Here is a 116257-nt window from a genome sequence, read left to right on the forward strand (position 1 = left end):
GAACTGATTCCCACCTTTAGAAGCACGCTCGGCAGCGATGTTCTCAAAGGCACTACCAGGTAGCCGAGTGTAGGGCATCTCCGAGCAATAATGTTCCCAACTAGGTTAGAAGCGATCGGGGAGTTTGCTTGAGGTATTCAAGCAAGCGTGGTCTTATTTTAGCTCTTGGGTCCAAATTGGGCCCTGAGGTGTCCGAGTCAAGGCTAATGGTCTGAAGTGGGGATGGGAAGTAGGCTAGGATATCTGGTCAGGTCCCCAGGCCCAATAGTCTTAGGGCCCTGGTGCCCGTACATAAGTAATCTTAGAATTGGTCTAGGATAAAAGTTACTATATCTACTTTTTAATAGGTTTGATACAATACACAATTTTAAATAATACTAGTAGGGGTTGCACGTGCACGACATGTGCTAAACCTTGAGTGAGAAAATTTAAGACAGAATTTTTTTTTTTAAAGTATTATCAAACCATGTATTTAAATTTAAAATAGTTATTTAACATATGACTATCTATTTAGTATGATAATTTCTTAGAGCATCCACATTGGTGGAGCTATAAATTTAGTTATTTGGCACCACAAAAAGTTACTTTATCTATTTTACCTGCTTACTTTGCAAAATACCCAACATCAGTGGTTTTATTTTAGCTTTTAACAAAATAAAATAATATAAACAATACAATAAAATAATATATCAACTATAATAAACAATGATTACTACCAAAAAAAAAAAAAAAAAAACCACACAAACTACAACCATTGCCAACCAGGAACAACCACCCACAACTACTGCCAAAAACCCAAATTAGCCTAAAACCACCCCACAAATCACCACCAACACAGCCACACCATCACTGACCCAAGAAACCCAGCCACCACAAAACCCAAAAAAACTCGCGAAACCCAGCCAAACCACCACGAAACCCAGCCAAACCACCACGAAACCCACTCTTCTTCTCTTTAAGCCACCAAACCCACTACCCCAAATTAATTACCATCACCATCACAGCCACCATCATGGCACCACCAAACCACAAACACCATCATGGCAACCTTAAGCTCAACCAAAAAACCAACAACCAACAAGGAAAAAAAAAAAAAATCAACTCACAATTCGAAACTATCCACAAACCAATCAACACCCAAAATTCCACCACCACCCAAAATTCCACCACCACCACCACCACCACCACTACCAACACCCACAAACCCATACCCACTACCACCCACATCTACCACTACCGTGGCCACACTGACCCACAAACCTGACCACCAACATAGCCACGCCGAGAATCCCATGCCTAGAAACATAGCAACCCATGCTAGCATTGGGCAGGGGCTTGGGTTAGCACAAGGCAGGGGTAGGCGCTTGGGTCGACAAGAGTGAGGTTGAGAGAGGAAAAAAAAAAAAAAAAGGAAAGGGAAGAGGGTGAGACTGAACTGAAGAGAGAGAAAGCCAACAAGTAGAAAAAGGAAACAAGAAGAAAAAAAAAAGGAAGAAATATTATTTAATTGGAGGGAGCAATAAAATATAATATATTGGTTTAGCTTTTGAGCTACAGTGCACAACCATTTTTGGCTGTGTACTGGAGCTGAGAAACTAAATTTTTTAGCTATAGCTCCACCATTGTAGCCTCACTTTTGTGATTGGTGGTGCTAAAAATAGCAAAATAGTTTTTTAGCACCACCAATACTAATGCTCTAAGGAGAAGGTATTTGGTATCAAATGATACTATGTCAGCGGTATCAAAATTCAGTAAGTGTGAGACATATCAGTAAAAAATAACTAAGCCACTAACAATTGAAAGACATGTGTTAGTGGGTAGTTATTTTTGCACATATGTCTCTCATTTATTGAATTTTGATACCGCTGACATAGTATCATTTGAGAGAGGAAAAAAAAAAAAAAGGAAAGGGAAGAGGGTGAGACTGAACTGAAGAGAGAGAAAGCCAACAAGTAGAAAAAGGAAACAAGAAGAAAAAAAAAAGGAAGAAATATTATTTAATTGGAGGGAGCAATAAAATATAATATATTGGTTTAGCTTTTGAGCTACAGTGCACAACCATTTTTGGCTGTGTACTGGAGCTGAGAAACTAAATTTTTTAGCTATAGCTCCACCATTGTAGAATCACTTTTGTGATTGGTGGTGCTAAAAATAGCAAAATAGTTTTTTAGCACCACCAATACTAATGCTCTAAGGAGAAGGTATTTGGTATCAAATGATACTATGTCAGCGGTATCAAAATTCAGTAAGTGTGAGACATATCAGTAAAAAATAACTAAGCCACTAACAATTGAAAGACATGTGTTAGTGGGTAGTTATTTTTGCACATATGTCTCTCATTTATTGAATTTTGATACAGATGATATGATATCATTTAATATAAAATACTTTTTCATTTCGTAGAACCTATTTACTAGAGACGATATATATCTACTCACAAAAAAATTCTACTATATAAGAATGATAACAAATGTCGCCATTTTCCAAAAATAAACAACTAAAGTGTGATAGAATTTTGTCAGAATATTTAAATTTTTGCAATAAATGATGACATATGCTACAATTGAAACTCTTCATCAAATTAAATACCGACAACCATTTGCAATGAATATTTTGTTATTCATACTTCCTTCTTTATCATTTTATTTTATGAGCCTAACTACGATGCTTAGTTTACTTAATTCTTAATGAACATCTTTTTAAGAAAGAAAACAAATAAAAAAAAGAAAAAAATAACAAAAGAAATATGTCATTGAAGTTTTCATTAGATAAAATCTTAAAATTATAAATCTAAAAGATTTAAACCACTAATAAATCAGTGTTTTTAAGGTAACAAATAGAATACTATACATAACATTTTTACTTTCTAAGTATGACTAACACATAAAACTCAAAATACATGAAAAACTTTTGTGGGACATTAGAATTTCATGAGACATTTTAGATATTGCACAATAAAATATTCTAGAAATCATAATATTTTGTTAAGGTTTAATTAAGAGAGTAATAGCAGAGACTATATATTTGTCTACAAAATATAAAAGAGGAAATTATTTAACTTTAAAGTTGGGGGATGAAATTACCTCAAACATAAAGGAGGAAAATACTTTTTTCCATAATTCTTTTTTATTAGTAAAACTATGTGTTTTTTACTTTAACCAATGTGTTATAAAAAAAAATCAACCCAAGAAAATTATCCGTAAATCTATGAATTTTGGCTCAATAAATTGGCTAAAAAAAAAAGTTAGAAACACAAAAAATGTCTCGATATATTCTCAATACCTTTATTTTAGCTATGATGGGCCTTGATATGATCTTTTATAATTTTATTTTAAAGTAATGTTACATCCACAACATTTTCACAACAAATCTTAGGTAGTAAATTGTTATTGGTTTTTAATTGGGACAACCACTTTAAACTATGAATTAAAAGAAACAATAAACAAAAAACCAACAAAAGAAAATTGTGCATAAAGCAATGAATATTTGCTCACCAAATTTAACTAAACCCAAAAAGAAGTCCAGGAACACAACAAAATGTCACAATATTTTCATAATGCCTTTATTTTTAGCCGTGGTAAGTTTTGGTATAATATATTATTATTTATTTTTTAGAAATGCTATCTCCATACTATTTTTCATAACAAATTTTAGATGGCAAGTTGTTACCAATTCTAAAATGCACCCACAACTGATATCACTTTTTTATCCATCAATAGTAGTTTCTCTATGATTTGTTGTGAAATTAATGTGAAAATGTTGTGGACTTAGCATTTTTTTTATTTGATCTCAATAATTGTGAATATATTGTGATAACAACAAGTGTTTACGACATTTTCACAAAATATTTATTTCCAGTTATGGTTGGTTACAATCTCATTTTTTATTATTTGATTTTGACCTATATGAGATTAATACCTCAATAATTGTGAAAATATTGTGAAATTTTTTATGTTAGTATAACAATATATATATGTGTATATATATATATATATATATATATGCCAACTCATATAAATATTTAAAAAGAAAGAGCACAAACTGATGACTGGAAAAAAAAGAAAAAAAAGAAAAAAAAAAAGCCAATGAAATGATGCATAGTACATATTGAGCAAACAAAAATGTATTGTAGCTTTTACACATTCACACAACAAGTGTTACAACATTTTCATAAAATATTTATTTTCAGTTGTGGTTGTTCATAGTCTCATATTTTATTATTTTATTTCAACTTATAAGAAATTAACACCTTAATAATTTTGAAAAAATTGTAAAATTTATTATGTCCGTATAACAATATATATGTCGGTTCATATAAATATTTAAAAGAAAAAAAAACACAAACTGAAGATTGAAAAAAAAAAAAAAACCTATTTTTACTATAAATAGTGTCAATTAAACAAACTAAAAGACACAAAATATTTATTTTCAATCGTGGTTGGTCACAGTCTTATATTTTATTATTTTGTTTCGACCTATAAAAAATTGACACCTCAATAATTATAAAAATATTGTGTCAGTATAACAATATATATGTTAGCTCATATAAATATTTAAAAAAAAAAAAAAAAAAAACCTATAGCTACTGTAGCTACAGTATCAATTGAACAAACCAAAAGACACTGTAGCTATGCGCATTTGTGCTTTTTATATATAGAAAAATGCAATTATTAAGATTTATATATTAATTTATTGTGTTGAAAACGTAAGCTGTATAACTAAGTTACAATAAATCCTTTAGTTTTCCTCTCTCTTTTAAAAGGAGTGAGCACTGAGAACTAATTGAAATGCTAAATATAGGCATAGAAGCAAAGCACAACTTTTACAATAGAAGTCTTTTTCATGGGAAGGAGGACACTAGAGAAAAATGGTGATGCCTGCCACTAATCGTTGTCTATATGGCTCATTGGCAATTTAGATATAATGCAGCTTATAGGTAAGAGTCAAATATATACCGTAATTACTTTCACTTCACATCATCTACTTTACAGGTTTATATATATATTTTTAATATAATAATTTGATAGTTATAATGAGATGAAGAATTTAAATATATTCTGAATATTTTTGTTGGAGACACTAAATTATATCCATTCATTGAATTACGTACTAAGATTTTGGAGTTATAAGTTATATCTTGTCCAAGAAATTTAGGGACAATTTTACTTTAAATATATATATATATATATATTTTTTTTTTTTAAAAAACTTGTTTTTAACTTTGCTTGGACATTACAACCTACGTACGAGGCAATACAATTAATTACAGACATTATTTTCCTAAATAAAAAATAAAAAAATTACAAACACTTCATTACCATACTTGATTCACTATTTTTAAGTAGTTTAATTAGCTAGCTAATGTAGTAATGTAACATTAAAGGTGGAATTCCTATTTATATTGGAACAAACCGTTTTTCCCAACTTCATCAATTTAATTGTTTTTAAAACAATATTAGTGAATGCTATAAGTATCCCACTCAAGCCTGCCTCATTTGGTGGAGCATTATTGAATTTATATTATATAGATCATTGTCAATCGCATAGATTAAGCTACTCTGCTCCTATATAAATGGCTTAAATTTTTCCTTCCTCCAAGATACAATTACATAACAGTTTACACACTATTTCTGGTAAGTAGTTTTTTTTATATTGGTCCCCAAATAGTTAAATATTACGATATTAAAACTTCTTTTTAACCATTTATTCTTTGTTGGTTTGTTTAGCAAAACAATTTTGCAAGTATGCTTGTTCTCTGATCACTTTCATGAACTTAAAATTTTCTTTTCCTCTTATGCCTGAACTTTCTTTTTGTTTGGTTCTATAAAAACAGCAAACACTACAAAAGCTCAAGAATGAGGTTTCTAACATTTGCCCTTGTCCTGATGATGGTGAGCTATTGCTTGGCTGCAAACAAAAAGACTTTATCGACCAAAATGAATATGGTAGCTCAAAAGCCGCTTTTCGATGATGAAAAAGTTGATGCTGGGTATGGTGGAAGTAGTGTGAATAATCATCATTACATTCCTCAGGAGGATTTCAATAACAACAATGGTGGCAGCCGTAAATAGTGGGAGTGGCAATAGGTAGAAAGACGTTGTTAAGCATTTTAATCGATCGATGATGCTTATAAGTATGTCATAAATCAAGTGGCAGTAACATGATAGAAGTTTACATTTGGATTTGTGACTTTGGACTATCACTAAATATTACACTATTTATATTCATAATAATGTTTTACGTGGATATACACCACTGTTAGTTTCTTTAAAACCTTCTCTCCTCTCCTTTTGTGTGTGTGTTAAAATACTTAGTATTCTCCACAAAAAAAAAAAAAAAAAGTTTTATGTGTGATAATAATCTTGGTTATGTGGTATGAGGCAATCGCTTTTAGCTGTGACGTTCCTACGGATGTGACAAGCTACCGTATAAAATTCTAATTCTTCAAGTGTCAACAAGGGAATGAAGAGAATTTAATCGGCACTTCAGCCCATAATTGCCCAATTTTGAAATTTTGAACTTGTTTATGATTTGCACTCTTATCTAAACGACTTAGGGGATAAGATTGAGTGGGATAACTTTGAGATAAGAGAGTTTGAATCAAATTCAAAGACCTTGAACCTCCCCATCTATAAATTAAATAATGAGAATCAATAAGAAAAGGAAGGGGGATTATGGATCAATAAATGAAAATCCCCAATCACCATAAGCGGACAAATAATCCAAAATGTGTAATAGTTCTACTCCAAGATTTGCAACCATCAAAATTTCAGAGAATTCCTCATTAAAACCATAGTCAAATCCTTAAGACAATGTATTCTAGAGGGCATTCAAATGTATATAATCATCAAAACCTAAAGATATTGAGTTCCATTAATCAAGCGTGGTTGCCAGAAATGGGAGTCGAATTGTAGGATCTACGATCATACATGCTAATACAACTCAAATCATGCATTTTTTAGGATTGATAGGATTGTGCAGGATCGGTAGGATCCTAAGATCCTGCTTGATTTATTTTTCTATTTGGCGCTTCATGAAAATGAAAATTTTGAAACATTATGGACCAAACGGAAAAATGAATCATGCTTCAAGGACCATTATGAAAGTTTTGAAATATAAGGGCCAATGTGGAAAAAAAAATCAAATATGCAAGGCTAAAATAAAAATTTTAAAATGTAAATAGCTAAAATGAAAAAAAAAAAAAAAATCAAACATTAAGGGTAAAATGTTTTCTTTAGTCTACAATTTCATAGAAGATTTGAGTAGAAATTAGGTAACAGGAATCAATTAAGATTGTTGGAAATCAATTTTAGCTATGATGTCGTTATTAAATGCAAAAGCATTTCCAAGTACATGTACTAAATTAAACTGCTTTTATTTTTCTAAAAAATTGAATGAGAACATTTCATAGATCATAAGTTCCGGATAAGTCATGGAAAGAACTGTAATTATATTTGAAGAATGTTATGTCTACAATATTTTCACAATAAATTTTAGATAATAAACTATATTATTAGTGGATAAAAAAGTGATATCATTAGTAGATTCATATTATAATCAATAACATTTTTTTTTTTTTTTTTTAACATCACAAGGCAATGCAACAGGTAACATTCTGTGCGCTTGATGGAAAGTTTTGTTTTTACGAAGTTAATTCCACCGCTAAGGTGGAATCTTCCTATTTTTAGTGCCAATGCGGGCCAAAGAATTCTTTCAACTTCATCATTCTAATTCTTTTAAAAACAATTTGATTTTAATTATATGGGCATCCCACTTAATATTGCCTCTTTTGGTGGAGACTCCATCAATAAATTTATATTGATAACGTCTATCACAAAAACCCTAGCACGCCTCTATATATTGATCAAACTTCTTCCTCAAACGTAATAAGGTCCCAAAGCTTTTTACCCTCCATTTGGGTAAGTAAATATTCTTCACTGCTTCCAAAATATATAGATATTTAAAAGATTAAAGCAATGTTTTTCTTTTTCTTTTTCTAGTTGATTATTGTAGTTCCCTTACTTAAGAATAATAATATTGTTTCTTCCTTCTTCTTTGTTTAATCTTCTTAAATTTTTGGTTTTGAATGGCAGTGACAGTAAAAGTTGAAGAATGAGGTTTCTAGCACTTGCTTTAGTCTTGATGATGGTGAGCTCTTGTTTGGCCACAAATCGGAAAACTATAATAGTTGAAATGCATGAACAAGAGCAGCGGCAGCTAACCGAGGACATGAGCAATCCAAACGATAGCAATGATCACCACCAGTGTCGTAGACAAGATTACCCTTGTGAACTTGCTGGGGCTAAATCAATGCCTCAGGGCAGTTAGCCAAATGAAGCTTGTGATGTAGGGCATATAAGTTAATATATTATATAAACTAGACCAAGCGAAAAATAGTAAAATAAAGCTTTCGTCTAATGCCTTCACTACTGGACTGGCCATATAGACTGGAATCATCTCCCGTGTTTTCTTCAGTACTTCTATGCACTGAAAATAAGCTAAACCCGTTATAGCATAGATGACATAAGTTTGTGCTTGTGGTTTGGGTTGTCTACATGTTGTATTACTGCAACATATGACTACTATGTAAATCAACTACGTTATGTGGTAAAAACTATAAACAATCATAAAGTTTGGAGTATGTTTAATTATTGCTTGGTTATACTCGTGTATATATAATTAATGAAACAGCTAGTAATCTGTTTTGTAACAATTTTTTTTCCCTTCTAATCGTAAGCGACATGCTTCGAATTTCTCCGTAATGAACTATAATTCATGCATTCATGGCTGCATTTGCCGAATGCAAGCTAAGCTTTGATTTGATATAATTTTAAAAATCAAGCGCGGGAAGCCTACCACGAGAAAAGTATAGTTATTTGGTTATATATATAGCTATATGTTCAATTGGGATTTTCAGGATGCTGACAATCGTTTCATGGACAACAACATCTGAGAAGGACTAACAAGGAAGTTTTATTTGTGCTCGAATTTTCTGACAGTCTTCCACTTAATTCCCAATATTGTTTTGGACAAATACATAATCATTTATTATCAGAAGAAGAAAAAAAATTCCCACAGTCCACAAGCGTCAAACCACGAAGAGATCCCCCTTCTATAAAAAGGAAAAGAACCAACATCAATGAGGACTCAAGCTTGGCCAGTTTTGGAATTTTCTTATGTAAAAGTTCGGAACGTGGCAAAAATACCTTCACCCTTCATTTTTGGAAAACCTCCTCCGAAAACCATTAAATTGAAGGCTTATTCTCACCATTAACCAGCACAAAAATACCACAGCTACTTGACATTTCCCATTCAAGTATGAATCCTCAAGTCCCAACCAAAGCCACAAAGTCGATTCTCCTCAGTCATTGTTTTTATGGTCCAAATCCATCCATATGAAAGCCCTTCAACCTCCACCACTTTTCAGTTTTGAGCAAGATGGCCCTAGATTTCTAGATGTTTCCCTGCGAACGACTATCTCATCATTTCCAAAAAATGTAAGCAGCCGCAATATCATCACTAGCACATTCCTCCTCTTTAAAATATAAAGAACATCCGTGGATCATTGGAAAAAGATGGAGACTTGATCATTAACAGAGTTCGTGTTCAAAGATAGGAGCCTGCGAAGGTAGCCATCATCAGGCTCTTTATTTGAAGGGGTGCACTGCATGCAACTAAATTTCAAAACTGATTTTCTTGACTTATTGTTTTAGAATGTTCGCTACACTTTTGTGTCATAAATAGGATATCATGGATTGATTAATGATCTGTAGGTCACATGACTCGCTCGCATATGATATTAACGGGAATCATGAAATGCACAATCAAATGAGCTAGAATTTATTAATATTCATGATATCATGCATGATCATTCTAATTGTGTGATACCCCTATGGATTTCAGAAGGTGGTTGAATTTAAAGAAATTCTAGGCAATGTTAAGAATGTATGATTCAAATCCAACCAAATGTTAGATGAACTGATGAATCACATGAATCTCTCTCAATCATGATCATCAGTTTTTACGGTTAAAGGTTGCATTTTACAGGGCTGAGTAATCACTTTCATAATACCGAATGTTATAGAATATTCAACACATAACAGTGACAGTGAGATGCATGTGTTTTTTAGTTGAATAGTTTAATCTCGTTTACTACTTAATCAAGAAAAGATTAGACAAAAATGGTCTATCGTCGCTGCTTCCATAGCCCTATTATACATTTGGATTAGTCTTGCATAGTAAGTGATGTGCATACCTAACCTAACAATTAATGGAGACAATGAACCTATCTTGAATGCTGTCTCTAATTAACTTGACTGAGTTTCGTAACAATGTGTCGATTTTGATGGGTACGTACATGTAATTATAGCTCCTGATGACTTTTGAGCTAATCTATTTTAATGTAAAGATCTTTTAATGAACCAAGAATATTCTAGGTAATTTATTTTTGAAGCAATATCCTAAAATGCAAAATCACTCAAAGGTCTAAGGTTCCCGTGACTAAAATTGATGTTATCTAGCCAAGTATCGTGTGGCACATGTCAATTAATTAATATACTTTTAAGCATTATCAGCAAAAATGAAAAATAAAAAAGGAAATAAATGGAAAACCAAAAAAATTCTTAACCTCATTATATGAATATTTAGTATTGACATATCAGAATTTGAGTTAGACAAAAGTTTGACTACAAATTTAGTTGTCATCTAAGACTACAAACTTAGTTGTCACTTAAAGTTACAACTTCAAAAAAATTAACATTTTTATATATTTTGAAAATTTAACCATTGGATTACATGTTCTTTATGCTCTTAAAACAACATAAAATTTTGTGACAATCGAATGTTATTTAGTACATGATATATGTACCTATTTTTATAAGTAATTTTAAACTATAAAACTTGCAATTTAAACAATTGATTGATGATAAAGTTATTGATTTTTAATTTTTTAGAAATTTTACAACTATAGAAGATATAAAAAGAAAATTTAATTCAATGATAGATTTATTAAAATTTACATATAATAAAAAGATATTGAGTGAAGTTGTAACCATAAGTTACAACCAAGTTTATAGCCAAATTTTGTCCATTCAAATTAACTAAATAACTAGACAATATATTTGGGGCAAAATTTGTAAAATTATATTATTTCAATAATTTTTTATCTAAATAAATACATTATTTTAAAGCTATTTAGGAATCTAACCTTTTTTTTTTAATTCAAATTCAGTTTCAACTATTTTTTGTGTTGAAATCGTGTTTCACTTAAAATTCAATTTGAAAACACGTTTAGTTTTATTACCATGATTATATGTATACTCCGTATTTGTTTTTGGGCTTTGAGGCTAAAATGTCTTTGAAAGTTCAAAGTTCAGAGTGAGATGCTTCTTGCTACTTTTGACCATTCAATCTTCACCTAATCCAAATACAATTGGTCATACAAAATAATGTTAACTTAAAATGCTGTGATTGACCAAAATTTAAGATTACGTCATGGAATATTGGCTAAGAAATTACAAGTGTAACTGTAGCCATTGTCCATAGCCCATAGGCCATACTCAAAAAAACAAAGGAAACTAGAAGCAAGAGGAAGAACTTTTGTCAACAATAAATAATGTATTGAGATACATCCATTCTTTGACTGCGTTGGAATTTGCCCATACTATTAATTTGACAGCTGTTTCACTCGTTGGTGGTGCTTCAGATTGACTTTCCTAGAAATACACATTACAAAAGATATATAATAATTTTAAGGGTTGTTTTACTTGTTTGTGGTCCTTAGAACTTTCCTTAAGGGCAGTTTCTTTAGTTTAGTCACTGTTTATTTGTGTTTTATCCTATGTCTTTTTATTATTTTGAAACTGTATTTTTGTTATTAACTTGGGTAAATAGATCAGGGTGAGATGAATAAATCTTATCTACATGTAGTTGATAGATATTAGGTTTCTATTTGAATTTAAATGTTAAGTCCGTATAATTTGTAAACTCATGTATTTATATGTACATTGCTTGATGCTGAATAATAAAAGTATGCAAAAAAATATTATTATCGAGTAAAGTAGTTCATTTATTAATTTGAAGGTTTTGGTTTCTTCAAAATAATCAACAAAAATATTGGGTCCATAACCGCCACCAAAATGTGTAGTTCAAAATATTTTATAGTACTTTTTAGGTATTTGAGATGTTGAAACAAGAGAGGGAGACAAAGAAAAGGAAAATTAATAGAGGAGAAATGTTTATATGAGCAAAATCTGTATTGCTAGATGACAAGTATGAACTCTAAGGGTGAGTCTAGTAATTCCCAAGTTCTTATGAAATTCACGAGGTCTTAGATTCAAAACTCCAAACCTGTATTTTGAAACTACCCCTAAAAGATTTTTTTCCCTATAATTGTCTGATATGTACGTTAGCAAAGAAAAAAAAAATTACATGATTAAATACAAGTTTTAAATCCTTGAAGTCCTACTGGGAAAAACATGTTTAACTTGACTTTTTCAACCTATTATCTATATCTATATCTATATCATAGGTTCATAACTACATCAAAAAAGTTGGGTCATAAGAGTTGTGGTTGCATTAAGTGATTATTTTCTCTTTATGAAAAGTGGCAACATTCTCATTAGTTATTAAGAAAGTGTTGTTGTAATTATTTAAATAAAGAGTGGTTGCATTTTAATAAAAACTAGTTGCTAACCCATGCGATGCACGGGAAAGCTATTAAGTTATCACTTATGACAGTACTAAACAACCTTAAAACCTAAGACTAACCCATGAAATGGATTTGAAATTTTTTCACAAATAAAGAAAGTGTTACGTGAAGTTTTGTGAATATGCTACCTTACATTTTGTGAAAATGAGAGTCATATTTGATATATTTAAGAAGCAAATAAATATCTAACGTACGTAATACTAATAAATATCTAACTCTTATCACAAAAAATGAATGTTACACGTTAGGATTACAATCTCAAAATTCCCTATCCTATAGTCAATACTAAACATTCAATTACTAAATGAAAAATATTAATTAACCAAAAATTACTTATTTATTTGTATAAATAAGTAAACATAGATAATTATATTATAATAATATAAGTATTAAAAGTACTTAAGATATTTGTTGCATGTCAATCGATTTGCATTTGGGTTAGGATTAAAAATTAAAATTATTTCACTATTCAACTTATTTTTGCTACAATTTATGAACCTCATTGCACTTTTTGGCACTATTCATGAGTCCCACTGTACTATTTCAATTAACTTTTACCTTTATTTATAGTACTTTAAGCAATAATTTTTCAATTTCAATAAAATAAATGGCATCCAAACACACCCTTAATTAGTATCATCAGTCACTACACGTCTCACATCACATTGGGCTCAAAGCTAAAAAAAAAAAAAAAAACTAATGGCTTTGCCCCATCTTTTATTCAAAAATTAAAACCTTTCTACTTTCCCAATGCAAGTCACGTGGAGGCTTTTTTTTTTTTTTTTGGGTAAACATCATGTGGAGGCTTTGGAAACATAAAAAAAAGAGTACAAAATGTCAAAAACAAAAAGAGAGAAACTACGGAGACTGGAGACGGACAAAAGAAAGAGGAGGAAAAGAAGAAAAAAGAAGAACAAACAACAGTAGAAGATGAAGGCGTGACACCATGATCGGCGACTTGTGTTGGCAACCTGCTGCTTCAACTTGGCACAGCCCTTGCTGTGTCGTCTTCTTCTTCTCTAATTTTTTTTTTCCCTTACAAATAAGAAATTTATGGAATGAAGAGGAAGATGACGAAGAGAGAGATGAGATTATTTTGGTTTTGGTGATTTATGGGTTTGGTTTGTGTTGGGTGTGTATTGTGTTTGAAGAAATTCATGGGATGAAGAGGAAGATAACGAAGAGGAAGATGACGAAGAGAGAGATGGGAAATTATTTTGGTTTTGGTTTGGGTTTGTGCTCATATGTACTGTTTTGGTTTGTGTTGGGAAAGGCAGAGCATCGTGAAAGGGAAAGGGCAGAGCATCGGGTTTTAGAAAACTGTTATTACGTTTTTTTTTTAATGTTATTTTTTTAATAATATGCTGATGTGAAAATTTGTGGGAGTTTCAAAAGTTTCGGTTATATATATATATATAGATGAATGAATATTTATATTCAAAATTTTGTAATTACAAAATTTATTTTGAAATATTATTCCCCATTAAGTCAAATAGTTGGATTCAAGTGATAGCTCAATATTGGTAATGGTATCAATTGTAATGTCATATACCTTTGGTTTAAACCCTACCACCCCCTTCCCCATCATCACCAAAAAAAAAAAAGTACAATATTAATTAATATCTCATTAACCAGATTATCTTTGTAATTTATATTGTTATTATATTGAGATTAAATCATTATAAATGTTACATGCATTCTATCTCTATATAAAAGAGTCTTACCACTCCTGAGAAGTGTATCTAAGATGCCTTTTGGGTGTATGCACACTCAAATGTGGGAAAAAAAAAATTGATAGATGAGAATACAAATATATGGTGAGCAATTTTGTATAGATTATTATGTGGGTAAAGAAAGGTATTGATTTGGTGGCATTTTGTTCCGTTTATGGTGTAATGTAGACTCATGAAGCTTATAGTGTATATGCCCGGGCTATTGTATGATGGGAGCAACGTGCTACTTATCGATCCCGCTACATCAATTAAAACATGTAGCATATTCTTTCATGATGGTGAGAAATGCCTTAAAGAGAACGAGATTTCCTTACTCATATAAATCATAATCTGATATATATATATATATATATATATACACACACACACTATTGATATTACTATAGTAAAATTTCTCAATATATATATATATATATATTACTGTAGGGACACAATTTTTAACGACCCAAGGATGACATTGGGCTCGTATGTAAAGGGCCCGAACAATATGATTTGTAGAGAGTGGGTTTGGAAAGGCATGACCTTGGACGCAGGGCAATGGCCTGGTCCTGATTTTACGAGAGCACATACAAAGGTAGGTTTGGCCTGAATAGCTGAACTTTACATCAATATAGCTTGAAGGATTTGACTCCTCGGACTTAGTCTGAGGAGCGTCTCATTCTCACCATTCTTCCCTTTTGTAGGATCCCCCTACTTTTTTAGCTCTCCTTCCCTTTTATACTAGTATTCACTTCCCGTTCTCCATTTACGTGTCAGTTTTTCCTCGTTTAGGGATAATTACTCGTCCTATCAATCCATACGTCAGAGTGGTTGGGAAAAGCTGGATAGCATGGTATGGAGTATGGGCTTGTCAGGCGCTGGGCTCCACATTATGGTGTTGGCAGCTTTCTCGTTTGTACTGCTCTTGTACTGAGTTTGTCATTTTCTTCAGGCGCTTTGTGAGGTGTTGAGCGTGAGATCGTCCTCGGCCACATTCTTGGGCCATTAAGTAGCTTTCATCATACGTCCTCGGCAGTAGGGTTCCTCGGCTTGGGCCTTGGGCCTTTAATGTGAAGTGGGCTGGGATTTCGAATTTCAGGCCCCACAATTACTATAGTAAAATATTTACACACTAGTATTATCCGGGTGCGATACATGGTTTGATGAAGATTCATAAGTAAGATAAAATTTTTTAAAATAATTAAAACTAAATTATTAAATAAATAGTAAAAATAAATTATAAAATAAGTAAATAATTTTAATAAAAGTAATTAGACTTTTTTTTTTATAAGAATAATTAGACTTTTTTTGGACTTTGGAATTTAGACTTTTTTAGTGTTTATATATTTTTATATTTTAAAATTCTTTTTGTACTTTGTGTTAATTTCTTAATATGAGATATGGAATGAGTTTGATCATTCCTATTTGGGTTATATTTCATCTATGCCCTAGCGAGTACAAACAATAAGGGCATGTTTAGTAAATTGTAATAGTCACTTTAATATAATAGATATTCTTATGGTATAACCATTTGGTTATTTGATTATGTTTTTATTACTATGATTCTATGAATAGTTATTCTTTATAAATAGCTATTCTTTGAAATAAGAAATAATTATTCATTATCAAAAGTGTTGAATGTCTAATCCTTAACCCTATGTAATAACCTTTTTACAAAATTTCCTAAAAAGCCATTAATTGCCGCATCTTCAAAGAGAAAGAAAATAAGCTAGATCCTTGCATAACTTTTATTTTCTCTTATATAACTTTTATGGAGTTATTAATTTTTAAACAACGAACATATATATTAATTATTAAATTTATACATAATAAGCTAGATTCTTCTCCCACTTTTTGTTTTTTAAAAAAATGTTAAGCTTTTTTTTTTTTTTTTTTGAAAAAAATGTTAAGCTAGATCCTCAAAAAGTGTAAATATAATTTTATAAAATAAGAGTATTTTAGAAAATTTGACTTAAAAATGATTTCATTCCACCTTCTTTTCATACTCTACCAATTTGTGGATACATATTTAGGATTCTATTCCTAAATGGTCACCAAACTAATAAATAATAATACTTATTACAAACTAATGAATAATAATACTTACTACATTCCAACTTAATGTATTCTTTGTAATATTTATTCATATTTTCATGTAATAATCATAACAGTGTACTAGAGATGCCCTAATAAACAAAATAGTTCCTCAATACCGATTTTTTTCCTAGTGATAGTCTAATTGAAAAAATCAACACACTCACAAATCAAATATAATAACCAAAACTGAAAATCAAAACATACACAAAAGAGTTCAAAAATTGAGAACACACACACACACACACACACACACACACAAAAACTTACATAAGAGAACCAAGAACTTGAATGAGTGTCCATTGTTTTACTTCTTTATAGTAAACTTCCTTTGGGATAATATCCTGCACACAAATTTAGAAGTGAAGAATAATAAGTAAGATGGATTTATTAGATTAAAACATAAACATAAGTTGCATTTTGAAAAAAAAAAAATACAACAACATTGGATGTATTGTATGGGATTTAATTATAGGGACGACCTATTGGATAAGAGAGATTGTATCGAAATGCCATGACTGAATATATACAAGTTCATAAAATTTTGATAACAGAATTTTAGTAGGAGTATAATTTAAATTTATAGAACTTAATTAGATGATAAAACTTTGTCTAAATTAAATTATTGTTAAATATTATCCCTTAGTTAAGAGTTTTGTAGCTTAATATCCTAATAAAATATTAATTTAATAAAATGCAACTTGAGGAAAAATAAATAAATAAACTTCGGTTGTGTCATGTGTGGGATTTAAGTTTAGAAAATTTTTATAATAGTATTTAAATTTGTTTTAAATTATTATTAAATCATGCAACTTGAGGAAAAAAACAAAAACAAAAACGTGGTTTGTGTCGGATTTAAGTTTACAAAATTTTGATAATTGATTTTTAGTTTGCATTGAATTTAAATTTGTTTTAATTTTGGGAAATTTTGGGAATCATTTTTAGGATTTAAGTTTAAAATTTTTTTAGAATAGACTTTTAGTTTGAATAGGATTTAAATTTGTTGAAATTTAAATAAGAAAATTTTACCTAAACTAAAAGTTCTTAAATATTATCCCTTAATTGAGGAAATATATCCTATCAAAAAATAATTAATTAATTTACTAATTAATGAGATATAGTATAAAAGATATGGACCAAATATGTAGTTTACCCATTTAAAATTCTATTACCAACATTTTCAAGTAATTGTTTTGATTATATTTATGTGTTATATGTTGCAAAATTAATGTGATTTTGATAAGTGGCTCATTAATTATTAAGACATTTAAGGATAAAGTTTAGCTACAAAATTGATTGTAGTCTTAAACTACAAACTCACTCAATATCTTTTTATTGGAGGTAAATTTTGTCAAATCCACCATTGGATTACATCTTCTTCTTATATCCTCCATGTTTGCAAAATTTCAAGAAAATTAAAGATCAATAGCTATTTCATTAATAAATTTTTAAATTGCAAGTTTTTGTAATTTAAAATTATGCATGAAATATAAGATTATAGATTATATAGTAAATAATATTCAATTGACACAGAAAATTGACATGTGTATTAAGAGCGTAAAAACTATGTAATTTAACGGTTAGATTTTCAAAATATGCAGTAATATTTATTTTATTGAGTGAGTTTGTATCCTGAGGTTACAACCAATTTTGTAACTAAACTTTGTCCGACATTTAATTTACTTTAGGGGAAATTCTATTAAAGTTTCAAAAAAATCTCTAATTAACTAGAAAAGAATCAAAATCTCACATTTCTTTACGTCATTTTTCTAATATATTTTTTTAATTGATTTTTTAATTCTTAAAGATTCCCTATAAAACCTCATAAATTTACAACATCCATTAAAATATTGTCACCTCATACTTTCTTTTATTGGTAGAATAAATAATTCCGGATATAAACATAACCATAATATATCTCTATCAACAAAAATTATAATTATGAAATTATAAATTTAGAAAAAATTAAAACAAAGAGAAAAGATAGTATTTTGTTGAATTTTCTTGTGCAAATACTGGATTACTTAATAGTATAATACAAAAATGATTTTTTTTTTTTTGAATTTTTATTTACTTCCTTTAAGGTTGTCACATAAATTTTTGAAAGCTCAAAATTTTCAGTCTCAACATTAATCCTACGGTGTATTTATTAAAATTCATATCTAATTAAAAAAAATATCAGGTGATGTAACATTACTTAAAATTACACCAGGTATAACTTTAACCCAACCCTTTATTATTATTATTTTTATTATAAATTCTCTAGTTTTACTTTTTTTATATTAATTTAATATATACTATCAAATATATATATATATATATATATATAAGTTTTTAGTCTATTGTATGGTTAACCACTTGAGATATATATATATATATATACATATATATAAGTCAATACTTCAAAATATTTGCTGCTTCTTTACTTTATTACTCTTTGAATAATTTAAAAATCTAGAATAAGCCTAATAAGTAATAAAGTAAAGAAGAAGTAGATATTTTAAAGTATTGACTTTTACACAAGATGTAAACATGATATTGAATTTATATTTTAAAGATATCACTATTGAATTACATGTTCTATATGTGCTTAACATGCATACCAATTTTCATGCCAATCAAATATTATTTACCATGCGATCCATAAACTCATCTTTTATTAATTACTCTATACTACAAAAACTTAAATTAAAAAATTAATTGATAACATGACTATTGATCTTTGAACACCTTGAAGATTTTCAAGTATAGAGAGTATATGAATATAATGTAATCCAACGATATATTTGTCAAAATGCACATCCAATAATAAGTTATTAAACGGTGTAACAATGGTTAAAAGTTACATTTAGTATAACTTTAAGTAATGTTATACCATCCAATAACTTGTTATTGAATTCATATTTTGAAATCGATGTGTAACTTTAACCCAACCCTTTATTATTATTATTTTTATTATAAATTCTCTAGTTTTACTTTTTTTTTTATTAATTTAATATATACTATCAAATATATATTTAAGTTTTTAGTGTATTGTATGGTTAACCACTTGATATTTGCTGCTTCTTTACTTTATTACTCTTTGAATAATTTAAAAATCTAGAATAAGCCTAGTAAGTAATAAAGTAAAGAAGAGGCAGATATTTTAAAGTATTGACTTTTACACAAGATGTAAACATGATATTGAATTTATATTTTAAAAATATCATTATTGAATTACATGTTCTATATGTGCTTAACATGTATGCCAGTTTTCTTGCCAATCAAATATTATTTACAATGCAATCCATAAACTCATCTTTTATTAATTATTCTTGTGAGGATAGGTAAACCGAGCACGTTTATTGGGTTATGGGCCATGCTCGAGGACGAGAGAATATCTGAGGATGATTGAAAGGTTTGTATAGGCCTAAGAGAGTGGGCCGAGGAGAAAGGTAGAGGGTGATGGAGTGATCGGGGCCCAAAAGGAGCCAAGCTAACTCAGGAGATCTTGAGGGGGTTAATACTTTGGGGATATAAACTTCAGGGAAAGTAGTAGATCTGGGCCAGCAACAAAAGAAGAAATATCTGAGAAAAAGGTTTCCACCACCACATTAAATGCACTACACCAAATGAATTGGCCGTATTTATGGAGATATGACACCTGAACAGTGTTATCCCAACTAATATCTCCTCACAAAGCTTCCAGGAGGTCCAAATGGGACAAGCATCCAAGCAATTTCTTAAGAAACCAACAAGTGGAAGGCTGAGATGTAAGTGTAAGGGACTATATAAGTGAATGACCACCACAAAAATGGGGCATGTAATCTAAGAAGGAAGAAAAAAAGAAGAACACCCTATATTTTGATAAACTTGATTAAATACAAGAACATCACATCGTCGGACTCGACTGAGGAGCGTTATTTTTATCATTTTTATGCATTCAGTCTTACTATTATAATTCCTGTCAACTTTGGCCTATATTGGATTTGCTAGGAATTTATCTTGTAAAACCCATCCTTTTACAAATACATTGTTTAGGGACTGTTGGACTATCATCCATTGTTCCTAGTGGGCTGAAGCTCCGATTTGGGTCCTTAGAATTCTAATCTACAAAAACTTGAATTTAAACAATTAATTGATAACATGACTATTGATCTTTGATCACCTTGAAGATTTTCAAGCATGAAGAGTATATGAATATAATGTAATCCAACGGTATATTTGTCAAAATGCACAATCCAATAATAATTTATTAAATGATGTAACAATGGTTAAAATTACACTTGGTATAACTGTAAGTAATGTTACATCATCCAATAACTTGTTATTGAATTCATATTTTGAAATGCCATTGAATTACACGTTCTATATATTCTAAACATGCATGCCAATTTTCATGCTAATCAGATATAATTCACCATTTGATCCATAAACTCATCTTTTATACATTATTTTAAACAACAAAAACTTGAATTAAATAATTGATAATATGGTTATTGATCTTTGGTCATATTTAATTTTGTAAAGATGGAGGATATACAAAGATAATCTAATTCAACCGTGGATTTATCAAAATTCACATTTAATTAAAAAATATTAGGTGGTGTAATATTATTTAGAGTTACACTGGATGTAACTTAAACACAACCCTCTCTTTAGAGAGAGAGAGAGAGACAAGTGTAACTCTTTATTAATGTTACACCAATCAATCACTTCTATTAGACTAATATTTAAAATTTTCACTATTGGACTATACACATTATTAATATTCTTTTTAACACACACACACACATACAAAATTTGTGATAATTGGATGTTATTTATTATTCGATCAATAAACTCATATTTTAACTTAATTTAAAATACAAAATCTAAAACTTAAAATTTAAGTATTTTATAGACGAAATAATTATTAATCTTTGATTATTTTAAAATTTTGCAAACATGTGTGTTATAGTGGGCCTTTTTTTGGTTAAATCGGACTGGGCTACCTCCTGCGGTACTGGGCCCAAATATTCTGAGTAAGGGAGTTGAGACCGGCCCAACTGTAATTCAATTTGGTCCGACTTGTGCGTAAACTATGCCTCATCTACCAAGAGCACGCCTATGGCGGGCAGAGCTGTTTTGAATGAGTTGTGGTAGACAGATATGATAATAACAAGATAAAAGAAAGTAATTTGACTTCTTTATTAAAGTAAATAGATAATCCCTACTTAAGAAAAGATAATCACAGTTTAACAACAATTATTTTATAAGAAAAGTAAGGGAAACAAGTGGGTAGTATGTGGGTTGATTGAAAGAAGAAAGAAATCAGATTAAATCTGATTCGCAGGACCAAGACCAAAGAAGGAAGAACGCCTCTTCTCAAAGTGAATAATCTCCGAGGGAGATCCTGTCATGGAAATTAATCACTTTAAGGGAAGCAGACCTGAATGGTTGGTGCACAAGAGAATCCTTTGTTTTCGGCAGAGAGCAGGACTTTGAGAGGGAGAGAGGGAATTAACCTATTGGTGCATGCCTGCCGCTCTAACTCTCTATTGTTTTCTTTCCTTCCCTTCTAATATTCCTCTTTCTTATCTTTTTTCTTACTACTTCTTTTTCTTAATACTTGTTTTTCTATTTTCTGGTTTTCAAATTCCTAATATCGTAGTGCTTGTCGTCCCCCCTTTGTTCCTATACATGGCAAGGGCCTTTTTATAGTGCCTGCCGTGACCGGATTTTACTATTTTAGCCCTTAACCACATTTGTCTGGTCTGGGTGTACTTGCTGACCACCATTGGTCCGTTTGTGTGCTACTCTCTATCGCTAGACAAAAGAAAACTATTTTGTTTGTTTGTCTGCCGTGGCACCCTTTCCTACTATGGTGTGGGTGCCTTCTCTCTCCCTATCTCTCATGGCATGTACCTAGTGGTTCCAACTCAGTTTTGCTCCTTTGGGTGGTATGTCATCTCAGCAGGACACTTCCCCTAAAACAGCCCTAGCAGGAACCTCAAAATAGGTTTTTCCCCTCTCCCCACCGCCAAACCATGCCCTCTTACCTCTAACCCACAACCTCACCGTGTCCTGTATTGGCTGGGTACAGACTAGCAAGGTCTGGACCTTGCACGTGCCTCTCTTTCATGTATGTCCAAAATCTGCTTGCTGCTCATGCGTTTGTCGTGGTTGGCCTACACAGTCTACCGTATGTTTTTTACTATTTTCTTGTTCCCCTTTCCTTTATGGCTTACCCTACTCAAGGACTGGGTCTTGCTTGATGGTGGACTTTGCTTTTCTTTAGCCCACCCTTTTTCCATCTCTTGCCATACCACTCTATCATTCCTGCTGCGAAGTTGTTTGTCTTAATCCTGCTGGGCCTCTTTGGGCTTGCCGTTTATTCTTCTCCCAATGGCCCAGTACGGCCATTGGTTCTTTTATTATATCACTAGCGGGCTCCTATGTCCTATTTGTTTTCCCTTGGGCGTCCTAAACCCGTTTGCTTTCCTTGGGCTTCCTTGGCCCTTTTCTTAACTTTGCATTGTCATGAGCTTTTACTAAATTCTTTGGGCTTCCCCGGCCCAATTACATTATCCCTCATCCTTGGGGTTCATAGACTTGCCATCAACCCCTTACTTTCTTTGATTTCATCACTTTGGGCCTGTTGTGGCTCATTCTCACTTTTCCACATCATATACTGCCCATGATTTGCTTTTTCTCTCTTTTTGGGCTCCTTTAAGCTCATTTACCTCCTCAAGGCCCATTTGTTTATCTCATGAACCTGTGATCCATTATTCTTGCTGCTTAGGCTTAATAGATTTTCTATCCATTTGCCAACTCTTTTCTGTCCATGTTGCTGGGCTTCTCCTTTCCACTTGGGCTTCCAAAATGGCCATCAACATGTGTACAAGAAGATATGTAATCCAACCATGGTTTTGTTCAAATACACATCTAATAAAAAGTTATTGAGTGATGTGAAATTATTAAAAGTTTTAACAAGTGTAACTTGAGTTAATGGATTAGATAAGAAATACTATTTGATTAACATAAAAATCAATGTGCATGTTAAGACCAAATTGAACATGTAATTAAAGGTAAGAGTTTTAAAATTTTAATCCAATAAAAATGTATTAAATGATGTAATATGAACAAAGACTTATATCAAGTATAACCATGCATAGTTATTATCTTGGGCTGGCCTCGCCAGTTAGACTAATGATTTGATTCCTATATCGGTTTGATATTTTAATTAGATTATTTTAAGCACATTATCCAGTTAAATCCAATTAAATGTGGTGCCCTAGTGAATTCTTTGTAGCCTGTTCAACTTGGACAAGTTTTTTTTAATATTGTTCAAGTTTTTCATGTATTCCAAATTAGTTGTCTACTTAAATTTGAAAAAAAAAAATTATAAATATTACAATTTTTGTTATTTTAGAAAAAGAAAAATGCTATATTAAGGAGAGAAATTTGCGATGATTTCAATAATTTTGTCTCTTAATTTTTATAATGTTATTATGAGAAATTATAAAATTTCAAAATGGTTTAAATTAATACTGCTCTCGTCCTAACTTATTGGTTCTCTATTTAATCCCAAAATGTAGTACTTTTTGAATGTCAATAAACAAATTTTCAAAGTTACCCTTAATTCATTAAACAAGTCAACCGTTATATCACTAAAATTTAAATTAATGAGAATGCTTTTGAAAACTTGTACATTTTTAACTGAAAGACAACACATTAAATTACATTCATATTAAAAAAAAAAAAAAGAATTTCCTAAATAAGACCAATAACAATATATAACATAGGCAATATTATGTTAAATATGTCATCATATGCCTATATATATATATATATATATTATTTGGCTTAATATCAAGTTTTACATTCCCATACACAAAGTACTTAAGGGTTTAGGTGTATAGGGTTCGAGTTACAAGATTAGTAATATATTATAATTATCCCCAAAAAAAGAAAGTATTAAATTCTATAACTTGAAATTAATTTTTTGATGCATCAATAGTTGGGGGTGGGGTTAGCATCACATAAAATTATCGAATGTAACCTGAACCTAAGGAAAGAAAATATATACAAATCCGTTGTAAAAGGTTACCTTACAGATTTAGGACCTCTCTCTCTCTTTCTCATGAAAGATTTTAGGATCACATCGCAGCAAACGTGGAATCAACAAGGGTAGTACTGTCGGAGAATTCTATATTGTTAGAAATACAGAATAATTGTATTGTATTTCATAAATAAAAGAATATACATCACTGCCTTTATATAGGAGGCATATGTGTGCAGTACAAGTAGAATGTAGTACAAGTACAAGTGTGCTATACAAGTAACCTAATTGGGCCTAAAGCCCATAACATAATATACATTAACAGCCCCCCTCAAACTCAAGGTGGATGTGAGACCAACTTGAGGTTGTCAACCAAATTACGAGTGCGTCCCTTAGGAAGTGACTTGGTGAAAATATCTGCAAGTTGATCTTTGGAGGAGACGGAGAAAAGCTTAAGAGCACCATGACAAGATGATAACGGATAAAATGACAATCAATCTCGATGTGTTTAGTCCGTTCATGAAAGACATCATTATGAGCAATATGAATGGCACTCTGGTTGTCACAATAAAGGGGAGTAGCAGAGGAGGTGGACACACCCAAATCCTTAAGGAGCAATCGTAACCAAAGGAGCTCAGATGTGGTATCAGCAAGAGCACGATACTCTGCTTCAGTACTGGAGCGGGCCACAAAAGTTTGTTTCTTACTTCGCCAAGAAATCAAAGAAGAACCAAGGAGAAAACAGTAACCTGTAGTAGACCTGCGATCAGTAGGATCTCCTGCCCAATCAGCATCAGAGAATGCACGGAGTACAAGAGGAGACTGAGCTGAGTAGAAAAGGCCATGAAAGAGGGTGCTCTTCAAGTATCAAAGAATGCGCAGAACAGCAGCATAGTGAGTTGATCGTGGAGCAAACAGATACTGGCTCACCTGATGAACAGCATAGGAGATGTCTGGACGAGTAACTGTGAGATAAACTAGGCTGCCAACCAATCGTCTGTAAAGAGAGGGATTAGACAATGGTTTCCCCCCCTGAGGGAGTCAGATGAGCATTAAGCTCAACTGGAGTGTCAACAGTCTTGCTATCAGTGAGTCCAGCTCGAGACAAGAGTTCAGAAGCATATTTAGCTTGAGTAAGATAAAGTCCATCAGTAGAATGAGTGATTTCAAGACCCAAGAAGTAGCTGAGATGTCTAAGATCTTTCATCTCAAATTGCTGACTGAGAAAATTCTTGAGTTCTTGAATGCCACTGAGGTCATCACCAGTTATGATCATATCATCCACATACAGGAGAAGTAAAATAGTGCCTTTGTCAGTGCGACGAAGAAATAAGGCAGAATCATAATGACTGGCCATGTAACCCAAATGAGAGATGGTAGAGCTGAATTTGGCAAACCAAGCTCGTGGAGCTTGTTTAAGGACATAAAGTGCACGTCGAAGGTAACAAACCTTATTTGAGTCAACAGAGAGACCAGGAGGAGGTTGCATATAAACTTCTTCATGTAAATCCCCATTAAGGAATGCATTTTTGACATCCATCTGAAAAAGATCCCATTTACGGGCGGCAGCAACAGCTAAGAGGGCACGGACAGATGAGATACGAGCAACCGGAGCAAAGGTCTCTTCATAATCAATCCCATACTCCTGTGTAAAACCTTTTGCAACAAGACGAGCTTTGTAGCGCTCAATGGACCCATCAGAGCGAGTCTTAATCTTGTAGATCCACTTACAACCAACCACAGATTTCCCGGGAGGGAGTGTCACCAAATCCCAAGTATGGTTTTTAGATAATGCATCAAGTTCCTCTTTCATTGCAATCTGCCATAAAGGGTCAGTGGAAGCCTCACGATAGGTGTGAAGCTCATGTAATGTAGCAAGAGCAGTGTAACAATGATAGTCAAGTAAATGTGTGGGAATAGATCTTACTCGAGTTGAGTGACGAGGTGGAATGTCTTGTGCAAGATCTTCAGGCGGAGCAGGAGCAGGGGACCCAAGCTCAGGGTTGGGGTTGGGTAGCTCGTCTTCAACCTGTTCATCTTCCACCTGTTCATTAAAGGGTGAACTAGGAAAGGGATCAGTGATATCTGGTGGTTGGACAGAGAAGTCTACAAGAGAATCAGGAGCAACAACAGGAGGATCAGGAGCAGCTACAGAAGGAATATGTGCCTCATCTGGAAAAAGATCTAAAACAGAGGAGGAAGATAGGGAGGCACGAAAGTGAGAGAGCTCGACAAAGAGGCGATGTTCCCAAAAGACAACATTGCGGGAAACACGAAGACGATGAGAGACAGGGTCATAACACCGATACCCCTTTTGAGTTTCGCCATAGCCAAGAAAACAACAAAGTCTTGACCGAGGCTCAAGTTTGTTATGCTCATGTGGCTGAAGAAGAACGAAACAAGCAGAACCAAAGGAGCGAAGGTGGTGATAGTCTGGAGATGACCCAAAAAGGCGCTCATATGGAGTTTGATTTTGGATAACCGGACTCGGAATGCGATTAATAGTATGAACAACATGAAGAGCAGCTTCGCCCCAAAAAGGAGCAGGAACTTTGGCAGAGAGAAGAAGAGCACGAACAGTGTCAAGAATATGACGAAGTTTCCGTTCGGCTCTACCATTTTGCCGAGAGGTACCTGAACAAGTTAGTTGATGAACAGTGCCATAGGAATGCAAAACAGCTTGGAAAGCATATTGAGTATATTCAAGAGCATTATCAGATCGAAAAATTTTGATGCGTTTGGAAAACTGAGTTTCAACCATTTTTGCAAAATTAGAATATACTTGCAATAATTCAGAACGATGTTTCATATTAAAAATCCAGCTATAGCGAGAGTAATCATCAACAAAGACAACAAAATATCGAGACCCACCAATACTAGAGACAGAAGAAGGGCCCCAAACATCAGAATGAATAAGGTCAAAGATATCAGTGGATATTGATTCACTAGTATTGAAAGGCAAAGCTGGTTGTTTTCCTAATTGGCATGAAACACAATCAAAATTTTTTGTAGACACTGAACCTAACAAACCTCTAGAAGCTAATTGTTGTACCCGAGAGGAGGATGCATGACCAAGTCGAGCATGCCAAAGTGCAAGGGAAGGAATTGAAGAAGCTGTAGCAGCTGCAGCAACAGAAACAGGAGCAACAAGTGGAAGACGAAGGTTGTCCACGGGAAACATACGCCCAACTCTGGGACCAGTCCCAAGCTCCTGTCCCGTCCTCGGATCCTGCACAATACACCCAGAATAATCAAAGATAATGCGATAACCCAACTCAGCCAATTGTCCAACAGAAAATAAATTATAAGAAAGATCAGGAATATTAAAGACTCCAGGAACCGAGAGATTGGAGGTCACAACGGAACCTATATTATGACCAGACATTGTGGACCCATTTGCTGTGCGAATATTAAGAGGGTGCGGTGCAGGTTTAAGGTCAGAAAATAAGGACGAGTGAGGTGTCATGTGATTGCAACAAGCAGAATCCATAAGCCAAGAGGTAGGAGACATACCAGATAAAGCTGAGAGAGAAGAGGAATAAGATGCATTACCAACCGTACGAATGACATTGGCGATGATATTTATAAGGTCATCTCTGGAAATGGTGAAAGTGGATCCAGAAGAATGAGACTTTGCAGAGACGGGAGCCATAGGTTGGACACTCTCAGTGTTAGCAATAGTAGCAGCAGAAATGGAAACAGCTGATTTGTTGCGTTGATAGCAAGTCTCAATATTATGGCCAAAACGTTTGCAAAAATTGCAAAAACGTTTGTTGGATTGTCGGCGACGATTGTTGCAAGAGGTAGAAGACTTGTCCTTATTCTTCATTTTGAAGCAAAATATGCAAAAATGGAGCGCAAAAATGAAATCTACGCGAAAAACTGGGTAAGGAGGACCCGGACTGCAAAAAGTCAACTCTGGTCAAAAGTCAACGGTCAACGGTCAACATGGTCAAAGTCAACGGTCACTGGCGAAAGTCAACGGTCAACGGTCGGTCAACGGTCAGCAGATGACGTCACAGGATGACGTGGCGATGACGTCAGCAGATCAGTGGATGCTGACGCAGCTAGGGCTGACGTGGCACAGGTGATGACGTCAGCGGATAGATCCGGCGCGTGGAAGCGCGTGACAGAGACAGGCCGCGCGTGGAGTCGCGTGGCTGTGACGCCGAGAGTTCTGGCGGCGCGTGGGGGCGCGTGGGAGGTCCGATGAAGACGAAATTTCACAGAAAGGCAGATCGGAGAGACTACTTTCCAATGATGCTATTTGTGGTCTGATCGGAGAAGCGGAAGCAGTGGTGGTGGCAAGGCAGTGGTCTTTGATGTACTGGAGTCGCGGTGAAGGCAGCGGTGCTGCTCACAAAAACGGCTACAGAGGACACCCAAGAAAACAAGACTGCTTAAGAGCGGCACACCAAAGGATCAGAGCAGTGGCTCTGATACCATGTTAGAAATACAGAATAATTGTATTGTATTTCATAAATAAAAGAATATACATCACTGCCTTTATATAGGAGGCATATGTGTGCAGTACAAGTAGAATGTAGTACAAGTACAAGTGTGCTATACAAGTAACCTAATTGGGCCTAAAGCCCATAACATAATATACATTAACATATATAAAATAATCAATAAATATATACAAATTATTACAAAGAAATCAAACAGAAACAGCAGCAGGTACTTCAAATAATATGAAGAATATCATAGGAATATCCGTTGGACTAATTCATACACTAATTCAACGATCTCCTGTATATATTAACGAATATTGTCTCCTCAAGTTTTCCAAATTCCAATTGTATTTGATGTCTTCGAATTAACATTCATGCATTTTAGATTGTGGAAAAAACACAAGATATACATTCAACATTCTGATGATGATGGTGTGATGCTGTCAAGATGACACCGAGAGAAACAACATATATAACGACGAAAGTGAAACAGAACAAGAAAACTCCAGGTTGTGTAAGGCTATACACCAAAAAAGAAAAAGAAAATGAAGTTCGGTCAATTCATAGTATTTACCAAGTATTTAATATTTGAAATTTTGAATAGCGATTGTTTGATGACACGATTTGAAGTTATGATTTCAGTGGTTTCACGCAACTATACATGGTATACATACCATTCTTCCTCTTTCTCTGTATTATGGTAGGCCCAAGTAAGTTGAATTGTGAGAATTTATATGGAAATTTTCAGTGTATTTTCTTGGGTGACTATAACAAGACTAAATAAATAAAATTTGGTGAGAGTAAGCAATAGGAGACTTCTCATCTTTAAAACTGACAGAAATGGAATCTTTCTTTTTTCTTAAATGAGTTAAATTAATGAAAACTGTAAGTTCACTTTGGTTGTCATGGTTGCCTACAAAAATATTTTTGAGTGGAAAGAAAAACATCATGATGTGGGTGTGCTTTCATAATTATTGATAAGCTACTCCTCATATCTGAATGAAAGCTTTTGCAGTAATCTCGTGAATATCATTGATTAAAGGAAAATTTCAGGTGAATATATAACGTTATAAGGTCCATGCATTAAATTTCAGCTCAAAATAATCTCATCCATAAATATTTGAACGTTATATCTTTATTAGATTTCCTTTAAGCCTGAAGTTATTGAACTTGGCTTTAGGGTGAGTTGTCAATTTCTATAATTGTATCAAGACTCAAAAGCCTTACAGGTTCAATTGCCATCTTTTGGTATTTCTAATGAAAATGTCAAGAGTTCAGATCTTCCCTTGTCATTATAATTTATAACTATTGAATCGAATTTAAAAAAATGAAAGCACACCATCAGTCATCATGATGCAACTCTAAGGACAAGTTCGGTTGCTCAGAATTTCAGATCCTCCAAATAACTTCTAGCTAGATCGATGAGGGGTCAGGCTTGGTTGTGCACACCCTCATCATAGATTACTTTTTCTTTCTCACTTTCTCGGGAGGCCCATTTATAAATGGTGGTGGAAATTTGGAGACAAATGGCCCCTGAGTCGGTGGGAGCATTTATTCATTTTAACCACTGTACTATCCAGATGTCGTAAGTCTCAATGGCTTGGAAGAGCTTGTGAAGTAATACAAGTTTCTCCTCTTTCACTGTGGTGGTTTATTTTCAAGACTTATCAATGGCCTAAGCTCTGAAGCTGTTATTGGGGTTAGAAGACTCAAAAGGCTCAAAGCATTTCCTTAGTGTCTGAATGACTAAAATGACCAATATAAGTTACAATGTGGGGTAACCTCTTGAATGCACAAGATTGTGCATCCACCAAATTCACTCCGTTGAAAACAAAGCAGCTATTTGTTGCTGCTGATGGCTCCTTGAGCTTCACTAAGAAATATGATGTTTTCATTCTTACCAATAGAAGTATGATTAATCATAAGTGACAACAAAATAAGGTGGGAACCAAGTTTCATAAAGCTGAAATCATTAGTTAGAATCTCAATCTTTCTTGTATGATTAATCATAACAGATAACACAATAAACTGGAAATCCCTATCATGGAGCAGAAGTCATTAGTTAGATTCATCCTTTTTATTAATAAAAAAAAGTCGGTATTAAATACAACATGATATTCTCATGTTCATTGAAAAACTAACCGTCTAAGATGTAACACAAAAAAGTACTTGTAGATATGACATTTTCAATAGTACGCTGTAAAAGCAAGGCCTCCAGTGTGTTAAGGCAACTCACTCTGGCAGCTGAACACATAATTGCATCTTGTGACACTGACACAATGTCAGATGGGATCTACCACTTGGTGTTGGTGGACCCTAATATTGAATTCAGCAGTCCTGTTGCAAAAATATACGAATTACAAAGTCACATGATCATACCAATAATCATTTAATGTAATTCAGTTAGAATTTGGTTTACATGTTATTCAAATATTCACAATGAATATTACCTCTAACGGCCATTAAGACGATGGCTTCTGCCTCGGAAAGCAACACCATCAGCCTGGTTGGGCTGCTGTGCTTGTGCATGACTAGTGCTTGGTCGAGTTCCATTGAGACGGTAGCTTCTTCCTCGGAATGTAACTCTTGCTGATGGATCACGCTGCACTGGGGTATTCATTTGTGTTCCCTTGCCCCCAAATGCAACTAATTTGTGACTGGAGAGTCATTAAGGATAATACAATTATTTCACAAAAAGTGTCTAACCTTCAATAAAATAGTTGCCCAAATATAGTCCCAATTGGTATTTTTCTCAATTTTTTCCTTCCTCATATTACCTCAAATCTTTGCCAAAATAAAAAATTACAGATCAGGATGTTGGCTATGCTTAATTATTTGCATGATATAATATCTGCTATAGTGTAAAAAACTATGTTAAACCAGTGTTAGATCTATTAGTGCTCAAGGACCCAAACTTGTTGTAAAGTCCACACTTTTGTAAGTTTGCACTTAACAGGATAAGTGACCTGATCCTACTAGGACAAGAATATGGTTAGACTAGGAATTTTGTTTTTATAAATAAACAAAGGATAGTGTCTATTACACACTTGTGTGGTGTGTGGTAAATGCATTGAAATTGTGTCTCTAAGTCATGTTTTCAAATTTGAATTCATGACTTAGAGTCATGATTTCGGTGTATTTATACACTTGTGTGGATGCACACAAGTGTGTAGCAAGTTTTCCCCATAAATAAGTACACTTTGATGTATTCTTGATTTTCCATGTAGAATTTGAATCAGTAGTCTATTTCTCTAATAGAGTAGTCTGCATGGATCAAAACGACTCCAACTACCCAATTTCCTTGATAGCCACAACTACTGTCAATGGGCCTATGCTATGAAAAGATCCATCAAAGGATCTCTTATGGAGATATATCACTAGAGACGTTCCTAAACAAGTCAAACTAATGCAGAAACAAGAAACGCTAATGACTGAGATAGTAACTCTTAGAAGATTATCACATGGTTTCTCAATACCTGTGCTCCCTTTATTAGAACATTACTCCAGTGACATGACATATGGAACTTTCTAGCACAACACTCAAAAAAAATTTCTTGTTCATCAATATCAATATATTTTTTTGAATGGAAGATTTAGACATCAATATCAATATATGACCACTATCATCGCATGCAACAAGAAAAGGCCAATATATTGCTAAATTTAATTCATAAATGGGATCAAACTCGCTTCTTTTGAGCTAAATGTAACTGACATCATGATTCACTTCACACTCTTGATAGTACAGTCAAGGAATTGATATCTGTAAAAACATGCAAGAAGAAAGCTCAAACACAACGCTATAATTCTATATTAGTTGTTCCACCCTCACTATCTCAATTATGTAAAGTTGTACAGTGTAGGATCCTCACACAATGAATACCATTGGGATAGCCCTAAGGTGGGAATTCTATTTGAGCATTCCTCTCTTCACCTTCCTCCCCACTTGCTCTCTACTGCTGCCACTCTGCCTCTTGCCTCTGAGTCCTTATATATATGGCACACTAGTTTAGGTCATGCCTCATTGTCTCATCTTTAGCCTTTACTTTCCAATGGTCATTTAGGGTAGGACAAGTCTCAGTCTTTTCATTGTATTTCATGTCAATTTAGGAAATAATTTGCTTTACCTTTTAAGTGAATGTCTTTCGTATCCTCCATTTGATCTTGACCATATCAAGAACATGTGCATGATGAAACAAGAAGCCTCATTTGCTATGTAGCTAGTGGTAATGTAACAAGGTGATGTGTGCATCAAACATCTTTTTTTATCATGCATTTTTTGGAGTCTCCAACATATAATGGTCTATGGTTCAAAACTTGCTGCATCCTTGACAAACAGGAACACAAGGAACACAGACACATTGGTCTGTTTTGGGAGTCGTGAAATTCTCCACAAGTTTATGGAGAAATACAATTTCAAACTACGAAGGTTCAATTGTCTTGAAATCCTACCAGAAAAGCGAAAGAAAATCATAAGGATGAGGTTTAAGAGGTTTCAAATAAAAGTCTAATGCATGCATTGCTAAAAAAAAAAATAGAACGGATACACCCAAAGAGGGGTCTTCAAGATGAATTTTCCCCCAGCAAGAGGATGAAGCACTGTTAGGAAGTAATATAAACGTCCTACAACCATCCCTCGAATGCCTGGCTTCAAAGGATCTCCGAGTAACAAATCAACTGCTAGCATTACATAAGGAAGATAGAATCCCTACAGTAAAAAATAAAAAAAATAAATAACCAGCCTCTTAGATTCCTTTCAATTTCTGATTATATAATAAACTTCATAAATGTCATGAATATCCTTTCATTGTCTGTTGCATAAAGGAAAGCTAGAGGCGTACAATGGCAGGGAGTACAATTGTACATAAGATTATAAGTTAAACAAAGAAATATTCTTCTTGAAAGTTTGGAAATACCAAAAAAAAAGATCATGAAAATAGGCTGCATTATTTATAATTAAGGGTAGAACTATGGATGGAAATTTTGTTGATATTACACAATAAATTACAGGTCAAATATGGTGGGCACACTTAACTGGGACTGCAACACCACGATTTTAAGGCCAACCAGGCAAAATGTGGGAGACCATATTTTTTCTTTGGTTAACTTCATCATGGTGGTACCTCTTTATGGGGCATACCTCACTCATGATGCATTTTCAAGGGCCTCTAATAATAAAATCTACAGGAACCAGAAGTACAGCAATTCATGCATAAAGATATTATTTTCCTTTATTGCAGGTTCACACTCCAACTGCATTGGTACAGAAATAGTAATGAAAGAAGAAAATGACAAGAGATAGTAACAAGTAAGGCAAAAAAGACCAAGATAATTTTTTATGCAGCCAATTGGTTGGGCTGGAAAAAGGCAGAAATGAAGTTACAAATGTTGTATCAAACCTTCTTTGATTGATAATCTAGATGCACAATGAAGCTTTATAGTATGGTGGTGCAGGTACTGAAAGTTCTAGATATCAAGCTATTTTATAGGACACAGTAAACTCATATTGAATGTTACAGAAACAAAGAGGTCTAATTTCAAAGTCCATATACAGAAAAACAGTTGCTAGCTTATATTGTTCCAAATGATAGGATAACTAAAACAGAACAGCGGAGAGAAAGATTAAAACAAAACTGGTAGGAGGGTACCTTCAATGACACAAGACCATAAACGCTTATTCGTGCATTTGGGAACTCACGGCTCCAAACATAGACAAGCATAAATACTAATGAACCTCCCATGAATGGAGACCATAGATATGGAACAGCAGCCATCACCTAAGTTCAAGTAACACCTTTGTCATTATTTTCATGATATTTTGATTAGTATTGGGGGATTTTGGTTCACTTGTTTTGATATTGTGTTAACATATTATGTGAGGAAATTTCTTCTAAATTTTTAGAAATAATGCTTGTAAAATAAATATAGCAGGAATTATCATCTATAGTCTATACCATTAGATGTCTTGATTTTGCATAATTGTTATCCATACATGTTGCAAAATTCATTTCTAAACTGGGACAGAGTTGTATCATTTGTAATTGTTTATTAGGTACTTGTGCTTTTGGAATTCTACATCTCCAAACATATTATTTCAAGTTTTACTAGTTCACCAAATATATCTGGCATCTCTTGACAAAACTGCTTGACACCCTATTTCTCTGTTCTTTCCTTGGCATCATAGGAAAGAGAAAGATTACTCCGCTGCGGTAGACATTGCACAGAATGGTTTTCTTCTGTCAAGGTTGTGTGATGGTGGTGGAAAGGGTGGTCGTAGATTGAAAGACTATAATAACAAGAATATTGGATATGCATTGCACTGGTCTTCAAAAATAGTATAATACTAGTATAAAGTATAAACCAATGAACTGGCACTTCAAAGAGAAGACTTTGGAACCTGAATATTGTAATAACAAGAATATTGTCTTCTTTAAAAAAATTCAAATTAAATTAGCCATATTATTTTTATCAGTTTTCTAGTTTGACCTTTTTTTTTTTAATTTAATATATATAGAGTTGGGTTAAAGTTACACAACTCAATATTTTTTAATTGGATGCAAATATTGATAAATCCACCGTTAGATTACATTATCTTCATATATTCTCCATGCTTACAAAATTTTAAGGTGATCAAAGATTAATATCCATGTCATCAATCAATTGTTAAAATTCAAGTTTTTGTAGTTTAAAATAATGCATAAAAGATGAATTATGGATCAAATGGTAAATAACATCTAATTGATATAAAAATTAGCATGCATGTTAAGAACATATAGAACATGTAATTCAACGGTTAAATTTTCAAAAGATTAATTCAATAACAAGTTATTGGGTAGTGTACATAACATTACTTAGAGTTACACCAAGTGTAACTTGAATCTAACTCATATATATATATATATATATCTCAAGTGGTTAACCTAGACAATACATTAAAAAGTTCAAATATATATTTGAATACACCTATTTCTTTTAAAAATAATGCTAAAGTAATTATTAATTTCCGATTGATATTTTGCAAGTATGAATGGTATGAAGGTAGTGACGGAGCCAGGATTTCAGTCTAAGGCGAGCAAGATTCAAAGTCAATATTAAAAATAAAATTAGTCTAAAAAATATTAATTAATAATAATAATAAAATTGATGTGGTTAGAATGTGATTAGTGTTATTAGACAAAATAATAAAAAATTATATGAACTAATTTTTTTGTGATGGTGATACATCATCTTATAAGACTAGTGTAGTAAAATTTGTAATATTTGTAGTATTACTCCACAAGAAAAGTGATATAAACAGTGAAAAAAAAAAAAAAAAACAAAAAAACAAAACACTGTTATGGTGAAATGGGTTAAAACATGGGACAAGGTTTGTATCAAGGTATGACATGAGGCAAATTTTTTTTCTTTTTTTATGTTGGTATCAAGGTTTGTTTCACTGGAGTGGGAGTCTTTTTATTTTGTTTTTTCACCATGTTAGGAAGGCAACTACAAAGAACAAAAGTAACTGAAGGATATTTTGGGACGAGTCAAAGGGGGCAATTGCCTCCCTCGGTTCCGCAAGGATAAAGTAATTCAACAGTCATTTATTTGAAAAAAAAAAAAAAAAAAAAAAAAAAAAAAACTTGAAAGAGTAGTGTTAGTATCACATAAAATTACATAGAATGGAATCTGATCATAAGGGATGAAAATCTAAACAAATCTACTGTAAAAGGTTACCTTATGTATTCAAGGTCTCTCTCTCTCTCATGAAAGATTTAGTAGCATGTCACAGCAAACGTGGAATCAACAAGGGTAGGCGGAGAATTCTATATAAATTAATCAATAAATATATATTAAGTTACAAACAAATCAAACAGCAGCAAGTACTTAAAAATAAATGAAGAAGTTCATGGAATATTCGTTCATATGATAAAAAAATTGATTGAACTAATTCATCCACTAATTCAACGATCTCCTCCATTAGCTATTGGATTTGGAGGAGATCATAAACTTGATACTTGACAGAGGTGATTAATAAAATTTAAACATTTCCACATATTTATCGAATGTCACCTCTAGTTTTCCAAATTCCAATTGTATTTGATGTCTTCAAAATAATCATCTACACCTATGTAAGTATGTATACATACATTCATACATTTTATATGAGGATGGTCTGACTCTGATGATGTCATGGTACGCAAAGTGGAAAAAACATAGCCTCCGAAAGTGAAAAACACAACTAAATACATTCAACATTCCAATTTAAGTAGTGGTTGTTTGATATCCTAACTTGAAATTCGGATTTCAGTTGTTTCATGCAATGTGTGTACGCATGATATCGTACACACTGTACTTAATAGGAATTAAATCCTTTACTTAGGCATAAAAATTGGAAAACACTTGAGGCACATAAAATTTTATACGAAACATAAGTTACATAACATTCTCCCTCTTTCTTTGTATTATGGAATACATAGAAATAGGAAAACTCTTGAGGCATAGAAAATTTTATAGATCGATGGGTTGGCCCATGAATTTTCCTTGGCCCTACCATAATTCAGAGAAAAAGGGAGAATATATATGAAATTTTCAATTTATTTTTTGGGTGCCTATGACAAGACTAATAAATAAAATTTGGTGAAAGTAAGCAATAAGAGACTTCATCTATTTAACTAACATAAATGGAATCTTTCTTTTTCTTAAATTTATGAAAACTGTAAGCCCACTATTGCGATGCTGTGGTTGCCTACAAAAATATTTTTTGAGTAAAAAGAAAAACATCACGACAAGGGTGTGCTTTCATAATTTATTGCTTCTATTGTGCAATATCAGCAGCTATATCATCCACTTATTTTTAACATTTTTATCTCCCTAATATTTATACCGTAGCATTATAATTCCTCCATCATTTTATCTTCTTTTTATTTTGACTCTTCATATTCTCATTTTATTTACTTTAAAATTTACTTTTTTTTTTTCATTCAATTCATATTTTGCCCACACCAAAAAGGTAAATACTCTCTCTCTCTCATTTTTTATTTATTTATTTCTTTTGGCATATTTTTAATTCTTTACTGCATCTTTGGTTTAGGTTGATGAATTTTGGTGTTGAACTCTACTTTGGGTTGATGCGATTTGGTTGTGTTTTAATTTGTTATCTTTTTTTATTTTCTTCTATTTAGTTGATAAATGTTATCTTATGACATTATATAGTGTATCTATACTATCTATAACATGATTCATTTCTTTAGACTAGACTTTTATATGGTACAAAAATACCCCTAGACCCTATTTTTAATAGCGACAAAACTTGGAAACAAACAGGTAAAAATATATATTCAACTCTACCTAAAACACTGCCTACAAAATAAGACACTTTTCTACTAATCTATGTCTTCAAAACAAACTTATCCAAAAATAAAATAAGATAAAATTCCCAATCCACTTTGTATAATTCCTTCAAGACCCATTGCACCTCTTTTTTCTTTTTTCTTTTTTTCTTCTTTTTCTACTTTATCAAGACTTGCTAGTTTCTTTTATTTAATTTTTCAATATTTTTGACTTTCTGGTTTCCTTAATTCCTAATCTCACGTTTTTGAATTTTTTTTTCTAATTTCCAATTTTCTTAATCCCTAATCTTACTCTCTTTTTTTTTTCTTTTTTTTTTCACTTTAGATATTTTGGAAGTGAGAATTTGATTTATATCAAAATACAATCTACATGTCTATGTATTTAAATGTGCCTTTCAATTATTTGAGTAATATCAATTCTAAATTTGTGATGAGATTTGATTATCATGACAATCTCCTTAAGAGAATAAGAATTTTTTTTTTTTTTGATAAATAAGAGAATGGGGAATTTGAATCATTAGTTTAAAACTTAAAAAAGTTTAGTTGTACCCTAAAAAAAGAAAACATAACACACTATACCAAAAGTTTGAAAAATATAGACCACTTCCAAAAAGAATAATATTGATCAAATACACCCAAGTTTCTAAAAATTAAAAATAAAAACTCCCAAAATAATAGAATGATATATTTGTAAAGCTAGAGAGATGAAATTTTTTTTTAGAAATAGTTAAATTTTTAAGGAAAAATATTTAATAAATTTTAGAAAATAAATTAAACATTATACCATATTATAAAATAATTATATTTCTCACGCATTGCGTGGGTCAGCAACTAGTTAATTTTTTGAGAGAGTTTCAACTTATAACATCCACTCTTAATGATACATTTTTATCATCAAACCATAACACTAATAAGTTTTTAGTGTAGGCGGAGATTAAACCCCAAATCTCTTATTCAACCATCAAAGATTTTACTAATGGAGCAAATTGGAAGTCACAACCACTAGTTACTAGTTATTGATAATTGTTGGTTGTCATATCTGAATGATAGCTTTTGCATTAATCACAAGGCATCAGCTGAATATACCATTGATTAAAGGAAAATTTCAGGTGAATATATCACTGATTATATAACGTTATAAGGTCCATGCATGAAATTTCAGCTCAAACTAATCTCACTTAAGGCTGTGCATCTATAAATATTCAGCATTACATCTTTATTGAAAGCTTTAGGCTCAATTGTAAATTTAATTAGTTTCAATCTATAATTGCATCAAGAGCCTTATATCTCAACTAGCAAACACCAAGAGATGTTTAGAGTTTAAATCTTCCCTCAACTATTGTAACTATCAAATGGTTTTTTTAAATAAATAAAATTCATTAGGTAAAATAATAATAATAATAATAATAACTAGTTGCTAACCCGTGTAATGCACGGAAGAGTCGAACAAAAGTTGTAAATTTTCACTTATAAAAGTTACAAATTAAGAGGAAAAATAAAATACTAAGACCAAAAGTAAAACTCTAACACCAATAATGTTGTATAGTCTCAACCTTCAGATGAATAAATGACATTGTTAGGGAGCAAAGACAAATAAATGTACCAAATATTGATTAAAGATTGCTTATTTAGTCATCTGAGAACTATTTTAAAAAAAAATTCCTTTGGACACTTTTAAGCCAACAAACAAAACAAATCCTTGTCACACACACAAATGGGAGAAATTTGGAAAGAATAGATGTTGAAATATATAAATGTAAAATTGAAGAAGAGGTACCAATTGAAAGGCAAAAAAGAGCATTAATCGAGTAAAAATGCAAATTGATCATATATATATGAAAAAAAAAGGGGTGAGGCATTAAATTCGAGCTAAAGATGAGCTACTAATTACATATTTCATAGTTTAAATTCAAATTCAAATCTATAAAAATGTATTACATCCCTTTTAGTCGACCTTTTCTTTGCATACCAACAATAAATAAAATAAAACAAAGTTATAAATCAAAGTTTACAATTGTTTTATGTGTTAGTTTTTATTATTATAAATTATTATAGTTTCTTGATTACACCTAGCATCATTGTATATGAACACTAAAATACAAATATATTCGTAACAAATTAATGGGGGAAATATGTCTAGTGAACATAGCAAAAGTGATTCTCATCAGGATTTGAAATCATGCAAAACAAATAAACTAACAAAAAAAATATTCAAAAGATTTTCTTTCCTTTTCAAATTAGTGGTGTAGGGAAAAATAAAACTACATCTCCCCTATCTTTAATCTCTCTCTCTCTCTCTCTATATATATATATATTAGTATTAAATATATATACCTAGCTACCAGTCCTTCATTGAGGCATTCCCTTAAAAAAAAGTCATTAACATTGCTAATCAATGCAATAAACTCCAATATGCAAGAGAGCAAGGAAAATGGATTAAAAAAAAAATTCTGCCTAGATGCCTTTCAAAATTCATACCCAACAAAAGCTAACATGTATTAAAAAAAAAAAACAAAAAGGGTGGAAAAATTTTATTTACCTTCAGCCTTGCAGTAAGGTTGCTCTCTAATAAGCTTGGCTCACTCCATAATGGTTTGCAACCATCTACAAATAAAAAAATCTCAAATTAAATTGCTGAAATTTTTTTAGCTTTTCTGGTTTAGGGTTTTGTTTTTCTCTTTCTAAACGTAGGATTATAAGTCAAATAAAAAGAGGCTGTGTTAGGTTTAGGGTTAGTGCCGTGGAGGAATAATTCAAATTTATTATTTTAGAGAGTCTAAAATGAAGTAGGAAATACATTAAAGTAAAAAATTAATAAATAATAATAATGATGTGAAAATTGTGGAGGTTGCAAAGCTTACATAGCACAACCTAATGAAGTCAACTATTGGTCAAACGTGGTTTTATATTGTGAATATGTATGCAACAGAGTCTCGTATTGGGAGATAGGAAAGGATGCCGGTAAGGAGACAGTCTGGTAGACTGCTTATTATTCTTTGTCATCATCTCTTTCAATTCTCCGTTTCTTCTAAACGCTTGCTACCATCGCTTCAATTTGCTATGTGTGTTTTCTTTGTGAAAATTTGAGTGAGTATGAAGGGTTTCAAAATCCATCACATACACCCTCAACCAAACCACAAATTTACTCTATCTTAACAAATAGAAAAAGAGGGTATGGCAGGAAAAAAGAAGAATGATTCATGTGTGATTGAATGATGTTAATTAATGTGGTCGTTCGCCTTTGGCTTATTTGTATAGACCTCAATGTACAGCTTTACGTGTTTGTTTGAATGGATGTAAGTGCTATATAATGTCTCAGTTGTAACCTTAATAGAGTAAGCAAACTTCCCAAAGAAGCCCCATGCATTACCTTTCCTTCTCACTGTCTTCCTCTTCCTTACGTGGCTTTCTCTCTTAACTCCAAGATAATTCCCACTCTAGTTAGATTCCCTTCTGGATTTCTTGATATATTCTAAAATTTTAAAGATGAAAGACATATTAGATCAAGTTAAACTCAAGCCTTAACAAACCACAATTTAGACGCAAACACAAAGCCAAGTCTCAGATGGTACTAACTATAGAAGCAAAGTGTAAAGATAGAGATCGGAGTAGAGAAGGAAGAAACTGAACCAAAAATGGGTCTAAGGTTTTCAGTTTTTGGGTTTCTTGCGTATGGTCTTGTAGTCAGGTTTTATAGAGAGTAGTTTTATTTTTTATTTAAAAAAAAAATAATAATGAACCTAAAATAAAAAGAAAAAAAAAATAGTGGTGATGTGGAAAATTGTAGGAGCTTCAAAGACTTCAGTTTTATAATAATAATAATAATAATAATAATCAATATCAATATATATATGTAGGGTCCGATTTTTCTGGTCCGGCCTAGGATGCGTGGGACTTTAGACCAGCGAGTCCGGTACAATGAATTTGTAGAGAGTGGGCCAAAGAGCTAGGCTTTGGTGTATGGATAACAGTTATCATGGCGTTTTACTCGATAGGATGAGATGGACTGAGTTCATCTAAGAGAATTGGTCCTCGGTACAGCTCCGAGAGCCCTTTCTGGTCCCTCTTGTGTGTTGGGGGGTCTTTTCCCCCACCCTCCTCCTTTCTCTTTACTCTCCTTTTATAGCAGTTTTCTTCCTCCTGAAAGGGGTTCCTAGGGTAGGTACTTGCCCCATTAGCCCTTCCCTCTAGTTGTTGGGAGTGGTTGTAAGGACAGAGAAGTATGGCCGTGTCAGGCACAAGGCACTGAATGCAATAATGGCAGCCTTTCCTTTAAACACTTTCGTTGTCCTTTTCTGCTTTAGTACTTTTCCCGCTCCGTGGGATGATAGGGAGTGTCACTATCGGTGGCAGGTTACCTCATCCATCCTCGGCTACACTGTGTCGAGTAGGGCTCTCCTTGTGGCTGAGGAAGGGTTTTTCCTCCCCGCGACCAAGGAGGGATTTTTCCCTTGAGCTGGGCCTTTGGCCCAATATAGACATCGACGTGGGCCTACTGATCTTTTACCCCCCACAATATATATATATATATATATATATATATATATAAACAGAAATCTTATACGGGAGTGCATGAGGTTCTGCCAAGTGGCATTCTAATTTTGTATTTAACATTTTTTTTTACCTCTTTCATTAAGTTTTTTTACTATTGCCCAAAATTTTACATTAACTTATTTTACTGTTAGCTTATTAATGTCTCATTAATTTACTAAGCTTACACCATACCTTTCTCTATTTTTCATGTCTTTTAGCATACCCACAGTTTTAGTTTTAAAACTTAATAATAATAATAAATAATTAAGGGACAAAGTTTAGCTACAAAATTAGTGATAGCTTAAGGCTACAAACTCACTCAATAAAATAAATACTACAACATATTTTGAAAATCTAACCGTTGAATTGCATGTTCTTTACACTCTTAATACACATGTTAAATTTTGTGTTAATCGGATATTATTTACTACATGATCTATAAACTTATATTTTGTGCATAATTTTAAATTACAAAAACTTACAATTTAAAAAATTTATTGATGACATAGCTATTGATCTTTAATTTTCTTGAAATTTTGCAAGCATGGAGGATATAAGAAGAAGATGTAATCCAATCGTGGATTTGTCAAAATTCACATTCAATAAAATGATATTAAGTAAGTTTATAGCCTAAGACTACAACTAATTTTGTAGCTAAACTTTGTCCATAATTAAGGACTAATAGTAATAATTAACCAAATAAGGCCCTAAAGAGAGATAGAGAGGCACAAAATGTTGTGGATTGTTAAATAAAACGCATTGTTTCACTATATATTACCAAAATAAAAAAAAACTTGAGATTGACAAAACATTTGAAAGAGAGAAAAAGAGGAATCTAAGGGGTTACCACCTTTGTTATACAGGCCAGCCACTACCATCAAGACGCTGAAATCATCTATAAGACACATGGATACACACTTGCCCACACCACGTCTTAATGTCGCACTATCAATGAGTGGAAGACGGTCAGAGAGTTTGGCATACTTTTATTTCATGGTATGAAATACGTGAATACAACACAAGTTAGTTGATTTTCCCGTTATTCTTTTGCATTTATTTTTGGTTTCATGATTTTTAAAAAATTAATCTTACTTTAAGAAGGGTACAAATATGCAGTGGAGCTATTAAACTAATTTTAATATCTCAAAATGTATATGTTTCTTTACTTTAATTTAGTTTACTTTTTTTTTTTTTTTTATAATATATGTACAATATTATCCAAAACTATCTTACATAAAATATTACAAAATTATCCGTGCATTGCACGGGCAACTTACTAGTAATAATAATAATAAAAGTACCCCAAATTATAAGATAGCTTTAAGTTGATAAATGAGAGTACCCTCTTCATTACCTAACTCTAAAGACATTCTCGGTTGCTGAGAATTTCAAATCCTTTAAAATTTAAGATAGCTTCTAGTTAGATTGATGTGAGCTCCTCATCAGAACCCAACTTTAAGTCTAAAGGCATGATGGGTTGCTATGAATTTCAGATCCTCCAAATAACTTTAGCTAGATTGATGAGGGCTCAAGCATAGGTCCATTGTTCAAATGCTTCAGACCCAAGCCAGAGAGAATCCTTATCATAGATTACTTTTTCTTTTATCACTTTCTTGGGAGGCCCATTTATAAATGATAGTGGAAATTTGGGGACAGATGGCCTATAAGTTGGTGAGAACCTAGGAAGTACGAAAACTTCATTTGGGGTACCATATCCATACTGTATCTATGTCATAATGGTATCTTATCTAGCATATCATATTATCATTTTTCAAAAATTGCTAGCATCACCGTATCGTACCTGCACTAGTGTCTGTGTTGTGTCCATGCATCCTAGGTGAGAGCATTTAATCATTTTTCCCAAAGTAGTATCTATCTAGACGTCTTTAGTCTTAATGGCTCGGAAGGGCTTGTGAAGTAATACAAGCTTCACTTTTCTTTTATGGCAAAAATGGCCAAATGCCACTGTTTACTATTGACATCCCATTTTGCAACTCACATTTAATCTCACATAGAGGGTAAAAGGGTAATTTAACCTTGGAAATAGGCATCTTAATTGTGGTCATTAGATCCTTGATTTCATTTTATCAAAATGATATTGATGTAGTAACGATCAAATCAACTGGTCATAAGCCCTAATTGGACCATCAAATTGAAAGTTATCATTAAATCAAATTTTAATGGCCGAGATGCACTATCACAAATTAATTCTAACTATATGTGATTATGAACAATTGATTCCAATTAGTTATAATTATAATCAACTTGAGATTAATGACGTATCATAATTTGATTGGCTAGGATTACATCTTATGGTAAGGTTGCTCACACTTAATTAATTAGATAGTCAAACATTAATTATTCAATGAGTAAATTGTGCAATTATATTTTTAATTAGGGTAAATTTGGAACTAATTAAGTCTGAAATGGAAGTGATTGGAGCCTATTAATGTTAATTGGAAACTAATTTTGGGACCTATTAATGTCAATTGTGCTAAAATTATTTTCTAACAAATGACTCTGCTCACCATTTCGTTGATATCTCTTATAATATTTTGAATTTGTGAGTGAGGTTAATATTTCTAAAAACTAGACATCTGGGGTTTCAATTTGAGCACAAAAATGAGACAACTTCGATTAGAATTGAGTAAGATATGATTTTTTAAATTTGGCTCTACGGGCTATTAAAATAACTACGAAAAAAACCGAATTTTGCTTGTTCATCACTCCCACCAATCTCTACATTTGATGCACTAGCTTTCCTCAAAGTATGAAATAGGGTCTAGGTTCATGATTCCTTTTAATCCTTTGTCAACCCTCATTATATGACCTTCCATCCATATTTTTTCCACTACAACTATATAAACCCCCCCCCCCCCCTCTTCTCCATTCCAAGAGAGAAACCTCCTCTCTTCTCCTCTCTCAAGTTCTAGTGAAATAGAGTAATCTTGTCATATCTTGGTTTTCCTGAGACTCAAGGTATTGAGTGAGACTCACTCTCCCTCTCCTAGTTCTTCTTTTCTACTCCACCCTTTGGATCTCCACCAAGAGTCTCTTCCTTCACCGTGTGGATCTTGCATGAAGTTCATGTTAGAAATTGAAAAGAATATGGATGGACACCCAAAGTGAGCATGTCCCTCTATATACCTCAGGATAATTGTAATATCCAGGAGTTATAGAGTAATGGTTTGGACCTTTACTCTACCCACTAAGTTCACTATCCCACTCAATATTAATGGAGTGGTGTGTATATAAACACCAAGAATGGTACCCATTGTATAGTAAACAAATTCTGCATTTCTCATAGTGTTTATAGAGTGTAGTGAGGCTCTTAGGTTGTGGGTTATGTTTGCATCAATCTAGTAGTGTACAACACAATCAAGAAATGTTTTTGGATCGTGGGTTATACAAACCAAGGGAGTGAGAAAATTTAAGATAGAATTATTTTTTTTAAGTAGTATCAAACCATGTATTTAAATTTAAAATAGTTATTTAACATATGAATATCTATTTAGTATGATAATTTCTTAGAGCATCCATATTGGTGGAGCTATAAATTTAGTTATTTGGCACCACAAAAAGTTACTTTATCTATTTTACCTTCTCACTTTGCAAAATACCCAACATTAGTGGTTTTATTTTAGCTTTTAACAAAATAAAATAATATAAACAATACAATAAAATAATATATCAACTACAATAAACAACGATTACTACCAAAAAAAAAAAAAAACCACACAAACCAATCAATGACACAAACCACAACCATTGCCAACCAGGAACAACCACCCACAACTACTGCCAAAAGCCCAAATTAGCCTAAAACCACCCCACAAATCACCACCAACACAGCCACACCATCATTGACCCACGAAACCCAACCACCACAAATCCCAAAAAAACTCGTGAAACCCAGCCAAACCACCACCAAACCCACTCTTCTTCTCTTCAAGCCACCAAACCCACTACCCCAAATTAATTACCATCACCATCACAGCCACCATCATGGCACCACCAAACCACAAACACCATCATGGCAACCTTAAGCTCAACCAAAAAACCAACAACCAACAGGAAAAAAAAAAACAAAAAAAAAAAAAAAAAAAAAAAAAAAACAATCAACTCACGAATCGAAACAATCCACAAACCAATCAACAACCCACCACCACCAACACCCAAAATTCCACGACCACCAACACCCACAAACCCATACCCACTACCACTCACATCCACCACCATCGTGGCCACACTGACCCACAAACTCGACCACCAACACAACCACGCCGAGAATCCCATGCCTAGAAACATAGCAACCCATGCTAGCACTGGGTAGGGGCTTGGGTCAGCACAAGGCAGGGGTAGGCGCTTGGGTCGGCGAGAGTGAGGAAGAGAGAGAGAGAAAAAAAAATAAATTAAAAAAAAGGAACGGGAAGAGGGTGAGACTGAACTGAAGAGAGAGAAAGCCAACGAGTAGAAAAAGGAAACAAGAAGAAAAAAAAAAGGAAGAAATATTATTTAATTGGAGGGAGCAATAAAATATAATATATTGGTTTAGCTTTTGAGTTACAGTGCACAACCATTTTTGGCTGTGTACTAGAGCTGAGAAGCTAAATGTTTTAGCTATAGCTCCACCATTGTAGCCTCACTTTTGTGATTGGTGGTGCTAAAAATAGCAATATAGTTTTTTAGCACTATAGTTTTTTAGCACCACTAATACTAATGCTCTAAGGAGAAGGTATTTGGTATCAAATGATACTATGTCAGTGGTATCAAAATCCAGTAAGTGTGAGACATATCAGTAAAAAATAACTAACCCACTAACAATTGAAAGACATGTGTTAGTTGGTAGTTATTTTTGCACATATGTCTCTCATTTATTGAATTTTGATACAGATGACGTGATATCATTTAATATAAAATACTTTTTCATTTCGTAGAACCTATTTATTAAAGACGGTATACATCTACTCACAAAAAAATTCTACTATATAAGAATGATAACAAATGTCGTTATCTTCCAAAAATAAACAACTGAAGTGTGATAAAATTTTGTCAGAATATTTAAATTTTTGCAATAAATGATGACATATGCTACAATTGAAACTCTTCATTAAATTAAATACCAACAACCATTTGCAATGAATATTTTGTTATTCATACTTCCTTCTTTATCATTTTATTTTATGAGCCTAACTACAATGCTTAGTTTACTTAATTCTTAATGAACATCTTTTTAAGAAAGAAAACAAATAAAAAAAGAACAAAATAACAAAAGAAATATGTCATTGAAGTTTTCATTAGATAAAATCATAAAATTATAAATCTAGAATATTTAAACCACTAATAAATCAGTGTTTTTTACGTAACAAATAGAATACTATACATCACCATTTTTACTTTCTAAGTATGACTAACACATAAAACTCAAAATACACAAAGAACTTTTTTGGGACATTAAAATTTCGTGAGAAATTTAGATATTGCACAATAAAATATTCTAGAAATCATAATATTTTGTTAAGGTTTAACTAAGAGAGTAATAGCAGAGACTATATATTTGTCTACAAAATATAAAAGAGGAAGTTATTTAACTTTAAATTTGGGGGGATGAAACTACCTCAAACATAAAGGAGGAAAATACTTTTTTCCATAATTCTTTTTTGTTAGTAAAACTATGTGTTTTTTTTACTTTAACCAATGTGTTATAAAAAAAAGTCAACCCAAGAAAACTATCCGTAAAACTATGAATTTTGGCTCAATAAATTGGCTAAAAAAAAAAAAAAAATTAGAAACACAAAAAATGTCTCGATATATTCTCAATACCTTTATTTTAGCTATGGTGGGCCCTGGTATGATCTTTTATAATTTTATTTTAAAGTAATGTTACATCCACAACATTTTCACAATAAATTTTAGGTAGCAAATTGTTATTGGTTTTTAATTGGGACAACCACTTTAAACTATGAATTAAAAGAAGCAATAAACAAAAAACCAACAAAAGAAAATTGTGTATAAAGCAATGAATTTTTGCTCACCAAATTTAACTAAACCAAAAAAGAAGTTCAGGAACACAATAAAATGTCACAATATTTTCATAATGCCTTTATTTTTAGCTGTGGTAAGTTTTGGTATAATATATTATTATTTATTTTTTATAACTGCTATTTCCATAATATTTTCATAACAAATTTTAGATGGCAAGTTGTTACTGATTCTAAAATGCACCCACAACTGATATCACTTTTTTATCCATCAATAGTAGTTTCTCTATGATTTATTGTGAAATTAATGTGAAAATGTTGTGGACTTAGCATTTTTTTTATTTGATCTATAAGAAACTAAGATCTCAATAATTGTAAAAATATTATGATAACAACAAGTGTTTACGACATTTTCACAAAATATTTATTTTCAGTTGTGATTGGTCACAATTTCATTTTTTATTATTTTATTTTGACCTATAAGAAATTAATACCTCAATAATTGTGAAAATATTGTGAAATTTTTTGTGTTAGTATAACAATTTATATATATATATATATATATATATGTCAACTCATATAAATATTTAAAAAGAAAGAGCACAAACAGATGACTGGAAGGAAAAAAAAAAAAAAAAAAGCCAATGAAGTGATGAATAGTACATATTGAGCAAACAAAAATGTAAGGTAGCTTTTGCACATTCACACAACAAGTGTTACAACATTTTCACAAAACATTTTTTTTCAGATATGGTTGTTCACAGTCTCATATTTTATTATTTTATTTCGATTTATAAGAAATTGATACCTTAATAATTTTGAAAATATTGTGAAATTTATTATGTCAGTATAACAATATATATGTCAGTTCATATAAATATTAAAAAAAAAAAAAACAAACCGATGATTGAAAAAAAAAAAAAAAAACCTATTTTTACTATAACTATAGTGTCAATTAAACAAACTAAAAGACACAAAACATTTATTTTCAATCGTGGTTGATTACAGTCTTATATTTTATTATTTTATTTCGACCTATAAGAAATTGACACCTCAATAATTATAAAAATATTGTGAAATTTATTATGTTAGTATAACAATATATATGTTAGCTCATATAAATATTAAAAAAAAAAAAAAAAAAAAACCTATAGCTACTGTAGCTACAGTGTCAATTGAACAAACCAAAAGACACTGTAGCTACTGTAGCTATGCGCATTCGTGCTTTTTATATATAGAAAAATGCAATTATTAAGATTTATATATTAATTTATTGTGTTGAAAACGTAAGCTGTATAACTAAGTTACAATAAATCCTTTAGTTTTTCTCTCTCTTTTAAAAGGAGTGAGCACTAAGCACTAATTGAAATGCTAAATATAGGCATAAAAGCAAAGTACAGCTTTTACAATAGAAGTCTTTTTCATGGGTACGTAGGAGGACACTAGAGAAAAATGGTGATGCCCGCCACTAATCGTTGTCTATATGGCTCATTGGCAATTTAGATATAATGCAGCTTATAGATAAGAGTCAAATATATACCGTAATTGCTTTCACTTCACATCATCTACTTTACAGGTTTATATATATATTTTTAATATAATAATTTGATAGTTATAATGAGATGAAGAATTTAAATATATTTTGAATATTTTTGTTGGAGACACTAAATTATATCCATTCATTGAATTACATACTAAGATTTTGGAGTTATAAGTTATATCTTGTCCAAGAAATTTAGGGACAATTTTACTTTATATATATATATATATATAGATTTTGGAGTTATAAGTTATATCTTGTCCAAGAAATTTAGGGACAATTTTACTTTAAATATATATATATATATATATATATATATATATATATATATATATATGTAGGGTCACGTTCCAGAACGAACCGAAATTGTAGTTGGGTCAGGACGTGAATGTGCCCATACAATATCATTTGTAGAGAGTGGGATCGAAAGGCTAAGTCATGTTCACCCGGTGGTGGTTTTGTTAAGCTTTTCATACACGGTTCAGGTGTATTCACCTATGGAACCCCTCCCTCCCCTTCTGGGCCTCTCCATTTAGGTTACATATTTTTTCTTTTATACTAGCATGCGTTCAATTTCCTTCGTCCACGTGTAGGGTCGACCTTTCCAAGACTGATACTTGTCCCATCAGTCCCAAACCTAAGTCGTTGAGAGTTATTGATAAAGTTAATGGATAAGGATCTGTTAGGCGCAGAGATATGCATGGGGAAGGTGGCAAAGGAAGCCTTTCTTAGATATTTTAGATTCCCCTTCAAGCACGTCCCTTTACCTTTCTGCCTTTGTTCTTGGGTCAGTCGAGGACTGCACTGTCCTCGGCTGCTTCTCCGGGCCAATTGGGCCATACTACTCTTGAACTCTGGCCATGACCTTTTTCGGCTTAGGCCTTTGGACCCTTCATTAGCAAATGGGCCTGGCCCGTCAATTATTGGACCCCACAATAGCCCCTCAAAACCCTGCTGTCCGGCCTCTTGGTTGGAGAGGGGGGTTTTGGTAACTCCGAGCCTTTATTACGGCTCATTTAATTCGACCCTTCCCTGGCGTTGGCAGTTATCCGAATGCCCAGGAAACGCTCCTATCTACGAGATATCCTTTTTGATTTAGCCTTTATCCGTTCTGTCCGTTTGGCTACCCGAAGTAGGTCTTTAATGTTTTTCCTTCACGAGACCTCTCAAATTCAATGGCTACTGATAACGTGGGGGAGCGGAACAGTCGCATTCTTGCTGGCAGATTTCCTTAAAGATCAGAACACGTTTAATGCCATCCTCTTCATCCCTTATATAAAGAGGGTGGACATGAGTTTTTTCTTTCATATGTGAATCATTTAATCCCCCAGAAAACTGAAATCCTTAGATTCCTCCTAGCATTCACATTTACCCTCTGATTATACCTCGACTCGTAATACGTCCGTCACAGTCATAGGTGATGAAGAAACTTTCTCCCTTCCAAAAACACCGTGTTCTGACCAAGCTCGAGATGGCTCGGTCGGGGCAAGGATGGCGGAGACTCAAGATTTATCCCGCCTACCTTTTAGCCAAAATCCGAAGCAGGAACTCGTCACGTCGCACCTTCGACGTGACTGAGCCGAGGACACACAGCATCATCACCACCCGCTCTCTCATGAGCATATCTAATGTGGTACCAGTGTGCAAGGAGTCAGGACTGGGACAGGGTCTAAATGCCTCTGTTTCTTCCTCTCTTCGTTCACTGGCGCCACCTTTTACTTTTCTTTCTTCTTCTTTCCCCCACCAGATCCATCCTGGTGCTTTTCCTTCTCCCTCTTTTGCTTCTTTTACTTTCTTTTCATTGCTTCCCTCTTCTTCTCCTCCTTCTTTTACTCACGTCCTCCATCTTCCTCATTCATCTCCTCCATCTTCTGCTCATGTCCTCCATCTTCTTCTTCCTTTGCACTCTTCGGCGACAAGTGCTTGCTGAAGTGCTTCCATGTGTTCCAATTCTTCTTCCTTCTCCTTTATCTTTTTCTAAAAAGGTTCTTTCCCTGATACGAGCAGTACTGAGGCAGAGATTGGAGAAGCTTTGAAGGCGAGTTTAAAAGGCAGCTGACTATTTACTTATCTGTATCGCAGATGTTAGTGTTGCTTTGGCAGTTCATTTTTTGTATAGGCTTGTTTAAGCCCTTCTTTGTACGTTGTAACAATTTTCCATATTAATAAAAGTTGATATTCATTTATTTCGTATGTTATGTTTTTATGCTTTTACAAGTTTACCAACGCTACTCGGCACCGTAATATAGTATTTGAATCGATGATCATTAAGGCTAAAATGTTTGTTAATAAATAAGGTGTCACTATAACTTTAATAAAATTGTTTAACATAGCAAAGCCGACCAGTGAGGAACGAAACTCACCTTGGAATTACCCAGGATGAGGACCAAGTGTTCGATATATTGTAGGAAATAACTATCCGAGGACATTTCACTCGCCAAATGGACAGTTTCCTTAAGCTAACGATCGTCAATTTGTTTCACCGTCTTCTTAACACACTGGCCTTAACATTTCACGATATTTGAGCCGAGAAACTTCTCCATCCGAGTAGTTGGTTTCCCAAGAGTCCTGAGTCCGAGGACTTCACACAGCTTGGGTTTTGTTTAGGGCTTATACTTTTTCTTTTCGGTGCTGGGTTTCCCCATAGACTTGGGTCCGAGGACCATGCAGGTCCTAGGTTCTGTCCAAGACTTATAAGATATCTTTTTGTACTTGGTTTCCCCCTGGGCTTGAGTCCGAGGACCATGCAAGCCCTGGGTTCTGTCCAAAACTCCCTTTCATCAGGCATTTCCCAAGGCGCCGAGCAGGGGTCGTCCTTGGCAACGGCTATTTCTCGGCGTGGGCCACAGTATCTGGGTCCTCACGCAAAGCGGGCCTGGGCCGCGAATCCACTTAGCCCATGAATTAAGGGATATTTCTGCAACTTCTGGCCACGCGGTACTCTCTGATGTCACAATGACCGAGGTGCGCCTTTACGAGGCTTCTTTAATCCTGTGGTTGTAGTTGATGTTGGAAGTTGAGCCAGAACTGTTTTGTCTGTAGCGTACCCTAGGGATGCCGCGTGAGTTGACTGCCACCACCTTGTCTTTTCCAATAAATAGGAGGGTGAGGAAGTTGCTTTATATACGCACAAATCCTTCAGTTCTTTCCCATATCATAACTCCCACATCTGGAGCTCTCCTCTCTTAGCACCACATGTTTAAGGCAAGGGTTGGGAAGAAAGAGCTCTCTCCGCCGCAGAAGCACCGTGCCTTTATGAGACTCCGGATAATACGGTATGGGCATAGGAGGCATAGGTTCAGGAGAATACTCCATTTCGACCGAGGGGGAAGGGTGTCTTTCCCTCTTTTAGTCAAAATCCGAAGCAGGTTCTGTTCATGCCAGAATTTTGGTATGTCAGAAGAAAGATTTTCCGCCATCAGCGCCTCTGCTTTGCGGCAGGCGTATATTTAGTGAAAGCCCCTCAACCTCCAACTCCCTGCACCTTTCTTTCAACGGTGTCAGGCTCAAGTTGGGTCTCTTTTGCTGTTTGAGTTGTGGGCATGTGAAAGCATTGAGGAAGAACAAGGTCTTGGGGCTGTAGCCGACCTCTCCTCTGACCTACTTCCTCAGCTTCATTTTATTCTCTTGTATCTTCCTTTCTTTTCGGTTATGTAATGAGTTTTGACGCAAACTGATTCCAGCTTTTCATTGTACGCTGTACTATTTCTTTGTTGTAGTGATATTGGAAATTTCTTTACTTGTTCTGGACACTGTTCTTTTGACTACACTACTTTGTGAGTGAGTGTGCTCCATGCGTGTGTTTCTCCTCGGCGGTATTTAAAGCATGAACTCTTGAAACACAATCCAACTAATTCTAATCTACCGACGCTATCAGGCATAATAATAATTCATAGTAAGTTAAACTTAGGAAACTAACCGAGATGACGGTTAAACGCTCTGTAATAAGCGCGGGAGTATTGTCTGAGGATGACAAATTCTAAATAATTCATCCGAGGGAGCGACCGAGCATTGCATGACTTCGGTTATGCTTTTGGAAACACGTTACTCCATTCCTTACTGGTCCCTTTAGCGTTGAGGATCCGAGGGCAAACTAGAAAATCCATGTAACACGGTTTTTCCTTATAAGTAGTTGGTCTCCCCAGAGGCTTGGGTCCGTGGACCATACAAGGCCTTGGTTCTGTCCAAAACTTGTACTCTCTTTTTAAGTAGTTGGTTTCCTCAGAGGCTTGGATCCGAGGACCATACAAGGCCTTGGTTCTGTCCAAAACTTGTATTCTCTTTTTAAGTAGTTGGTTTCCCCAGAGGCTTGGGTCCGAGGACCATACAAGGCCTTGGTTCTGTCCAAAACTTGTACTCTCTTTTTAAGTAGTTGGTTTCCCCAGAGTCTTGGGTCCGATGACCATACAAGGCCTTGGTTCTGTCCAAAACTTGTACTCTCTTTTTAAGTAGTTGGTTTCCTCAGAGGCTTGGGTCCGAGGACCATACAAGGCCTTGGTTCTGTCCAAAACTTGTACTCTCTTTTTAAGTAGTTGGTTTCCTCAGAGGCTTGGGCCCGAGGACCATACAAGGCCTTGGTTCTGTCCAAAACTTGTATTCTCTTTTTAAGTAGTTGGTTTCCCCAGAGGCTTGGGTCCGAGGACCATACAAGGCCTTGGTTCTGTCCAAAACTTGTATTCTCTTTTTAAGTAGTTGGTTTCCCCAGAGGCTTGGGTCCGAGGACCATACAAGGCCTTGATTCTGTCCAAAACCTGTATTCTCTTTTTAAGTAGTTGGTTTCCCCAAAGGCTTGGGTCCGAGAACCATACAAGGCCTTGGTTCTGTCCAAAACTTGTATTCTCTTTTTAAGTAGTTGGTTTCCCCAGAGGCTTGGGTCCGAGAACCATACAAGGCCTTGGTTCTGTCCAAAACTTGTATTCTCTTTTTAAGTAGTTGGTTTCCCAGAGGCTTGGGTCCGAGGACCATACAAGGCCTTGGTTCTGTCCAAAACTTGTATTCTCTTTTTAAGTAGTTGGTTTCCCCAAAGGCTTGGGTCCGAGGACCATACAAGGCCTTGGTTCTGTCCAAAACTTGTACTCTCTTTTTAAGTAGTTGGTTTCCCCAGAGGCTTGGGTCCGAGGACCATACAAGGCCTTGGTTCTGTCCAAAACTTGTACTCTCTTTTTAAGTAGTTGGTTTCCCCAGAGGCTTGGGTCCGAGGACCATACAAGGCCTTGGTTCTGTCCAAAACTTGTATTCTCTTTTTAAGTAGTTGGTTTCCCCAAAGGCTTGGGTCCGAGGACCATACAAGGCCTTGGTTCTGTCCAAAACTTGTACTCTCTTTTTAAGTAGTTGGTTTCCCCAGAGGCTTGGGTCCGAGGACCATACAAGGCCTTGGTTCTGTCCAAAACTTGTACTCTCTTTTTAAGTAGTTGGTTTCCCCAGAGGCTTGGGTCCGAGGACCATACAAGGCCTTGGTTCTGTCCAAAACTTGTATTCTCTTTTTAAGTAGTTGGTTTCCCCAAAGGCTTGGGTCCGAGGACCATACAAGGCCTTGGTTCTGTCCAAAACTTGTATTCTCTTTATTTGCTTATCTTTCGTAGGTTTAGCTCCTCGAAGAAGGTGGGGGAAGCTGGCCTGATGTTTGAAGCCCCTAGACTTGCCCATGTCATTGACCCCGTGGAGCGTAGCCCCTAGTGGGAGCTTGTGTTGGAATAGCAACAATGTGTCGCCGGTGATAAAGGCGCCCTCGTAGCCCCTTGTTCGACAGAAGCTCAACTTCGCCACCGCTCGAGCTAACGCGCAAACCTTCCCACAGACGGCGCCAATTGTAGGGTCACGTTCCAGAACGAACCGAAATTGTAGTTGGGTCAGGACGTGAATGTGCCCATACAATATCATTTGTAGAGAGTGGGATCGAAAGGCTAAGTCATGTTCACCCGGTGGTGGTTTTGTTAAGCTTTTCATACACGGTTCAGGTGTATTCACCTTTGGAACCCCTCCCTCCCCTTCTGGGCCTCTCCATTTAGGTTACATATTTTTTCTTTTATACTAGCATGCGTTCAATTTCCTTCGTCCACGTGTAGGGTCGACCTTTCCAAGACTGATACTTGTCCCATCAGTCCCAGACCTAAGTCGTTGAGAGTTATTGATAAAGTTAATGGATAAGGATCTGTTAGGCGCAGAGATATGCATGGGGAAGGTGGCAAATGAAGCCTTTCTTAGATATTTTAGATTCCCCTTCAAGCACGTCCCTTTACCTTTCTACCCTTGATCTTGGGTCAGCCGAGGACTGCACTGTTCTCGGCTGCTTCTCCGGGCCAATTGGGCCATACTACTCTTGAACTCTGGCCATGACCTTTTTCGGCTTAGGCCTTTGGACCCTTCATCAACAAATGGGCCTGGCCCGTCAATTATTGGACCCCACAATATATATTTAAAAAAAAAAAAAAAAAAAAAAAAAAAAACTTGTTTTTAACTTTGCTTAGACATTGATTCTCAAAAAAAAAAAAAAAAAAAAAAAAAAAAAAAAAAGAACTTTGCTTAGACATTACAACCTACGTATGAGGCAATACAATTAATTACAGACATTATTTTCCTAAATAAAAAATAAAAAAATTACAGGCACTTCATTACCATACTTGATTCACTATTTTTAAGTAGTTTAATTAGCTAGCTAATGTAGTAATGTAACAATAAAGGTGGAATTCCTATTTATATTGGAACAAACCGTTTTTCCCAACTTCATCAATTTAATTGTTTTTAAAACAATATTAGTGAATGCTATAAGTATCCCACTCAAGCCTGCCTCATTTGGTGGAGCATTATTAAATTTATATTATATAGATCATTGTCAATCGCATAAATTAAGCTACTCTGGTCCTATATAAATGGCTTAAATTTTTCCTTCCTCCAAGATACAGTTACATAACAGTTTATACACTATTTCTGGTAAGTAGGTTTTCTATATTGGTCCCCAAATAGTTAAATATTATGATATTAAAACTTCTTTTTAACCATTTATTCTTTGTTGGTTTGTTTAGCAAAACAATTTTGCAAGTATGCTTGTTCTCTGATCACTTTTATGAACTTAAAATTTTCTTTTCCTCTTATGCCTGAAACTTTCTTTTTGTTTGGTTCTATAAAAACAGCAAATACCACAAAAGTTCAAGAATGAGGTTTCTAACATTTGCCCTCGTCCTGATGATGATGAGCTGTTGCTTGGCTGCAGACAAAAAGACTTTATCGACCAAATGAATATGGTAGCTCAAAAGCCGCTTTTCGATGATGAAAAAGTTGATGTTGGGTATGGTGGAAGCAGTGTGAATAATCATCATTACATTCCTCGGGAGGATTTCAATAACAACAATGGTGGCAGCGGTAAATAGTGGGAGTGGCAATAGGTAGAAAGATGTTGTTAAGCATTTTAATCGATCAATGATGCTTATATAGTGTGTTGTAAATTAAGTGGCAGTAACATGATATGAGTTTACATTTGGATTTGTGACTTTGGACTATCACTAAGTATTACACTATTTATATTCATAATAATGTTTTACGTGGATATACACCATGCATTGTTAGTTTCTTTAAAACCTTCTCCCTTCTCCTTTTGTGTGTGTGTTAAAATACTTAGTATTCTTCACAAAAAAAAAAAAAAAAAGAAAAAAAAAAGAAAAAAGAAAAAAAAATAGAGTTTTATGTGTGATAATAATCTTGGTTATGTGGTATGAGGCAATCGCTTTTAGCTGTGACATTCCTACGGATGTGACAAGCTACCATATAAAATTCTAATTCTTCAAGCGCCAACAAGGGAATGAAGAGAATTTAATCGGCACTTCAGCCCATAATTGCCCAATTTTGAAATTTTGAACTTGTTTATGATTTGCACTCTTATCTAAACGACTTAGGGGATAAGATTGAGTGGGATAACTTTGAGATAAGAGAGTTTGAATCAAATTCAAAGACCTTGAACCTCCCCATCTATAAATTAAATAATGAGAATCAATAAGACAAGGAAGGGGGATTATGATCACAAAATTTTCCACCTTTACATGACCAATCGTTCATAAACCAAACATCCCCAATCACCATAAGCAAACAAATAATCCAAAATGTGTAATAGTTCTACTCCAAGATTTGCAATCATCAAAACTATAATGGTTGAAATGCATGAACAAGAGCAGCGGCAGCTAACCGAGGACATGAGCAATCCAAACGATAGCAATAATCACCACCAGTGTCATATACCAAATTACCCTTGTGAACCTGCTGGGGCTAAATGAATGCCTCAGGGCAGTTAGCCAAATGAAGCTTGTGATGTAGGGCTTATAAGTTAATATATTATATAAACTAGACCAAGCGAAAAATAGTAAAATAAAGCTTTCGTCTAATGCCTTCACTACTGGACTGGCCATATAGACTGGAATCATCCCCTGTGTTTTCTTCAGTACTTCTATGCACTGAAAATAAGCTAAACCCGTTATAGCATAGATGACATAAGTTTGTGCTTGTGGTTTGGGTTGTCTACATGTTGTATTACTGCAACATATGACTACTATGTAAATCAACTACGTTATGTGGTAAAAACTATAAACAATCATAAAGTTTGGAGTATGTTTAATTATTGCTTGGTTATACTCGTGTATATATAATTAATGAAACAGCTAGTAATCTGTTTTGTAACAATTTTTTTTCCCTTCTAATCGTAAGCGACATGCTTCGAATTTCTCCGTAATGAACTGTAATTCATGCATTCATGGCTGCATTTGCCGAATGCAAGCTAAGCTTTGATTTGATATAATTTTAAAAATCAAGCGCGGGAAGCCTACCACGAGAAAAGTATAGTTATTTGGTTATATATATAGTTATATGTTCAATTGGGATTTTCAGGATGCTGACAATCGTTTCATGGACAACAACATCTGAGAAGGACTAACAAGGAAGTTTTATTTGTGCTCGAATTTTCTGACAGTCTTCCACTTAATTCCCAATATTGTTTTGGACAAATACATAATCATTTATTATCAGAAGAAGAAAAAAAATTCCCAGTCCACAAGCGGCAAACCACGAAGAGATCCCCCTTCTATAAAAAGGAAAAGAATCAACATCAATGAGGACTCAAGCTTGGCCAGTTTTGGAATTTTCTTATGTAAAAGTTCGGAACGTGGCAAAAATACCTTCACCCTTCATTTTTGGAAAACCTCCTCCGAAAACCATTAAATTGAAGGCTTATTCTCACCATTAACCAGCACAAAAATACCACAGCTACTTGACATTTCCCATTCAAGTATGAATCCTCAAGTCCCAACCAAAGCCACAAAGTCGATTCTCCTCAGTCATTGTTTTTATGGTCCAAATCCATCCATATGAAAGCCCTTCAACCTCCACCACTTTTCAGTTTTGAGCAAGATGGCCCTAGATTTCTAGATGTTTCCCTGCGAACGACTATCTCATCATTTCCAAAAAATGTAAGCAGCCGCAATGTCATCACTAGCACATTCCTCCTCTTTAAAATATAAAGAACATCCGTGGATCATTGGAAAAAGATGGAGACTTGATCATTAACAGAGTTCGTGTTCAAAGATAGGAGCCTGCGAAGGTAGCCATCATCAGGCTCTTTATTTGAAGGGGTGCACTGCATGCAACTAAATTTCAAAACTGATTTTCTTGACTTATTGTTTTAGAATGTTCGCTACACTTTTGTGTCATAAATAGGATATCATGGATTGATTAATGATCTGTAGGTCACATGACTCGCTCGCATATGATATTAATGGGAATCATGAAATGCACAATCAAATGAGCTAGAATTTATTAATATTCATGATATCATGCATGATCATTCTAATTGTGTGATACCCCTATGGATTTCAGAAGGTGGTTGAATTTAAAGAAATTCTAGGCAATGTTAAGAATGTATGATTCAAATCCAACCAAATGTTAGATGAACTGATGAATCACATGAATCTCTCTCAATCATGATCATCAGTTTTTACGGTTAAAGGTTGCATTTTACAGGGCTGAGTAATCACTTTCATAATACCGAATGTTATAGAATATTCAACACATAACAGTGACAGTGAGATGCATGTGTTTTTTAGTTGAATAGTTTAATCTCGTTTACTACTTAATCAAGAAAAGATTAGACAAAAATGGTCTATCGTCGCTGCTTCCATAGCCCTATTATACATTTGGATTAGTCTTGCATAGTAAGTGATGTGCATACCTAACCTAACAATTAATGGAGACAATGAACCTATCTTGAATGCTGTCTCTAATTAACTTGACTGAGTTTCGTAACAATGTGTCGATTTTGATGGGTACGTACATGTAATTATAGCTCCTGATGACTTTTGAGCTAATCTATTTTAATGTAAAGATCTTTTAATGAACCAAGAATATTCTAGGTAATTTATTTTTGAAGCAATATCCTAAAATGCAAAATCACTCAAAGGTCTAAGGTTCCCGTGACTAAAATTGATGTTATCTAGCCAAGTATCGTGTGGCACATGTCAATTAATTAATATACTTTTAAGCATTATCAGCAAAAATGAAAAATAAAAAAGGAAATAAATGGAAAACCAAAAAAATTCTTAACCTCATTATATGAATATTTAGTATTGACATATCAGAATTTGAGTTAGACAAAAGTTTGACTACAAATTTAGTTGTCATCTAAGACTACAAACTTAGTTGTCACTTAAAGTTACAACTTCAAAAAAATTAACATTTTTATATATTTTGAAAATTTAACCATTGGATTACATGTTCTTTACGCTCTTAAAACAACATAAAATTTTGTGACAATCGAATGTTATTTAGTACATGATATATGTACCTATTTTTATAAGTAATTTTAAACTATAAAACTTGCAATTTAAACGATTGATTGATGATAAAGTTATTGATTTTTAATTTTTTAGAAATTTTACAACTATAGAAGATATAAAAAGAAAATTTAATTCAATGATAGATTTATTAAAATTTACATATAATAAAAAGATATTGAGTGAAGTTGTAACCATAAGTTACAACCAAGTTTATAGCCAAATTTTGTCCATTCAAATTAACTAAATAACTAGACAATATATTTGGGGCAAAATTTGTAAAATTATATTATTTCAATAATTTTTTATCTAAATAAATACATTATTTTAAAGCTATTTAGGAATCTAACCTTTTTTTTTTAATTCAAATTCAGTTTCAACTATTTTTTGTGTTGAAATCGTGTTTCACTTAAAATTCAATTTGAAAAAAACGTTTAGTTTTATTACCATGATTATATGTATACTCCGTATTTGTTTTTGGGCTTTGAGGCTAAAATGTCTTTGAAAGTTCAAAGTTCAAAGTGAGATGCTTCTTGCTACTTTTGACCATTCAATCTTCACCTAATCCAAATACAATTGGTCATACAAAATAATGTTAACTTAAAATGCTGTGATTGACCAAAATTTAAGATTACGTCATGGAATATTGGCTAAGAAATTACAAGTGTAACTGTAGCCATTGTCCATAGCCCATAGGCCATACTCAAAAAAACAAAGGAAACTAGAAGCAAGAGGAAGAACTTTTGTCAACAATAAATAATGTATTGAGATACATCCATTCTTTGACTGCGTTGGAATTTGCCCATACTATTAATTTGACAGCTGTTTCACTCGTTGGTGGTGCTTCAGATTGACTTTCCTAGAAATACACATTACAAAAGATATATAATAATTTTAAGGGTTGTTTTACTTGTTTGTGGTCCTTAGAACTTTCCTTAAGGGCAGTTTCTTTAGTTTAGTCACTGTTTATTTGTGTTTTATCCTATGTCTTTTTATTATTTTGAAACTGTATTTTTGTTATTAACTTCGGTAAATAGATCAGGGTGAGATGAATAAATCTTATCTACATGTAGTTGATAGATATTAGGTTTCTATTTGAATTTAAATGTTAAGTCCGTATAATTTGTAAACTCATGTATTTATATGTACATTGCTTGATGCTGAATAATAAAAGTATGCAAAAAAATATTATTATCGAGTAAAGTAGTTCATTTATTAATTTGAAGGTTTTGGTTTCTTCAAAATAATCAACAAAAATATTGGGTCCATAACCGCCACCAAAATGTGTAGTTCAAAATATTTTATAGTACTTTTTAGGTATTTGAGATGTTGAAACAAGAGAGGGAGACAAAGAAAAGGAAAATTAATAGAGGAGAAATGTTTATATGAGCAAAATCTGTATTGCTAGATGACAAGTATGAACTCTAAGGGTGAGTCTAGTAATTCCCAAGTTCTTATGAAATTCACGAGGTCTTAGATTCAAAACTCCAAACCTGTATTTTGAAACTACCCCTAAAAGATTTTTTTCCCTATAATTGTCTGATATGTACGTTAGCAAAGAAAAAAAAAATTACATGATTAAATACAAGTTTTAAATCCTTGAAGTCCTACTGGGAAAAACATGTTTAACTTGACTTTTTCAACCTATTATCTATATCTATATCTATATCATAGGTTCATAACTACATCAAAAAAGTTGGGTCATAAGAGTTGTGGTTGCATTAAGTGATTATTTTCTCTTTATGAAAAGTGGCAACATTCTCATTAGTTATTAAGAAAGTGTTGTTGTAATTATTTAAATAAAGAGTGGTTGCATTTTAATAAAAACTAGTTGCTAACCCATGCGATGCACGGGAAAGCTATTAAGTTATCACTTATGACAGTACTAAACAACCTTAAAACCTAAGACTAACCCATGAAATGGATTTGAAATTTTTTCACAAATAAAGAAAGTGTTACGTGAAGTTTTGTGAATATGCTACCTTACATTTTGTGAAAATGAGAGTCATATTTGATATATTTAAGAAGCAAATAAATATCTAACGTACGTAATACTAATAAATATCTAACTCTTATCACAAAAAATGAATGTTACACGTTAGGATTACAATCTCAAAATTCCCTATCCTATAGTCAATACTAAACATTCAATTACTAAATGAAAAATATTAATTAACCAAAAATTACTTATTTATTTGTATAAATAAGTAAACATAGATAATTATATTATAATAATATAAGTATTAAAAGTACTTAAGATATTTGTTGCATGTCAATCGATTTGCATTTGGGTTAGGATTAAAAATTAAAATTATTTCACTATTCAACTTATTTTTGCTACAATTTATGAACCTCATTGCACTTTTTGGCACTATTCATGAGTCCCACTGTACTATTTCAATTAACTTTTACCTTTATTTATAGTACTTTAAGCAATAATTTTTCAATTTCAATAAAATAAATGGCATCCAAACACACCCTTAATTAGTATCATCAGTCACTACACGTCTCACATCACATTGGGCTCAAAGCTAAAAAAAAAAAAAAAAACTAATGGCTTTGCCCCATCTTTTATTCAAAAATTAAAACCTTTCTACTTTCCCAATGCAAGTCACGTGGAGGCTTTTTTTTTTTTTTTTTGGGTAAACATCATGTGGAGGCTTTGGAAACATAAAAAAAAGAGTACAAAATGTCAAAAACAAAAAGAGAGAAACTACGGAGACTGGAGACGGACAAAAGAAAGAGGAGGAAAAGAAGAAAAAAGAAGAACAAACAACAGTAGAAGATGAAGGCGTGACACCATGATCGGCGACTTGTGTTGGCAACCTGCTGCTTCAACTTGGCACAGCCCTTGCTGTGTCGTCTTCTTCTTCTCTAATTTTTTTTTTCCCTTACAAATAAGAAATTTATGGAATGAAGAGGAAGATGACGAAGAGAGAGATGAGATTATTTTGGTTTTGGTGATTTATGGGTTTGGTTTGTGTTGGGTGTGTATTGTGTTTGAAGAAATTCATGGGATGAAGAGGAAGATAACGAAGAGGAAGATAACGAAGAGGAAGATGACGAAGAGGGAGATGGGAAATTATTTTGGTTTTGGTTTGGGTTTGTGCTCATATGTACTGTTTTGGTTTGTGTTGGGAAAGGCAGAGCATCGTGAAAGGGAAAGGGCAGAGCATCGGGTTTTAGAAAATTGTTATTACGTTTTTTTTTTAATGTTTTTTTTTTAATAATATGCTGATGTGAAAATTTGTGGGAGTTTCAAAAGTTTCGGTTATATATATATATAGATGAATGAATATTTATATTCAAAATTTTGTAATTACAAAATTTATTTTGAAATATTATTCCCCATTAAGTCAAATAGTTGGATTCAAGTGATAGCTCAATATTGGTAATGGTATCAATTGTAATGTCATATACCTTTGGTTTAAACCCTACCACCCCCTTCCCCATCATCACCAAAAAAAAAAAAAAGTACAATATTAATTAATATCTCATTAACCAGATTATCTTTGTAATTTATATTGAGATTAAATTATTATAAATGTTACATGCATTCTATCTCTATATAAAAGAGTCTTACCACTCCTGAGAAGTGTATCTAAGATGCCTTTTGGGTGTATGCACACTCAAATGTGGGAAAAAAAATTGATAGATGAGAATACAAATATATGGTGAGCAATTTTGTATAGATTATTATGTGGGTAAAGAAAGGTATTGATTTGGTGGCATTTTGTTCCGTTTATGGTGTAATGTAGACTCATGAAGCTTATAGTGTATATGCCCGGGCTATTGTATGATGGGAGCAACGTGCTACTTATCGATCCCGCTACATCAATTAAAACATGTAGAATATTCTCTCATGATGGTGAGAAATGCCTTAAAGAGAACGAGATTTCCTTACTCATATAAATCATAATCTGATATATATATATATATACACACACACACACACACACTACTGATATTACTATAGTAAAATTTCTCAATATATATATATATATATATATATATATTACTGTAGGGACACAATTTTTAACGACCCAAGGATGACATTGGGCTCGTATGTAAAGGGTCCGAACAATATGATTTGTAGAGAGTGGGTTTGGAAAGGCATGACCTTGGACGCAGGGCAATGACCTGGTCCTGATTTTACGAGAGCACATACAAAGGTAGGTTTGGCCTGAATAGCTGAACTTTACATCAATATAGCTTGAAGGATTTGACTCCTCGGACTTAGTCTAACGAGCGTCTCATTCTCACCATTCTTCCCTTTTGTAGGATCCCCCTCCTTTTTTAGCTCTCCTTCCCTTTTATACTAGTATTCACTTCCCGTTCTCCATTTACGTGTCAGTTTTTCCTCGTTTAGGGATAATTACTCGTCCTATCAATCCATACGTCAGAGTGGTTGGGAAAAGCTAGATAGCATGGTATGGAGTATGGGCTTGTCAGGCGCTGGGCTCCACATTATGGTGTTGGCAGCTTTCTCGTTTGTACTGCTCTTGTACTGAGTTTGTCCTTTTCTTCAGGCGCTTTGTGAGGTGTTGAGCGTGAGATCGTCCTCGGCCACATTCTTGGGCCATTAAGTAGCTTTCATCATACGTCCTCGGCAGTAGGGTTCCTCGGCTTGGGCCTTGGGCCTTTAATGTGAAGTGGGCTGGGATTTCGAATTTCAGGCCCCACAATTACTATAGTAAAATATTTACACACTAGTATTATCCGGGTGCGATACATGGTTTGATGAAGATTCATAAGTAAGATAAAATTTTTTAAAATAATTAAAACTAAATTATTAAATAAATAGTAAAAATAAATTATAAAATAAGTAAATAATTTTAATAAAAGTAATTAGACTTTTTTTTTTATAAGAATAATTAGACTTTTTTTGGACTTTGGAATTTAGACTTTTTTAGTGTTTATATATTTTTATATTTTAAAATTCTTTTTGTACTTTGTGTTAGTTTCTTAATATGAGATATGGAATGAGTTTGATCATTCCTATTTGGGTTATATTTCATCTATGCCCTAGCGAGTACAAACAATAAGGGCATGTTTAGTAAATTGTAATAGTCACTTTAATATAATAGATATTCTTATGGTATAACCATTTGGTTATTTGATTATGTTTTTATTACTATGATTCTATGAATAGTTATTCTTTATAAATAGCTATTCTTTGAAATAAGAAATAATTATTCATTATCAAAAGTGTTGAATGTCTAATCCTTAACCTTATGTAATAACCTTTTTACAAAATTTCCTAAAAAGCCATTAATTGCCGCATCTTCAAAGAGAAAGAAAATAAGCTAGATCCTTGCATAACTTTTATTTTCTCTTATATAACTTTTATGGAGTTATTAATTTTTAAACAACGAACATATATATTAATTATTAAATTTATACATAATAAGCTAGATTCTTCTCCCACTTTTTGTTTTTTAAAAAAATGTTAAGCTTTTTTTTTTTTTTTTTTTTTGAAAAAAATGTTAAGCTAGATCCTCAAAAAGTGAAAATATAATTTTATAAAATAAGAGTATTTTAGAAAATTTGACTTAAAAATGATTTCATTCCACCTTCTTTTCATACTCTACCAATTTGTGGATACATATTTAGGATTCTATTCCTAAATGGTCACCAAACTAATAAATAATAATACTTATTACAAACTAATGAATAATAATACTTACTACATTCCAACTTAATGTATTCTTTGTAATATTTATTCATATTTTCATGTAATAATCATCACAGTGTACTAGAGATGCCCTAATAAACAAAATAGTTCCTCAATACCGATTTTTTTCCTAGTGATAGTCTAATTGAAAAAATCAACACACTCACAAATCAAATATAATAACCAAAACTGAAAATCAAAACATACACAAAATAGTTCAAAAATTGAGAACACACACACACACACACACACACACACACAAAAAACTTACATAAGAGAACCAAGAACTTGAATGAGTGTCCATTGTTTTACTTCTTTATAGTAAACTTCCTTTGGGATAATATCCTGCACACAAATTTAGAAGTGAAGAATAATAAGTAAGATGGATTTATTAGATTAAAACATAAACATAAGTTGCATTTTGAAAAAAAAAAATACAACAACATTGGATGTATTGTATGGGATTTAATTATAGGGACGACCTATTGGATAAGAGAGATTGTATCGAAATGCCATGACTGAATATATACAAGTTCATAAAATTTTGATAACAGAATTTTAGTAGGAGTATAATTTAAATTTATAGAACTTAATTAGATGATAAAACTTTGTCTAAATTAAATTATTGTTAAATATTATCCCTTAGTTAAGAGTTTTGTAGCTTAATATCCTAATAAAATATTAATTTAATAAAATGCAACTTGAGGAAAAATAAATAAATAAACTTCGGTTGTGTCATGTGTGGGATTTAAGTTTAGAAAATTTTTATAATAGTATTTAAATTTGTTTTAAATTATTATTAAATCATGCAAGTTGAGGAAAAAAACAAAAACAAAAACGTGGTTTGTGTCGGATTTAAGTTTACAAAATTTTGATAATTGATTTTTTGTTTGCATTGAATTTAAATTTGTTTTAATTTTGGGAAATTTTGGGAATCATTTTTAGGATTTAAGTTTAAAATTTTTTTAGAATAGACTTTTAGTTTGAATAGGATTTAAATTTGTTGAAATTTAAATAAGAAAATTTTACCTAAACTAAAAGTTCTTAAATATTATCCCTTAATTGAGGAAATATATCCTATCAAAAAATAATTAATTAATTTACTAATTAATGAGATATAGTATAAAAGATATGGATCAAATATGTAGTTTACCCATTTAAAATTCTATTACCAACATTTTCAAGTAATTGTTTTGATTATATTTATGTGTTATATGTTGCAAAATTAATGTGATTTTGATAAGTGGCTCATTAATTATTAAGACATTTAAGGATAAAGTTTAGCTACAAAATTGATTGTAGTCTTAAGCTACAAACTCACTCAATATCTTTTTATTGGAGGTAAATTTTGTCAAATCCACCATTGGATTACATCTTCTTCTTATATCCTCCATGTTTGCAAAATTTCAAGAAAATTAAAGATCAATAGCTATTTCATTAATAAATTTTTAAATTGCAAGTTTTTGTAATTTAAAATTATGCATGAAATATAAGATTATAGATTATATAGTAAATAATATTCAATTGACACAGAAAATTGACATGTGTATTAAGAGCGTAAAAACTATGTAATTTAACGGTTAGATTTTCAAAGTATGCAGTAATATTTATTTTATTGAGTGAGTTTGTATCCTGAGGTTACAACCAATTTTGTAACTAAACTTTGTTCAACATTTAATTTACTTTAGGGGAAATTCTATTAAAGTTTCAAAAAAATCTCTAATTAACTAGAAAAGAATCAAAATCTCACATTTCTTTATGTCATTTTTCTAATATATTTTTTTAATTGATTTTTTAATTCTTAAAGATTCCCTATAAAACCTCATAAATTTACAACATCCATTAAAATATTGTCACCTCATACTTTCTTTTATTGGTAGAATAAATAATTCCGGATATAAACATAACCATAATATATCTCTATCAACAAAAATTATAATTATGAAATTATAAATTTAGAAAAAATTAAAACAAAGAGAAAAGATAGTATTTTGTTGAATTTTCTTGTGCAAATACTGGATTACTTAATAGTATAATACAAAAATGATTTTTTTTTTTGAATTTTTATTTACTTCCTTTAAGGTTGTCACATAAATCTTTGAAAGCTCAAAATTTTCAGTCTCAACATTAATCCTACGGTGTATTTATTAAAATTCATATCTAATTAAAAAAAAATATCAGGTGATGTAACATTACTTAAAATTACACCAGGTATAACTTTAACCCAACCCTTTATTATTATTATTTTTATTATAAATTCTCTAGTTTTACTTTTTTTATATTAATTTAATATATACTATCAAATATATATATATATATATATATATATATATATAAGTTTTTAGTCTATTATATGGTTAACCACTTGAGATATATATATATATATATACATATATATAAGTCAATACTTCAAAATATTTGCTGCTTCTTTACTTTATTACTCTTTGAATAATTTAAAAATCTAGAATAAGCCTAATAAGTAATAAAGTAAAGAAGAAGTAGATATTTTAAAGTATTGACTTTTACACAAGATGTAAACATGATATTGAATTTATATTTTAAAGATATCACTATTGAATTACATGTTCTATATGTGCTTAACATGCATACCAATTTTCATGCCAATCAAATATTATTTACCATGCGATCCATAAACTCATCTTTTATTAATTACTCTATACTACAAAAACTTAAATTAAAAAATTAATTGATAACATGACTATTGATCTTTGAACACCTTGAAGATTTTCAAGTATAGAGAGTATATGAATATAATGTAATCCAACGATATATTTGTCAAAATGCACATCCAATAATAAGTTATTAAACGGTGTAACAATGGTTAAAAGTTACATTTAGTATAACTTTAAGTAATGTTACACCATCCAATAACTTGTTATTGAATTCATATTTTGAAATCGATGTGTAACTTTAACCCAACCCTTTATTATTATTATTTTTATTATAAATTCTCTAGTTTTACTTTTTTTTATTAATTTAATATATACTATCAAATATATATTTAAGTTTTTAGTGTATTGTATGGTTAACCACTTGATATTTGCTGCTTCTTTACTTTATTACTCTTTGAATAATTTAAAAATCTAGAATAAGCCTAGTAAGTAATAAAGTAAAGAAGAGGCAGATATTTTAAAGTATTGACTTTTACACAAGATGTAAACATGATATTGAATTTATATTTTAAAAATATCATTATTGAATTACATGTTCTATATGTGCTTAACATGCATGCCAGTTTTCTTGCCAATCAAATATTATTTACAATGCAATCCATAAACTCATCTTTTATTAATTATTCTTGTGAGGATAGGTAAACCGAGCACGTTTATTGGGTTATGGGCCATGCTCGAGGACGAGAGAATATCTGAGGATGATTGAAAGGTTTGTATAGGCCTAAGAGAGTGGGCCGAGGAGAAAGGTAGAGGGTGATGGAGTGATCGGGGCCCAAAAGGAGCCAAGCTAACTCAGGAGATCTTGAGGGGGTTAACACTTTGGGGATATAAACTTCAGGGAAAGTAGTAGATCTGGGCCAGCAACAAAAGAAGAAATATCTGGGAAAAAGGTTTCCACCACCACATTAAATGCACTACACCAAATGAATTGGCCGTATTTATGGAGATATGACACCTGAACAGTGTCATACCAACTAATATCTCCTCACAAAGCTTCCAGGAGGTCCAAATGGGACAAGCATCCAAGCAATTTCTTAAGAAACCAACAAGTGGAAGGCTGAGATGTAAGTGTAAGGGAATATATAAGTGAATGACCACCACAAAAATGGGGCATGTAATCTAAGAAGGAAGAAAAAAAGAAGAACACCCTATATTTTGATAAACTTGATTAAATACAAGAACATCACATCGTCGGACTCGACTGAGGAGCGTTATTTTTATCATTTTTATGCATTCAGTCTTACTATTATAATTCCTGTCAACTTTGGCCTATATTGGATTTGCTAGGAATTTATCTTGTAAAACCCATCCTTTTACAAATACATTGTTTAGGGACTGTTGGACTATCATCCATTGTTCCTAGTGGGCTGAAGCTCCGATTTGGGTCCTTAGAATTCTAATCTACAAAAACTTGAATTTAAACAATTAATTGATAACATGACTATTGATCTTTGATCACCTTGAAGATTTTCAAGCATGAAGAGTATATGAATATAATGTAATCCAACGGTATATTTGTCAAAATGCACAATCCAATAATAATTTATTAAATGATGTAACAATGGTTAAAATTACACTTGGTATAACTGTAAGTAATGTTACATCATCCAATAACTTGTTATTGAATTCATATTTTGAAATGCCATTGAATTACACGTTCTATATATTCTAAACATGCATGCCAATTTTCATGCTAATCAGATATAATTCACCATTTGATCCATAAACTCATCTTTTATACATTATTTTAAACAACAAAAACTTGAATTAAATAATTGATAATATGGTTATTGATCTTTGGTCATATTTAATTTTGTAAAGATGGAGGATATACAAAGATAATCTAATTCAACCGTGGATTTATCAAAATTCACATTTAATTAAAAAATATTAGGTGGTGTAATATTATTTAGAGTTACACTGGATGTAACTTAAACACAACCCTCTCTTTAGAGAGAGAGAGAGAGACAAGTGTAACTCTTTATTAATGTTACACCAATCAATCACTTCTATTAGACTAATATTTAAAATTTTCACTATTGGACTATACACATTATTAATATTCTTTTTAACACACACACACACATACAAAATTTGTGATAATTGGATGTTATTTATTATTCGATCAATAAACTCATATTTTAACTTAATTTAAAATACAAAATCTAAAACTTAAAATTTAAGTATTTTATAGATGAAATAATTATTAATCTTTGATTATTTTAAAATTTTGCAAACATGTGTGTTATAGTGGGCCTTTTTTTGGTTAAATCGGACTGGGCTACCTCCTGTGGTACTGGGCCCAAATATTCTGAGTAAGGGAGTTGAGACCGGCCCAACTGTAATTCAATTTGGTCCGACTTGTGCGTAAACTATGCCTCATCTACCAAGAGCACGCTTATGGCGGGCAAAGCTGTTTTGAATGAGTTGTGGTAGACAGATATGATAATAACAAGATAAAAGAAAGTAATTTGACTTCTTTATTAAAGTAAATAGATAATCCCTACTTAAGAAAAGATAATCACAGTTTAACAACAATTATTTTATAAGAAAAGTAAGGGAAACAAGTGGGTAGTATGTGGGTTGATTGAAAGAAGAAAGAAATCAGATTAAATCTGATTCGCAGGACCAAAACCAAAGAAGGAAGAACGCCTCTTCTCAAAGTGAATAATCTCCGAGGGAGATCCTGTCATGGAAATTAATCACTTTAAGGGAAGCAGACCTGAATGGTTGGTGCACAAGAGAATCCTTTGTTTTCGGCAGAGAGCAGGACTTTGAGAGGGAGAGAGGGAATTAACCTATTGGTGCATGCCTGCCGCTCTAACTCTCTATTGTTTTCTTTCCTTCCCTTCTAATATTCCTCTTTCTTATCTTTTTTCTTACTACTTCTTTTTCTTAATACTTGTTTTTCTATTTTCTGGTTTTCAAATTCCTAATATCGTAGTGCTTGTCGTCCCCCCTTTGTTCCTATACATGGCAATGGCCTTTTTATAGTGCCTGCCGTGACCGGATTTTACTATTTTAGCCCTTAACCACATTTGTCTGGTCTGGGTGTACTTGCTGACCACCATTGGTCCGTTTGTGTGCTACTCTCTATCGCTAGACAAAAGAAAACTATTTTGTTTGTTTGTCTGCCGTGGCACCCTTTCCTACTATGGTGTGGGTGCCTTCTCTCTCCCTATCTCTCATGGCATGTACCTAGTGGTTCCAACTCAGTTTTGCTCCTTTGGGTGGTATGTCATCTCAGCAGGACACTTCCCCTAAAACAGCCCTAGCAGGAACCTCAAAATAGGTTTTTCCCCTCTCCCCACCGCCAAACCATGCCCTCTTACCTCTAACCCACAACCTCACCGTGTCCTGTATTGGCTGGGTACAGACTAGCAAGGTTTGGACCTTGCACGTGCCTCTCTTTCATGTATGTCCAAAATCTGCTTGCTGCTCATGCGTTTGTCGTGGTTGGCCTACACAGTCTACCGTCTGTTTTTTACTATTTTCTTGTTCCCCTTTCCTTTATGGCTTACCCTACTCAAGGACTGGGTCTTGCTTGATGGTGGACTTTGCTTTTCTTTAGCCCACCCTATTTCCATCTCTTGCCATACCACTCTATCATTCCTGCTGCGAAGTTGTTTGTCTTAATCCTGCTGGGCCTCTTTGGGCTTGCCGTTTATTCTTCTCCCAATGGCCCAGTACGGCCATTGGTTCTTTTATTATATCACTAGCGGGCTCCTATGTCCTATTTGTTTTCCCTTGGGCGTCCTAAGCCCGTTTGCTTTCCTTGGGCTTCCTTGGCCCTTTTCTTAACTTTGCATTCTCATGAGCTTTTACTAAATTCTTTGGGCTTCCCCGGCCCAATTACATTATCCCTCATCCTTGGGGTTCATAGACTTGCCATCAACCCCTTACTTTCTTTGATTTCATCACTTTGGGCCTGTTGTGGCTCATTCTCACTTTTCCACATCATATACTGCCCATGATTTGCTTTTTCTCTCTTTTTGGGCTCCTTTAAGCTCATTTACCTCCTCAAGGCCCATTTGTTTATCTCATGAACCTGTGATCCATTATTCTTGCTGCTTAGGCTTAATAGATTTTCTATCCATTTGCCAACTCTTTTCTGTCCATGTTGCTGGGCTTCTCCTTTCCACTTGGGCTTCCAAAATGGCCATCAACATGTGTACAAGAAGATATGTAATCCAACCATGGTTTTGTTCAAATACACATCTAATAAAAAGTTATTGAGTGATGTGAAATTATTAAAAGTTTTAACAAGTGTAACTTGAGTTAATGGATTAGATAAGAAATACTATTTGATTAACATAAAAATCAATGTGCATGTTAAGACCAAATTGAACATGTAATTAAAGGTAAGAGTTTTAAAATTTTAATCCAATAAAAATGTATTAAATGATGTAATATGAACAAAGACTTATATCAAGTATAACCATGCATAGTTATTATCTTGGGCTGGCCTCGCCAGTTAGACTAATGATTTGATTCCTATATCGGTTTGATATTTTAATTAGATTATTTTAAGCACATTATCCAGTTAAATCCAATTAAATGTGGTGCCCTAGTGAATTCTTTGTAGCCTGTTCAACTTGGACAAGTTTTTTTTAATATTGTTCAAGTTTTTCATGTATTCCAAATTAGTTGTCTACTTAAATTTGAAAAAAAAAATTATAAATATTACAATTTTTGTTATTTTAGAAAAAGAAAAATGCTATATTAAGGAGAGAAATTTGCGATGATTTCAATAATTTTGTCTCTTAATTTTTATAATGTTATTATGAGAAATTATAAAATTTCAAAATGGTTTAAATTAATACTGCTCTCGTCCTAACTTATTGGTTCTCTATTTAATCCCAAAATGTAGTACTTTTTGAATGTCAATAAACAAATTTTCAAAGTTACCCTTAATTCATTAAACAAGTCAACCGTTATATCACTAAAATTTAAATTAATGAGAATGCTTTTGAAAACTTGTACATTTTTAACTGAAAGACAACACATTAAATTACATTCATATTAAAAAAAAAAAAAAGAATTTCCTAAATAAGACCAATAACAATATATAACATAGGCAATATTATGTTAAATATGTCATCATATGCCTATATATATATATATATATATATATATATATATTATTTGGCTTAATATCAAGTTTTACATTCCCATACACAAAGTACTTAAGGGTTTAGGTGTATAGGGTTCGAGTTACAAGATTAGTAATATACTATAATTATCCCCAAAAAAAGAAAGTATTAAATTCTATAACTTGAAATTAATTTTTTGATGCATCAATAGTTGGGGGTGGGGTTAGCATCACATAAAATTATCGAATGTAACCTGAACCTAAGGAAAGAAAATATATACAAATCCGTTGAAAAAGGTTACCTTACAGATTTAGGACCTCTCTCTCTCTTTCTCATGAAAGATTTTAGGATCACATCGCAGCAAACGTGGAATCAACAAGGGTAGTACTGTCGGAGAATTCTATATAAAATAATCAATAAATATATACAAATTATTACAAAGAAATCAAACAGAAACAGCAGCAGGTACTTCAAATAATATGAAGAATATCATAGGAATATCCGTTGGACTAATTCATACACTAATTCAACGATCTCCTGTATATATTAACGAATATTGTCTCCTCAAGTTTTCCAAATTCCAATTGTATTTGATGTCTTCGAATTAACATTCATGCATTTTAGATTGTGGAAAAAACACAAGATATACATTCAACATTCTGATGATGATGGTGTGATGATGTCAAGATGACACCGAGAGAAACAACATATATAACGACGAAAGTGAAACAGAACAAGAAAACTCCAGGTTGTGTAAGGCTATACACCAAAAAAGAAAAAGAAAATGAAGTTCGGTCAATTCATAGTATTTACCAAGTATTTAACATTTGAAATTTTGAATAGCGATTGTTTGATGACACGATTTGAAGTTATGATTTCAGTGGTTTCACGCAACTATACATGGTATACATACCATTCTTCCTCTTTCTCTGTATTATGGTAGGCCCAAGTAAGTTGAATTGTGAGAATTTATATGGAAATTTTCAGTGTATTTTCTTGGGTGACTATAACAAGACTAAATAAATAAAATTTGGTGAGAGTAAGCAATAGGAGACTTCTCATCTTTAAAACTGACAGAAATGGAATCTTTCTTTTTTCTTAAATGAGTTAAATTAATGAAAACTGTAAGTTCACTTTGGTTGTCATGGTTGCCTACAAAAATATTTTTGAGTGGAAAGAAAAACATCATGATGTGGGTGTGCTTTCATAATTATTGATAAGCTACTCCTCATATCTGAATGAAAGCTTTTGCAGTAATCTCGTGAATATCATTGATTAAAGGAAAATTTCAGGTGAATATATAACGTTATAAGGTCCATGCATTAAATTTCAGCTCAAAATAATCTCATCCATAAATATTTGAACGTTATATCTTTATTAGATTTCCTTTAAGCCTGAAGTTATTGAACTTGGCTTTAGGGTGAGTTGTCAATTTCTATAATTGTATCAAGACTCAAAAGCCTTACAGGTTCAATTGCCATCTTTTGGTATTTCTAATGAAAATGTCAAGAGTTCAGATCTTCCCTTGTCATTATAATTTATAACTATTGAATCGAATTTAAAAAAATGAAAGCACACCATCAGTCATCATGATGCAACTCTAAGGACAAGTTCGGTTGCTCAGAATTTCAGATCCTCCAAATAACTTCTAGCTAGATCGATGAGGGGTCAGGCTTGGTTGTGCACACCCTCATCATAGATTACTTTTTCTTTCTCACTTTCTCGGGAGGCCCATTTATAAATGGTGGTGGAAATTTGGAGAGGAGCATTTATTCATTTTAACCACTGTACTATCCAGATGTCGTAAGTCTCAATGGCTTGGAAGAGCTTGTGAAGTAATACAAGTTTCTCCTCTTTCACTGTGGTTGTTTATTTTCAAGACTTATCAATGGCCAATGCTCTGAAGCTGTTATTGGGGTTAGAAGACTCCAAAGGCTCAAAGCACTTCCTTAATGTCTGAATGACAAAAATGACCAATATAAGTCACAATGTGGGGTAACCTATTGAATGCACAAGATTGTGCATCCACCAAATTCACTCCGTCGAAAACAAAGCAGCTATTTGTTGCTGCTGATGGCTTCTTGAGCTTCACTAAGAAATATGAAGTTTTCATTCTTAGCAATAGAAGTATGATTAATCATAAGTGACAACACAATAAGGTGGGAACCAAGTTTCATAAAGCTGAAATCATTAGTTAGAATCTCAATCTTTCTTGTATGATTAATCATAACAGATAACACAATAAACTGGAAATCCCTATCATGGATCAGAAGTCATTAGTTAGATTCATCCTTTTTATTAATAAAAAAGTCGGTATTAAATACAGCATGATATTCTCATGTTCATTGAAAAACTAACCATCTAAGATGTAACACAAAAAGGTACTTGTAGATATGACAATTTCAATAGTACGCTGCAAAAGCAAGGCCTCCAGTGTGTTAAGGCAACTCACTCTGGCGGCTGAACACATAATTGCATCTTGTGACACTGACACAATGTCAGATGGGATCTACCACTTGGTGTTGGTGGACCCTAATATTGAATTCAGCAGTCCTGTTGCAAAAATATACGAATTACAAAGTCACATGATCATACCAATAATCATTTAATGTAATTCAGTTAGAATTTGGTTTACATATTATTCAAATATTCACAATGAATATTACCTCTAACGGCCATTAAGACGATGGCTTCTGCCTCGGAAAGCAACACCATCAGCCTGGTTGGGCTGCTGTGCTTGTGCATGACTATCTGTTTCTGCCTGCCCAGTGGTGCTTGGTTGAGTTCCATTGAGACGGTAGCTTCTTCCTCGGAATGCAACTCCTGCTGATGGATCATGCTGCACTGGGGTATTCATTTGTGTTCCCTTGCCCCAAAATGCAACTAATTTGTGACTGGAGAGTCATTAAGGATAATACAATTATTTCACAAGAAGTGTCTAACCTTCAATTGGTATTTTTCTCAATTTTTTTCCTTCCTCATATTACCTCAAATCTTTGCCAGAAGAAAAAATCACAGATCAGGATGTTGGCTATGCTTAATTATTTGCATGATATAATATCTGCTATAGTGTAAAAGACTATGTTAAACCAGTGTTAGATCTATTATTGCTCAAGGACCCAAACTTGTTGTAAAGTCCACACTTTTGTAAGTTTGCACTTACAGGATAAGTGACCTGATCCCCTACTAGGACAAGAATAGGGCTAGACTAGGAATTTTGTTTTTATAAGTAAATAAAGGATAGTGTCTATTACACACTTTTGTGGTGTGTGGTAAATGCATTGAAAGTGTATAAATACACTGAATTCGTGACTAAAGTCATGATTTCAGTGTATTTATACACTTGTGTGGATGCACACAAGTGTGTAGCAAGTTTTCCCCATAAATAAGTACTCTTTGATGTATTCTAGATTTTCCATGTAGAATTTGAATCAGTAGTCTGTTTCTCTAATAGAGTAGTCTGCATGGATCAAAACGACTCCACATACCCAATTTCCTTGATTCTTGATAGCCACAGCTACTGTCAATGGGCCTATGCTATGAAAAGATCCATGAAAGGGTGTCTCTTATGGAGATATATCACTAGAGAAGTTGCTAAACAAGTCAAATTAGATGCGGAAATGTAGATTGTCTTCAAGAAACGTTAATGACTGAAATAGTAACTCTTAGAAGATTATCACATGGTTTCTCAATAACTGTGCTCCCTTTATTAGAGCATTGCTCCGATGGTTAGAGACTGCATATGACATATGGAACTTTCTAGCACAACACTGTCAAAAAAATTTTCTTGTTCATCAATATCAATATATTTTTTTGAATGGAAGATATAGACATCATTATCAATATAAGACCACTATCATCACATGCAACAAGAAAAGGCCAATATATTGCTAAATTTAATTCGTAAATGGGATCAAACTCGCTTCTTTTGAGCTAAATGTATCTGACATTGTGATTCACTTCACACTCTTGATGGTACAGTCAAGGAATTGATATCTGTAAAAACATGCAAGAAGAAAGCTCAAACACAACACTATAATTCTATATTACTTGTTCCACCCTCACTATCTCAATTATGTAAAGTTGGACAGTGTAGGATCCTCACACAATGAATACCATTGGGATAGCCCTAAGGTGGGAATTCTATTTGAGCATTCCTCTCTTCATCTTCCTCCCCACTTGCTCTCTACTGCTGCCACTCTGCCTCTTACCTCTGAGTCCTTACATATATCATATATGGCACACTAGTTTAGGTCATGCCTCACTGTCTCATCTTTAGCCCTTACTTTCCAATTGTCATTTAGGGTAGGACATGTCTGAGTCTTTTCATTGTATTTCATGTCAATTTATAAAATAATTTTCTTTACCTTTTAAGTGAATGTCTTTCGTATCCTCCATTTGATCTTGACCATATCAAAAACATGTGCATGATGAAACAAGAAGCCTCATTTGCTATGTAGCCAGTGGTAATGTGACAAGGTGATGTGTGCATCAAACATCTTTTTTTAGCATTTTTTGGAGTCTCCAACAAATAATGGTCTATGGTTCAAAACTTGCTGCATCCTTGACAAACAGGAACACAAGGAACACAGACACATTGGTCTGTTTTGGGAGTAGTGAAATTCTCCACAAGTTTATGGAGAAATACAATTTCAAACTACGAAGGTTCAATTATCTTGAAATCCTACCAGAAAAGCAAAAGAAAATCATAAGAACGAGGTTTAAGAGTTTTCAAATAAAAGTTTAATGCATGCATTGCTAAAATAAAATAAAAACAATAGAATGGATACACCCAAAGAGGGGTCTTCAAGATGAATTTCCCCCCAGCAAGAGGATGAAGCACCGTTAGGAAGTAATATAAATGTCCTACAACCATCCCTAGAATGCCTGGCTTCAAAGGATTTCCGAGTAACAAATCAACTGCTAGCATTACATAAGGAAGATAGAATCCCTACAGTAAAAAATAAAAAATAAATAACCAGCCTCTTAGATTCCTTTCAATTTCTGATTATATAATAAACTTCATAAATGTCATGAATATCCTTTCATTGTCTGTTGCATAAAGGGAAGCTAGAGGTGTACAGTGGCAGGGAGTACAATTGTACATAAGATTATAAGAAACAAAGAAATATTCTTCTTGAAAGTTTGGAACTACCAAAATAAAAGATCATGAAAATAGGCTGCATTATTTATAATTATGGGTAGAAAAAGTTTGTTGATATTACACAATAAATTACAGGTCAAATATGGTGGGCACACTTAACTGGGACTGCAACACCACGATTTCAAGGCTAACCAGGCATAATTTGGGAGACCATTTTTTTTTCTTTGGTTAACTTCATCATGGTGGTACCTCTTTATGGGGCATACCTCACTCATGATGCATTTTCAAGGGCCTCTAATAATAAAATCTACAGGAACCAAAAGTACAGCAATTCATGCATAAAGATATTCTTTTCCTTTATTGCAGGTTCACACTCCAACTGCATTGGTACAGAAATAGTAATGAAAGAAGAAAATGACGACAGATAGTAACAAGTGAGGCAAAAAAGACCAAGATAATTTTTTATGCAGCCAATTGGTTGTGCAGGAAAAAGGCAGAAATGAAGTTACAAATGTTGTATCAAACCTTCTTTGATTGATAATCTAGATGCACAATGAAGCTTTATAGTATGGTGGTGCAGGTAATGAAAGTTCTAGATATCAAGCTATGTTATAGGACACATTAGACTCATATTGAATGTTACAGAAACAAAGAGGTCTAATTTCAAAGTTCATATACAGAAAAATAGTTGCTAGCTTATATTGTTCCAAATGCTAGAATAACTAAAACAGAACAGCGGAGAGAAAGATTAAAACAAAACTGGTAGAAGGGTACCTTCATTGACACAAGACCATAAATGCTTATTCGTGCATTTGGGAACTCACGGCTCCAAACATAAACAAGCATAAATACTAAGGAACCTCCCATGAATGGAGACCACAGATATGGAACAGCAGCCATCACCTAAGATCAAGTAACACCCTTGTCATTATTTTCATGATATTTTGATTAGTATTGGGGGATTTTGGTTCACTTGTTTTGATATTGTGTTAACATATTATGTGAGGAAATTTCTTCTAAATTTTAGACATAATGCTTGTAAAATAAATATAGCAGGAATTATCATCTATAGTCTATACCATTAGATTTCTTGAATTTGCATAATTGTTCTCCATACATGTTGCAAAATTCATTTCTAAACTGGGACAGAGTTGTATCATTTGTAATTATTTATTACGTACTTATACTTTTGGAATTCTACATCTCCAAACATATTATTTCAATTTTTACTAGTTCACCAAATATATCTGGCATCTCTTGACAAAACTGCTTGACAACCTATTTCTCTGTTCTTTCCTTGACAGTTACTCAGTTTGTCATTAGAAAATAATCTAAGTGTTTCCGACCCCAATGCTTCCTTAGTTTTCCACCATAGAGCTAAAAGCTGTCTTTCTCTCCAAAAAAAAAAAAAAAAAAAAAGAATCGAAAAGCTGTCTGATAAATTCATGTTATTTGGCAAATCACATGGCAGATCAATATTCCCCAAATTTTACCATTAATTAGGATACATGCTCATACTTTAGTGAACGTTACTGGAAAAAGAAAAAGAAAACTCTAAAAATATGATAATTTGTTCTTACTTACAAGAAGTGATAGTGCTCCAAAGACGAACATCCATACATAATCTGCTGTTCTCTTGTCAAAGGGTCCTCTCTCAAGTGAAACACCATATCTTGCTCTATGCAAATCAGCATGACAAAGTATTTCAAATTTTCAATATCACCTTGAAACATAGTGTACAGACTGTAAACCTTGCCTAACTTTTAATCTTGAAAATCAATGATCACAAGTGAATGATAGGGATTAAAAAAGATATGTATGTACAGGCATCAATTAGATGATTAATGGCTTAATGCAAATGTGGATCTTCATTTAAGGTCTGATATTTCATCTATTGGATAATTTTAATTGCGCATGGTTTTTCCAAAACATTCTTTCCGGCTACCTTAACCCAAAATTTAAAGTAAATGTAATATAATATGGTTGCAGAGGGTAGATAGAGTCAGATATCTTACATCATTAACAGACGAAATGCAAAGGGAAATGAAAATTGCCCAAGAAAGAAGAAATTCGTAATAAGCCTCCAAACCTGCACCATGTACAAACATTAACAATCGGGGCATAGGCAGAAAGTGAACCCTCAAATTTTAACTTATTACAACATGATCTTTGCAATACAAAATGAAAAAAAAAAAAAAAAAAAAAAAAAATTTAATCTCATGTATTACAGATTGGACAAATTGGCAACTTAACTTGTTTACCTGAAAACGTTTTAGTACAAGGCCATAAAATAATGCTATATTGTAAGGATTATAAAGTTGCAGATAGTATGCAGATGTGGTCATCAAGCAGGCCACTCCATAGAACTTGCTTACAGGTGGGAGAGATCGATAGTATCTGAAACATTTTATGAAAAATCAGCTTGTTTAAGTAGCAAAGAGGTTACAGAAATCATGAAGTATCAAAATTGCAAGCCTTGATATAAAATCAAGAGCCAGTTGATTTTTTTTTTCTTTTTCTTTTTTTTTTTGGTTTAGCGAGTCCAAAAGTAAATATTCAGAAACTAATGTGACCAAATAAATATATAACTTGCAGCAAGGGCAAGAAATATTGCATGCTTCTGAACCACCTAAAATTATTGATACATTATTATTAGACTGAGGGAGGGGCATCAGATTTGTTTGGAATGAAATCCACAACAAAATCAAATTATATATTGAAGAAAAGAAAGTACTAAATTTTTTCTTGCATAAAATGATTAACACTAATTTTATGTAAGAAAATTAACCAAGTACCATTGTGTAACATTCAACTAACTAGCATGCAAATCAACAAAAGGTCATATATGCATGTGATCATTGAAATGTTTGTGTGTTTGTGCATAGAAGGAAAGAGAAAGATTACTCCGCTGGGGTAGACATTGCACAGAATGGTTTTCTTCTGTCAAGGTAGTGTGATGGTGGTGGAAAGGGTGATCGTAGATTGAAAGACTATAATAACAAGAATATTGGATATGCATTGCACTGGTCTTCAACAATAGTATAATACTAGTATAAAGTATAAACCAATGAACTGGCACTTCAAAGAGAAGACTTTGGAACCTGAATATTGTAATAACAAGAATATTGTCTTCTTTAAAGAAATTCAAATTAAATTAGCCATATTATTTTTATAAGTTTTCTAGTTTGACTTTTTTTTTTTTTGGTAAATTTAATATATATATATATATATATTCATATTTTGTGGGGTACAGAAATTTAATAAAGTAATAGTGTCACGTGTCATACTCAAAGCCAAGGAGGCCATTATCGTGCCGAGGAGTCCATACACTTGGACAACAAAACCAAAGGGGGGTCACACTGTGGAGGAAGAGCTTCAACGAGGAGGTTAGCCTTGACGTGATTGGAGGGATGGTAGCTGCCACCACATTTATTGTGCCTCACCAAACCCTCTGACCGCATTTATGTGGAGAAGATCTCTAAACAGTACTGTCTTAGTTGCCGCAACTCACAAAAGACTGGGAAGGGCGTCTGATGGGACAAGCACTCGAGTAGTGGCCTTTATAATCAACAAATAAAGGGCCAAGATCAGTCAAAAGAGAATATATAATGTGAGAGATCCTCCACGGATGGGGGATCGAGGAATCTATAGAGAAAACACTGTAGCAACAAGAACTGAAATTGTATAAGAGTCTAAAAGACTTATATTTAAAGACCACTCTCCTCAGATTTTGCTGAGGAAGGATAAAGTAATTCAAGTCATTTATACAAGAAAAAAAAAAAACCTTCTTTAAAGAGTAGTGTTAGCATCACATAAAATTACATAGAATGGAATCTGAACATAAGGGAAGAAAATCTACACAAATCTATTGTAAAAGGTTACCTTATTTATTCAGGCCGGATCTCTCTCTCTCTCTCATGAAAGATTTAGTAGCATGTCACAGCAAACGTGGAATCAACAAGGGTAGTGTATAAATTAATCAATAAATATATATATAAAGTTACAAACAAATCAAACAGCAGCAAGTACTTAAAAATAAATGAAGAAGTTCATGGAATATTCGTTCATATGATAAAAAAATTGATTAACTAATTCATCCACTAATTCAACGATCTCCTCCATTAGCTAATTCATCACAAGAATTGAGGTTAAGAGCAATTGGGATTTAGAAATGCCTGAACTAAATCATCCAACTTTTCAGTATTAATATAGTGTGAGGAGAGGAAGAGATGAAGAAGTTAGAAAGCCAAAGTCTGGCGTTAGGAAGCTAAAGGGTTGCCATTTGAGATTGTAACTATGGAACACAAAGAGTTGCTGTTTGAAATTGTAACTATGGAACACAAAGGCAACAATTGTCACTAAGGAACACAAAAGGTAGGGAATTATTTTCTTTTTATTAGTATTTTTAAATTTAGAAAAACTAATTTTAAATTGTAGGAAAAATTCAAAAAAAAAAATAGTAATAACATGACAATTTATGTGACTCAACCTGAGCGTAGCAACATTAAATGCTACGCTCCAATTTTTAGTAATATATAGATATAAATTAAATCCTTTACTTAGATATAAAAATTGGAAAACACTTGAGGCACATAAAATTTTATACGAAACATAAGTTACGTAACATTCTCCCTCTTTCTTTGTATTATGGCATACATACGCGATAAGTACACACAAGAAAATGTGTGTACATACGTTGTACATATTATGTGTAACAAGAAATTTATTTAGGCATAAAAATTGGAAAACTCTCGAGGCATAGAAAATTTTATAGATCGATGGGTTGGTCCATGAATTCTCCTTGGCCCAACCATAATTCAGAGAAAAAGGGAGAATATATATGAAATTTTCAATTTATTATTTGGGTGCCTATGAGTCTATGACAAGACTAATAAATAAAATTTGGTGAAAGTAAGCAATAAGAGACTTCGAATTCATCTATTTAACTAACATAAATGGAATCTTTCTTTTTCTTAAATTTATGAAAACTGTAAGTCCACTATTGCGATGCTGTGGTTGCCTACAAAAATATTTTCGGAGTAAAAAGAAAAACATCACAATAAGGGTGTTTTTTCATAATTTATTGCTTCTGTTGTGCAACATTAGCAGCTATATCATCTATTTATTTTCAACATTTTTATCTCCCCAATATTTTATACCGTAGCATTATAATTTCTCCATCCATTCATCTTTTTTTTTTCTTTTTTTTTTACTCTTCTTATTCTCATTTTATTTACTTTAAAATTTACTATTTTTTTTTTCATTCAATTCATATTTTGCCCACACCAAAAAGGTAAATACTCTCTCTCTCTCTCTCTCTCTCTCATTTTTTATTTATTTCTTTTGGCAGATTTTTAATTCTTTACTGCATCTTTGGTTTAGGTTGATGAATTGTGGTGTTGAACTCTACTTTGGGTTGATGCAATTTGGTTGTGTTTTAATTTGTTATCTTTTTTTTTATTTTCTTCTATTTAGTTGATAGATGTTATCTTAGATATTATATAGTGCATATATACTATCTATAACATGATTCATTTCTTTAGACTAGACTTTTATGTGGTTCAAAAATACCCCTAAACTCTATTTTTAACAGCAACAAAACTTGGAAACAACCAAGTAAAAATATATATCCAACTCTACCTAAAACATTGCTTACAAAATATGACACTCTTCTACTAATCTATGTCTTTAAAACAAACTTATCCAGAAATAAAATAAGATAAAATTCCCAGTCCACTTTGTATAATTCCTTCAAGACCCATTGCTCCTCTTTTTTCTTTTTTCTTTTTTCTTCTTTTTCTACTTTGTCAAGACTTGCTAGTTTCTTTTATTTAATTTTTCTATTTTTTTTTTAATTTCTGGTTTCCTTAATTTCTAATCTCACGTTTTTGTATTTTCTGTATTTTTTTTTTTGAATTTCCAATTTTCTTAATCCCTAATCTTACGTTTTTGTTTTTGTTTTTTTTTTTTTTTTTTTTTTTTTTTTTCACTTCTAAAATCTACTTTTCTTTATTTGAATTTTTTTTTAAAAGAAAAAAAAGAAAAAAAAAAGAGACACTCCCACTATAAAACCATTACTATTACTTCTTATCCATATTCCTTAAATTTAGGCACTACCACATATCCTCATTTAAACATCCCACGTTTCAACAATTTAGAACTACACCAATATATAATTATATCTCTCTCTACTTCATCTTTTTTAATATTATTCAATTTTGAAAAGATTTCGGCCTGCACGCAACAAATTGGAGCTCTCCCACAAAGAACATAAGGGTTCCATGGTTGGTTCATAATGATTTTTGGTAAGTCCATTTTTTATTACTTTCTCTTTTATTTTTTTATTCATATATCAGTTTTTGTTGAATATATATTTTGCTAAAACACAATTCCAGGCCAAGAATAAAAAAAGAGCTTCATTGCACATGCAAAGTACTTGTGATGAGACTAGTAATGATATAATATTATTCTATTATGTAGTATGACTTGGATAATTTGGTGTTTACAACTATACATTTTTTAGTTAATTTTTAGATATTTTGGAAGTGATAATTTGATTTATATCTAAATACAATCTACATGTCTATGATTTAAATGTGCCTTTCAATTATTTGAGTAATATCAATTCTAAATTTGTGATGAGATTTGATTGTCATGATATCTCCTTAAGAGAATAAGAATTTTTTTTTTTTTTGATAAATAAGAGAATGGGAAATTTGAATCATTAATTTAAAACTTAAAAAAGTTTAGTTGTACCCTAAAAAAAGAAAACATAACACACTATACCAAAAGTTTGAAAAATATAGACCACTTCCAAAAAGAATAATATCAATCAAACATACCCAAGTTTCTAAAAATTAAAAATAAAAAACTCCCAAAATAATAGAATGATATATTTGTAAAGCTAGAGAGATGAAAAAAAATCTTTTAGAAATAGTTAAATTTTTAAGGAAAAATATTTAATTAATTTTAGAAAATAAATTAAACATTATACCAAATTATTAAATAATTATATTTCCCACGCATTGCGTGGGTCAACAACTAGTTTTTTTTTTAGAGAATTTCAACTTATAACATTTACTCTTGATGATACCTTTTTATCATCAAACCAAGACACTAATCAGTTTTTAGTGTAACTAGGGATTAAACCCCAAATCTCTTATTCAACTATTAAATATTTTACTAGTTCAGCAAATTGGAACCCACAACAACTAGTTACTAGTTATTGATAATTGTTGATTGTCATACCTGAATGAAAGCTTTTGCATTAATCACAAGGCATCAGCTGAATATACCATTGATTAAAGGAAAATTTCAGGTGAATATATCACTGATTATATAACGTTATAAGGTCCATGCATGAAATTTCAGCTCAAACTAATCTCATTTATGGCTGTGCATCTATAAATATTCAGCATTACATCTTTATTGAAAGCTTTAGGGTGAATTGTAAATTTAATTAGTTTCAATCTATAATTGCATCAAGAGCCTTATAGCTACTATTGTAACTATTAAATGGTTTTTTTTTAAATAAATAAAATTCAGTAGGCAAAATAATAATAATAATAATATAAAAAAAGTACCCCAAAATATAAGATAGCTTTAAGTTGATAAATGAGAGTACCCTCGTCATTACCTAACAAATCCTCTAAAATTTAATATTAGCTTCTAGTTAGATAGATGTGATAGCTTCTAGTTAGATACATGTGAGCTCCCCATCAGAACACAACTTTAAATCTAAAGGCATGATGGGTTGCTATGAATTTCAGATCCTCCAAATAACTTTAGCTAGATTGATGAAGGCTCAAGCATAGGTCCATTGTACAAGAGCATGGGACCCAAGCCTAAGAGAATCTTCATCATAGATTACTTTTTCTTTTATTACTTTCTTGGGAGGCCCATTTATAAATGATAGTGGAAATTTGGGGACAAATGGCCCATGAGTTGGTGAGAGCTTAGGAAGTACGAAAACTTCATTTGGGGTACCATGTCCGTATTGTATCAGTATCATAATGGTATCTTATCTAGTGTATCATAATATCATTTTTCAAAAATTGTTAGCGTCATTGTATCGTACCTGTACCAGTGTCCGTATCATGTCCATACATCCTAGGTGAGAGCATTTAATCATTTTTCCCAAAGTAGTATCTATCCAGACATCTTTAGTCTTAATGGCTTGGAAGGGCTTGTGAAGTAATACAAGCTTTACTTTTCTTTTATGACAAAAATGGCCAAATACCACTGTTTATTATTGACACCCCATTTTATAACCTACATTTAACCTCACATGGAGGGTAAAAGGGTAATTTCACCTTAAAAATAGGTATCTAAATTGTGGCCATTAGATCCTTGATTTCATTTCATCAAAATGATATTGATGTGGTAACGATCAAATCGACTGGTCATCAGCCCTAATCAGACCATCAAATTGAAAGTTATCATTAAATCAAATTTTAATGGCCGAGATGCACTATCACAAATTAAGTCCGACTATATGTGATTATGAACAATTGATTCCAATTAGTTGTAATTATAATCAACTTGAGATTAATGACGTGTCATAATTTGATTGGCTAGGATTACATCTTATAATAAGGTTGCTCACACTTAATTAATTAGATAGTCAAACATTAATTATTCAATGAGTAAATTGTGCAATTATCTTTTTAATTAGGATAAATTTGGAACTAATTAAGTCTGAAATGGAAGTGATTGGAGCCTATTAATGTTAATTGGAAACTAATTTTGGAACCTATTAATGTTAATTGTGTTGAAATTATTTTCTAACAAATGTCATCTGCTCACCATTTCGTTAATATCTCTTAGAATATTTTGAATTTGTGAGTGAGGTTAATATTTTTAGAAACTACACATTCGGGGCTTCAATTTGAGCACAAAAACGAGACAATTTTGATTAGAATTGAGTAAGATATGATTTTTTGAATTTGGCTCTGCAGGTTGTTACAACTATGGGAAAAACTAAATTTTGCTTGCTCATCACTCCTACCAATCTCTACATTTGATGCACTAACTTTCCCTAAAGTCTGAAATAGGGTCTAGGTTCATGATTCCTTTTAATACTTTGTCAACCCTCATTAAATGACCTTCCATTCATATTTTTTCCACTAAACCTATATAAACCCCCCCCCCCTCCATTCCAAGAGAGAAACCTCATCTCTTCTCCTCTCTCAAGTTCTAGTGAAGTAGAGTAATTTTGTTATATCTTGATCTTCTTGAGACTCAAGATATTGAGTGAGACTCACTCTTCCTCTCCTAGTTCTTCTTTTCTACTCCACCCTTAGAACTTCCACCAAAAATCTCTTCCTCCATCGTGTGTATTTTGCATGCAGGTATAATCATTTCCAATAACTTTTTTTTTGGTTTTTTTTTTGTTTAAATATATATATATATATTTTTTTTTATATTACCATGATTAGATTAAGATTAGAGCATGCTAGTGTTTATTTAAATTCCTTGAATATGTTTGAATGTTCTTAAATATTCATATGCGTTTTTCACATGTTCTTGGTTGTTCATCGCATATTTGTGCATAACATTAGCTTTGATCCTAAATCCACATCAAAAATACAAAAAACATGTTTGTTCATAATACTCTCAAATCCTTGAATCTAGGATATCACCATCCACACACATTCAATAAAATTTATTTTTCAATCCAAATGCAATGATTAATAAAGGGAATTAGGGTTTATCACATACACACACATTAAATTCAACGTGCAATTGATTGATTTGGATGATATGATATAAATGTTGGCCACCATAGTCTAGAAGACCGGTTTCACCGGGTAAGGCCCGCCTAACACCTTTTCACCTTGTAATATAGTCTCCAAGCTTAGATCAAGGGTTGATAGATCAATTATTATCCATGTAATTTTCAATCTCTAGATTGAAACTAGGAAACAAAGCCATGTACTTTATCTTAGATTGTATCTAGGACCAAAGTCATGTAATTTCCTATGATCAATGTACATTTCTTTTCAAATCAATAAAATGAGGAATTTTTCAATTTTGATTTTCTTATTTTTTCGAATAATTAAATAAGTAGCGACTCTATTGTAAAATATTTAATCTAAAGGGGAAAATATAATCAGACGAACCTCCATTCTAAGAGATAATAACACGACTCCACCTATTCAAGTGGGTTTGGCCCAACACCAAAAAACAGGGCCAAGGGCGCAGTTTCTCACATTTACCGAAATATATATCAATCTACTACTGGTTTGGAAATATGTAGGAATGTACCACTAATTAGGAACTCGAGTTTAAGGAACTCAAGTTTCTAATAGTACTCGACTTTAAGGTACTCGAGTTCCCTGAACTCAAGTTCTATTTGAGTTTGCCATAGTGGCATGGCTGAGCTGGAATTTTAATAATTAAAAAATGCCACCTTGAACTCAAGGTCATGAACCTCGAGTTTTGGCTTGATAGTACTCGAGTTTAATGGACTCAGGTACCTTAATTAACTACACAGTACTCGATTTTAGTAAACTCGAGTACTGTGTAACTACATACCTGAGGTTTGAACACTTGAGTAGCATGTTATATGCCCTACCCCATCTACCACTCTCAGTCTCACTCTCAATGTCGCTCTTAGTCTCACTCTCAAACTCAATCTCAATCTCGCTCTCACTCTCCCTCTTGCTCTAACTCTCAGTCTAAGTCTCACTCTCAATCTCGCTCTCAGTCTCAGTCTCAATCTCCCTCTCGCTCTCTTTGTCGTGCTCATTCTCACTCTCACTCACTCGTGCTATTTGTTTTGACGACGTTACAGCCCTCCCAATCATCGAAAATCCAAGCGAAACGGCAAAGCACCCATATATTGTCTGAGTTAATTCAAGGCTGATCTCAACGTTGAAGATATCGAGTTCTTCAATTGGTGATTTGCATCTCCAATTTTGAATCAGAAGGTACATACCCCCAATCTTTGTTTGACCATTTGGTTAAGACGGCTAAAACAATATGGGGGTTAGGGTTATTTGTGTATTGTGGGAGAGGAAACAAAATGAGTTAGGGTTTTGAGTTTTGGGATTTTGTCCATTTGATAAATTGAATTACATAATGTTCATATTCAATGACTTTGTATTAAGACAAACTTCTATTTACCCTAAATTAGAAAATAAAATTTGAAAATGTTGGATACTTTTTAGTTCATGAGTATTGGTTGTTTTCTTTACTTACGATTACATTCCTTTTATGTGTTTATATTAGAGAAATATGGTTGGCTAGGGATGTGAGATGAGCTTACTTTTGTTGTAATGAGTTTGGTTATGTGTGAAGCTTTTGTTTGGTATAACTAGTCTATTAGTAGATTGTGAAGTTGGAGGGTTTGTTTGTTTGTTTTAATCAATTAAAGGTGATTGGTTTATATAAATCAAAAAATGGCAAATAAAGACAAATAGATGTATGATGATTTGGTTTGTGTGAGATAAGTATACTTTTTGTTGTAATGAGTTTTGTTATGTGTGAAGTTTTTATTTGGATGGTAAATATCATTGTATATTGAGAATGATAAATTATAAAAAAAGGAGAAACAAGTGTATGACATTTTTATTTGTATGGGATTAGTTTACTTTTTGTTTTATTGAACTCAATTCTGTGTGGGGTTTTTGTTTGGTTTTCTAGAAAATTAGTCTATTATTAAATTGTAGAGTTCGAGATTTTTTATATTACCAAATATGGAGGAGTCTAGTTGCTAGGAATGTGAAATAGAAAAAAGATGACAATGAGCTTATTTTGAGTAAGCTAAATTTTTGGGCTTAATGTCTATGTATGCAATTTTTGCTTGGTTTAAAAAATCAGTTTGAAAAACAAAATGGTCTATGATGTATCTGTCTATGTATGGAGTTCAATATATGTGTTTTGCATGTTATACGCCTTTATTGAAAATTCATTGAAAATCTTGTTAGTACTATGAAAAACAAAAACGGAATCAATAGTAAAAGGAAGTGTAATCAGGTCTAAATGTATTTTATCTTTACTTTAAATTATAGCTACTCTCATTTGCAAATTTTTGAATTGCGGTGATAAGTACGTAATTGCAACTAGTTCTTACATATAAATACCATGAAATTTCAGCAAGTTGCGACGATAACCTCTATGCTAGGATTTCCTTAGTCAGTATGTGAATGTTGCTACTTTTATACCTTAGTGGGATTGTCTTTAGTACTTCAAATTAACTGTTCCATTCATGTCCAATTAAATCCATTTTTGCAATAGTTCTATTATGATATTAATTTATGCTAGATACGAACACGCATCCAGCGAGACCCCGTGGGCGTACTGTCCTAATGAGGCAGCCTAAGCATCATTCAAGTTGGCTTTAGGATGGTCCTTTAGAAGGCGAGGTATGCACTTGTCCAAAATCATACTAAAGTTATATAATACAAAGATTTTTCTTATCATTACTGTGCACGCCAAAAATGAGGTTGATGGGTTGGCCCTCACTTGGGCTCACAGTCTATTTGTGATGCGGGCTTTGGATTTCCTACCTTGGGTAGTTCCTAGCACAAAGACCCAATAATGTCAGCCTGTGAATTCCTTTCCTTTCTCACCTACTGCTTTCTTGATGCTCTCTCTCTCTCTCTTTACTCTCCTTTTTCTTTTGTACCATCCAACCCCCCCCCCCCCCTCTTCCTCATTCTCATCTCTTATTTATAGCTTGAGATTAGTGGAGGGGTTATGATTACTCTAGGTTATTAGTGGGCATGAAGGTCCAATTCCCTTGCCTTTAAGTGGGTGTTTAGGTGGGAGTGGGAGTAGTGGCTTTGGAACTGTTTCCCATCTTAAGAGGGACGTTCAGCAGCGATATTTCCCAGGGCAAGAGATATAATATCCTCGAGCAATCACGTTCCCGGCTAAGATGTGTTGGCTGGGCAGGTCTTTGACTATGAACCAATAGGTGTAAAGTTTAAGATTGCATGCCCAATGGGCCTTGGTTCAAGCACAGTGGCATGGATCCTAGGCCCATGGCCTCAACGAGCCTAGGGCCCAACTTCGGTCAAAGGGGTTGGAACCATAGGCCATACTGTAGGGTTGAAGTTCATGGCACAAGTAGGCCTAAGGACCCTTGTGCCATACAATTACATATCCATTTAAAAAAATATCCCTAGCGTTGGCATTTAAGTTTGAAGTGTAATTATTATGTTGTTATAAAATGCTATATTAATACAATATTTCTCTATTTGTAGGAATTGCCAGGTGTACTAACTTGTCGTCACTGATTCAGTGGTGTGCCCGAAGGTGGGTTAGATCCACAGGTTGCTGCTTATATCACAGATGCAAGGTTAGATGGGCTACTTTGGGTCCCAAATATAGAGCTCGATCATGCATGGCGTTGGTGGAGAGATGGCGGCAAGAGACACACTCATTCCACTTGCCCCACGGTGAGATGACAATCACGCTATAAGACATGGAGGTTATAATGGGAGTACCTGTAGATGGTTTGCCGGTGGTGGGGATTACCCATATGTCAGACTGGGGGATTACCCATATGTCAGACTGGGGCAACTTATGCTTCGATTTGCTAGGCTATAGGCCTCCGGTCAAAGAACCCAGTGCCAATGATAACATGGCAGTGCTGTGTGGAGCGAGGTTAGAAGCATCTTGGCTTGAGTCACAGTTTAGCGACCCTCTCCCGATTGACTCCATTGACTTGCGAGTGCAGCAGTACGCTCGATATTACATGATGTTGCTATTGGGTGGTATGCTGTTTATGGACAAGTCCAGCAAACAGATCTCAGTCATGTATTTGCAATTCTTGAATCCAATTAGTAATGGCAAGAAGTATTATTGGGATTGTGCAGCACTATGTTAGCTATATAGACACTTGTGTAAGGCATTAGAGAAGAAAGACAAGCAAATTGGCGATGCACTACTATTGGTATAGTTGTGGGCATATGCTAGGTTCCCGCAAATATGCCTAGTGATGAGGCATCCACACTAGGCACTGCCCCTAGGTCCACTTGCTATTAGGTATGTAGCTTTTGTATACTTATTGTTTACATACGCACTACTTTTCCGCATGGGGATTGTGTAAGTAACATAAGGTTTTGTATGTGGTGTTTGCTAGATGGAAAGGGGATAAGTGCACCATAGAACATGCAATGCACGTCTTGAGCGCCTATCGTATGTCACTTGCTTCGTTATGGCCAAATCAGGTATTGTACCTTTGTTGGGAATGCATGTAGTTGTTATACTTATAATTCGCTTGCACTTTTTTAGTTTGGAGTAACACTTTTTAGAGTAGAGATACGTATTCGTATTATGTATCGTTCCCATTCTTTACACTTTTTTTCTAATTGTATGGTTAATATGGTTGTTTGCCTCTGTTGGATCATTGTAGATTGTGTGGGATAAGAAATTACGTAAAGGTTCACGAGGCATTACATGACAAAGTCCGTATTTGATTATTGTTTGTTGTTAATGGTACACATGACATGTAAGATACCCTCTCCACAATGCCCAGTGTGACATGAGTAATGAATTATAGGTTCACGTGGCATTACATGCCAAACTCAATACGAGGCAATGTGTGACATGTGAAATGAAGTAAAGGTTCACGTGCCATTACATGACAAAGTTTGGTTGGTCTAACAAAATATGTCGTTATTCATAGACATGACATCCTTATAACATGTCCCTACCACCCCTAATTGACATGAAAACACAAACACTTTGGTGCTAACGACTATAAGATGTGCTCATAAATTCACTGAATACGTAAATAGTTTGTTTCAAACCCACCAATAACGAAGCTTGAATTGGAAATGAGTTCTAGCTCTTCAAAATCACATCGTGTAGTCAGAAAAAAGTTTGGATCTACTTCCATGTGTGCATCATCAAAAATGTCATTAGTGCCACTACTACAGACATACACTGACCACTATGGGCTAACATGGGTTGGAAGGAAGAGAGATTTTGTTAATGCTCCAATATGCACGTATGACAGACTTGGTAGCGTTAGTCACATCATGGTCAGCGAACCTAGACAACTAGGTGCAGATAACACCATCATAGAAGCAACCACAGAAGAATAGCCATGGTCAAAGTTGTACGAGAAAAGATGTGAGTTGGAGGTGTATTGTAGGTGGCATGGGTTAAGAGTTCCAAAGGCACGTTTGGCGGAGTTACCTAGAGAGGAATCAACAAATGTGTTTGCATGCCTTGAAAGGGAGAAAAATCAAATGTAGCAGAGGATAGACCGTTTCCACGCAATCCAAAAGGCTAGAAAACATCTTAAGGGAAAAGCACAAGAGCGAGCCTTCAAGTCCATTAACGAAATTACAAACTTAGACGATGACAAAGATATTTCAGACTTCTTAGATTCAAACAACGATGATTTCCAAAAATTTCTACCTACCAACATAAGACGTTGTTGTCGATGTGTAACAAAAAGGTGATCATGCAAGCTGAAATTTTGTAAACAGTCATTGTGCTAACTACGACAATACCTTCTACAAGGTTCTATCCATTGTCATTTGCATTTTGCATGGAGAATTTATGGGAACTTATCTTTTATTATTTATGTCTTGTTGAGTTGCATTTTAATGTTATCCACTAATTAAAACAATAGTCAAATTTTCCAGCATAACACTAAGTTATATATGTCCAAATTAAAGTTAAATTATTTAAATGACAAATGATGTTTATTCAGTAATATGAAAAATTAGTTCTCACCTATAAACATTCAAACTTGAACTGAATACATCCTCCAAATAACCTGAAAATTTGTTTTTCACCAATATTGAACATTTGCATCAACGTTAACAACAAAAAATAAATTAAATCCAATGGCCACTTCAAAATCGTACTTTTTCTATTAAATCATAATGGATTGTTTGGTAGATCCCCACATATTTCGCAAAAAATTGATTTTTGCATCAACTACATATTTGCATCAAGGTTGTCAACAAAATTTAAATCTGATGGATCAAATTTGTTGACAGGAGACAAACTAAGTCACAGATGTGAAATTTGTGTTTTAGGTGAGATCAGAGGAAGAAACTGAGCTATAGAACTGCTCACAGATATGGGGTTTGTGTTTTAGGTATATACATACTACTCGAGTTTAGAGGACTTGAGTATATACTTAGATAGTACTTGAGTTTAATGAACTTGAGTACTGTGTAGTTTTCTTATTATAATACTCAATGATCAAGTCCTCGAGTTATGTCAACATATAACTCGAGTTCCCCAAGCTTGAGTTCAAGGTGACATTTTTAATTAATAAAATTCCAGCTCAGCCGCTGCCACAATGGCAAACTGAAGTGGAACTCGAGTTCGTAGAATTCGAGTACCATTGGAAACTCGATTTCCTTAAAGTCGAATATCCAAAAAGTGGTAGATCCCTGCATATTTTCAAAACAATGGTAGATTGATATATATTTTGATAAACAGTGGTATTCGGCCATTTTGGCCTTTCTTTTACTATGGAACTTTATTTTCAAGACTTGCCAATGGCTTAAGCTCTGAACTCTTCCTTGACCCGTGAAGCTGCTATTGGGGTTAGAAGACTCAAAAGGCTCAAAGCATTTCCATTAGTGTCTGAAAGTCAAAATGACCAATATAAGTCACAAAGTAGGGCAACCACTTAAATGCACAAGATTGTGCTTCAACCAAATTCACTCAGTTGAAAACAAAGCAGCTATTTGTTGCTGCTGATGGCTCCTTGATCTTCACTAAGAAATATGAACTTTTCATTCTTAGAAATAGAAGTATGATTAATCATACGTTATAGCACAATAAGCTGGGAACCAAGTTTCATACAGCTGAAATTACTAGTCAGAATCTTAATATTCCCTATATGATTAATCATAACGGATAATACAATAAACTGGAAATCCCTATCATGGAGCGGAAGTCATTAGTTAGAATCTTCCTCTTTATTACAAAAAAAGGTGGTATTAAATACAACACGATATTCTCATGTTCATTGAAAAACTAATCATCTAAGATGTAACACAAAAAAGTACTTATAGATATGACATTTTCAATAGTACGCTGCAAAAGCAAGGCCTCCAGTGTGTTAAGGCTACTCACTCTGGCTGCTGAACACATAATTGCATCTTGTGACACAATGTTAGATGGGATCTACCTCTTGATGGAGCCTAATATTGAAATCAGCAGTCCTGCTGCAAACATATACGAATTACCAAGTCACATGATCATACCAGTAATCATCTAATGTAATTCAGTTAGAATTTGGTTTACATGTTATTCAATATTCGCAAAAGAATATTACCTCTAACGGCCGTTAAGACGATGGCTTCTGCCTCGGAAAGCAACTCCATCACCCTGGTTGGGCTGCTGTGCCTGTGCAGGACTATCTGTCTCTGCTTGCTCTGTAGGGCTTGGTCCATTTCTGTTGAGACGGTAGCTTCTTCCTCGGAATGCAACTCCGGCAGATGGATCACGCTGCACTGGGGAATTCATTTGTGCTCCCTCACCCCAAAATGCAACTAATTTGTGACTGGAAAGTCATTAAGGATAATACAATTATTTCACAACAAGTCTCTAACCTTCAATAAAATAGTTGATGCCCAAATATTGTCCCAATTGGTATTTTTCTCAAATTTCTTTCTTCATTATATTACCTCAAATCTTTGCCAGAAGAAAAAATCACAGATCAGGATGTTGGCTATGCTTAATTATTTCATGACATAAAATCTGCTATAGTGCAAGAAACTATGTTAAACCAGTGTTAGATCTATTGGTGCCCAAGGGCCCAAACTTGTTGTGAACTCCACACTTACGTAAGCTTGTACTTGCAGGATAAGTGACCTGATCCTACTAGGACTAGAATAGAGTTAGACTAGGATTTTTTTTTTTTTTTTATAAATAAATAATCTTTGATGTATACTCGATTTTCCATGTAGAATTTGAATCATTAGTCTTTTTTTCTATTAGAGTAGTCTGCATGGAACAAAACGATACCACATACCCAATTTCCTTGATTCTTGATAGCCAAAACTACAGTCAATGGGCCTATGCTATGAAAAGATCAATCAAAGGGTGTCTCTCATGGAGATATATTACTAGAGAAGTTCCTAAACAAGTCAAATTGGAACATTACTTTACTCCGATGGTTAGAGATTGCACATGACATATGGAACTTCCTAGCGCAGCGCGCGCTGTCAAACAACTGATCTTGTTCATCAATATCAATACATGACCACAATTCATTGCATGCAACAAGAAAAGGCCAATCTATTGCTAAACTTAATTCATAAATGTCTAACATTCAGGATCAAACTAATTTCTTTTGAGCTAAAACGGGACAGTTTCAAGGATGTCGAGAGATTCCTCTAGTATCGTGATTCCTATCCTCAAACACAATTTGTGATGGCACTTGATGATGATTATGATCCTGTTCGAGCATCTCTCTGATTGTGATTCACTTCCCACACTTGACAGTACAATCAAGGAATTGATAATATGTAGAAACATGCAAGAAGACAGCTCAAACACAACCTATAATTCTATTCTAGCTGTTCCACCCTCACTACCTCAATTATGTGAACTTGGACAATGTAGAATCCTCACACAAGGAATTGGGATAGGCCGTATACTGGGAGTTCTATTAGAGCTTTCCTCTCTTCATCTTCCACCCCACTTGCTCTCTACTGCTGCCACTGCACCTAATACCTTTGAGTCCTTACATATACGACACTCAAGATTAGGTCATGCCTCACTCTAGTGGTCACTTAGGGTAGGTCAAGTCCAAGTCTTTTCATTGTATTTCATGTAAATTTGGAAAATAATTTGCTTTACCTTTTAAGTGAATGTCTTTCATATCCTCCATTTGATCTTGTCCACATCAAGAACATGTGAATGATGAAACAAGAAGCCTAATTTGCTATGTAGCTAGTGGTTATGTAACAAGGTGACGTGTGCATCAAACATCTTTGTTTATCATGCATTTTTTCAAGTCTCCAACATATAATGGTTTATGGTTCAGAACTTGCTGCGTCCTTGACATACAGGAAAACAGACACATTGGTCTGTTATTGGGAGTTGTGAAATTCTCCACAAGTTTATGGAGAAATACAATTTCAAACTATGACAATTCAAATATCTATAAATCCTACCAGAAAAGTGAAAGAAATTCATGAGAATGAGGTTTAAGAGGTTTCGAATATAAGCTAAATGCACTGTTAAAATAAATAAAAACAATAGAAAGGATACACCCAAAGAGGGGTCTTCAAGATGAATTTCCCCCCAGCAAGAGGATGAAGCACTGTTAGGAAGTAATATAAATGTCCTGCAACCATCCCTAGAATGTCTGTCTTCAAAGAATTTCCTAGTATCAAACTGAGTGCTAGCATTGCCCAAGGAAGATAGAATCCCTACAGTTAAAATAAATAACTAAATAACCAGCCTCTTAGATTCCTTTCAATTGCTGAATATATAATAAACGTCATAAATATCATGAATAGCCTTTTGTTATGTTGACTCTATTGCATAATGCAAAGCCAGAGGCAGACAATGGCAGGGAGTACAATTGTAAATAAGATATAACTTAAACAAAGAAATATTCTACTTGAATGCTTGGAACTACCAAAGGAAAAAAAAAAATTACCTTGAGAAAATAGACTTCATTATTTATAATTATGGGTAGAAGTATTGATGGAAAGTTTGGTGATACTACACAAAATAAAATACAGGCCAAAAATAGTGAGCACACTTAATTGGGACTGCAACTCCATGATTTCAAGGTTAACCAGGCAAAATTTGAGAGACCATATTTTTTCTTTGGTTAACTTCTTCAAGGTGGTTCCTCTTTATGGGGCATACCTCACTCATGATGCATTTTTAAGGGCCTCTAATAATAAAATCTACAAGAACCAAATGTACAGCAATTCATTCATAAAAATATTCATTTCCCTTTTTTGCACGTTCACACTCCAACTGCATTGGTACAAAAATAGTAATTAAAGAAGAAAATGAAAAAGAGATAGTAACAAGTAAGGCAAAAAAAGAGCAAGAGAAAATTTTATATGCAGCCAATGGCTGTGCAGGAAAAGGTAGAAATGAAGTTACAAATGTTGTCCCAAACCTTCTTTGATTGATAATCTAGATGCACATTGAACTTTATAGCTTGGTGCTGCAGATACTGCAAGTTCTAGATATCAACTTATTTTATAGAACACTAAGTAGACTCATATTAAATGTTACAGAAACAAGGAGGTATAATTTCAAAGTGTATATACAGAAAAGCAGTCTCAAGCTTATATTATTCCAAATGCTAGGATAACTAAAACAGGACAGTGGAGAGAGATTAAAACAAAACTGGTAGAGGCATACCTTCAATGACACAAGACCATAAATGCTTATTTGTGCATTTGGGAACTCACGGCTCCAAACATAGACAAGCATAAATACTAAGGATCCTCCCATGAATGGAGACCATAGATATGGAACAGCAGCCATCACCTAAGATCAAGTAACACCCTTGTCATTATTTTCATAATATATTGATTAGTATGGGGGATTTTGGTTCACTTGTTTTGATATTGTGTTAACATATTTTGTGAGGAAATTTCTTCTAAATTTTCGCAAATAATGTTTGTCAAATAAATATAGGATTTATCATCTATACCACTGGATTTCTTGATTTTGCATAATCAACAAATTGCAAAATTCATTTCTAAATTGGGAAAGAGTTGTATCATCTATAATTATTTATTAGGTACTTATACTTTTGGAATTCTACATCTCCAAACATATTATTTCAATTTTTACTAGTTCACCAAATATATCTGGCATCTCTTGACAAACCTGCTTGACACCCTATTTTTCTGTTCTTTCCTTGATATTTACTCAGTTTGTCCCTATTTTTCTGTTCTTTCCTTGACAGTTACTCAGTTTGTCATTTGAAAAGAAACAACAGGTTTCCAACCCCAACGCTTCCTCAGTTTTCCACCATAGAGCTAAAAGCTGTCTGATAAGTTCATGTTGCGGCATTTGGTAAATCATATGGCAGATCAATATACCCAAATTTTACCACCAATTAGCATACATGCTCATAGTTAAGTTAATGTTACTGGGGAAAAAAACTATAAATATAAGATGATTTTTTCTTACTTACAAGAAGTGATAGGGCTCCAAAGACAAACATCCATACATAGTCTGCTGCTCTCTTGTCAAAGGGTCCTCTCTCGAGTGAAACACCATATCTTGCTCTATGAAAATTGGCATGACAAAGTATTTCAAATTTTCAATATCACTTTGGAACATAGTCTACAGATTGTAAACCTTGCATAGCTTTTAATCTTGAAAGTCAATGATCATAAGTGAATGATAGGGACTGAAAAAGATATGTATGTCCAGGCATCAATTGGATGAATAATGACTTAATACAAATGTGGATCATCATTTAAAGCCTGATATTTTATCTATTGGATAATTTTAATTAACAATGGTTTTTCCAAAACATTCTTTCTTACCACCTTAACCCAAATTTCATAGTAAATGTAATATGGTATGGTTTCAGAGGGTAGATAGAGTCAGATATCTTACATCATTAACAGACGAAATGCAAAGGAAAATGAAAATGGCCCAAGAAAGAAGAAATTCGTAATAAGCCTCCAAACCTGCACTATATACAAACATTTACAATTGGACATAGGCAGAGAATGAACCCTCAAATTTTAACTTATTACAACCTGCTTTTTGATAAACAAAATGAGCAAAATGAATTTAATCTCATGAATTACTAAAGATTGGACAAATTTGGCAACTGAACTTGTTTACCTGAAAACGTTTTAGTGCAAGGCCATAAAATAATGCTATATTGTAAGGATTATAAAGATCCAGATAGAGAGCAGATGTGGCCATCAAGCATGCCACTCCATAGAACTTGCTTACAGGTGGGAGAGATCGATAGTATCTGAAACAATTTGTGAAAAATCTGTTGTTTGAGTTGCAAAGAGGTTATAGAAATTCGTGAAGTATCAAAATTGCAAGCCTTGATATAAAATCAAGAGCTGGTTGAAATTTTTTTTAATGAGTCCAAAAGTAGATAGTCAGAAACTAACACGACCAAATAGATACATAACTTGCAGCAAGGGCAAGAGATATTACATGCTTCTGAACCAACTCAAATTAATATACATTATTATTAGACTGAGGGGCATCTGGTTGGTTTGGAATGAAATCCACAACAAAATAAGATTATAGATTGAAGAAAAGAAAGAAATTTTATTTTCTTGCATAAAATGATTAACACTACTTTTATGTAAGAAAATTAACCAAGAGCCATTGTGTAACATTCAACTAACTAGCATGCAAATCAACAAAAGGTCATATAAGCATGTGATCATTGAAATGTTTGTGTGTTTGTGCATGTATAAGAGGGAAAGAGAACGTTACTCCGCTGGTGTAGACATTGCACAGAATGGTTCGCTTATGTCAAGGTAGCGTGATGGTGGTGGAAATGGTGGTCTTAGATTGAAAGACTATGTAATGACTAATAACAAGAATTTTGGATATGCATTGCGCATTGGTCTTCAAAAATAGAAAATACTAGTATAAAGTATAATCCAATGGTCTGAAACTTCAAAGAGAAAGACTTAGGAGCATGCGGAAACTTCAAAGTCAAGAAAATAATTTTTAAGTCTTTCCACTTAATGACCACTATCTCTGGAAAGAGAAGGTTACTCCGCTGGTGTAGACATTGCACAGAATGGTTCACTTATGTCAAGGTAGCGTGATGGTGGTGGAAATGGTGGTCTTAGATTGAAAGTCTATGTAATGACTAATAACAAGAATTTTGGATATGCATTGCATTGGTCTTCAACAATAGAAAATACTAGGAGCCTGCGGAAACTTCAAAGTCAAGAAAATAATTTTTAAGTCTTTCCACTTAATGACCACTATCTCTAACACTGCTCATTGTGCCAAGAGCAGTTGGGAGGAAAAAGTCAGCATTTGGATTTTCTTCTTGTCTCATAAAGTTGGATTGAACCAGGGGCTATAATATGTCAAGGTCAGTCAATATCACTTGCATTAACGTAGCTTCTGGGTAAACATGAATGTCTATTCCAATTTCCAACAATAGTTCCAAAGGTGATTGGCTTCTCACTGAAGCATCCAATGATTTGTATTTGTTTGTGACGTCAATTTAATGTGTCCTTTTGGGACTCAATTGAGTTAAAACTTAAATTTTCAAAATTCATATGATGTAATGGGCTGTGAATCAAATTAAGTTTCCTTATCAGAATAGGCTTTATGCTCAATAAAAAACTTCTTATTGTTCTAGACATGGCAAAATGGGTCAGACCCGTTTGACCCGACCCATTTGACCCGTAACCCGATCGACCCATTTAAAAATGACTCGTTTTGACCCGTGACCCATTTTGACCTGCAACCCGATTGACCCAACCCGAACCCGACCCGGTCTGCTCGTTTTGTCACGTCTACCAACGTTGAGTAGATTGAGATTGAGGTGTAATTTTTATAAAATATTTACTTATTCTTTTTTACTTAATATGTTATGTACTCTATTATAATTTGTCATTCTTTACTTGCCACCTTCATTTTCTCTTCCTACTTTAAATAGATCGAAAATTATACCAAAATTAGTTTTTAGAAAGCTGGAACAAGAGTTGCACCAAATTTGGGTATCAAGTCAAGTGTTTAGTGGTAATTGGTAACAATATCACCAATGAGAATCTAATCAAAGTTAAGGAACTTATAAACAATTGACAAATTGCATCTATTTCAAAAAAAAAAAAAAAATTGTTTGGAAAATACAGGTCAACTCGACCCGACTCGCAACTCGACTCAACCCACGACCCGATTGACCCATTTAAAAATGACCCGTTTTGACCCGCGACCCGTTTGACCCGCAAACCCGATTGACCCAACCCAAACCGACCCGACCCAACCGTTTTGCCACGTCTATATTTCATCAGTTTTTATTGAACCTCTCTCTCTCTCTCTCTCTCTCTCTCTCTCTCTCTCTCTCTCTCTCACAATTTTTATTGATTATATATTTATAATCAATAAATATATAAAAAGTTACAAACAAATCAAACAGCAGCAAGTACTTCAAATAATATGAAGATCATAGGAATATCCATTCATATTAACTAATTCATATACTGATTCAAAGATCTCCTCCATTAACTATTGGATTTGGAGATCATGGACTTGATACTTTTTTTTTTTTTTTTGGATAGAAAACACACCGAAACTATTATTATAACAACATCACAGTACAAATACATCCTGGATAAAAGCTTGCTGAATACAGCAAGGAATCTCTTCAATCCAAATTACATAATTGACAAAATTTAAAATTTAAAAAAATCTAATAAAATTTTAAAAAATTTCCACATATTTATCGAATGTCTTCAAAATAACCATCTGCACACTGTGTGTAACAGAAATTAAATCCTTTACTTTAGGCATGGAAATTGAAAAACTCTTGAGGTTCAGAAAATTTTACCTGAAACATAAGTTACATAACATTCTCCATCTTTCTCTTTATTATGGTATGCCAAAGCAAGCTGAATCGTGAGAATATATATAAAATTTTCAATGTATTTTTTGGGTGTCCACTATTGCAATGTCGTGGTTTTGCCTACAAACTAACTGCTAAACACACATACACACTTTAATTACACTCTCTCATCAAGCTCAAACACATTATTTTTTAGTGGAAAGAAAAACCTCATGATTATTGATGAGGATGTACTTTCATAATTTATTGATAAGCTGCTCATAATATATGAATGAAAGCTTGTGCATTAATTAATCACAAGGCATCAGCTGAATAGATCATTGATTGAACGAAAATTTTGGGTGAATATATTACATAACGTTATAAGGTCCATGTATTAAATTTCAAGTAATGATACAGGCACAAAAGATTTTACAACATTTTTACAAACTATTGATGTGACAAATTCTTATTAGTTCTAATATGGGTCACCACTAACATCACATTTATGTTTATCAATGATTATTTGAAAATTACTAAAGCCACATTAGCAGTTTGTAAAAATATTGTAAAATAGTTTGTGTATTTAACATTACCCTTAAATTTTAGATCAAAATAATCTCATGTAAGGTAGCGCATCTATAAATATTTGAGCGTTATATCTTTATTAGATTTTCTTTAACTCCGAAGTTATTGAATTAGGCTTTAGGGTGAATTGTCAATTTAATTTGTTTTAGTCTATAATTGTATCAAGATACATTAGCAAATACCAATATACGTCTAGGACTTAAATATAAGGGAGACAATTTAAAACTAGAGGCCGTTTTGATTTGGTGAGGAGAATGAAATATTTCGATACTAGTTGATATTAGTGTACCATTTCAAAATTACTGTTATATATATATATATATATATATAAAACACACAAAACTCATCACACACACTTTGCACGTGCAATAATTCTCTTTTTTATTTATTTGTTTTTTTAGTTTAATGTTATAATATTTAAAAGTGACATATAATAATTGTGTGTATTTTGTTTTTAAAAAAAGAGAGGTAAAGTAATGTGGAATAATGTTTAAAAATGAGATAGAGATAAAAAATTATTGAATACTCCAGAAGTATCATAAATGCGTACTCCCCCTCTTACAAAAATTGTGGGTCCTACCATAAATTTAATTAGTAAGGCCTACAGTTATGTGAGAGGAGGAAGTACACATTAATGGTACTCTAGGAGTACTCCATAATTATCTGATAGAGATAGTGTCCTAAGTTTTAGGCTGAATAGAGAAGATAAAGGAAAAAACCTAAAACTTAGGAACAATAAATTACTCTTTCAACCAGTTTGTGTTTTTTAATTTTAAATTATTTAACTAAAAGGTAGGGGTATTTTAGAGATTTTAAGAATTTGTGTGAGGGTATTTTAGTACGCAAAAAGTTTAAACCCAAATAGGGAATCCTGTTATTATCTATCTATTTATACAATTAATAAGAGGATTTTCCTGTTTCATTTTCAATTTTTGGCGTATCAAAATATCCCCATACAAATTTTGAAATAATATACACTTTAGTTTAATTTTTTTCCCACAAAAAAAAAAAGAAAAGAAAAGAAAAGAAGAGAGGCTAAAATAGTAATACTATCTCACATACAAAAGGGGGAAAAAACTGTTATTCTTACCACCCATTGGTGTTCAAATGTCTGATTCCTATCTAAATTTGTTATCTATTTAAATTCAAATACTTCAATTATCTTTATCAAAAAAAAAAAAAAAATTCCAAAATTTTTGTTATTCAAATTCTATACAATTATCACATATCCCCATTTATCCACACTAACGTATATCATCTTTCTTTTGTTCAAATCTCAAATTTTTTTACTTATCACAATTCTTATCCCAATCAATAAATTCAAATGTTTCATTATGTTTTAACTTTTTATGGTTCTTTATCTCATTTTTAAACATTATTCTACGTTACCTTACCTCTTTCTTTAAAAAAAATAAATAAATGCACACGGTTATTTATATATCTCTTTTAAGCATTATAACACTAAACCAAAAAAACAGACAAATAAAAAAAGAGCATTATTGCAGATGACTCTAGTACTATTAAAAAGGGGATTCCCTGTTTGGGTTTCAACATTTGCGTACTAAAATACCCTCACATAAATTCTTAAACTCTCTAAAATACCCTAATATTTTAGTTAAATAATTTTAAATTAAAAAATATAAACTGGTTAAAAGAGTAATTTATTGTTCATAAATTTTAGGTTTTTTCTTTTATCTCTTCCATTCAACATAAAACTTAGGACACTATCTCTATCTTATTTTTAAACATTATTCCATGTTACTTTACCCCTTTCTTTAAAAAAAAAATAAAAATACAAACGGTTATTTATATATCACTTTTAAACATTATAACACTAAAAAAAAAAAAAAAAAACATTATTGCACGCGCAAAGTGTGTGTGATGAGTTTAGTGTAAGTATAAATTTATTAATTTTTATATTTATCAAGTATCAACATAGAATTTAAACTTCATATATTTTATAAGCCTAAGTACATTATCCAATATATTAGCTTAATTAACATGTTTTTCCAAAATAAAAAAATTCAAATTTTTAACATTTAAAAAAAAAATTTATTGTACCAACCAAAAAGTCAATACCAACTGAAACACCGATAATATGCCCGATACATGCCGATACAACATGATTTTTTTTTGGGTACATTTTAGATGAGTACCAATACAGGTTTAATGGCTGGTACGGTATATTCTCCGGTATGGCCAGTATCAATACGGTATTAACTTCCCCCCCGCTTAAATCTTCCCTCCCACATTATAACTATCAAATCAATATATATATAAAAGTAGAGACCTCATGTGAGAGTGCATGAGGTCTTGCCACGTGGTACTCTAATATTACATTTAGCTTTTTTACCTTTCTTCATTAAGTTTTTTTTACTGTTACCCAATAGATCATAGTAACTTATTTTTACTATTATATAAATTTAGCATTTTTTACCTCTTTTTATTATTATTATTTTATTGTTATCCAATAGATCATAGTAACTTCTTTTTACTATTACATAAAATATGGGTTGTTCTTAAAAATTAGACCAATTAGACCAAAAGTTATTCACTATAAAATAGACTACCTTTTAAAAGTATACCAAACTTTATGAAAAACTCAAGCCCAGTTCTTACCCTACATATTATGACCCAAGTTTGACCCTTCCAATGTGTAAATCAAAGCAAAAACTCTTACCCTCTTACAAACTCTCTTCTTCCTCCCCACGTATAGATGATAATTCTTTTTACTGTTATCCAATAGATCATAGTAACTTATTTTTACTATTATATAAATTTAGCATTTTTTACCTCATTTTATTTATTTTTTTTTTTTTACTGTTATCCAATAGATCATAGTAACTTCTTTTTACTATTATATAAAATATGGGTTGTTCTTGAAAATTAGACCAATTAGACCAAAAGTTATTCACTATAAAATAGACTACCTTTTAAAAGTAGACCAAACCTTATGAAAAACTCAAGCCCAGTTCTTACCCTACATATTATGACCCAAGTTTGACCCTTCCAATATGTAAATCAAAGTAAAAACTCTTACCCTCTTACAAACTCTCTTCTTCCTCCCCACATATAGATGATAATTCTACAAAATCTTATTCTCATGAAATCATGTCTTCATTTTCCCCCAATTTCAATTCAATATGCTTTTGTCTATTAATAATGTTCTATGCAATTTCTGCAGACAAATTCTCTATCAATGACCATTGCAACAAAAATATTTATAAATCTTGAGATCACTGAGGTTGCTGAAATAATTGACAAGTGCATATTTCTAAAATTTATAATAACAAAAAAGTCTAATAAATAGCATATACTATCTCACAAAATGCCATTAACTTAAAATTTTCTTTTAAAAAATTCAATGATAGGAATGGTAAAAAACATGATCCCATACAAGAAATACCAAAAATACATGCAAAACAATTTTCATAGGAGGATTTATCTTTAAAGAATACGAAGAAAATAGTAAAGATAAAATCCATTAAATGAGATCCTACGAAATAGGTTTGTTAATCATTTCAAATTATACTTATCATTTACGTAAAAAAATAATAATACATCATATTATTTACATTAAAAAAATAATACATATTAATTTCAAAGTTCATTGCAAGATGTGAACTGCTAGGGTATTGCAATAATAAGTAATATCGATACAGCAATGGGTTGATATTACATTTTGTGCATACTTTGTGAAAGGAATGTCAAACCACAAGCAGGATCATTTTGGTGTGCAAAATGTGAAACAAAAATAAATCTTTCTATCCCAAAGTTAGAGGCACTCACATTAACTACATACTCTTCAAATATTTATAATATATTTATTTCACTATAACTACTATATATATACAATTGCAAACTACTTCAGATACAGTTTTCAAATTGAAGTTTTTGATGCAACTAACAAAACAAATTTTGTGATATTTGATCAAGATGCTGAGAAAATCCTAAACAAATCTAGAAGAGATCTTGCTGAAAAATAAACCGAGGTACAACTTATTTAAATTATTGTAAAAATATTGATATTGGAGAAGGAATCCCACGTGATTTGAAAAAAAAAATTTTAGGAGAAAAAATGGATTTCTCTACTTCATTTGAATGAATTCAATCTAAATGATGGTTTTGAAAATTACATAGTTGCTAAGATTTTTGATGCACCTTCAAATGATAAAAAGGTATGGAAGAAAAAAAAAAATACACAATTCAAAATGCTATATTAATTCTTTTTGCTGCACTATTCCAAAATTAACAAAAATAAAAAATAAAAACATTTATAAAAAATTGTCACATCATTGAAATCAATATATATATATATATATATAAGCAGAGACCATATGTGGGAGTGCATGAGGTCCTGCCAAGTGTCACTCTAATTTTGCATTGTGCATTTTTTTTTTTACCTCTTTCACTAAGTGTTTTTACTATTATCCAAAAGTTCATATTAACTTATTTTACTGTTAGCTTATTAATGTCTCATTAATTTACTAAACTTACACCATACCTTTCTCTATTCTTCATGTCTTTTAGCACACCTACCATTTTAGTATTTTAAAAAAAGCAAAAAAATAATAATTAAGGACTAATAATAATAACTAACTAGATAAGGTTTTGAAGAAAGATAGAGAGACACAAAAATGTTGTGGATTGTTATATAAAACGCAATGTTTCACTATATATTACCAAAATAAAAAACCTAAGACTGATAAAACATTTGAAAAAGAGAGAAAGAGGAATCTAAGGGGTCACCGCCTTTGTTATATAGGCCACCCACTACCATCAAGACACCGAAACCCCTACGGGTTTTTTTTTTTTTTTTCCTTTTTCTTTTTAAAATTAGGGGCTTAAATATGATTTAGGTTTACAAATATGAACATTAACATGAGCATGAACATGAAGGTATAGCTCAAGGAAAACAATATATATATATATATATATATATATCTTTTTTTTTTAATTTAGAAATAATTACAGTATCTATGCTAACCCCGCAACTTGAACCTTTTCTCCTTGACTCCCACAATTTGAACATTTTCTCCCTTAAACCTTAGACACTTTATGTATGGGGAGGTGCCAATTTAGTTACATGGCCCTCAACATATATATCTCATTCAATAAATATAGAACTTCCTTTAAAAAAAAATTAATATGTTTATCATAACTAAGGGAAATCCTAATGGGTACTTCACTTGAGCATATGTGAAAAAGGCATATACATACCTCAAATGGAAAAGGAGAAAGAAAAAGTTGTTAATCCCTTTTAACATGGTCAATTGCTTTGCCTTAATTAGTCGCCCAAACAACATGCCGCTTATTCATTCCACAACCACAAATGACAATGCAACATTGGCCATCGGTAATTACTAATATGAAAGTATAGATTTCTTTAATAGCTCTACCTTCGTTTCTTTTAGCTAATATGTCTTTACTAAATCAAAATCAAACCACAAAAATCATATAAAAATCACCAAATTAGAGTTTAAAATTATAATTAAATTTTTAAAAGAAATGTAGGCACAAGTGCACAAAAATTCCATGTAACTATGTCACACTTAGGAATATTGGACCATTTTTCCTTTATATAAATAAGGGGGTCCCAATGGGATAAGGAGGCTAACAATTTTCTCTCCAAAACATTTATTGTAAGAACATAAAAATTTTCCATTGTAGACTTTTCACGCTTAAAGAACATGACTTGCCAATTAATCAACCTATAGTTTTTAGTACCTACAGCAATTTCACAACATCAAGAACAAACCCCAATGTATACAGTGTCAAATTCCATAGTCTCCTATTACATCAAATGAGTGTTTAATTTTTCTCGCAAAGTATTGAATAGTAAAGCTTCTGGGCCATAGTCTTAACTACAACTCTCAATCATGTTGGACTTGGATGAAACCTTTCTACAACGTATCATTATGATATGCAGAAAAAATTTGGAGTGTACACAACGTTTACTGTGGATGGAAAGAAATTTCATCATATTCCAATTGGTTAGGTCAATAAGGGACCTATTCCAATTTAATGATCTTGGAATTTTGTATACAAGTAATAATCAAGGAAACTTCCGCCTAAAAGTCGGACTTTTGGCAAGAGAGAAAATTGATGTCTAAACAAATCAAGCCAACCAAAATGGACTATATTCTTAATTTCTTATCTTGATTTATTCCATGTACAAGATTTACAGTCAATGCTTGGCGTATAAAAGCTGAACATCTTATCTAAAGTTCATCATCTGAAAGCTTGAAAAAAAATTCATTTAAACCAACACAATATATAAATTATAAAGGAATCAAAGAAAAATTGTAAAAAATAATGAAAATTTAATCTATGCTTAAATTCTTATAAGGATGAACACAATAACAATATCCTTTTTATTTATTTATTTAAATAAAGATAATAATAAAAAATCTATTCTTAAATTCTTATAAGGATGAACACAATAGCAATATCCTTTTTTTTTTTAAAAAAAAGATTAAAAAAATCTATGCTTATTTTGTACGTACAATAAAGTCGTATCACAAAGGTTTTTTAGACTCATGCTGATTAGTGATTAAGAGTTATAAAAGAATAATCATCAAAAAAAAAAAAAAATATATATATATATATATATATATATATATAAAGCAGAGATCTCATGCGGGTGTGCATGAGATCTTGCCAAGTAACGCTTTAATTTTGCATCTAGCATTTTTTTTTTTTTTACCTCTTTCATTAAGTTTTTTTACTATTATCCAAAAGTTCATATTAACTTATTAATGTCTCATTCATTTACAAAACTTACACCACACCTTTCTCTATTCTTCATGTCTTTTAGCACACCCACCATTTTAGTATTTTAAAAAAAGCAAAATAATAATAATAATAATAATAATAATTAAGGACTAATAGTAATAACTAACCAGAGAAGGCCCTGAAGAAAGATAGAGAGACACAAAAATGTTGTGGATTTTTGTATAAAACACAATGTTTCACTATATATTACCAAAATAAAAAACTTGTGACTGACAAAACATTTGAAAGAGAGAAAAAGAGGAATCTAAGAAGTCATCGCCTTTGTTATACAAGCCACCCACTACCATCAAGACGAAACCCCTACGGGGTTTTTTTTTTTTTTTTTTTTTTTCCCCTTTTTCTTTTTAAAATTAGGGGTGGGTAATTTGGTTGGATAGTTTTTGTTTTGGGTATATAAGTAGAGAGAATATTTAGTGCACAATGTAAAACCATATTCTACCATGGTTCAATTTTAAATCATCTATAAGACACATGCATACACATTTGTCCAAACCATGTCATAATGTCGCACTATCGATAAATGGAAGACGATTAAAGAGTTGGACAAACTTTCATTTCATGGTATGAAATATGTGAACACAACACAAATTAGTTGATTTTCATGGTCCCGTTACTCTTTTTGCATTTATTTTTGGTTTCATGATTTTTTTTTTTTTTTTAAATCTTACCTTAAGAAGGGTACAAATATGCAATGAAGCTACTAAACTAATTTTTAATACCTTAAAATGTATATGTTTCTTTACTCTAATTTAGTTTACTTTTTCTTTATAATATATATACATACACAATATTATCCAAAACAATCTTACATAAAATATTACAAAATTATCCGTGCATCGCACGGGCAACTTACTAGTTTATAATTAAAAAGAGAAATTCATAATTGAATTAAAAAGAGAAATTCATTTGGTAAAAAAATAATTCAAATCCACTAAAATATAAGATAGCTTTAAGTTGATAAATGTGAGTATCTAAAGACATGTTCAGTTGCTGAGAACTTCAAATCTTTCAAAATTTAAGATAGCTTCTAGTTTGATAGATGTGAGCTCCCACATCATAACCCAACTCTAAAGGCATGATGGGTTGCTAAGAATTTCAAATTCTCCAAAGAACTTCTAGCTAGATCGATGAGGGGTAAGACTTGGATATAGTGCATCGTGCCCATCAATGAAAAAACCCAAATCACAGATTACTTTTTCTTTCTCACTTTCTCAGGAGGTCCATTTATAAATGATGGTGGAAATTTGGAGACAGATGGCCCATTTATTCATTTTTGCCAAAATCTATAGTCTTAATGGCTTGGAGGAGCTTGTGAAGTAATACAAGCTTGAAGCTTCACTTCTCTTTTACTGTGGAAGTTTATTTTCAAGACTTGTCAATGGCCAAGCTCTAAACTCTCCCTTGACACGTGAAGCTGTTATTGGGGCTAGAAAACTGAAAAAACTCAAGCTGTTATTGGGGCAAGAACTTGAATGCAGAAGATTGTGCTTCCACCAAATTCACTCAGTTGAAAACAAAGCAGTTATTTGTTGCTGCTGATGGCTCCTTGAGCTTCACTAAGAAATATGAAGTTTTCATTCTTAGCAATAGAATTATGATTAATCATAAGGGATAACACAATAAGCTGGGAACCAAGTTTCATAAAGCTGAAATCATTAGTTATAATCTTAATCTTTCCTGTATGATTAATCATAACGGATAACACAATAAACTGGGAATCCCTATCATGGAGCGGAAGTCATTAGTTAGAATCTTCCTTTTTATTAAAAAAAATAAAAATGTGATACTAAATACAAAAGGATATTCTCATGTTCATTGAAAAGCTAACCATCTAAGATGTAACACAAAAAAGTACTTGCAGATATGACATTTTGAATAGTACGCTGCAAAAGCAAGACCTCCAGTGTGTTAAGGCGACTCACAGTGGCAGACAGGATCTACCTCTTGGTGGAGCCAAATATTGAAATCAGCAGTCCTGTTGCAAAAATATACGAATTACCAAGTCACATGATCATACCAATAATCATATAATGTAATTCAGTTGGAATTTGGTTTACATGTTATTCAATATTCACAATGAATATTACCTCTAACCGCCGTTAAGACGATGGCTTCTGCCTCGGAAAGCAACTCCATCACCCGGTTGGGCTGCTGTGCTTGTGCAGGACTATCTGTTTCTGCCTGCTCTGCAGGACTCAGTCCATTTCTGTTGAGTCGGTAGCTTCTTCTTCGGAATGCAACTCTGGCTGATGGATCATGCTGCACTGGGGCATTAATTTGTGTTCCCTTACCCCAAAATGAAACTAATTTGTGACTGGAGAGTCATTAAGAATACTTCTCAAGTGTCTAACCTTCAAGATGCCAAAATATTGTCCCAATTGGTATTTTTCTCATATTTCTTCTTTATATTACCTCAAATCTTTGCCAAAGAGAAAAAATTACAGATCAGGATGTTGGATATGCTTATTAATTGCATGATATAATATCTGCTATAGTGTAAAAAAAACTATGTTGAACCAGTACTAGATGAGATCTTGTTACTGCCCAAGGGCCCAAAGTTGTTGTGGAGTCCACACTCCTGTAGTTTCGTACTTACAGGATAAGTGGCCTGATCCTACTAGGACTAGAATAGGGTTAGAATAGGATTTTGTTTTTCATAGATAAAGGGAGTGACTATTACACACTTGTGTGCAACCACACAAGTGTGTAAATGCACTAAAATCATAACTCTAAATCACATTTTCAAATATGAAATCATGACCTAGAGTCACAATGTCAGTATTTTTGTACAAGTTTTCCCCACAAATAAATAGTCTTTGATGTACACTCGATTTTCTATGTTGAATTTGAATCAGTAATCTATTTTTCTATTAGAGTAGTCTGCATGGATTAACCGACACCACATACTCAATTTCCTTGATTCTTGATTGCCACAACTATAATCAATGGGCCTGTGCTATGAAAAGATCCATCAAAGGGTGTCTCTTATGGAGATATGTCATATATCACTAGAGAAGTTCCTAAACAAGTCAAATTAGATGCAGAAATGTAGTTTGTCTTCAAGAAACGTTAATGACTACGATAGTAACTCTTAGAAGATTATCACATGGTTTCTCAATACCTGTGCTCCCTTTATTTGAACATTACTCCAATGGTTAGAGACTGCACATGACATATTGAACTTTCTAGCGCAATGCTGTCAAACAATTGTTCTTGCTCATCAATATCAATATATGATCACTATTCATCGCATGCACCAGGAAAATGCCAATCTATTGCTAAATTTAATTCATAAATGTCTAACAATATGAATTGAACTTGCTTCTTTTGAGCTAAAATGGGATAGTGTCAAGAGATTCCTCTAGTATCTTGATGCCTATTGTCCAACACAATTTCTGTTGGCACTGGATGATGAATATGAGCCTGTTTGAGCATCTCTCTTTGATTCACTTCCCACACTTGATAGTTCAATCAAAGAATTGGTATCTGTAGAAACATGCAAGAAGAAGGCTCAAACACAATGCTATAATTCTATATTAGTTGTTTCACCCTCGCTACCTCAATTATGTGAACTTGGACAGGGTAGGATCCTCACACAATGAATACTATTGGGATAGACCTTAAGTGGGAATTATATTTGAGCATTCCTCTATTCATCTTCCTCCCCACTTGCTCTCTACTGCTGCCACTCCACCTCTTACCTCTGAGTCCTTACATATATGGCACTCTAGATTAGGTCATGCCTCACGGTCTCATCTTTAGCCTTTACTTTCTAGTAGTCATTTAGGGTAGCTCAAGCTCGAGTCTTTTCATTGTATTTCTTGTCAATTTTGAAAATAGTTTGCTTTACCTTTTAAGCGAGTTTCTTTTATGTGCATGATGAAACAAGAAGCCTCGTTTGTTATGTAGCTAGTGGTTATATAACAAGGTGATGTGTGCATCAAGCATCTTTGTTTATCATGCATTTTTTGGAGCCTCCAACATATAATGGTTTATGGTTCAAAGATTGCTGCATCCTTGACAAACGGGAACACAAGGAACAGACACATTCGTCTGTCTCTGTTGTCAGGAGTTGTGAAATTCTCCACAAGTTTATGGAGAAATACAATTTCAAACTATGAAGGTTCAATTATCTAGAAATCATACCAGAAAAGCGAAAGAAAATCATGAGAATGAGTTTAATGCATGCATTGCTAAAATAAATAAAAACAATAGAAAGGTTACACCCTAAAAGGGGTCTTCAAGATGAATTTTCCCCCAGCCAGAGGATGAAGCACTGTTAGGAAGTAATAGAAATGTCCTACAACCATCCCTAGAATGTCTGGCATCAAAGGATTTCCGAGTAACAAATCAAGTGCTAGCATTACATAAGGAAGATAGAATCCCTACAGTAAAAAAAAAAAAAAAAAAAAAAATTAATCAGCCTCTTATATTCATAAATGTCATGAGTATATCCTCACATAAATGTCATGAATAATGCATAAAGCAAAGCCAGAGGCAGACAATGGCAGGAAGTACAATTGTACATAAGAACATAAGATTATAATTGAAAGTTTGGGACTACCAAAGAAAAAAAAAAACCTGAGAAAATTGGATGCATTGTTCATAATTCTGGGTAGAACTATTGATGGAAAGTTTGGTGACATTACACAATAAAA

The 116257-nt window shown here is 32.9% G+C and overlaps 4 protein-coding genes and 3 long non-coding RNA genes across 12 annotated transcripts in view; 2 read left to right on the forward strand and 5 right to left on the reverse strand.

The window, feature by feature from the left end:
- Window positions 1-7858: 7858 nt before the first annotated feature.
- Window positions 7859-8641, forward strand: LOC126700369 (uncharacterized). Its single transcript, XR_007647121.1, has 2 exons — window positions 7859-7919; window positions 8094-8641. It is a non-coding gene; the product is annotated as an uncharacterized LOC126700369 (long non-coding RNA).
- A 936-nt stretch (window positions 8642-9577) lies between these two features.
- LOC126700371 (uncharacterized) lies at window positions 9578-17037 on the reverse strand. Its single transcript, XR_007647123.1, has 3 exons — window positions 16998-17037; window positions 16786-16859; window positions 9578-9620 (listed from the first exon to the last, which is right to left on the reverse strand). It is a non-coding gene; the product is annotated as an uncharacterized LOC126700371 (long non-coding RNA).
- A 14176-nt stretch (window positions 17038-31213) lies between these two features.
- LOC126700365 (derlin-1-like) lies at window positions 31214-82807 on the reverse strand. Of its 5 annotated transcripts, none has more exons than XM_050398480.1 (8): window positions 82655-82807; window positions 82012-82147; window positions 81766-81839; window positions 81335-81428; window positions 34641-34769; window positions 33540-33700; window positions 31443-31649; window positions 31214-31329 (listed from the first exon to the last, which is right to left on the reverse strand). In XM_050398480.1, exons 1-7 carry the CDS (start codon window positions 82669-82671, stop codon window positions 31445-31447), a joined length of 816 nt encoding a protein of 271 aa, XP_050254437.1. In that variant the 5' UTR covers window positions 82672-82807; the 3' UTR covers window positions 31214-31329; window positions 31443-31444. The 5 variants fall into 5 exon arrangements, with proteins under 5 accessions (XP_050254437.1, XP_050254436.1, XP_050254435.1 ...); XM_050398479.1 differs by lacking the exon at window positions 34641-34769 and adding an exon at window positions 80525-80653; XM_050398478.1 differs by lacking the exons at window positions 31443-31649; window positions 33540-33700; window positions 34641-34769 and adding exons at window positions 77313-77540; window positions 79437-79597; window positions 80525-80653 and having other exon boundaries at window positions 31220-31329.
- Window positions 59908-67382, reverse strand: LOC126700370 (uncharacterized). The gene is made up of 3 exons (XR_007647122.1): window positions 67343-67382; window positions 67132-67205; window positions 59908-59950 (listed from the first exon to the last, which is right to left on the reverse strand). It is a non-coding gene; the product is annotated as an uncharacterized LOC126700370 (long non-coding RNA).
- A 10375-nt stretch (window positions 82808-93182) lies between the features above and the next one.
- On the forward strand, window positions 93183-93587 carry LOC126700931 (serine/threonine-protein phosphatase 7 long form homolog). Its single transcript, XM_050399094.1, has one exon. It carries the CDS (start codon window positions 93183-93185, stop codon window positions 93585-93587), a length of 405 nt encoding a protein of 134 aa, XP_050255051.1.
- A 3048-nt stretch (window positions 93588-96635) lies between these two features.
- Window positions 96636-102571, reverse strand: LOC126700367 (derlin-1-like). 2 transcript variants are annotated; one of them, XM_050398483.1, is made up of 8 exons: window positions 102431-102571; window positions 101525-101660; window positions 101291-101364; window positions 100860-100953; window positions 100076-100204; window positions 98957-99117; window positions 97014-97241; window positions 96636-96900 (listed from the first exon to the last, which is right to left on the reverse strand). In XM_050398483.1, the coding sequence occupies exons 1-7, from the start codon at window positions 102445-102447 to the stop codon at window positions 97016-97018; spliced, it is 837 nt and encodes a 278-aa protein (XP_050254440.1). In that variant the 5' UTR covers window positions 102448-102571; the 3' UTR covers window positions 96636-96900; window positions 97014-97015. The 2 variants fall into 2 exon arrangements, with proteins under 2 accessions (XP_050254440.1, XP_050254439.1); XM_050398482.1 differs by lacking the exon at window positions 102431-102571 and adding an exon at window positions 102143-102406 and having other exon boundaries at window positions 96636-96903.
- Window positions 102572-114730: 12159 nt separating this feature from the next.
- LOC126700368 (derlin-1-like) overlaps window positions 114731-116257 on the reverse strand; it is a 3844-nt gene continuing 2317 nt past the window's right edge. Inside the window, exon 4 of the mRNA XM_050398484.1 lies at window positions 114731-115984. Within this exon, the coding sequence (XP_050254441.1) occupies window positions 115820-115984 (165 nt within the window). The 3' untranslated portion in view covers window positions 114731-115819. The remainder of the gene's footprint in view (window positions 115985-116257) is intronic.

The sequence above is a fragment of the Quercus robur genome, chromosome 9, assembly GCF_932294415.1.
Source record: "Quercus robur chromosome 9, dhQueRobu3.1, whole genome shotgun sequence".
NCBI lineage: Eukaryota > Viridiplantae > Streptophyta > Magnoliopsida > Fagales > Fagaceae > Quercus > Quercus robur.

Coding starts and splice junctions, on each gene's coding strand:
- LOC126700365 (XM_050398478.1), bottom strand. Junction 81,840..82,011: donor TTGTACTAAAACGTTTTCAG/GTAAACAAGTTA, acceptor TACATGGTGCAG/GTTTGGAGGCTTATTACGAA. Junction 80,654..81,334: donor TTGGAGCACTATCACTTCTT/GTAAGTAAGAAC, acceptor ACTTGATCTTAG/GTGATGGCTGCTGTTCCATA.
- LOC126700931 (XM_050399094.1), top strand. CDS start 93,183: ATGGAGGTTATAATGGGAGTACCTGTAGATGGTTTGCCGGTGGTGGGG.
- LOC126700367 (XM_050398483.1), bottom strand. Junction 100,205..100,859: donor TTGGAGCCCTATCACTTCTT/GTAAGTAAGAAA, acceptor ACTTGATCTTAG/GTGATGGCTGCTGTTCCATA. Junction 99,118..100,075: donor ATGGTCTTGTGTCATTGAAG/GTATGCCTCTAC, acceptor TTTTAACTGTAG/GGATTCTATCTTCCTTGGGC.